Source organism: Scardinius erythrophthalmus (genome assembly GCF_964197995.2).
Source record: "Scardinius erythrophthalmus genome assembly, chromosome: 10".
Lineage (NCBI taxonomy): Eukaryota > Metazoa > Chordata > Actinopteri > Cypriniformes > Leuciscidae > Scardinius > Scardinius erythrophthalmus.
The window spans coordinates 17,937,692-18,073,249 of record NC_138230.1 but is presented as its reverse complement, the minus strand read 5'-3'; the positions used below and the strand labels follow the sequence as shown (position 1 = coordinate 18,073,249).

At 38.9% G+C, this 135,558-nt stretch overlaps 5 protein-coding genes across 18 annotated transcripts; 3 read left to right on the top strand and 2 right to left on the bottom strand.

The window, feature by feature from the left end:
• Nucleotides 1–18,126: 18,126 nt before the first annotated feature.
• Nucleotides 18,127–28,192, top strand: npvf (neuropeptide VF precursor; the record flags this gene model as incomplete). Of its 4 annotated transcripts, XM_081377451.1 has the most annotated exons (6): nucleotides 18,150–18,248; nucleotides 18,387–18,650; nucleotides 18,733–18,845; nucleotides 26,494–26,600; nucleotides 27,120–27,484; nucleotides 27,720–28,016. In XM_081377451.1, the coding sequence occupies 3 exons, from the start codon at nucleotides 26,517–26,519 to the stop codon at nucleotides 27,802–27,804; spliced, it is 534 nt and encodes a 177-aa protein (XP_081233577.1). In that variant the 3' UTR covers nucleotides 27,805–28,016. The 4 variants fall into 4 exon arrangements, with proteins under 4 accessions (XP_081233576.1, XP_081233577.1, XP_081233575.1 ...); XM_081377450.1 differs by having other exon boundaries at nucleotides 18,127–18,256; nucleotides 18,387–18,845; nucleotides 27,720–27,994; XM_081377449.1 differs by lacking the exons at nucleotides 18,150–18,248; nucleotides 18,387–18,650; nucleotides 18,733–18,845 and adding an exon at nucleotides 25,429–25,585 and having other exon boundaries at nucleotides 27,720–28,192.
• A 9,624-nt stretch (nucleotides 28,193–37,816) lies between these two features.
• Nucleotides 37,817–64,734, top strand: osbpl3a (oxysterol binding protein-like 3a). 4 transcript variants are annotated; one of them, XM_081377442.1, is made up of 22 exons: nucleotides 37,817–38,259; nucleotides 48,291–48,422; nucleotides 48,614–48,730; nucleotides 48,821–48,874; nucleotides 49,440–49,553; nucleotides 49,664–49,792; nucleotides 51,280–51,364; nucleotides 51,528–51,631; nucleotides 51,853–51,936; nucleotides 52,040–52,190; nucleotides 52,307–52,392; nucleotides 52,490–52,621; nucleotides 55,540–55,633; nucleotides 55,739–55,974; nucleotides 58,727–58,864; nucleotides 60,991–61,054; nucleotides 61,141–61,219; nucleotides 61,347–61,497; nucleotides 61,674–61,818; nucleotides 61,978–62,104; nucleotides 63,729–63,851; nucleotides 63,941–64,734. In XM_081377442.1, exons 2-22 carry the CDS (start codon nucleotides 48,294–48,296, stop codon nucleotides 64,035–64,037), a joined length of 2,439 nt encoding a protein of 812 aa, XP_081233568.1. In that variant the 5' UTR covers nucleotides 37,817–38,259; nucleotides 48,291–48,293; the 3' UTR covers nucleotides 64,038–64,734. The 4 variants fall into 4 exon arrangements, with proteins under 4 accessions (XP_081233568.1, XP_081233566.1, XP_081233567.1 ...); XM_081377440.1 differs by having other exon boundaries at nucleotides 55,730–55,974; XM_081377441.1 differs by having other exon boundaries at nucleotides 52,037–52,190.
• Nucleotides 64,735–76,274: 11,540 nt separating this feature from the next.
• gsdmea (gasdermin Ea) lies at nucleotides 76,275–86,981 on the top strand. Of its 4 annotated transcripts, none has more exons than XM_081377105.1 (11): nucleotides 76,275–76,334; nucleotides 76,454–76,504; nucleotides 80,440–80,648; nucleotides 80,775–80,967; nucleotides 81,539–81,701; nucleotides 82,682–82,808; nucleotides 82,950–83,078; nucleotides 83,251–83,369; nucleotides 85,448–85,796; nucleotides 85,878–85,951; nucleotides 86,047–86,981. In XM_081377105.1, the coding sequence occupies exons 3-11, from the start codon at nucleotides 80,441–80,443 to the stop codon at nucleotides 86,272–86,274; spliced, it is 1,590 nt and encodes a 529-aa protein (XP_081233231.1). In that variant the 5' UTR covers nucleotides 76,275–76,334; nucleotides 76,454–76,504; nucleotide 80,440; the 3' UTR covers nucleotides 86,275–86,981. The 4 variants fall into 4 exon arrangements, 2 of the variants coding, with proteins under 2 accessions (XP_081233231.1, XP_081233230.1); XR_014030986.1 differs by having other exon boundaries at nucleotides 76,291–76,504; nucleotides 86,047–86,432; nucleotides 86,791–86,971; XR_014030987.1 differs by having other exon boundaries at nucleotides 76,291–76,504; nucleotides 86,047–86,453; nucleotides 86,791–86,971.
• pals2b (protein associated with LIN7 2, MAGUK p55 family member b) lies at nucleotides 86,811–117,799 on the bottom strand. Of its 5 annotated transcripts, XM_081377099.1 has the most exons (15): nucleotides 117,542–117,646; nucleotides 110,458–110,534; nucleotides 110,324–110,357; nucleotides 107,118–107,327; nucleotides 103,636–103,754; nucleotides 103,204–103,356; nucleotides 101,263–101,415; nucleotides 100,866–101,093; nucleotides 98,670–98,801; nucleotides 98,487–98,583; nucleotides 93,988–94,056; nucleotides 92,918–93,079; nucleotides 92,602–92,804; nucleotides 91,399–91,527; nucleotides 86,920–88,029 (listed from the first exon to the last, which is right to left on the bottom strand). In XM_081377099.1, the coding sequence occupies exons 3-15, from the start codon at nucleotides 110,331–110,333 to the stop codon at nucleotides 87,853–87,855; spliced, it is 1,842 nt and encodes a 613-aa protein (XP_081233225.1). In that variant the 5' UTR covers nucleotides 110,334–110,357; nucleotides 110,458–110,534; nucleotides 117,542–117,646; the 3' UTR covers nucleotides 86,920–87,852. The 5 variants fall into 5 exon arrangements, with proteins under 5 accessions (XP_081233228.1, XP_081233225.1, XP_081233227.1 ...); XM_081377101.1 differs by lacking the exon at nucleotides 107,118–107,327 and having other exon boundaries at nucleotides 117,542–117,799; XM_081377100.1 differs by lacking the exon at nucleotides 110,324–110,357.
• Nucleotides 117,800–123,396: 5,597 nt separating this feature from the next.
• On the bottom strand, nucleotides 123,397–125,447 carry npy (neuropeptide Y; the record flags this gene model as incomplete). Its single annotated transcript, XM_081376196.1, has 4 exons — nucleotides 123,397–123,819; nucleotides 123,993–124,070; nucleotides 124,890–125,077; nucleotides 125,382–125,447. 4 exons carry the CDS (start codon nucleotides 125,445–125,447, stop codon nucleotides 123,795–123,797), a joined length of 357 nt encoding a protein of 118 aa, XP_081232322.1. The 3' UTR covers nucleotides 123,397–123,794.
• Nucleotides 125,448–135,558: the final 10,111 nt, after the last annotated feature.

Below are 135,558 nucleotides of genomic sequence, written 5' to 3'. Positions count from 1 at the left end.
AACTGTTTTATTTCTGGGTTTCTAGACGTGCAATAATAAAAATCAAAAGGAAAGTCGTACTACTGTCTTTACTTTGGCAGAAATGTGCATGGAAACATAAATACGACTCACTCCACGATAACACCCACACAAAAGATTAAAATAAGACTTGATTGCATATTACTCAAAGAAAAACACTGGCAATTTCTGTTGATGACAGAGATATGCTAGAGAATATAATAGTCACTTTGATGAAAATATCAGATCAACAGTGAGAGTGGAAGGCGGAACAGTTTGACTGGTCGCCAGGGTGAGAGGTTTTAGACAACTCAGTGGTTTAACAGAATAACATCAGTCAGTCCAAAACTCATATTCTGTGTAGCACATAATGTCTGTTCATGCCTGAATGGCTTAAGAGTGTGTATATAAGTGTGTATCTCAACATATATATGCACTCTGGCATGGTGATCATTCTACGTACATCTTAGATCAAAGATGGCTCTGAGTGCTGTGCATGTTAGCACTGTATTTTATGGGGATAAAGACCACAATCATATTAACATAACCATAAAGAAAGAGAGAGAGAAACTTGTTACATGACCTACGACTCCATAATCTGCACACTAAACTGCTCTAATCGGCTTTAAATAAGGTTAATTAGCTTAATTATGTTAAATCTGTGTTTGAGTGATAATCTGATAAGAAACAACAGATGTCTTCTGGTTTCACATCCTGAGCACAAACTCACACACACAGACTTCTGAAGCTGCATTAGTGAGGACCTCTGATAAATGATATTTGATATATTCCAATCCTAATCCTAAACCTGTTGGCATTATTATCATTTATATCAAATATGACTGATTTATAGAGCCTTTAAAACAGTGGACCACTTTAAATGTCCCCATAAGTTGTTTCCACAAGGAAGGTCATAAAGACAAACTATGAAAATTGGCTTGAGGATGTCTTGAGTTATAGTTATATATATAGTTATATAGACCTTATGATATAGAAAGAAAGATAAAACACCTATTTCTATAGGAACTTTTTTTGTACTATTTGTAATATTATTACAATAATTAATATTTTTCATTATATTTACTGTAAGTTAATTTATAATACAAAATAAATTATCTGTATACTATACAATATGTTAGTATGCTTTTTTTTTCTGAGAAGGCTACATTTATTTCATCAATTGTATATTCTGAACAATTACAATTTTACTACATTTTCAATTACTGTTATGTCATTAGTCCGGTGCCATCTTTAGTCTTCAAAACTTTTGTATTATTGTCAATGTTGAAAAATGTTGTGTAGCTCAATATGTTTGTAGAATTTTTTTGTGGAATGAACTGTTCAAAAGAACAGCATTTATTAGACAGAAATATTTTGCAACATTATACTTGTCTTTACTGTCAATCTATTCAATTTAATGCATCTTTGCTAAGAAAAGTATTAAATTAAAATTTTTTTAAAGCACCAAACTTTTAAATGGCTTTTTTTTTTTTTTTTTTTATCTTATGGACCAGGGTGGAAGAACACTTAATTTCCCAAATCTTAAATTCAAAATTTTGTCCAACCCTGAATTACTACTAACACAAACTCTACTCATAAAACATTATAAACCTTTTTTTTTTTTTTGGCCTGGATAGACCAAGGGTAATTGCTTTCACAAAAATATATCTAAATAACGCCACCCTCTCACATACTCATTTATGAGGTGAGGTGTTGAATACAAGGCCAAGGAAAAAGCATTCATGTGACTCTGATGTCCATGATTCAGACACACACTGTACATGAAGCACAGGAAAGCTAGTGAGCTCACTATAGCGATTTGAACTCCTGATGCACTGGTCACGAGGGCACGGGACTGCTCAGAAATCTTTCCTGATTATCACAGGACGGCTGGAGAAAGTGGGAGTCATGAGGAATTGCATTTGATGTGACAAGAGGAGTGATTTCGGCCACTCACCTTTTTTCCCCTCGCTCTATATCTTGATCTTGCAGGTGGGAACAATTATGAAGCACCAGAAACGATCACGAGAAGCTTGGATTATTCAAGTAATCAGTTACAGATTCCAAATTGCATGACAAAAATTTTACAACATCAATTTAAAATCTCAGGGGGTACATCAATTAAATAAATTAGGTCAAAGTGGTTCAGCTGACAAAAAAAGTTGAGGAATCCCTGAATTTCATGTAAATATGAAATTAGCCTACGTGAATTTTTACATTTTAATGTGTTTGAAATACAAAAGCCTTCCAAAGATAGTAATAATGGTTAAATGACTCACTGAGTGATAATTCAAATACTGATTCGTGTGTTTGTCAGGAGCTATTGCAATGTTGTCATCATGTAATCAATGAAAAAAGTAGGCTAACTGTAGTCTGATTATGAGTATTTAAAAAAATTATAGAATCTAATTTTTGGAATCCAGATTACATGTAATCAGTTGCTATCCAGCACATATACTAATGCATCACGGTTTCCACAAACATGTTAAGTAGCACAACTGTTTTCAACATTGATAATAATAAGAGATGTTTCTTAAAATCAGTATTAGAATGATTTCTGAAGGATAACGCGACACTGAAGAGTATGGCTGCTGAAAAGGAGCATTCACACCATGTCACAATTACCGTAATTAAGATATTTCAGCGTATGCAAAGCACTCAGGTCCTCATAGAGCTCGTAATTACAACTTGTAAACTGGGAATGTTCTGAGAGCTCCTACTTGTACCAAGTGACCACTGTATCACCTGACCACAGCAGTTTCATTTAGAGGTTGAGTATTGCCATAGAAAGGTATAATTCCAAGGCCAAGTACATGAACAGCATAATAGCAACGTCACGAAATATTGTCATCATGAAATTACGGTAATTATGACATGGCGTGAACAGCTAAAATTCAGCTTTGCCATAAGATAAATAAAAGACATTTGAAAATATATTAAAATAAAAAACAGTTCATTTAAATTGTACTAAAAATTTTCATTAAATGCAGCCTTTGTGAGGATAAAAGACTTCTTCCAAAAACATTTAAAAAAATCTAAGACCTCAAACATTTGAATGGTACAGTATACGTGTATGTTATTCAACAGATGACATCGTTACTAGTAATGATAGCAAATTTGAATATAAACCATGAATATAACATAAAATAACCAAAATAAGATGGTAATGCATTTGTCTTACATGCACAGCCACAGGTTCAGATGAGTAGCTTACTGTAGTTATTCCTAGGAGACTAGGCTTGTCTGAAGGGGTTTCCTTCCGCTCACTTTAGGGGCCTCAGCACTGATTAAAGGAGCAATGCAAATCAAACAAACAGCAATCAGAGACGGGAATACACACACACACATACACACACACACACACACACACACACACACACACACACACACACACACACACACACACGTGTATTCCAATACATGCATATCCCAAATCAAGTACAGGAATACACACAAAGAAACTAGGCTATCTGATCAAGTCTAAACTATGAGGGCTGGACACACAAACACACTGTGTATACTAAGAAAAACAGATGTTTAAGATGAAAACCAAGATATGGATCAACTTTTTCACCCATGAAAAAACAACTTTTAGCTATTAAATTTTAAAGTTAAACAACAAGCAGTTGACAGGATTTAGACGTAATCTCTGTCAGTAAGAAAAGCCACAAAAAAAAACAACAAAAAAACCCACAATCATTCAGTCTTTCTCTGGAGACCATGAGAAACCCCGACATTTCCCAAGCTTTTCCTATTCCAAATCCGCAGCATTTATCAACATCATCCATCTGGCACAGGCGGCACATCACATTACCCCGGCAACAACAGTAGGCCCTGGTTACCATGATGGCAATGCCAAGCCTCATTTCTCTCATTTGAGAAGCCTAATTTATTTGACAGGGGGGAAATATAAGATACATGTACGCAGATCCACACACTAAGACGCACACTGATTCATACACAGCCACTGACAGCATGCATGTCTTATTAAATAGCCGACCATGCTGATTTCTTCTCTTCTCTCATCGTTGAAAAGTCAGTCACATGCATAGACAGAAAAATGCCTGACCACACACATGTAGTCTATTGCTGACTCTGACATTTTTGTTATAATAGTCTGCTTCAGTCATCCAGTTATGGAGTGTCAAAACAGTGTGGATTAATTTATAATCTTAAATACCCTAATTATGCCAAATTATACTAAACTACATGAAATCCTCACCATCCTGAAATACACACCCAGAATATAACTGTTGAAAAGAGCCAGAACACTTTTCTTGTGCTCGACTTCAAACCAACACCCCCTCCCTTTAATTTTCTGACAAGCCATTTTAGGCTTGTAGAATGTTTAAATTACCCAGAAGGCTTCCCGCTGGCTCATACAATCTCCATCCAACATTCGCCGCCACCCGCGCAGGTACACACACACAGACGCACGCAATTTGGGGGTGAACGTTTGTGTGCCGATCGTACATTCTCTCACTTCAATTTCACAGTAAGCGGTTTTTGTCATCAATATGGAAATAAAAAATGAACGAAGATGATGAAGATCAAACCGTGGCTCCTGGGCTCTGACTGAGAGCGGCAGGAAAATGAGGCATGACATCACGTGGTGCTCTCCAGCTCATTGCATATCTATACCTCTTCGCTTTGCATCTTGTTATTCTTTATATGACTTTTAATTTTCTTTCTTTCTTGCTTCAAAAAGAAAAGAAGGGATTTGTTCTCAAATAAAGTTTTTATTGGCAATGAGGGCTGTGTGGCAACTGGGGTCCTTCAGAGGGGCTGCCAAAGAAACGCCTGACAGAATAAGAGCTAATGTGACCATTTCAATTACTCTTCACACACACACACACTGAAAGTCTGGAAGCCATTAGTCTTCAACCCCCTCAGTTTAGGTTTGATGGTTCCCAGGTGAAGGTTTCATTTTGCGATGTCCGCATGCGTCTTGTCGGTGGACTCAATTAGCAACAACTCCGACTGATTTCACTCATAACCCTCCTGCCGATACCTGCCATGTTTCAGAGGGAGAGCTGCCATTTTCACTCAGATGAGGGTGTGTGCATATGCTTGCATTCAAAGCTGGGAAGGAAATGAGCAGTCACACGCAACCTGGTACGCGTCAGCTGGTCCTAGTTAAAATGAAACCGTGGGGTTTGGGGCTTCTGACAGAAGTTTTCCCTAATGCACTCTTGCCCACAGTCGCACACACATTGTCATTGTGACAGCGACATTGAGAAATGGCAATTCCTTTTTGTGGTTTGTCTGTTTTCCCAGAAGTCTCCTTTTCTGTATCTGCCTAAAAGCCTATAAAAGCGAATAAAGTCTGAAATCACAAAATGAAGAAATAAAACAGCAACAGTACTAGCCAGCATAAACTAACCTAGATGTCTATGGTAAAGAAAAAAAACTTCTTCTTTGTTATTGTGTGTGTTTGAGTGTGGATGTGAATAGAAAGAGAGAGAAAGAGAGAGAGACCAGTGGTCGGTGAAGTGTGTTTCCACTCTGACAGCTCCAACCAAAGATTTGTTGAAAGGAGGAAAAAGAATCCTGCTTTCTTTCATTGGGGCAGCCTGTCTTTCATCATGTGCTAAGACAGAGAAAACGAGAGGAAAAGAGAAAGAGAGGCTGATAGATAATGCCTTTTATGTGCTTTTGTGTCTTTGTGTATGGCTTTCAGGTACTCAGGACCAACCACAGACATCCTGGAAATGGGAACTTCAGAAGAAATGCTCAATGTCATGCTACTTCTCATAAAGGTGGCATAAAAAATAGCTTAGATAATAGAGTCACCGAAATAGAATACAGAGACCATAGACTATTTGTATTTGTATTTGTATTTGTATGTGAGTATGTGCCAATATGATGCATATTTTAGGGTTTCGTCATTTATAACTGACTTTGTCCTATTAGGGTAAACTATTTTTGGCAAATTGTTTGAAACTTACACATTCAAATGCATTTTCACTATCGGAAAAGTAGTGAAATGGTTTTTGTGTTTCAAAAAAATATTCAAAAGCATGATTAAAATCCCATTTCTTCTTGTGCTATATTTCATTTGGAACTTGCATTTAAAATGTTCAAAAACTTGACACAAATTAAGATGCAATTTCACTGCCTGGAAAGTAGTGAAACCATGTCTTGGTGTTTCAAAAAGCATTAAAAACATTGTTTCTTTCTTGGAATTCCAAAACAAAGATTGTAGCACAAGGAAAAATCAACAAGACTCTTTTTTTTCACTGTACACTTTCCACATGTAACTCAATTTTGACCTGTTGCACCACCCATGCACCATGTTTCTAATGCACTGATGCACCGCCGTCACTATATCATCACCTTTCTTGATAAAGTACAGCTTTTCCTCTATGTCTTCATGGCACTATTGTTCACTACTGGCAGGCAATGTAACCTTTTTGCCTGTGTTTTATGCTACATTAATATGTATACCCTAAAAGGACTTTGTCATTTATGCATAACACACAGATTTTGGGGTCTGTGAGTTATTTATTTTACAAAATGTACATTCAAAATGACCATAAACTTGAGAAAACACATTTGGATGTACAATGACATATTTTTTAATTGAATTGATATGTAGCCTATTTTATAGTCTAAAATGATGGAGCCTTGACAGCATGTGAACTAACATGTGCTGATGTCTCCTTCACTTCCTTGTTGCCAAAAATGTGAAGCACATGGCTAATAGATTATTACGATTATTACTGCTTTTAGCCCTTGGTTGTGAAACTGGCATATAGCCTGAAACAATGCAGTGTTCGCAACAGACAACCAGTCATAAACGACTTCACTGATTAGCTTGTTAAATATTCATGAACTTTAAACAGTCATGGAAACATAAACAAGTCGGAGGAATTAAAAATGTCAAAGAGTAACAGCAAATGCATTAACTGGTCTAAGAATTATTATTATGTTTCAGAACAGGAATTTGAAAACTTTTTCATGAATTTTATGATTTAGAGTTATAATCAATCTCAAGCCCCAACAAAAACTTTTTAGAGTAAAACTATTTTAGTTTGAGTTTTTTCCCTTGTTACAGTAGCCCAATTACACTTGTAGATATGATTTACACTTCATTACAGTGAGAAAAGTGAGCCTATAACAAGGCCTACATGACTGTATGTGAGTGAGGTAGGCCTACATAAAGAGAGTATTTAGCTCTAGGGCCAAGGCCAAGCTCAGCAGCAGAATGCAGTTGTCAGTTTTGTACTTGAGGGCTTAAAAAGCTATGTTCACTCATAGTTAGGTTATTTATTGGAGTGACAATCTCACCAATCTCACACTCGTACATTTTCAGAACTCAAAACCATATTTCTGGTGAACCCCTCCTGTGTGAACGGAACCGTACGTTCTATCATGTGGGATTCTATGTGTGGTATCAGTATCTTGCAGAGAAACAGAAATGAGCTGTAAATCGTTGCAAATCACTATCTTCCACCAAAGCTGCTTCAATCAGTTTTGTGGTCTGTGCACAGCTCAAATGCTCGAGACTAGTGTAGGACTATTTGGGGTTGTCAGCTTAGTGAGTCATATGTTGCTTCAGAATATTCAACTGCCTAAAAACAAAACAGGTTTCACAACCTGTCTAAATATGTTAACCTTGTTAACCATTTATGTACATAATAAAGAGTATATAAACTATATAAGATCGCATCTTGGTAATAAGTCAACATTTGAAAAGCTATATACACTGAACAAAATTATAAACGCAACACTTTTGTTTTTGCCCCCATTTCTGATGAGCTGAACTCAAAGATCTAAGACTTTTTCTATGTACACAAAAGGCCTATTGTTCACAAATCTGTCTAAATCTGTGTTAGTGAGCACTTCTCCTTTGCCGAGATAATCCATCCACCTCACAGGTGTGGCATATCAAGATGCTGATTAGACAGCATGATTATTGCACAGGTGTGCCTTAGGCTGGCCACAATAAAATGGCACTCTAAAATGTGCAGTTTTATCACACAGCACAATGCAATGGCGCGCTGACTGCAGGAAAGTCCACCAGAGCTGTTGCCCGTGAATTGAATGTTCATTTCTCTACCATAAGCGTCTCCAAAGGCGTTTCAGAGAATTTGGCAGTACATCCAACCGGCCTCACAACCGCAGACCATGTGCGTTTATAATTTTGTTCAGTGTATATATATGTGTGTATATGTATGTATATATATATATATATATATATATATATATATACACACACACAATATATATGTATATATTTGATTAGATACAGATTATTTGAGTAAGTAGAAGAACCCAATAATTACATTTAAAGTGTTATTTCTCTCAAAAAGAGAAATGTCGTCAAAGGCTTGCAATGAATTCTGGGGTACGCGAGGCCGCAAAGGGTCCATAGCTGTGTGTCCCAATTCAAAGGCTGCATCCTTCAAAGGCCATGAAGGTCGAGGCCGAGCGTTGTTAAATGGGACGGTCTAGTCTATGGAGGATTGTTCTTGTCCCCTATCAACTGTGACAGCTGCCGTTGATGAGTGGCAGTAATGTTTGTACTGGACTTTTTTGAAAGTTATTTTAAACTGTCTGAAAACAAAACAGGATTCACAAACTGTCTAAATATGTTCACCATTTCTGTAAATAATTAAGAGTATAAACTATATATAATCGCATCTGTTGTAACGTATGCCGTTAGGGACCAAGGGAGGTGATAGGCATAGGCGTAAACCAGGATAATTCAAAGAGAGTGAATTTTCTTAATCAAATATCAAAAATTGGGGTACAAATTCTGTGAATACGAATAAAGAAAAAAATAAAGTTTTACTCAGCGCACACTTATTTTTTAACAAAGAAGAAAGTAAATTTGCTTTAAATAGCACAAACGCAATATCAGTTTAACTCACTGACCCCCTTCCTCCCAAAGACTGAGAAGGTCTGTCTTAAATACTCTAAATTCCCACCAGGGAATTTTGCTTTTCCCAAAAGCATCGTCAGCCAACTATGGTCGCAGGTTCTGTCGTTATCATCATAGTTCAACGAGTCTGTGTTTCCCGAAACCTTCGTTCCAACGAACATTCGCAAACAGCATCGCAAAAGTTGTGTGGTTGGAACGACAGCTCTCGACCTGTGGTTAGAAGCAGAATTTCTTGTTTTTATAACATGTGGGCTTAATAAATCATTATCTTGAGCCAAATAAGCAAGCTGACATTCAGTACAATCTATATCTTTTATTTAGAAGACATTCAAATGTCCTTTACGTCTTTTAGATTGTCAATAGATTTGAAGCACCGTTTTTGAAGATTGCGCATGTGCGAACGTGCTCTAGTGCGTAAGAATGAGCCTGATTGAATCTGGAAATAAAGCAAATAACTGAGAAAAATGAGACAGTCCTCAGATGACATGTCCGTAATTTATAGCAAAAGATCTAGCATTAATTCGATCTCAAACAGATTCATTAAAATTTGTTATTACTCCACCACATGTGTGACATCATTAACCAACATGGTTGAACTACCAATTTGCGACAATACGGTTTCGGGAAACAGTCGTGACCAGCAAGTTGATTTCTTCAACGATGTGAAGCAGCAAGTTACATCGTTGTACGGGAAACGCACCCCAGAATAGTAACTGGACAAAACCAATCTGTATCCAGATAGTGTGAGAAAGGAAAAAAAAAAACATTAATCTCTTGATTACAGAAGAACTGGAAATCTATGGTAGCATTTGAAAGAGCCTCCGAATTTGGAGAGCCTTCGTCACACCGATGTGATGCAGTCGGCCTTCGAATGCACCCTTGGAAGGATGCAGCCTCTGAATTGGGATGCAGTCATTTAACAATTCATTAAAAGAACCGATTCATATGAGTCATTTGTTCATGTGAAAAACTAATTTTGTTTTTACTTATTAACCTTTTCTCATAGTTATTTTTTTACTTATTTATTATTTATTGAAACAGGTTGCAATTTATAAACATGCAAATTAGAAAATATAAATACAAATATACATTTTAAAACCTTAAAACCTGACAATTAAGTATTAACAGTATGAGACATGGAACAAGACATTCCAGAATTATGTTTTAATAATTGTCATATTTCAAGTATGCCATTTCCATAGGACTATGTGTTTTCTTTGTCCTGTTAAGTCTGGTTCTTTTTGTCTTTCTTTCTTTGCCTGCTTCTTTCTCTCATTCCCTGCCCTGTCTTTCTCTTTGTTTCTCACTCTCTCTCTCTCTCTCTCTCTCTCTCTCTCTCTCTCTCTCTCTCTCTCTCTCTCTCTCTCTCTCTCTCTCTCTCTCTCTCTCTCTCTCATCCTGTCTGTCTCTCTTGCCCTCTCTCAGAGACCAATCATTGTGACCTCAATTCTTTGCACAATGACATCAGTGTTGAAAATGACCAATTAGTAGAAAGCGTGAGAAGTCTAACGAGTCTGTTGGGAAAATTGTATGTGTGTGCTTGTGTGATGACCATAGGTAAAGAAATAGCACATTATTAATGAATGCCCTCCTACAAGCTTGTACCTGAATGTAAATCTGTGAGTTGTTGGTGTCTTGCATGTTTGATTTGTTATGAGATACAGTCAACATTAAAGTGAAGCAGTCAACGACGGTAAATGGAAAATGTGTGTGTGTGTGTGTGTGTGTGTGTGTGTGTGTGTGTGTGTGTGTGTGTGTGTGTGTGTGTGTGTGTGTGTGTGTGTGTGTGTGTGTATGTGTGTGTGTTATGTGTGTGTGTGTGTATGTTCCAGCTGATTTAATCTTGGCTTTCCTTGATACCATCTACTGTTTCAGCCTGTAGACCCAACATATCATCAGTCATACCTGTCAGCAACTAAATCCCTCCCGCTCTTTCTCTCTCTTTCGCTCTCTCTATCTGTCTCTCGCTTATTTCTCTCCTTCCCACTTAAATGCACACATACACACTCACATGACTTCTAAGTCCCCAGTGTGTTGTTATGTGATTCTCCAGCACAATAAATGTTCTGTATACATGTTCCTTTGTGTGTTCTCTCTGACTTCTTATTTGCTTGTTTTGAACAAGTGTAAATGAATGGCATGGCAACAACAGTTCTTATCATATGTTTTTGGATATGCATTTTCCTCCATGGATTTGGTGGATTTTGACAAAGACTTACTCTGAAAGAAAGGAAATTTAGTTGTTCTATACCAACTCAAGCGGGAAATAAAAGAGAAAAAAACTTCTATTTATGATGCTGAGGTGAAACACAAAAGAACTTAGAGACCCTTACATTAGCCTATTACAAATAAATTTTCAGTGACAGTTTACAAAGTTTGATTCCTTAACATGTTAGTTATTACCTTAATTAAAGTTAGACCTTATTGTACATTTAACATTTCTTTCATAACCACGTCATTTCTTTATGCCTGCAGTTTCTCTCATTTGTTTTATGCAGCAAGTAATCTGTTTATGATTGATGGTGATAATGCATGCATATGGACCATTTATCTTACTTTTAGATCTATCTGCTAAACTTTCATCTGCTTGTCAGCTCCAGATGTTCTAAATTGCCAGGATGATTGACAGTCTGATATTCTATAGTGTAGTTAAATGTTTGTGGCAATAACATTTAGTATTTTGTAGACTGAGAAACAGCTTTCAGATGAACACCAACTAATTGAAAGGGAAATAAAGGGACTTAACCAGAAATTTTATGATTTGCATCTCTTATATATGTCTATTGGTTGCTTTTGGTGAAATATTCAACCCATCCACAAAATTTCAATCAAGCAAGAGTTTCTTTCGCTGATTTTTATTTGTCTAAGCCGATTTAAAATGTCAATCGGCATTAGGGTTTTTGTCTCAGCTGTTTTTTATTCAGATCCTTTTCCTCACTCAGTCCCAATTATTTTCAACACAGTAGCAGAGCGGTTTTCATTCAAGCATTTGGCAGGTGCCAACAGTTGAGATTGTGCCTTTCAACACCTTGATGTTATCACTACACAGTGGGAAAATGCCACAGACAGTTGACTGTACAGCCCAAGCAAACACATACTTCTATGGGGATCCAGGGGATTTGATTTAAAGGTCTGGTCTACTGGTCTTGGTGTAGAGCATGTAGGATTGGAAAGTCTGGCTGTCAAGAACAAAATGTAATAATAACAGCGGAGGCTTAGTGTTTGAGATTTAGGACATCAAAGAATTAGAGACTTGAGTGCAGACGTCCCTAAAAAAAGATGTGTGTGTGGGAGAAAGAATGGGAACGAGGATTTCGCTGTTTTTCCTTACCTCCTCTCATGTAAAGACACAGCATTCAAATATTTGTAGCAAATAAATCAGGTTAACATACTATTTTTTTAAATAATTAATAAATAATAATAATTATACATGATTAAATACAATCATTTTAATCAAATATTTTAAATATAAAATAATTAATAAAATTATTTACTTATCATGTAAAGGCACACGGCATAGGCTTACACTGACCCAAATAAGTCAAGTTAATGTAATAAAAAATTGTTAAATGCTATTTAAAAATGAATTCAATTCAATTAAAATTCTATATTAACATGATTTAAAAATATATAATAATATATACTGAATGGTCTTTTTTTATCTTTAGGATGTGATGTGTTTCGCAACTTCTCTTACATGTGCTCTGTCTGTCATCAGTCAGCCCGTTTTAATTACAGCTCAAGTTCACGGATAGTTTGCGTCTCCATTGTCAAGTGTCTCTCGCAGTCTGTCTCTCACTGTTTTTACACAGTCTGCTGGAAATGGCATGAATGTGTATGGCGTGCACGTCTGGGTTGCTTGTGTACTGCTTATTCTCAGCCATGTGTTTGTCTGACAAACTGCACTTTAATCAAGTCGCTTGGTTGCCTTGAATGGCCCTGCGTTATCCCCTCCACTTTTCCCTCACATTCTTTTAATAATGTTTTCCCAGCAACAATTCTTTTTAGGCCTTTACCTTTACAAATTCAAAAAACACTATATACTGTATACTGCATACAAAAAGAAATGTGCCCTGAAACTGAACAACATACAGAAAAGTGATCTGGTTATATAGACTATTATAATATTATTCTCTGTGTGTGTACTATATTGCATTGAATGTCGTTGACAGTATACTAATGTCCAGTTTTAACAGCAGGGCTTGCTCAGGTTGTCCCTTTCAGGCAAAGCTTAGGGGTCATAGTTCAGTTTCGTAGAAAGGTTAAAGGGTCATCCTCCCACACTGACTGCACTTTTCTCCAGCCATGCCAGGCCTCGACCCCATCACTGCCATTAACCACATCTTAGGAATCTGCAGAGAGAGGAGAATAGAGATCAAAGTTCAAGACCCCATGTGGGCGGAGTCACACCATCGCTCTCTCGCTCTCTCTCTTAAACCCTTGTCCCTTTGGTTTTTATGTTCCTTATGTCCCTTGCACTCCTGCATGATTGCAGAGGCCTGAAGTTCAAAGCTACAGAAGGAAATGTCAGATAAAGCAATCACATATAGCATGTGCGTAAAAAACACACATGTGCGAACACACCCCTCCTCTGTCATTAGGGGCCATTTTCTAAGCTTCCTGATCCTTCATCACAGCCTTCCGCTTCATTCTCGATTGGAAGAAACTTGCTGACCTCGGCAGACATCTGATTGGACGACCCAAAGGTTTTGTGGTCGGGATCTACACCTCTTGTCTGAGTGTATGGGTGGATGTTTGTTCAGGTCTTTGATCGGCTGGAGCTGACAGGATGGGGGAAAATACAATGGGACTGGTTAGCTGAAGACATTTTGGCCTACATCCTCTAACCACCTAAATAAAACACCCACATTATTATTTTAAAATCACTTTAAAAATCAATAGTGACAACCTCCATTTAATGTTGACTTTATTAGCTGATGAATGGCACATTGAGGTGAAAAACAAAGCCACTGGATGCGTTTCTAAAAAAATAGTAATAATAATAATACAAATTTGAGAGTTAAGAACGAATAAAGCTTATTTCCTGAAAACAGCATTTTTTCCGTATAGAAACGATAGTGTGTCATACCCCACATAATATTAATTTTCAATTGTGTCACTGACTTTTCCCCTTTTAATTTGAACTAACTTATTTATGTATATATAATATTAAGTAGATTTAATTATAATAATCACATAACACAATTCTAATTGAAAGCTTTTTAATGAAACAGTTTTGTCTTAATCACTCATGTTATAATGTTGCACTGCCCCCTGCTGGGTAGACTAAGGTGTGTAGTGACCTCCCCAGAAAAGCGAGATGGTCCTCACTGCAGAACACAAAATCCAGGGGGAGGAGTTGGATCCAGATCCAACTCCTCCCACCTTACGTATACCGAAACCTACCCATCATCTCCACCCCCTGATCCCTAAACCCACCCCTAAACCTACCCATCTCCACCCCTTAATCCCTAAACCCACCCCAAAACCTACCAATCTCCACCCCTTATATCTGGATCCAACTCCGCCCCCTGGATCTCGTGTACTACATTGAGGTGCTACTGAGAAAAGCTGTCTAATTATTGGATATCATATAAAGAGTATAATTATAGACAAATTCAGTTTAAAAATTAATTAATTCAGACCACTTTGGCATAATGTTTGTATTATATATCCCTATAGCAAAGTGAAGCAACTGGTACCTATAAAGGGGGTAAGTAAATAGTGCAAGATTGGAAAATCTAATGTTAAAAAATACAAAAGAAAAACTTCTCTTAGAATATTGACATTTATGGTTCCAAACCACCAAATACCTGATTTATTGTACTTTTATATTGCTAAATAGTGAGCTAAATGATGCATTATGTGAATTTTACATTACATACCTTATGAAAAAGAAGTATAGGCCTACTTCAAGTTAATTTTATGAAGTATACTTTATGTAGGCTAGTAAGTATACTAATGTCAATGTACTAGTAGTAAACTTGTAAGTGTACTATTTTAATACTGCTAAATTGGCCCACTTTTAGTATATAAAAATATGTTTAAGTGTGCTGTAAGTGTAACAGTATACTGTTTACTGTAGTATATTATTATTTCACAACTACATTTCTCATTTGATCTGCATCTGTACTACAAGTGAACTTGTAAGTATACTAGTAGTTTACTATTTTACAGTAGCACTTTTTTAAGGGAAAGAGTAAAGTAGATTTGAAGTAAATTCCTATGTACACTTCCAGTGGACTAGCACAAAAATTCAGATACTCAGAATTAGGAACATATGTTTTCTTTATAAACCAATATTTTCAAACAGTAAGACAGTGTGTAAAACTATGAAAAAAGTATTTAATAGGCTACTCAATCACAACACTACAAGCCAAGAATACTTAATTATACTTTTAAGTATCTCGATCAAAAGATTTGAATACATGTATAATCCAAGGGATTCAATGTGAGCATACGGCTAAGTGACATGATAAACTCTGACAACTGCTGGACAGACCACCGCCTCATCCGATCCACTATGTCCATCAAACTTAAAAAAAGGAGGAGGATTCAGAAGAAGCAGACCCGGCGAAGACTTAACCTTGACAGCCTGAAGGAAACTGCCATCCAGCAGCTACTTCAGGACTCTCTCGAGAAAAATCTTCAGCAAGAATATCCTGATAACATCGAGGAGCACTGGGGTCTTCTCAAATCCACCATCCATGACTCATGCAAATCCACCCTTGGGTATCAGTCCAGAAAACATCAGGACTGGTTTGATGAAAACGACACAGTGATAGAACAACTTATCTCCAGAAAATGAAAAGCCTTCCAAGTGTGGCAAAATGACATAACATGTGAGGCCAAAAGGGCAGCACACTCCAGAGCCAAGGCTGACGTTCAGAGATTAATGAGGGAGCTCAAGAACAACTGGTGGACAGAAAAGTCTCTAGAACTCCAGAGACTGGCAGATTCAGGTAACACCAGAGGCTTTTTTAGTGCCACTAAGGCTGTCTATGGCCCTAGCCACCGCGGCTTAAATCCCCTGCGCCAAAAAGATGGACAGACTCTTTTAAAAGACAATGACTCCATCAACGCACGTTGGAAGGAGCACTTTCAAGAACTTCTGAACCGTGACAGCTCAGCCGAACCAGACATCGCCGACCATATCCCGCAGAGTCCCATCAGAGAGGACATGGGGGAACCTCCTACCCTAACTGAGGTTCACAATGCCATTAAGAATCTCAGGAACAACAAGGCCACTGGTCCTGATGGGATCCCTGCAGAGGTCTTAAAGGAAGGAGGACCAAGGCTCTGGCACCACATCCACCATCTGCTCGTCACGGTCTGGGAAAGGGAAGAGCTCCCCTCAGAGCTCCGGAATGCCCAAATTGTCACCATATTCAAGAAAGGGGACAAGGCTGAATGTGGAAACTACAGGGGCATCTCGCTCTTGTCAACAACAGGCAAAGTCCTTGCTCGTGTTCTCACCAACCGACTGCTACCACTATCTGAGGAGATACTCCCTGAATCACAATGCGGTTTCCGTCCATCTAGGGGAACAACTGACATGATCTTTTCTGCTCGCCAACTTCAAGAAAAGTGTCGGGAACAAGGACTGCCTCTGTACATGGCTTTTATAGACTTGACAAAGGCCTTTGACTCCGTGGATAGGCAGGCACTGTGGAGCATACTATCAAAGTATGGATGTCATGCCAAATATATCCGTGTACTGAGGCTACTGCATGACGGAATGTCAGCCACAGTGCTCAACAGTGGCTCTGAATATGAGCCATTTACTGTAGAAACTGGGGTCAAACAGGGATGTATCATTGCACCCACCCTATTTACCATCTTCATTGCAGCCATACTCCACCTTACTGGCCAAGAGTTGCCACAGGGGATCCCAATCCTTTACAGGACTGACGGCAGGCTCTTCAACCTTAACAGATTCAAAGCAAAGAGCAAAGTCGGGAATACCACCATCATGGAACTGCAATATGCCGATGATAACGCCATTGCAGCACACTCCCCTGAAGACCTCCAGGTTATCCTAAATGCCTTTACCAAGGCATACAGAGCCCTGGGTTTGGCCTTGAACATCAAGAAAACTCAGGTTCTGTATCAACCAGCACCCAACCAGCTGTCACTCCAGCCCATCATCAAAGTGGATAACACCACTCTGGAAAGCGTGGACCACTTCCCCTACCTTGGCAGCATTCTCTCTTCCAAAGCCGATATAGACTGTGAAGTTAACCATCGCCTGAACTGTGCCAGCGGAGCCTATGCCAAACTCAAGGACAAGAGTCTTTGATGATCGAGACCTGAGGGCTCAAACCAAGGTCCTGGTTTACAGAGCTATGATTCTCCCAACTCTGCTGTATGGAGCGGAATCCTGGACCACCTACAGCAGACACCTGAGAGCATTGGAACGATTCCATCAAAGAGCCTTAAGAAAAATCTTGAGGATCAACTGGGAAAGCAGACGTACAAACTCCAGTATTCTGGAGGAAACGAATATGCCCAGCATCACTACGACCATAATGCAGCACCAACTCCGATGGGCAGGACATGTCATCCGCATGCCCAACAACCGTCTCCCTAAGCAGATCCTGTACTCCCAGCTAAAAGAAGGACAGCGAGCCCCAGGTGGGCCAAAGAAACGCTTTAAGGACAATATCAAGACCAGCCTGAAAAAGTTTAACATCACGTCCTGCGACTGGGAAAATCTTGCGTTTAACAGGGACCACTGGAGAAAAGCAGTGCAGGAAGGTGCAGCACACCACGAAACAGAACTCCGCCGAGCCGCAGATGCAAAGCGGCAACACCGCAAGGACAAACAGAGAAAGGTTCCACCACCACACATCACCTCAACTTTCCAATGCCCACATTGCAGCAGAATCTGTGGATCACAGATCGGCCTTTACAGCCACCTGAGGATTCACAAATAAGGTGACCCGAAAGAGAGGACAGTCATACTCGTTTCGAGTGACCGCCGAAGAAGAAGACTGCTAAGTGTAATGTAACATATACAAAAGGATGTGTAGCTGTCGCAGATATTTTTTCACCTTTGAAAGGTTTTTGGTTTGTTTGTTTGTTTTGTTTTATAAATTTTGTGGTAATATTTGTGTGAAAATTGTATTGATCTACATGATAGTTTGGAAATAGTGACACCTACTGGGAAAAGATATAACAAAAGACATAACATAAGACGTATTGGTCATGTGATTTTATATTTTGCGTGCTCACCGGAAAAGGAAAAGAAAAAGATAAGAGAGACACACGAGGTGTCGCACACAAATCGAAAGAGGTAAAATAGAGTGTTCGAGCAAAAAAAATGTCTACTAATGTCTCCTGAGTCCCGATTGGAAAGCACACGGTATGTTTGTATGTATTTTGGTTATTGTTCATTTATAATTTGATGTACTGTGTACATTGATTTCAGTTTTCAGTTTCGAGCGATGTCATGGTAAAATCACTTCAACAAATTTGATTGTAATTTTGGTTTATTTTTCAGTTTTTTCACGGTGTCCATTCAATTTTTGTGATATTGAATATCCTTATTCCTGAAAGGAAGACATTAAAAGATTGAAGGCATCAGTTGAAGCGTGATTTTTCTGGTCTGGAAAAACATTCAGGAGCCGTTATAGTGAAAAAACGTCTGTTTACTTTCCCCTGGACGAGGGCAAGAGTTCATCGTGGAAAAGGAAAGATCGCCAGACCTCGATGGGAAGAGCATAGTCCAGTCGATCTCGGTGGAAAACTGCAGCTGTTGGGTAAAGTGAGGACGCCGCCATTCTACGCGATTTCGTCGCATTGAAACTATTGCTTTTCGCGTGACTGCATTCTTTGCTGTGCGGAAGGGCAACGCAAGACGACAGTGCTGCAGTGACGAATGACAGCCACACGGCGGCAACGTTGCGATGTTTTTGGACAATTCAGCTTTCAATAAGAGTTGCTACCTTTGGATTTGCAGGTCAGACTGTATCTTTTCAGCTTGAATTTTCATTTCTTGGTTGAAAAACATTTATTCAAGTTAAAATAGTTAGCAAATGATTTTAACAAATGTTTGCTTTTGATACCTTTCAAGTTAAGTTGATTGTGTGTAACTTGTTTAATAATTGACTTTGTGCAATTTCCTCATGGTATTACAACTTGTTATCAGGGTTTAAAGCTGAATAATAGTGTAGTTTAAAGCAAGTTACCAACATGGATCAAGATAGATCAGAGAGCTGTGTCTTAGACCAAGTGATTCAAGCTCTTGAAGAAGAAAAAGCACAATTAGAGGGGAAATTAGAAACTGAGATTGATGCCATTGACAGAGAAAAATATGAAGAACGCTTAGCTGAAATTAATGCAGATCTGGAAGTTAATAAGACGAGATTCCAGGAATCATCATCAAGAGTTTATCAGGCAGTTAGACGATCAGATAGAGAAAGGCGTCCAACAGAAAAAATGCTTGAGTTGAGACATGACGAATTAGCAAAAAGAGAACGGAAGTTTATGTTCACGTACTTAAACTTCAAAGCTGAAGCTCAGTTCATCAGATCCAAGCTGAAAGAAGAGTGCTCTAAAATCGAGTTAGATGATATGATGGTGACATCAGAGAAACGTGAAGCAGAGTTAAAACAAATATATGAGAGTATTCGTGCACTGAACGTCCCATCTCAAGATATAAGGAGGAGAATGGATAGCTGCACTTCAGTTACTAGTGAAATAACTGCACTACTGAAAAGACGTTGTGCAGAATTTGGCACAAAGGAGTTTGATGCTGAAGCTGTAAAAGAAACTCTCACTCAGTTACTGCAAAGAGATGACGCCAGGTCAATTTATGGTTCAACTGTGTCGAGAGCTGAAAGAGATAGTCAACATGGAAGTAATATGTCTGTAAAAAGAGCAGAAGCAGCGGCACGCTTAGCTGCAAAACGTGCTGAACTAAAGAGAGAACAAGAAATCTCAGCTCAAAGAAAAGAAGTACTAGCCCAACAAGAGAAGTTAAAAATGCTGGAAGAGCAAAGAGATCTTGAAGTAATGGAAGCTGAATATATTGTGTATGCAGAAGAGGAATCAAGATTGAATGCTGAAATAGAAGATGCTAAAGAAAAAAGCACTATGCCTTCAAGTCAGCTGCCACTGCACCACAATAACCCTTCTTGCATCAAGAAAGAAATTTTAGCTCAACCTTGCTCTGAACATGAGCTAGAGACCAAAGTAGATGAGGTCTTGTTAGTGAAAGCACTAAAAGAATCCTTGGCAATGACTAAACTTCCAGCTCCAGAGCCATTCACGTTTATGGGTGACCCACTCAAGTTCACAGAATGGCGCACCTGCTTTAAAGCTTTGATTGAAACAAACTGTACAAGCCCAGCACATCGATTGTTCTATCTGAAAAGGTACATAAGTGGAGATGCGCTTAGTGTACTAGAGGGAACGTTTTATAGAAGTGATGAGGATGCATACACACAAGCTTGGGATGCCCTGAACAAACGTTATGGACACCCCTTTGTAGTTCAAAGAGCGTTCAGAGCAAAGCTTAATAACTGGCCAAAACTTGGACCCAAAGAATCACTGAAATTAAGGGAGTTTAGTGATTTCCTCATCTCTTGCAAAAATGCAATGCCTCATGTACATGGTTTGAGGGTTTTGGATGATTGCGAAGAAAACCAGAAATTGCTTCAGAAACTTCCTGACTGGATAACAACTCGCTGGAATAGGTATGTCACTAAAGCACTAGATGAAGAGAAGCCATACCCAAGCTTCACTGAGTTTTCAGACTTTGTGGCAGAGGAGGCACGCGTTGCATGTAATCCTGTTTCCTCTCTACTTGCTTTAAAACATGCAGAGGAAAAGCCTGGAAAGGAGCAGAAACGTCTCAAGGCCAGTGCTCTGGCGCAAAATGTTAAACCCATTGCAAAGAGTGCATTGGAAAAAGAGAAAGGCACTCAACTAAACCCTTCTGTCACTCAGGATAAGAGACAAATAGAATGTGTCTGCTGTCAGCAAAATCATTTTATATACAAATGTGAAAGGTTTGCGGCAATGCCTCTTGAGGAGAAGAAAAGGTTTGTCATCAATAACAAGATGTGCTTTGGTTGTCTCAGAGTTGGTCATGTCTCCAAAAACTGTAGAAAGCGAGCTACTTGCAACATCTGCAAGCAGAGTCACCCCTCTCCACTTCACGAAGAACGCTCTCAAGGAGGAAAGCCAGAAGTTTCACCTGATGAAAGGGCTTTCACTAGCTTATGCAGTGTGGAGATGGATAAAGGTAATCACACTTCGATGATAGTTCCAGTTTGGCTGTCTTGTGCAACTAAGGACAGCACAGAAATTCTAGCTTATGCATTACTGGACACGCAGAGCAGTAATACGTTTATCAGTCAGGACATCTGTGACAAACTGCAAGCAAACACAGAACCTGTGAAGTTAAAGCTGTCCACAATGACTGATAGAGCTTCAATAGAGAATTGTCAGAGAGCAGTTGGACTAAGAGTGAGAGGTTATAGTCTGCAAGAGTACATCGAGTTGCCACCCGTATACACTCGAGAATACATTCCCTTGGAACGAGATAGCATTCCTACTTGCAAGAAGGCTCAGAGATGGATTCACTTGCTCAGTGTTGCAGATAAGATGCCAGAGTTGTTGAATTGTCCTGTAGGGCTTCTCATTGGCTTTGATTGTCCAAGAGCTCTAAAGCCAACCCAAGTGATATCAGGGAAGGATCACGAACCATATGCAGTCAAGACGGACTTAGGCTGGAGTGTAGTGGGATCCATAACACCCCATGTTTGCTCTAGAAATGTAGCGGGGTTCTGTCATCGCATTTCTGTGAAGGAACTCCCAGCAATCACACCTGCTTCAGTAATCAGGACATTAGAAGCAGATTTTCGAGATACAGACTCAAGAGAAAAAACAATATCTCAGGAGGACATTCAATTTCTTCAACAGTTGGATGAAACAACTCAACACAACAAAGAAGGACATGTGGAAATGCCCTTACCATTCAGAGAACGTCCTCAATTACCGAACAATAAGCAACTGGCTACGGTTCGTTTGAAGCATTTAAAAAGAAAATTGGAGAGAAATCCCAAGTACAGAGAAGACTATGTGAGATTTATGGATGGTGTCTTTAGAGATGGTGATGCCGAAGAAGCAGATTCCACACCAAAAGAAGGCAACGCCTGGTACATTCCGCACCATGGGGTGTATCATCCCAGGAAGCCAGAAAAAATAAGAGTGGTATTTGACTGTTCAGCCAAATTTGAAGGTACATCTCTAAATGACCACTTACTCACAGGCCCAGACTTAACAAATGCTCTTACTGGAGTGTTGTGCAGATTTCGTGAGCATCAAATTGCAATTGTTTGTGATGTGGAAAAGATGTTCCACCGCTTTCATGTCAGTCCAGACGATCGTGATTTCCTGAGATTCCTATGGTGGGAAGAAGGGAACACCGAAAGAGAACCCAAGGAATACCGCATGCGAGTACATATTTTTGGAGCTGCATCCTCTCCAGGTTGTGCGAACTACGGCATGAAATATCTTGCCAGCAAATGTGAGAGGGACTACCCACTAGCAGCGAGCTTCATTCGCAAAAATTTCTATGTGGATGATGGACTTGTAAGTGTTGATTCTATCGAGAAGGCCAACAAGTTGGTTAGTGAAGCGCAGGAAGCTTTGGCTAAGGGAAACTTGCGTTTACACAAGTTTGTGTCCAATAGCAGAGAAGTTTTGAGTGCAATTCCAGAGAGCGAACGTGTCAGTGTTGTGAAGGATGTAGATCTGAACTACAATGAACTTCCGATGCAGAGTGTACTGGGAGTAAAGTGGAACATAGAGACGGATACATTCTCATTCAAAGTTGACCTTAATGAAAAGGCTGCCACTCGGCGAGGAATTCTATCAGTAGTTGCAAGTGTGTACGACCCATTAGGTTTTCTCGCTCCCTATATCTTGACTGGGAAGAAAGTGCTCCAGGAGATGTGCAAACGAGGGGTAGGATGGGATGAACCTCTTCCTTCTGATCTGAAGCCAAAGTGGGATACATGGATCCATGACTTGGAGAACCTCCAAAAGATCAAAATACCAAGATGCTTCATTCCTGAAAATATGGGCAGAATCCAGAAAATAGAGCTGCATCATTTTTCAGATGCCAGCAGTGAGGGTTATGGGCAGTGTTCATACATCAGGATTGTTGCTGATGAACAAGTACATTGTGCACTGGTCATGGGTAAGGCCAGAGTTGCCCCTACGAAGGTTTTCAGCATACCACGCCTTGAGCTGACTGCAGCCACAGTTTCTGCAGCAGTAAGTCATGTTCTTAAGGAAGAGCTTGATCTGAAGGTAAATGAGGAGTTTTTCTGGACAGATTCCCAGGTAGTGCTAGGGTATATCAAGAACGAAGCCCGGCGCTTTCATGTTTTTGTGGCTAATCGTGTGCAGAAGATAAGAGACTCTACAGATCCAAGACAATGGTTCTATGTGGAAACAAGTCAGAATCCTGCAGACTGTGCGTCTAGGGGTCTCAAGGTGGCAGACCTGATAGACTCAATTTGGTTGATGGGTCCCAAGTTCTTATGGGAACGAAAGATTAGCACTCATGAAAAATCCCCAGTGCTTCTAGTAGGTGACCCAGAGGTAAAGGTCCTGAAAACAGATGCCTGTGTAAGAGGTAGCTTCTTTGAACGACTCTCAAGATTCTCAGATTGGAATACAGCCCTCAATGCTATTGCTAGGATCAAAAGACTGGTGAACAAAGACAAGTCAGGGTTTATTAGTGTAGAAGAGAAAGAGAAAGCAGCTATTGTGCTCATCAAGGCAGCACAAAAAGAAGCCTTTGAAGAAGAACTGAAATTGCTCAGTCAAAAACCTGCTAAGCTGCCAAAGAACAACAAGTTATACCAACTTGATCCCATCCTCGAGAATGAACTGCTCAGGGTAGGAGGACGACTAAGAAAGTCTAACACAGCGTTTGAGTTGAAACATCCAGTAATTCTTCCTAAGGAAGGCATTGTCACACAACTAATACTTGACCATTGCCACAAGAAAACTCAACATCAAGGCCGCGGTCAAACCTTGAATGAGCTCAGAGCAAGTGGATATTGGATATTAGGTGCAAGCAATGTAGTGGCCAAGAACATAAAAAATTGTGTTACATGCAGAAAGCTGCGTAGATCAGTCGAAGAACAACGCATGGCTGACCTTCCTGCTGACCGAGTGGAACCCTCACCTCCATTCTCGTATTCTGGTATTGACTGCTTTGGCCCCTTCTACACAAAACAAGGTCGGAAGGAATTCAAGAGGTATGGACTGTTGTTTACGTGCTTGAGCTCCAGGGCTGTACATTTAGAGATGCTAGAAGATCTTTCCACCGATGCATTTCTAAATGCCTTAAGATGTTTCATAGCAATCAGAGGAGCCGTGCGACAGATCAGATCCGACCAAGGCACGAATTTCATGGGGGCTAAAAATGAGCTGGAGAAAGGTTTGAAAGATCTGGACCAAGAGAGGATTTCTACATATCTTGCAAGCAAACAATGTGACTTCCTTATGAATGTTCCTGAAGCAAGCCACATGGGAGGTGTGTGGGAACGCCAGATAAGGACTGTTAGGAGTGTGATAAACGCTGTTCTGGCACAAGCTAAAGGAAGACTGGATGACACTTCATTAAGGACATTTTTGTATGAGGCAATGTCGATTGTAAATAGTCGTCCGCTTACCACTAACACAATAAATGACCCAAAGAGTGCTGAGCCTTTGACGCCTAATCATCTGCTCACAATGAAGACCTCAGTGCCCCTTCCTCCTCCTGGCAAATTTGTCCGTGAAGATTTGTACGCTAGAAAAAGATGGAGGAGAGTGCAGTACTTGTCAGAACAGTTTTGGAGCAGATGGCGCAAAGAATACCTGGCCAACATAAGCCTCAGACAACAGTGGCATACGCCTAGAAGAAATGTTCATGTTGGAGATGTAGTAATTCTCAAAGAGGACAATGTTCCCAGAAATGAATGGAGGCTAGCTAGAGTCGTTGAGGCAAGTGCAGACGATGATGGGTTAGTGCGAAAGGTTAAACTGCAAATGGGACAAAGTAAGTTAGGAAAAAAGGGTGAGCGATTGACAAACATATCCATTTTGGAGCGTCCAATCCAAAAAATTGTAGTAATAGTTGAAAACAGCTCTTAAACTATGAGTGAAACCACAAGGATTAGACTAATTAGTTTTGACATCTAAAATAGTAAAATTCAAATGAAGGCAAAATAATACTGTTTATGAAAGTGTTAAAAGATGAATGAAAATTAAGTAACCGCTTATAGGAAAATTGCAGGATTTATTTTATTTGTTCAAAATATTACTAACATAAATCCTTGTAATTTTGGTGGCAGTGTAGCTGTCGCAGATATTTTTTCACCTTTGAAAGGTTTTTGGTTTGTTTGTTTGTTTTGTTTTATAAATTTTGTGGTAATATTTGTGTGAAAATTGTATTGATCTACATGATAGTTTGGAAATAGTGACACCTACTGGGAAAAGATATAACAAAAGACATAACATAAGACGTATTGGTCATGTGATTTTATATTTTGCGTGCTCACCGGAAAAGGAAAAGAAAAAGATAAGAGAGACACACGAGGTGTCGCACACAAATCGAAAGAGGTAAAATAGAGTGTTCGAGCAAAAAAAATGTCTACTAATGTCTCCTGAGTCCCGATTGGAAAGCACACGGTATGTTTGTATGTATTTTGGTTATTGTTCATTTATAATTTGATGTACTGTGTACATTGATTTCAGTTTTCAGTTTCGAGCGATGTCATGGTAAAATCACTTCAACAAATTTGATTGTAATTTTGGTTTATTTTTCAGTTTTTTCACGGTGTCCATTCAATTTTTGTGATATTGAATATCCTTATTCCTGAAAGGAAGACATTAAAAGATTGAAGGCATCAGTTGAAGCGTGATTTTTCTGGTCTGGAAAAACATTCAGGAGCCGTTATAGGATGTGCTATGCGCATCTGCAACTAATTATAGCCTATGATCATTAATGTGTAGCTTCAGATATATTTAAAGAAACCTCTTTTTTTTTACATTTGCATCGAAGACAGTGGAGCAGTAAGTCTATCTTTCAGCTATGATGATTAACATAACTAATAAACTACATTTTTAGGTGATTTTCCTAAAAGAACTGGTTACTGGTCACCCCTCGCTGGCATTGACGTCATGTGCATGTCAGTGATGGCAATTAGTGAACATTCTTTGATGGAATAAAATACCAGACCATTCATGAGAGCTGCTCTGTGGCCTACAACACCTCATTCAAACATTTCCAGCATGTCAACCTCTCATTCAAGCTCATGTGTCGTGCATCTTTTACCAGATTATTCTTACTTACTCCGATCTGAATGTGGTGGTAATTGAGGTCTCATTGAGCTGCACAATTAATTGATTTGAAGGTCATTAGTGAATGAATGTAGGTTGGTGCTTATTAAGTATGCTGAGTACATTATAAGGAATGTCTTTGTGAGTATGTTTATTGGCACATGGCAAAATGTATAAAACCCCTGTGATGTGCGTGGACATGTAGCGTGGACCAGTGATCGATTGTAAGATGTCCTACTTCACTCTTCTCTTTTTAGCCCTCGGTATCCTGAGCAGCTTCATGCTGAGTGGGGTTTCTGCGCTCAGACTGCCACTTCCATTAGACAGTGATCCTAATAGATTTACATGGGGACAGTTTCCAGAGGTAAGTGCTTTATATTTTCTATTTTTCTAATAGCAGTTTCCTTTATTTGAAATGGTAGTAATTAGTAGTTTGGAATGTACAATTTGCCAAATTCTGGATATAGAGCAAATGCGCTGTCAAAATAGATTGCCTATTAGTATAGATAATAGATACATTATTTTCATTTTGATTATTATTATTATTATCATCATCATGCCTTTTTAACTGTCTTCATCATATCTTATTACAAGGTTGCACCAATAAGAAACATATTTTAATGGTCAGGGCAGGCAGAAATATTTAGTTAAGGTACCAATGCACATTTTCACTTGTTACAGTCTAAAATAATGTGAGGAATGGACCAGCTGTTTGCGCTTTCTGAACTTATGCTTTTCCCATTTTAAATATGATTTTATTAATGCAAATAAAATCGTAATAATAGTTTGAAATTGACATCAGTGACTGTGAATCAATACACTGCGATAACTGAATCTGCTGATTTTCACCATTTCTTCTTCTTCTACATTGTTGTTGTCAAAGGAGATTCCCAGGAGTCTGAATATAGAAGACTTCACTCTTGATGTAGCCCCAACCAGCGGTCGTGTGAGCTCTCCCACCATCCTGCGACTTCACCCCATAATGGCAAAACCAGCACACCTGCATGCCAACATGCCACTTCGCTTCGGGCGAGATGTGCAGGTGGGCACAGGTGACCATGCTCCCAAGTCCACCATCAACCTCCCTCAGCGTTTCGGCCGGTCCTGCACCATGTGTGTGCGCGCAGGGAATGCACCCTCAGCCACCCTCCCGCAAAAGTTTGGGAGGAGGAACATCTTCGCTTTAGACCCTTTTCGCGCCTTGACTCTGTACACACACACACCTGATTCACCATTTCCAAAAGAAAGGTAAAGCTTAATATTTCTCAACTGAAATATTAAACAACACCCACCAGAAGTGTAATTGGGTGTTGTTTTCTAATTATATATATATAGTTTAATAACTGTAACAAAATGAACTCTCATTTGATGTGGAAAGAATTCATTATTATTTTTTTTTACTTATTCATTTAAATGGTCATTTCTGTTCCTCTACTCCTTGGCTAAATATTTTCAAAACTACTTTATTTGATTTCTCTCGCAGGACTCAAGTCCACGACTACATGCTTGAAACAGTAGAAGACTCAGAAGAAACTGTAAAGAACACAGATTACACCGATTTAGACTAATGAAGCCCGTAAAAACAACAGCTGGTTATGAGAGATGTTTTGTTTGCCGGTTTTATGAATTTCCTATTCTTTTTATGTATTTGCATCTGTAATTGCCTGCTTGTAAATTGTTAAAGTAAAGCAAATTATAAGTAACACTAGTTGTGACAGCTTTAATTATAAAAAAATAAAAACATCAAAATATTTCAGCATATTGAAGCAATCCAACACCCATAAATGTATCAATGTTCCATATGTTTCTGCATAAAAAAGACACTCAGCTTTCACCTGCAAAAGCACTCAGAGTACAATGTTAAAGGAGAACTCCGGTCAGTTTTAACATTGAGCTCATTTTTTTGTAAATTTGGAGTGCTGTCAATACAGAGAACAACGACAAAAATCGGTGTTGTCTACACCGTGTTATCCTCTTTTTAAAATTTGCGCCCTGTTGACTTCAATGGGGCAAGTTTTAAACCTGCTTTTACCCTCTTAACATCCTTGATGTGTCATTACAAGTGCACAGCCAATGTGAGTGATTCCTCTAGAGTTAAAGGTCCCGTTGCATGCGATTCCATGTTTCAAACTTTAGTTAGTGTGTAATGTTGCTGTTAGGGCATAAATAATATCTGTAAAATTATAAAGCTCAAAGTTCAATGCCAAGCGAGATATTTTATTTAACAGAAGTTGACTACATAAAACGGCTCGTTTGGACTACACCCCTCTACATCCTGCATTAGTGACATCACCAGAACCGTTTCTTGACTAACCTCCGCCCACAGGAATGCTCCCTCAACTCTACTGGCTACTTGCGCACTTCTTATAACTGACGCCCGTTTCACACATACTCCGTGTGCAGTGCATTTGCGGTGCGTGTTGCAGTGCGTATGCAGTGCAGGAGCAGCAGGCGCAATAGTGCTTTCACATATGCTGCGTTTGCAGTGCGTAACTGATTCGCTGCTGTTATACCACGAATACATACTCACTATTTGTAGCCTATTTCAAATCCAGAAGTTATCAGCAACTTTTATTTAAAAAAAGTTTTTTTTGTCAGCATTGCGATTCTCTTTGTACACATATACACTGTTTAATAGACGTATTCACGTTTAAACACAATTTAAACAACATATTATTAAAAGCATTACTTCTATATAATTATATAATAAGTTGCTCAAGCAAGTGGTAAAAATGTTTTACCATGTAGGCTATACTATTAAAATCGCATAGCCTACATTTTAAATTAAAACTTAAAATTGACAAAAACAGCAGACTCATACCCTTGCCTTTCTTTTGCATAATTTAAATCTTTATACAATAAATCTTGCATGTCACTAATAACTTGTTTTTCCACCTCCACGAATGAGACGAGTGTTGTTCATTATGTTGTCTTATTGAAGTAAATGGTATTTTCCCTTGATTTACCCCGGTCTTAACGTCTCAGCATTCCGATTGTCTTTGTACGCATATACACTCTTTAACAGACGCACGTTTATACACAATTTAAACAACGTCAGCCTATTATTCAATGGATTACTTTTACTTATATTAAGTTGCTCAAGCAAGTGGGCAAATATTTAACCATGTACTTTATATTAAATCGCAAACATTTTAAATTAAAACTTAAAATTGACAAAAACAGCCGACTCTCATGCCTTTTCTTTTTCATTTAAATTTGAATACAATAAATCTTGCATATCACTAAGAACTTGTTTTTCCACCTCCACGAATGAGACAAGTGTTGTTCATTATGTCACCTTGTTGAGGTAAATTGTAGCTTTCCTTGCTTTACCCCGGTCTTAAAGTGAAAAAAAAAGTATTTAAATACATTTATGTTGAGATTACTAAATTTTATTTAATTAATCGCATTTATGGTGAAATTGCTACATTTTTAGGTCAATCTGCGTTCATTTTGACCACGAAACATGCACTGTCACTTTAATTCAGCGCGTGCAGCACAGCAAAAATAGACTCGGTGCGGAAACGATCGCTGCACTGCTGTATACGCACCGCAACTGGAACGGATCGCCGGACTGCATCCGTGTGCAGTGTGAAAGCTCTAACCTGTTAACATGGGTACGGAAAAAAATACGCACCGCATACGCACTGCAAACGGAGTATGTGTGAAACGGGCGTGAGCCTACTGTGTTTACTCAGCTCTTACGGTGATTTTCTGAAGTAAAACTGACGCTTCATCTTTTGTGTGATGTACAATAAACTTTATTAAACTCATCAGTACATGTTTGATCATCATTCAGACAGCAGACTTGTAGGCTATTAATAAATAATGGATACATAGCCTACAAGCAGATGACAAATACGTTATAATAACTGTAATTAAACTACTAAACCATACCTGTTTCATCTCTATACAGCAATCTGACTCTGTAGGCATTATTGTCCGACTCGAAATGAACGCCGTTACTGAGAGTTTCTGATATTATCATCATTCCGTGAGATGAATTTTTCCTGACAGACTGAGCACGAGCTCATGAAGCTCCGCCCCCTGTGTCGTCCAGCAGCAGCTCATTTGCATTTAAAGGGGACACACTGAAACGGCTCGTTTTTCTGAGCCCCAAAAAATGTCAATTTAAACATGCTGTAAAAAATGATCTGTTGGGTATTTTGAGCTCAAACTTCACATACACACTCTGGGGACATCAGAGACTTATTTTACATCTTGTGAAAAGGGGCATAGAACGGGACCTTTAACACGGGTGAATCTGACTGCAGTAGATGTGAAAGATATGAATAATAATAAAGTTAATTCGGCCAGCGCTCATACCTGTATTTGCATCCTGTTTTCGGTTGAAGTCCAAAGTAGTCGATTGTCGAGTTCACGCGCATATGTTTAGTTACCTTTGATCACGCGTGTGAACTCGACAATCGACCACTTTGGACTTCTACCGAAAACAGGATGTAAATACAGGTATGAGCGCTGGCCGAATTAACATCTACTGCAGTCAGATTCACTGTGTTAACTCTAGAGGAATCGCTCACATTGGCTGTGCACTTGTAATGACACATCAAGGATGTTAAGAGGCTAAAAGCAGGTTTAAAATATGCCCCATTGAAGTCAACAGGGAGCACATTTTAAAAAGAGGATAACACGGTGTAGGCAACACCGATTTTTGACGTTGTTCTCTGTACTGACAGCACTCCAAATTTACAAAAAAATGAGCTCAATGTTAAAATTGACCAGAGTTCTCCTTTAATAAAACTGAAGTGTAATTAAGAGACTCATTGATTAAATGTTTCATGTTGATCCTCTTCTATAGGATGACCTGCTACAGGTTGCCAAATTATTTGCCAAACGCACTGTAAGGCTGGAAGCTTACGCTGCTATTTTGAACCAATAATCGTAACAAAAGGCAGACTCCATTAAAGTTGTTGTTATTCTTTAACCTCTTATTCTTTAAAGGTGAAAGTCTTCATTAGATCTGATAGGAAACGCAGGATTTAACCTGAATGTTTAAATAAAAAAGGTTATAATCACTTTAGCTTTCGACATAATCAGTACTAAAAAGAAAGATTCCCAAAGCCTTTAAAGCAGGCAAAGTTTATTAAGTTACATGTTTAAATATACAGACAGTAGAATGGAACAACATCCTGTATAGAAAACTTAGTTGTAACAAATAAAGCTCTGTTGTGCAGAAGAGGCCGTAAAGCCTTTCTCATAGTATGAGGTTACACAACGGTGTGCGGGAGTGGCGGGGTTTAAGCCTTTCTCCTAGATCAACAGTTACCTCTCCTTCTTATATCCTGAGCAAAGCATTGTTAAACATGAGTGGAATACCAGCACCAAACCCAACTGACAGGAAACCAAAAGATGAGCCAAATGGGTGGAGATCCAGAGGGGAGAAGAACATTAACATATTCTCCTCAATGCATGTTTAACCAATAGTACCTAGATTGTACATTAGGATACCTTAATACCTCTATTTAGTTCACCACCATTCATTTCAGTTTATAAGCTGTCAGATGAGACCAAACATGGCATAGTTACATATTAGAACACAGTAGTAAATATACAGTATGTAGTTGAAAGCATCTACAGTACTGTATGTCCTGTGAAGCAAATAGTACAGATATGTCATTGAGGTGCAAACGACTCTGTCTCTCCCGACAGAACCATCCTGTGCCTGGAGTGTCCCAACAGTCCTCAATCAGCATATTGATGAATCCCTTGCACTAGGCATTAGCATACTGTGATGATGAAGGCCATTGTGCCACGTTTAATTCACATGTGTATACCTTTAAAAGGCTTTTTGAAGTACTAGGGCAGTAAAGAGTTCTGCCCATATTTGCTCAGCCCTACAGCACACACCTCTCACCAAGAATAATTATACTGTAAAACACCTTTCCTCCATATAGGGGCACAAAATGGAGAAGATATATCATATATCTGGAGAGAGATAATGGCACAAATACCAGTAAATTGACTAGCGCAAACCTTAGTAACTAACGTTGCATTGTTCATTTAAATACTCTCCTCCTGTAAATTTTGCATCTGAAAGGGAAACTCCTACAAATACATATGCAATATGTATTGCTGCAAAAATAAATGTGCCCACACCTTTTCAGTGCAATTTTTTTGCAAATCCTGACAGTTATATTTTTAATGCCAAAAGAGGGTTTGCGCTGGTGCAAGCTGTTAGTAAATCTGGCCCTTAGCATGCATTTAGTCATCTCACTTGCACAAATACAGATTCAGTATTTCTCAAAATGAATAAGAACAGTGAAATGCAAACTCAGAATATTACGGTAAACTGCAATAATTCAATGTTAAATTACACAAATACAGGCTACTTTATGTATTTAATCTCACTTTATCAACCAATGTCTTTGCTGCTGACCTTTGATGATCCAGTTCAAACATAAATGACTTTGGTAACCCTTTGCAATAAGTTTCATTAGTAAACATTAGTTAATGCATTAACCTTTGGTGTGAAAGGGCCTTTATATTTACCAAAAATAAAACTTTAGTTTTGTTCTGGCTTATATTATAAAACAAACAAACATGCCTAGCCCAGGTTAGAAAAGTAACGCAAGACATTACTATATCCAGACACAGAAAAAGTAACTAAGTTACGTAATTAGTTACTTTTTAGGGAGTAACGCAATATTGTAACGCATTACTAAGTAAGTAGCCTAACTTTTCCACAACACTGTTCCTTGCTTTCAGTTTTGTTACCACCAGGATTCATCCTGTGACAGATATTCATCACCAGTTTCACAAAACCTCATGAGGTGATGCTTATTTGCTTATTTAATTACTTTACACAACACACATGCAGCAGTTGTCTTACTCTAATGTAGTTCAAACCAAACCATCTGAATTAAATACACAATGTAATAGGCCTACATCATTTCCAAAAGCTTCCAACTGCATCAGTGAATTGCAAAACTGACATACATCCATAGGCTACACATACATACATAAATAAATAAATAAATAAATAGCATATTTAAATAAATTTTCCTCACAACCAACAGATTACAAACAAATAGCCTACATATCTTTTGGTATGAAGACATTGGGGAATATGGGTTCAGATATACTAAATGTAATCTATATTTCCCCAAAATGCACCCTAAATTACAGTTTTTCTCGATTGCTTAAACACTATAACCAGGCTTTTGAACTAAAATTTCAAAACCATAATGCCATTGATCAAAAAGCACACCCATTTCACTAAACTATAAACACTATTCCGTGTTTTGACACATAAGTCAGATTTGTTGAACTTTCACTGCAAAACTCTACACACAAATCCCTTCATTTCTCATTGCCTACACCATGTTGTCATTTAGAAAGCACTAGCATTCAATATTGTTCACTCAAGTTAGCACAGCCTCAGCTCAGTTAGACACAATTACCCAGGTGGAAACACTAAGAGTCAAAATTTAACACACATCAACCAGATCCTTCAATAGATATATAAAAGGGCCCAAATCAGTTTATTGAGTTTTGGAACAATGTATCCAGAAAGACATGAAGGAAGAGATGGAGGAGGGATAAGGAGAAGGAGGAGGAGGAGGAGGAGGAGGAGGAAGGGCAAGGACAAGAAGACAAGCAGTCTCAGATGAAATTCAAGCCACTCTAGTTGCCCATGTCTTAGTCAGTGGTATGACTATGAGGGAGGCTCGGCTACGAGTAAGGCCAAAAACAAATTTGAGTCGCTTTACCGTCACCTCGAGAGCCTTCAGGGAGGTGTGGTGACAAACAAAATTCACTGAATAAAAGACAAACATTTCCAATAGTCTTTGATGAGGTTTATTTTCTTGGAAGAAAAGGCCAGCAGTCGTACAGTCACACAGAGCGGCTGCAGAGTGTGACAGTGCAGGGAGGGCATCCTTTCTCCTTTATAGTCTTGACTCCCAGAATGTTATCTTTCTAGGCAAATGATGGTATTTCAACCATATGTGGAACATTCTTAGACGTGTCCATCATATTGTCCTAGTGTCCTTGAGTGGAGGCACTCCTGTCACGACCAACACTCTTTACCATTCCAATACAATTCCATATTAGAATAAGGTTTGTGTGTGCTCTTTTACTGTCATATGATGGTCACACACATCTTACTGTAAGTAAATATATATATATATAAAAAAAAATAGAGGAAAAAAAAAAAGTAAAACAGGGGAAAAAAGTTTTTTTTTTTTTTGTTTTTTTTTTTTGTGTGTGTTGTACTGTGTAGTACATGAATGAATAAAAATGTGCCAGTGTATCCATTGGTTGTGTTGTGGGACCACAAGCAACATAACTTACCAGTTTTGGAAATGTTTTTTGAATTTATTGAACCAGTGTGTTAGACTATGTTGTAGTGTGTGTGATTTTGAGGGCTTGTGTGTCCTGTCTGAGGGCAAAGTTTGGTTTTTCAGCAAGAGTGAATGGTTTTGAGTGTAGAGCTTCATTTTGACCTGAAAATAGGATGTTTTGGGGAATTGGGTGAGACGTTATAGATTTGTGTTTACAGTTTTGAGAATACGAGGCATAGTTTCAAGAAATGTGTTTAAGCAATCGAGAAAAACTGTCTTATGAAATAGGATATTCACATCCACCAAGGTTAAAAAAAAAACACTGCTGAAAACTTACAACTGTAGTGAATTGAAACTCTTGAGTAAAAACTGAACAGATTCTGATGATTGTCATAACACTTGAGTATAGCACAGAGGAGGTACGCGCACGAGTCCAGTCATTCGGAATAAATAAACGAACAGGCCTACATAAAGATGAATATAAAACTAATTTCATTACTTCACACTAATAAAATTAAATAAAACTAAGAAACGTTATTTTAGTATTGCTTTGCTTTATTTAGGTGTTGTTTGGGAGGAAGGCACTCTTATGGAGTACTTAGAATCCAAAGAGGAACATTCCAGGGACCATGATGATGTGCGCTGGGATCCGCAGGAATCAGGAAAGAGTTGATCTGATAACAAATTTGAAGAAATTCACACCATCCATTCAAAACATGTTTTCTGTAACACATTTTGCCAACATACATTATAAATATTTTATTAATAACAAATAATTATCATAAATTAACAGATAGTAATTAAAAGTTCATTTCATTTAAATTCATTTAAATAATGCATTTTTAATGATTTACTATCGAATCGAACCTAACACTACTCCTGTTCACCACCAGAGTTCACTGTTTCATCAGAAGTATGTTTCCTGTAACAACTTGCCCAGTGTTTATCTAGTCAGTGTTACCCAACCCTGTTCCTCGAGGCACACCAACACTACACATTTTTGATCTCTTCCTAAACAAACACCTCTGTTTCAACTCATCTCATTAGTAGAGACTCCAAAACCAGAAATATATGGGTCAGACAAAGGAGAGTCTGATAAGAGTCAGATAAACACTGATCTAGTCACCTGTGGGTAGGGTAGTAACTGATTACATGTAATCTGGATTAGGTAATTAGATTAAAAAAGAATAATAATCTAGTACTTGTAATTAGATTATATTATGTTTTAAAATACTCATAATCAGACTACAATTAATCAACTAATCCTAATATTTGTCCATGTTTTAAAAATTCCTTTCTAAAAAATCATATAATTTATATGCATTCAGAGGATCTTTTAATTTTGTGAAACTGCACACAGCCACTAGATGGCTGGCTAAATTACGGTACATGGAAAATTGAGAGGCCACAAAGCATTTGACACCAATAATCCTTTCACTTTTAAGGAGTGTTTTCTCAGCCATGCAACATTGCATATTGAATCAACTTCTGATGAACACATTTATTATTTTGTGAATTATCACTCAGTGAATCATTTAACCATATTGCTGTCTATGTATTAGAACTGACACGCTCCCGTTTTCGGACTTTTCGTTGAAAGCTTTGTATATTTATAAAACTTAAAGTTTACAACCTGAGTTTTCAATGTTTTTACTATTTTATGTAATGCAGCCATCTGATCAAATGCCACACATTTGCCTATATGTAAAGTATGTTGCTGATGCATTGTGTTTAGCATTATGTTTGTAAAATGTAACTTGTTATTTTGGGCCTTTTTTAGAGTCAAAACTGTTGCCTGATTTGGTAAAATGGGGCAGAAGGAAGATGTTTATGCTCATCTACAGTCAGTTTAATAATAATTCAATTTTAATCAGTTTAACATGAAGCAGTCATTGAAGGCAATATAAACACTAGTAGTGTGCCTATTTTACCATGTGTCTTCCTTTGTTTTCATGTGTCAACCACTTAATAAAAACATAAATCAGAGAATGAATGCTGAATAGTGGATCTTTTAAAGGGAATAATTTCAAATTTGCCAAAATACTATCCCTCTAAAAAAAGCTGTGTTTCTGAGCAGTTTGTCAATAATGATTTCACTTTCCAATGGAATTGTCTTAACTTCTACAATGGCATAATGACTCATTTTACTAGTATAGACAATTAGGTAAGTAAAAGGTGGCAAATAAGAAATGTAACCAGAGAAAGCATCTATTGTGTCATATTTTCCGTGTGCTGTTTTTGTTGCCCACTGTCATGGGAAAGCACTATAGTTTCAGCGCTTGCAGACTTTTCCCAGAGCTGACTGTTTGACGTCACTCACACTTCACTGTTTAAAGTTCTGCACTCTGGTGGTATGTGTGAATGTGTTTATGTGTCTCTCTTCTAAAAGGTTTGGTGAATTCCAGTGTAGGGAGGATTCCCTCTCTAGCGTAGATGGGTGTTGGCAATGAACTAAAATCTATGTTGTTAAGGTAACCCTGGGATGACATGCAAAGGAGGAGATTTGTCTAGCCGATAGTGAATGGAAGATGGATTCCCTCTTTCATACATTATAACTTATGTTACCCTAATAATATAGAGATCAGGTGTTTATTCTCCAGGTTAGTAGATAGATAGATAGATAGATAGATAGATAGATAGATAGATAGATAGATAGATAGATGGATGGATGGATGGATGGATGGATGGATGGATGGATGGATGGATGGATGGATGGATGGATGGATGGATGGATGGATGGATGGATGGATGGATGGATGGATGGATGGATGGATGGATGGATGGATGGATGGATGGATGGATGGATGGATGGATGGATGGATGGATGGATGGATGGATGGATGGATGGATGGATGGATGGATGGATGGATAGATAGATAGATAGATAGATAGATAGATAGATAGATAGATAGATAGATAGATAGATAGATAGATAGATAGATAGATAGATAGTCATAATTGGATTAGAGAGTTCTAATTGTAATAGCTACTGGTAAGAATTGAGTTGTAGAGCTCTCTAATTAAAAATGAATGGAAGTCAATAGAGACGACTAGTAAAAATTAAATAGTAGATATCTGTAATTGTGTTAGAGAGCGCTCTCATTGTAGCCAAGAATCGAATTAGAGAGCTCTCTAATTTAATTTTTAGTTAGCCTAGTAAAAATGAAATTATGACGAGTAACGCTGGGAACATTTTAAGCTAAAACGGCTTGCCATACAGGAAGGCAGCTTTACCTGGGCGTAGGTAGGCTACCTGAATTACGTAATGGTCTCTGTTGCGTTTTGAAATGCAGTCTCTGGATAGGACGACATGCTAACTCTTCGGTGGATTTTCATTTGCTTCCTAAACGTCAATTACCATGATGTCCCACCCCCTCTTCCTCGCCTCACCGCGGAACTCAAAATACAGCTCGAGGACGAGGTTCAAACCTGAGCTGGAAACAGTAAACTTAAAACTTGCGGTCGCCGTCGCCTCCACCTTCCCCTTCACTCTCGGATTACAGCGGTGCGCCACGGACATTTCGCTCGCGATAATCTTCTCAGAAGCGAAATTACCTAGGATCTGATTTCGGCAGGTGGAAGAACAGTGATGGTGAACCCGGTGTCAGCCACTTGGTCCAAAGTATAAATGTGCTGATAAGGCGATTTTAAAAGTGGACCGTCGGTGACACGAAGACAGAGCCGCCGCGCCACGCTGTCACTCTCTACCTGGCGACTGTGGTAGGCACTGAGTTTGTGTTCATTTTACACAGGGAGACATTTTATATATTTAAATGATAAAATAAATCCTAGCTTGTTGTAAGAGAAGTATTGTAATCGATTCATAGCCACTTTCACCTTGTGCTAAACCTCCCTTTGACATTCCGTGAATGTAGCCTACACATCCAAAACATACATATAAGTGTGTTTTGTTTACTCAGCCTCGATAGCCAATCAACGTTTGTTTTAGTGCCTTTCGCTTTGGAAACCATAAAAACTTCCTGTCCTCATCATGGATAGACTGACTCATCGATGAGCCTAATTTCACAGTGTTTCCTTTACTAAATCTTTTTCTAAACTGTTTAAGGCACCTCAAGCTTTTTAGATTGCGTTGAGAGGTTGTAGATTTTTGAAGTCCTCGGTCACAATTCACTTTTATTTGTATGGAGTCGTCGTTTACATTGTTCAGTCGTAGGCACATTACGTTGCTGTGGCAACAAAAAAAAAAAAATGAACCCGAATTGCTTGCTTACGACGGCGCCACGAATGCAAATATTGTGTGCAATACATCATTGTATTCACATTTCATGTAGTTTTGTTGTTGTTTATTTATTATTAGAGAACTGGGGACATCGTCAAATGTGGCTCCTCATCATTATATTAAAGTGACATTATTGTAGTGTGGGACAATAATGTAGCTAAGTTCAATTTTAGGTAGTTTTAAAATGATGTTAATGACTTAACGAGAGTTTCCCAAAAAATAAAACGTCTGCCATCATTTACTTACCATTATGTTGTTTCTGTATGGTTTTCTATGAAGGCAAAAGGAGATGTTAGGCAGAATGTAAGGGACTGACAGATTCAGGCACACTTCATTTTCATTGTATTTTTTTTTTCTTCATTCAATGACAGTGAAAGATTCCTGAGCTGCCTAACATTGTATTCAACCTTAAGGTTGTGCCATAAAAATATTGTGTTGCATTCTCCTTTGACACCTCATTTTAATTAGTTTTTATTTATTTGTTAGACAAGGAGGGAAATTGTCATCTTGTCGTCACAATCACTGTGGTTTAGTGGAACTTTCATGGTGGTTTTAAGTGGTTTGAAATTACTTGTATGGCATATGAGCTGTTTTAATAGGTTTTTCCCAAATGTACTCATGCACAATCTTGTGATAAAACAAACTGATGTATTTTACAGACACAATACCTTTTATAATATAAAACATGTCTGTGGCCTTCTTTCCGAGTTGAACGTTATAGATATCAAGTGGCATTCGAGGAAGTGAAGGACACTCAAAATAAAGGTAGTCAAATTGGCTCTTCATTGTTGGCCTTGACACATGATTGGGTTGATGTGATATGATGCATGATTGGGCTGTGCGATTAATCGTAATTGATTTTTGACTTTGGCTATTATGAAAACAAGATAATCGAGGTAAAATTATTATTGTGCTACTGCCGCATTCCTTCCAAGCACCTTCCTTTCCTTCACATCGGTGCGCTTTCGTTCCTCCCTAAAAGCCCCAACTTAACATCCAAATCAGCCAAATAAGTGAGTGTTGTAAAATGAAGTCTACTATTGCTAAACTGTGGGACGTGTTTGATATTAAATAGTGTTATTAAAATGCGTATTAAGCCGCAAAAGAGTAACTGTTCCCCAGGCGGCTTTCTGTGCGCGCGCTCCGAGTCGGAGCCAAATGTGGATATCACATGGGCTTCGGACACGCACCTAAATGCGTACACACAAAAATTGTCAAAATGCCTTTTTGGAGATTATTCATGAAAACACAGTGGGTTATGTCTTAAGTAAATGTACAAAGTTGAGAAAGAGAACACGTGTGCAAGTTGCAACAGTATTTTTGATCCGTGCATTAGGTCTTAAAGGTAGGGAAGGCAAAAATTTTTTATAAACACTTTTTGTTGTACTGGTTGAAACTGTCTTCACATCCTGATAGCAATGAATAATAGAAGTTGTTTAAAAATATTAAAAAAAAGTACATTGGCTAGGCTATATCCTCTTTAGAAGTCTCTGGACCAAATAAAAAGGCCACTCTTCCTCTGGAACTACACTCGTGTACTGCCGTTAACCGGAAGCCAGTGATTATAGTTTATAAAGTTAAAAAATATGGATATTTTTCTTACAAAAATGCATCGCTTAACTTCAGAAGGCCTTTTTTAATAACCCCCTGGCCCTGAGCCATATGGATTACTTTTATGATGGATTGATGTGCTTTTTGGAGCTACTACTCACACCCATTATAAAGAAAATATCCTGGAAGAGCCAGGATAATTTTTAATATAACTCTGACTGTGTTCTGCTGAAAGAAGAAAGTCATACACCTAGGATGGCTTGATGGCTTGAAAATTGAGCTCAGGTGCATCTTGTTTCCACTGATCATCCTTGAGATGTTTCTACAACTTGATTGGAGTCGACCTGTGTGAAATTCAGTTGATTGGACATGATTTGGAAAGGCACACACCTGTCTATATAAGGTCCCAAAGTTAACGGTGCATGTCAGAGCACAAGCCAAGCCATGAAGTCCAAGGAATTGTCTAGCTACGAGACAGGATTGTATCGAGGCACATCTGGGGAAGGGTACAGAAACATTTCTGCAGCATTGAAGGTCCCAATGAACAGATCATCCATAAATGGAAGAAGTTTGGAACCACCAGGACTCTTCCTAAAGCTGGCCGCCCGGCCAAGCTGAGCAATCGGGGGAGAAGGGCCTTAGTCAGGGAGCTGACCAAGTACCCAATGGTCACTCTGACAGAGCTCCAGGGTTTCTCTGTGGAGAGAGGAGAACCTTCCAGAAGAACAACCAGCATTCCACCAATCAGGCCTGTATGAGTGCCAGACGGAAGCCACTCCTCAGTAAAAGACACATGACAGCCTGCCTGGAATTTGCCAAAAGGCACCTGAAGGACTCTGACAATGAGAAACAAAATTCTCTGGTCTGATGAAACAAAGATTGAACTCTTTGGCCTGAATGGCAAGCGTCATGTCCGGAGGAAATCAGGCTCCGCTCATCACCTGGCCAATACCAGCCATCCCTTCATTGAAGCATGGTGGTGGCAGCATCATGCTGTGGGGACGTTTTTCAGCGGCAGGAACTGGGGAGACTAATCAGGATCGAGGGAAAGATGAATGCAGCAATGTACAGAGACATCATTGATGAAAGCCTGCTCCAGAGCGCTCTGGACCTCAGACTGGGGCAACAGTTCATCTTCCAACAGGACAACGACACACAGCCAAGATAACGAAGGAGTGGCTACGGGACAACTCTGTGAATGTCCTTGAGTGGCCCAGCTAGAGCCCAGAATTGAACCAGATTGAACATCTCTGGAGAGATCTGAAAATGGCTGTGCACCGACGCTCCCCATCCAACCTGATGGAGCTTGAGAGGTTCTGCAAAGAATAGGAGAAACTACCCAAAAATAGGTGTGCCAAGCTTGTAGCATCATGCTCAAAGACTAGAGGCTGTAATTTGTGCCAAATGTGCTTCAACAAAGTATTAAGCAAAGGCTTTGAATACTCATGTACATGTTTTTTTTTGTGACATGTACAAAACACACTTCTTTCACGTTGTCATTATGGGGTATTGCTTGTAGAATTGTGAAGAAAATAATGAATTGGATCCATTTTGGAATAAGGTTGTAACATAACAAAATGTGGGAAAAGTGAAGCGCTGTGAATACTTTCTGGATGCACTGTATGAATACTGTTAGTACATCTTCCTGCAAAACTTAAAACATTGTTTATTTAATTTGAATTTTTGTTCTATTGTATTTATTTGTCCGTTTTGTTTGCAATTATTTTCTTTGTTCTTATTGTGTTGCTGACTGTTTACTTGTCTTATGTAATTATTTTGAGGACTTTTTTTCTTCACATTAGTTAACCTAATATCAGTTAATTCGATAATTGTGTCAATAGTGAAATTTCGCTGTTATTTAAAATGACTCGTATTGTAAAATAAGACTTAGATCATATAGTCCACTAATAATTGTGTTAAATAATAATGATTTCAATATTGACCAAAAATAATCTTTTTTTTTTTTTTTTTGCCATAATGGAGCAGCCCTAATACAAGAGTAGTGCACTATCTTACCAATATACTTCATTTGGTGAGCTTTCATTGCCCCTGTAAGATCATGCTTACTCAATCATGTGACTGAAGCATCTTTCAAACACCTCAAAGCCAAGGGTTGTGTTGGTTTTCCGCTTGACATCGCTTACTTGGTTTGTTAACTGCACTTTTCATTGGACCCTCACCCATGATAAATTGCTCATTCATTAAGTCAAACAACCTTTACTCCTTTTAATCTATCCTCAGATGATTCTGTATTTGTCATAACTGTATTTCGATATGCTTCTGTGCCCTTGTCCCCACAGCCCACACCCTACAGCCTATTTACTGCAATGACTATTTTATGTGGTGTTTATGATTGACATGTATTATACAGGGCCAGTCCTCATATTCTGTGCTTCTTTGTGTTTTCACATACCATAAATGTCAGTATAGATTAGACAATGTCAGTTTCCACTGGTTTTTGTTGTTTGGCATTACAACTAACGCTGATCATACTGTGTTGGCGTTCTTTGTTTACATCATAGGTTACTCACCCGCATGAGACAAGGCAACCTGTGCTCAATGTCAAACAGTGTACCACTCTACCACAGGGATCAGGGACGTCAGTATGTTCGCTAACAGTTTCCGCAAAAATATAAGCAGCACAAATATTTAAAAGAGAACTTGGTAACTTTTTTAACTTAATAAAACTGTCTAGAAATCATTTGGATGGTTAAACAACCTGTTCTGGTGATACTGGTGACTTTCCCCGCTCCCCCCAGCGTTCCCAGGCGGAAAACCAACCTTGCAACTTGGGGACTAGCGTCCCGGCAAAATAGAAATTGGAAGTCTCGTGAGAAGCGGGAACGAGAACGAGCGCGAAACACGAATCGCTTTACGGCAATTCAGCATAAACACACACGCATGTATGATGTATTACCAGATTACCCACCTCGGTAGACAAAGCTCCACACGATTCAGTTGGCTTGCTCCGATCAAAACAAACGCACATGAGCAGCGGTAGAGAGGGGGAGGAGGCCGCCGCAAGTGAGTTTTTTACGACCGTGTTGTGACATATACGCCCCCCCACAGCTGTAGGGGGAGCTCGTGTGGAAAACATTCGACAACAAAAGGGAAAATCAGCGAAGAAGTGACTAGAGTTCGCTAGAGTTGCCGAGTTCTCCTTTAACACATTGATAATAATAAGAGCACAGCATCAGCATATACGAATTTCTTTGTATGCACCTCTCTTTATTATTTTCTAAAATGAATGAAGTGTTCATTCAATACAAAATTTAAATAAAGAATAAAACGTAATCAAAGAGCACATCCCAGCTCTCCCCCTACCCAAGAGCCATACTTACACCCATATGCAATGGAATTAAAGTGATTTCTGAAGGATCATGTGACACTGATGACTGGAGTAATGGGTGCTGGAAATTCAGCTTTACCATCACATGAATAAATTACATATTAAAATATACTAATATTATATTAAAATGTTATTTTAAGTTGTGATAATATTTCACAATATTGCCATTTTACTGTATTTTTATCAAATAAATGCAGTCTTGGTGAGCATAAGATACTTTAAAAAAAATCATGAATATATATATACACTGCTCAAAAAAATAAAGGGAACACTTAAATAACGCAATGCAACTCCAAGTCAAACACACTTATGTGAAATCAAACTGTCCACTTAGGAAGCAACACTGATTGACAATCAATTTCAAATGCTGTTGTGCAAATGGAATAGACAACAGGTGGATATTAAAGGCAATTAGCAAGACACCCCCAATAAAGGAGTGGTTCTGCAGGTGGTGACCACAGACCACTTCTCAGTTCCTATGCTTCCTGGCTGATGTTTTGGTCACTTTTGAATGCTGGCGGTGCTTTCACTCTAGTGGAAGCATGAGACGGAGTCTACAACCCACACAAGTGGCTCAGGTAGTGCAGCTCATCCAGGATGGCACATCAATGCGAGCTGTGGCAAGAAGGTTTGCTGTGTCTGTCAGCGTAGTGTCCAGAGCATGGAGGCGCTACCAGGAGACAGGCCAGTACATCAGGAGACGTGGAGGAGGCCGTAGGAGGGCAACAACCCAGCAGCAGGACCGCTACCGCCGCCTTTGTGCAAGGAGGAGCAGGAGGAGCACTGCCAGAGCCCTGCAAAATGACCTCCAGCAGGCCACAAATGTGCATGTGTCTGCTCAAACGGTCAGAAACAGACTCCATGAGGGTGGTATGAGGGCCCGACGTCCACAGGTGGGGGTTGTGCTTACAGCCCGACACCGTGCAGGACGTTTGGCATTTGCCAGAGAACACCAAGATTGGCAAATTCGCCACTGGCGCCCTGTGCTCTTCACAGATGAAAGCAGGTTCACACTGATCACATGTGACAGACGTGACAGAGTCTGGAGACGCCATGGAGAACGTTCTGCTGCCTGCAACATCTGTGAAGAGCACAGGGCCCCAGTGGCGATTTTGCCAATCTTGGTGTTCTCTGGCAAATGCCAAACGTCCTGCACGGTGTTGGGCTGTAAGCACAACCCCCACCTGTGGACGTCGGGCCCTCATACCACCCTCATGGAGTCTGTTTCTGACCGTTTGAGCAGACACATGCACATTTGTGGCCTGCTGGAGGTCATTTTGCAGGGCTCTGGCAGTGCTCCTCCTGCTCCTCCTTGCACAAAGGCGGCGGTAGCGGTCCTGCTGCTGGGTTGTTGCCCTCCTACGGCCTCCTCCACGTCTCCTGATGTACTGGCCTGTCTCCTGGTAGCGCCTCCATGCTCTGGACACTACGCTGACAGACACAGCAAACCTTCTAGCCACAGCTCGCATTGATGTGCCATCCTGGATGAGCTGCACTACCTGAGCCACTTGTGTGGGTTGTAGACTCCGTCTCATGCTACCACTAGAGTGAAAGCACCGCCAGCATTCAAAAGTGACCAAAACATCAGCCAGGAAGCATAGGAACTGAGAAGTGGTCTGTGGTCACCACCTGCAGAACCACTCCTTTATTGGGGGTGTCATGCTAATTGCCTTTAATTTCAACCTGTTGTCTATTCCATTTGCACAACAGCATGTGAAATTGATTGTCAATCAGTGTTGCTTCCTAAGTGGACAGTTTGATTTCACAGAAGTGTGATTGACTTGGAGTTACATTGTGTTGTTTAAGTGTTCCCTTTATTTTTTTGAGCAGTATATATATATATATATATATATATATATATATATATATATATATATATATATATATATATATATATATATATATATATATATATATATATAATATGCTGTTATCTGAAGGCTTAATCTAGTTACTAAATCTAGTTATTTGATCATTATTAGTATCAATAAATGTAATTATAATTTCAATAATGGTGTTTTTTAATCATACTTTTTGTTATCGTTTTTTAATATAAAACATTATAACGTTCAAGGCTGTGTGGTACAGTGATATTTTTTTACCCCAGTTTGCGTCATCGCTTACTCCCTTATCGCTGTATTATTTTTGTGCTGTGACTGTCTTTTGAATCTTCTGTCAGCATAATAAAGAAAAGGGTTAAAGGAAAGCCCTGCTTTTCCGTATTTGCAAATCTTCCCGACAAGGGAACTTATTTTGTGAAAGTTTCCTTTCATAATTGATTTTTCTGAGATTAGCAAAATTTAAAAATCATAAGCATGTGTTTTAGCAACACCTTATGCATGATTAGCTGAAATGTAAATAACATTTGCAGGGCAGTTCATGCTGAAATGTTTGTAGTGTGTACAAACGCGGAGATGCAAAACCACAGGAATTCATTTTTTCATAAACACCAACATGTATTCGGATGCGCACGCATTCTTGTCTACATGCATGCCTCAGTCTAGGTTTAGACAAGTCTGACTCTGCCATCTAAACAAAAATCAGACTGTGAGTTTGGAAACTCGAACTAGAGTTACTGGTATTTACACCCAGATTCTCAAACATACATACATACATACATACATTTAAAATAAAATAAAAGATACAAGCAAGTGACCCCCTCAAATGCTTGGGAAATAACTGGAATAGCAACATATTTATCCCAAGGCAAGAGAGGCTCAGTAACAGAAGAGGAGATTTTGTGTGTGTGTGTGTGCGTGTGTGTGCGTGTGTGTGCGTGTGTGTGTGTGTGTGTGTGTGTGGTTGTCTATTTACCACAAATTTGCCCTGGTGACTCAAATGTTCTGAGCATTAGTAGTCTGTGTTGTCGCTCTCTGTCTATTTCTCCTATCCATGTGGTCCCTCTTTAATGCTTTAACCTAAAGATTTAACAGTGCATGTATTGTAAACGTTCCAAACATGTTGTTGGTGTGTGTCGCTGGGTGTGGATGTATATAAAGTAATTTTTAGTTTGTGGTCACTCTGAAGAAGTTTGACAGTTGTGTTTATGTGGGACGTTTTTGTTTGTGTTTGATAATTGTCTAAATGTGAGTGGGACAGACTGTTTATAAAAACCCTTGACTTATATGAAATATATGCTTAGCCATTTTTATGTATACTTAAAGGAATAGTTCACTTAAAAATTAAACTATGGAAGTCAATGGGGTCCATCAACTGTCTGGTTACGACATTCTTCAAAATATATGTTTTTTTTTTGTGTTCAGCAGAAGAAAGAAATTCATACAGGTTTGAAACAACTTGAGGGAGAGTAAATGATGACAGAATTTTCATTTTTAAAGTGAACTATTCCTTTAACTTTACATCAAAGATACATGGGTATGAGCTTCGAAACTATGTAAGTAACTAACTATGTTTGGCTTTAATAACTTGATGCACAAAGTTACATCAAAATATATATGTAATTACATCAATATATATATACATTTTGTGTGTGTGTGTGTGTGTGTGTGTGTGTGTATGAGCATTAAAACTGTATGTTCTTTTTAGTCCTGAACTTTCGAGTCCTCTGCTGCTGTCACACTGATGCTTAAGTATTCGTCTGATTTGTTAAACCTGCTCAGTCAGGGTGGATGAATGAATCACCTGACCGCTCCATAAATCTAAAAGCTCTTCCATAAAAATGTTGCTCACAAGATTTTAAAAGTTTTGGCTATTGATTGAAAGCCTCTCGTTCTGTTGTTGGAGAAACCATGATGCAACACCTCATGCAAACAAAACACTACCATGTTTCAGAATGTTTTCAACTTATTTTCAAAAGGTCACATGGTGTCATGAAAAATTGTGACACTGCTGATGTAGATGAGCAATGTAGTAGTTTTGTATCATACCCACGTATGTGTGTGTGTGCGTGTGCGCATGGTCCACTGAAACAAGAAAGGATGGGGCACAAGAACAGTGTGTCCCTGTGGACTCAAAACAGTGATACACACACACACACACACACACACACACTCTCTCTCTCTCTTGGCTCAGGAGTAAATAAAAAATAAACTGATAAATATATATTTTCAGCTATATATTTTCATGTTCAATGACCCATTTACATGTTTCTGACATTAAATAATTGGCTTTTACAAAGTAAAATAATTATCAAAATATTATATTGATGACAAGTTAAATGTATCCGTAGAGATCTGGAAGCCTGTATTATATTGCCTGCCCTTGGGAATATGACCATGTCATACTGTTTTTATGCATTGTGTTGTCTTTTATTATTTTTTATGTCTTGGCTGTAACCGCTGTGATCTCTTAAATTTTTCTTTATTAGGGACATTTGTCATTGACATTTCTTACATAATTTTTTTGGTTATAATTATTTCTGTTTTTTTTTTTTTTTTTTTTTAAGTATGTTGACGTTGTATGCATATAATGGTAGGGGAAACACTGCTATTACCTTCTTTTACATCCTCACAGATTTTTTTCTTTTGGTTGCTATTTCCTCCTTTGCCTCACTCACTTGTTCTTTTCTGTGACTCTGTTGCCCTCTGCTTGTCACATGATGTAACTTGTGTACAATTGTGTGTTGAGTGTTTACTGTTTTTGTGTCCACAGTAAATGAATTACAAGATGAGTTCAGACGAGCAAATTGCACCACTGTCTCCCAAGACATCACCCGCCACATCAAGCATGACACCATTTACACAACGGAAAGAGAGTAACTCCTCATCAGAAGACAACAGACAGGCAAGACAAACGGCTTCAGCTCTTCATTGAGAGACCTTAATCGATGTTTGCTAAAACATCTAGTGTGCAAATAATACATATGATGTCTTTTGAGGCATCTGGTATTGGGGGTATTATAATTTAGTTCTTTCTCCCCAGAGCTTTTTAAAATGTACACCTCTTTCTTTCTGTCTCATGTTTTTATTCTTTAGGAGAGCTGGGAGGTTGTTGAAGATTTGAAGGGATTGACAGAAAATATTCAGAAGCCTGAGAAGCAGGAAGGTTTTCTGTTGAAAAAGAGGAAGTGGCCAATGAAAGGCTGGCATAAGGTGATCATATGATTTTGTAATTAAATATAATGACAATTAAATATATGCATCTTTCATCTAAGGGTGCTAATTTATTTTATTTTTTCACAGAGATATTTCCTGCTCGAAAGGGGCATCCTTACATATGCCAAGACTGGGACTGATGTGAGTGTAAAAACAAGTCTCATCCACATACTACACACACATTCTTCAAGGCTCATGTGGAGTAAGATTACTTAAAGGAGAACTCCGGTCAATTTTAACATTGAGCTCATTTTTTTGTAAATTTGGAGTGCTGTCAGTACAGAGAACAACTACAAAAATCGGTGTTGCCTACACCGTGTTATCCTCTTTTTAAAATTTGCACCCTGTTGACTTCAATGGGGCAAGTTTTAAACCTGCTTTTAGCCTCTAAACATCCTTGATGTGTCATTACAAGTGCACAGGTCATGTGAGTGATTCCTTCGGAGTGAACGCGGGTGAATCTGACTGCAGTAGATGTGAAAGATATGAATAAAAATGATGTTTATTCAGCCAGCGCACATACCTGTATTTACATCCTGTTTTCGGTCGAAGTCCACAGTAGTCGATTGTCGAGTTCATGCGCATAGGTTTAGTACCTATGATCACGCGCGTGAACTCGACAATCGACTACTGTGAGTATGTTAGTTCTCCTTTAAAACCTGTCAGAGATGCTCTTTCATCCCTTACTGTGTGATTGATTCCTCAGCTAAAGAAGGGGAGGTTACGAGGTCGCATTGATGTTGGTCTCTCTGTCATGGCCATGAAGAAGAAGTCAATGTGCATCGACTTGGACACAGAGGACAGTATCTATCACCTCAAGGTACTGGCAACACAAACAACACACACCTACATATGCTGGGCAAACAATAGTTATTTTTTCTCATTTTATCAATGCCCATTCATTAGCTGTATTTGCTTTTACGTTCACAGGCAAAGACTAGGGATCTGTTTGAAAAGTGGGTGACGCAACTACGTCTTCATCGAATGTTCCGTCAGAACGAGATAGCCATGGAGCCTCCCGAGCGACACCTGCAATCTGACCCCGTCTCCAACAGACGAGTATTTACCCTTCTTACACAATAATCATTCACAGTGTGGTATAAAATTCAGCCTTCAGACACATCAACAAGATAAGAAACTGTAAACTGTTAGAAAAGTCACCATAATAATGAGATTTAGTTTGAAACTCACAATTGTTGATTTATTTATGTAATGAAAGAAGTAATGGCTGATAATTCTACTGTTCTGGCTTTTTAAAACCGCATTTATAGTTTTCCATCTAGAATTTATATGATTTGTTAAATCAGGAATCAAAACATCTGGATGTACAGTGGAAAAAGAGTTTGAGTTTGAAGGAAAAAGCCGGAATTTTCTTTCAACATCAATCTAATATTACTAATGCAATAAAAAAAAAGATTCTAGTGGTTTCACACTTAATTCTTCACCTTAATTCTTAGACTAACTAGAGTCTACCCTGGTGGAAACAAGTGGGCCGAGACCCCTGAAAAGATGGGTCTCGTTACTCTTTCAAACAAACTCTGGTGCAGTTTGACTGAAATATGAACACAGACCAAAAACATGTCACAAGATTCAACCCTAAAAAGAGCAAAATGCTAAATCATACCTGTTTTTTCTCGTGATAGTCACGATGTTGCCCATCACAGTTCGGGCAGGCATCAGAACCGTGTTTCCTCACAGCAGATCTTACTTTGTGTGTGTGATGGAGGGATTCCTGCCACTGTTTTGACTCCTTAACACATTTTATAAGCACTTCACGAGTTGTCAGCTCCATCATATACCATCATATGCACGTATATACAGCGAGCGTATTTAGCCCAGCACACAGCAATGTTTTAGATGTCCGACTAGTTCCATCGCAAAATATACATCATAAAAGCCATTTTTTATTTGTTTTGTATCTTTAGGTTCAGTGTTAAAAACACTAAGCTAACCAGGACTGAATGTATCGATGTCTTTTTTGGTCTAAACCAAAAGAACTAAGAACCAAACTACACCCTTAATAGAAGACTGATTTAAAAAATAAATAAAAAGTTTCATCGACAGATAGGTTGAGAGTGACTCTTGAGGCAATTGTGTCATGGTGTGAGCTGCTACTAACAATGAGCAAGACGGACCTTTCAGGGTAGGAGATTATGACCTTAAAATGAACTTCTAAAACGTACTGCCAGATTCTGGAAGATAAATTCTTCAAACAGTGGTACAAGAGGAAGTGGGGCTGGTCCTTCAAGAGTCACTCGCAACCTGTCTGTCTATAAAGCCTTTAAAAAAGCCTTTTCACAACACTTAGGATTAAGTTTCATGATTCTTTACCTTAGCAAAGTCACTGAGAAGCTGACACCTTGTACTTCTGGAGACTCCAGGTAGGTTTCAATTCTAGAAAATGGTGGCACTGGAGACTAAAGGGTTCCTAATATATATCTTACTTGACTTGACATTTTTGAAGTCTTTCCAATAATTTTCAAGTGGCACAGAAAGGCAGTATACACCAATGTGACATTTTGTCTTTTTTTTTTCTTTGTTCCCAGCGTTCGTTTCATTCCAAGCAGCCTTTAGCCCTTTTGAAGAACAGCTGGCTCCAAAACTCACAAGACATGGAGAAGTGCTGCAAAGGTAGCTGCAAAAACCTGAACTGACACATCATTCTGAAGTATTAATCATGGCCAAAATACTGTTCATCTCTCAGATAATACACAGAGAACATTTAAAAAAGCAGGATGGCTTTACTGACCCATCACTAATAAAATTAAATGCTAAATGGTAATCTTTTTGTTAGATCTGTCGGAGTGTGATTCATCGTTGCTGGAATTAAATCTTCTTCTGAAAAATATGGAAGTTCTTCACCGAGCGTTCTCGGCACCTGCCATTAACTTTCTGCAGGTAGTGCCTTTTGCATTATTGTATGTAATGATTAAAAGATCATCAATATGTGTTTTAAGTTTGGCGCATGTGATGATAAATTAATTTGGGGACATCCAGATAACTCTTCATATGTACACTACTGTTTGAAAGTTTGGGGTTAGCATGATTTGTTAATGTTTTTGCAGTTTCCAATGCTCATTGTATGTCATTTGTGTGTGTGTGTGTGTGTGTGACCCCAGACTGAAGGCTCCAAAAAAGAGAAACGAGGACACAAAAAATGGAGATCAAAGAATTCTAGCAAGGAAAATAAAAGCACACTACAGGTAAGATTTAGATTTAGGCTCTAAATATAACTTCAATTTACACACTGTACTAGACACTGCATCACATGCTATCTGTCATTCACTATCTGTCATTTTCTAGCAGAATCCTGACACTTCATCTTCCCGTCTGCACGTATCTCATCCAAACTTGGTATATTCAGAGCCTGTTTCACCAGACTCATGCTTGGAAAGTCCAGACTCGCCCACGGAAGCCTCTCGGATGCAGGAGGAGTTCTTTCGACTCGCTGGCACTAGTGAGTTTGAATGTTCACACGCATTTTTACAGGGATATTTATATTATCATAGTTTCTGATATTACAAGAACCATTATGAAATGACACATATTCTTCCCCTTTCTTTCTTCTACTAGTTAATTCCACTCTTAGGTCAGCGTACACTTCCCTGTGCTCAGAAAGAGACCGAGTCAGGAACACATTAGATTGTATCAGTGAGAAGGTATACAAGCAACAAATTTGTCATCTGTTTTTAAGTGTTTATATTTTCTATTATTATTGGCCAAAATCAAGGCAATTTTATCTTCTTATTCAATCAGGATGTCCTTGATGGGTCACGCCCTCTGCTGCAGCAAGTGTCCAGTGAGAGTCGAGGGTCAATCCCAGAGTCCTTATCAGAGTTCTTTGACGCTAAAGAGTATCTGCTGTCTGGCAGCTCGTCTGAGAATGAGGTCAGAAAAGTCAAGTGGTCAAATCGCATATTTGCGTGAATCATCTGTCAGTGAATTGAATTTTATGAAATTTGAACATTTTAGCAAAAAGAAACTAAAATGTAAAGCACTGTGAACTGAACTGCGGAGTATGTATTGAGATTGTGTGAGATTGTTATTTTTTGCGTACTTTCACGATAATATCGTAAATATTGTTTAAACTATATGCAAGCTGACATTGTCACTCACTTTGCAAAAACAAACAAAAACATGGCTCGAGAGTTCACGCTTTCACCGCATGATATATATGTATTATATAATTAGAATACCCCCAAAATTCAAGATACATGGACATTTTTACCCCCATGAGTTTTTGTTTTATATTTATAACATAAGATGTAGTTAAGCAATATCACACCAGCAAAAGTGCATTTTTCCCAATATCTGCACAATTGCAAATGTGATATTGATTTTATACAGCAGTTCAATAAACAATCAAGTCAAGTCACCTTTATTTTATATAGCACTTTATACAACAAAGATTGTTTTAAAGCAGCTTTACAATGATAACAGGCGAATGATTCAATAATTCAAACAATACATTTCGGCTGTCCAGCAGCTATAAAAGAAAATAGTGTCATTGTTCAGCTGAAGTCAGTTCAGTGTTGATTCAGTTCTGTTGTAAAGATCATCAATTATTAAAGGGTTAGTTCACCCAAAAATGAAAATTCTGTCAGTAATTACTCACCCTCATGTTGTTCCTACCCCGTAAGACCTTCGTTCATCTTCGTAACACAAATTAAGATATTTTTGATTAAATCTGAGAGCTGGATCACTCCTCCATAGACTTCTAAGGGACTGAAACTTGCTGGCCCAGAAAGGTTATTAAAGAGATCGTTAATATAGTCCAAGTGACCACAGTGGCTTAATCTTAAGTTTATCAAGCGACGAGAATACTTTTTGTGCGCTAAAAAAAAACTAAAATAACGACTTCTCTCTGGGCCTCAAGTGAGTTAACGTAGTGTTTTTGCGCAGCGCGTCAGTGTTGCGCGTCACCACGTAGGCTCACTATTGGCCGACGCTGGTCATGTGTGTGACGCGCTGCGCAAAAACACTACGTTAACTAGTGTCGTCCACTACGAGGCCCAGAGAGAAGGAAATGAATAGTGGAATAAAGTTTTTTTTTTGTTTGTTTTTTAGCGCGCAAAAAGTATTCTCGTCACTTGATAAACTTAAGATTAAGCCACTGTGGTCACTTGGACTATATTAACGATCTCTTTAATAACTTTTCTGGGCCAGCAAGTTTCAGTCCCTTAGAAGCCTATGGAGGAGTGAGACAGCGCTCAGATTTAATCAAAAATATCTTAATTTGTGTTCCGAAGATGAACGAAGGTCTTACGGGGTTGGAACAACATGAGGGTGAGTAATTACAGACAGAATTTTCATTTTTGGGTGAACTAACCCTTTAAGTTCATTTTATCTATAAAGCAGTAATGTCATCATTCAGCTCAGTTCAGTTCTCATCCAATAGTGTCAGTGCAGTCAAATCAATAATAATGTTGAATATTAATAAAGTGTCCCCAACTAAGCATGCCAGAGGTGACAGTGGCAAGGAACCCAAAATCCATCACGTGACAGAATGGAGAAAAAAGAGTCTCAGTCGGGGGCCCAGTTCTCCTCTGGCCAATGAACGAACACGGTGTGATTATGATTCAGGCTGCATCACAAGTCAAAAATCAGATTGTGGATCAGTAGCATTCAAATATTTCATCCAGTGCCTTGCGGTACTCCATACTGAACTTGTGATCGATATGCCACATTTCCATTGTGCCTAAAATGTAACTTATAATAAGTTAACATAAGTTACATTTTAGGCACAATATTGTCTGTTTTTGTTTTATTTTGGCAATGAAGATTTCTTAATAAAAACACAGCTGTTGTGCTTCTCTAAGCAACACAGAGGTGCTTCATTGCTGAATGAATCCATGTTTCAGTTTAATCTGTTAGAATCTGTTTGTTTCAGAATCAGCTCAATGGCCCATTCATAAAAACATTCGCTTGCTTCGTTCTGAAAGAATCAGCCGTTTGATTGAATTGGTTGAATGAATGGCTCACTCAACACGCTTATTAGGACAGTAACTTGCCCGCCACCCACTTTAATATTTAAATATTGAATAAATAAAAAAAACTTTTAGTAGAGGGGCGGTTTTACCTTAGCTGCGGGTTGGGAGTGGACGGTCAAAAAATACAGTGTGGGTCCCGCAGTCCTGCGATTTGCCACGTTACACGAAAGGAGTCAACAAATGAAGTTCACTGCAGTCCATCAGTAACATTCTCTTCCTCCATAGCAGGCTAGGCCAAGTGATTCATTATTTAATTAATTCGTAAAGTACGTTTATGTGTTGTTGTTTTTTTGTATTATTTCTTTTCTTTTTGCTTTATTTTAATTAGCTAGTGTGTGTGTGGTGTTACGTGTAATGGATGTAGGCTGTAAGAGCTGTGCGTGTAAACCTTACTCCCCTGGCCTCTAGAGGCGCTTTTGCAACTGACACTAACGGCTGCAGTCTTTAGTGTCCTTGTTAGCATCCCGCACCAGAGACCCCGGTTTGAATCCTACTCGGAGCGGGACGAGTTGGACCAGTTACATACACATATGTTTAAATGTCTTTACGCTCCACCAGTTCTGATGTTTTGTTTTAACAGTTAATTGCGTTTTATAAGGCTAAGAAAAATCTGTCCAAATCATAATTTTTTTTTAACAATATACACCCCGAACGTATTATTACAATTATATTACTAATACTATTCATTTTTATTTCTTCAGGTCTTAAAAAGGTTATAAAAAGCCTTAAAATTGACTTTAAAAATGTACAGAAAAACTGAAATGTTACACATGAATTCCTTTATGATCATTATAATTTTTTTTTGTGTGTGACCAGTTGTCTGATGATGATTCATACGTCAGTGATGTGAGTGACAGCACATCAGTAGAGTTTTGCAGGGATGAGAACGGCTGCATGAGGGAGAATTCTGGTGAGGCAGGCACTGTTAAGCACGCACATTCAAGTTCACTTTTATGAAGCTTCACCTTTCTTTGCAATCATAGTTAGTGGATTATGTGTGTGTTAGTGTCTTCAGGTAACGGCAATGAGAGTGCAGTGATGAGACGAGGCCGTTTGCCAAGTGCACGCATGAACGAGAGCGTGAATCTGTGGAGTATTCTGCGCAGTAACATCGGTAAAGACCTGTCGAAAGTGGCTATGCCCGTCCAACTCAATGAGCCCATGAACACTCTGCAAAGACTGTGTGAGGAAGTTGAGTACTGCCACCTGCTGGACACCGCTGCAAACACACGCGACCCACACATGCGCATGGTGAGATCAGTCAAATTATAATTCTGTCATCATTTACTCACTCTCATGTCCTTCTAAACTGGTATGACTTTCTTTCTTCTATGGAACATGAAAGGAGACTTTTAAGCTTCAGAAGGATTCTGTGTTTAACTAGGGCTGCATGATTAATTTTATTTTAATCATGATCTCTATTTCTATTTCTCTTGATTATTTAAAAGGGATAGGTCACCCAAAAATGAAAATTATCCTAGGTGTATATGACATTCCTCTTTCAGACGAATACAATCGGAGTTAAAATGTCCTGGCTCTTCCAAGCTTTATAATGGCAGTGAATGGCCATTTCTGTTTTGAAGTCCATAAAAGTGCATCTATCCATCATAAAAGTGCTCCAGACGGCTCCGGGGGTTTAATAAAGGCCTTCTGAAGCGAAGCGATGCGTTTGTATAAGAAAAATATCCATACTTAAAACTTTATAAAGTAAAATAACTAGCTTCCAACCAAACAAACATACGGATTCCACTTAAGTCTAAAACGCATCTTATCCAAGTAATGTGACGTACTGCTGATATTTACACTACACCATGATGCACTACGCTCCTTCTGACATCACAAGTTGTGTAAGTTGCGCTATAGGCGTAAGTGGACTGCTTATGTTCGTTTGAATTTTAGAATTTTACTTTGTAACATGTTAAATATGAATATGTTTCTTACACAAACTCATCGCTTTGCTTCAGAAGTCCTTTATTAACCCCCCGGAGCCATCTGGAGCACTTTTATGATGGATAGATGCACTTTTATGGACATTTTTTAAAGGGGTGGTATAATGCACCTTTTTACATTATGTAAAAATAAGTCTCTGTTGTCCCCAGTGTGTGTATGTGAAGTTTTTGCTAAAAAATACCCCACAGATCATTTTTTACAGCATGTTAAAATTGTCCCTTTTTGAGGGTCAGTAAAAATGCGTGTTTGGTGTGTCCCTTTAAATGCAAATGAACTGCTGCTCCCACACAGAGGGCGGAGCTTGTGTGTGTGTCAGCAGTTCCGGTTACCTCACGCAGATAAGCACTAAAATGTCAGAAACTGTTCTACCTTTTTATGTTTAAACTGGAGTTGGACAATGATTGAGAGACAACATGTAGATTTCAACAGGACGTTTCTGAATGGTTAATTCATTAATTTATGTTGCTGATGTGGAGTTAACTATCTTCAATTAGCATATTCTGTCATGATTCTCTATAAGAGTACAGAGTGACATCCTATTGCATTTGTGTCACATACTGTATTGCATGTGAAAAGATGGAAGGAGTCAGCTTGAGCAGACTCACAAATGTGCTCTACTATAACAACTCTTCCTCTTCTCAACATGGACTGCATGTTCCGGGGGCGGGGTTTATGTACATTTAAAGGGATGGTTCGGCCAAAAATGATATTAAACCCATGATTTACTCACCCTCAAGCCGTTTGAGATGCATATGTCATTTTTCAGACGAACACATTTTCAGTTATTTTAGAAAATGTCTTAGATCTTTCAGTGGTTATAATGTGAAGTTATGGGGTCCACTCCTTCAAGTCCCAAAAATGTGCATGCATCCTTCACAAAAGTAATCCATCCGGCTCCAGGGGGATAAACGAAGGCCTTCTGAGGGTAATCCGTGCGGTTTTGTCGTAAAAATATACATATTTAAAACTTTATAAATGAAAATAACTGGCTTCCGGTAGCACATCTCCGTGAACGCGCGTCGACCGCTACCGGAATATTTATATATGTATATTTTATATTTATATATGTATATTTTTACGACAAAACCGCACGGATTACCCTCAGAAGGCCTTCGTTTATCCTCCTGGAGCCGGATGGATTCCTTGTGTGAAGGATGCATGCACATTTTTGGGACATGAAGGAGTGGACCCCATAACTTCACATTATAACCACTGAAAGATCTAAGACATTTTCTAAAATAACTAAAAATGTGTTCGTCTGAAAAATGATTGACATATGCATCTCGAACGGCTTGAGGGTGAGTAAATCATGGGTTTAATATCATTTTTGGCCGAACTATCCCTTTGAGGGTTAGTGATGTCACTAACCCGTGAGGAATGTCGTGTAGTCCCGTTTGTTGTAGTCCTTGAAAAGCAATTTCTTTAAAAGAAAATATCTTCCTTTGCTTTGAACTTTGAGCGTTGTAACTTTGCAGACGTTGTGTATGCTCAAACAGCAACAAGAAAAGTGAAATCATAATCAACCACCCCTTTAATATAACTCTGATTGTATTCGTCTGAAAGAAGAATGTCATATACACCTAGGATGACTTTAGTGTGAGTAAATTATGGGCTAATTTTCATTTTTGGGTGAACTATCCCTTTAAACATGATAGTCTGCCTTATTTGCAATATATCCAAGCATGATTCTCAACTAAATTGTTTGCGATTGTGGTTGCTGAATAAACCACTTACGCAACCTCTGGTACAATACAAAGTCTTTTTAGTTGTTTTAATAGAAAAACATTGGAATGTTTAATGAAATTTGGAATTATTGTAATTAATATTAGGAATTTAAGAAGCTGACATTAAGTTGACATTTTCTTAATATTTGCTTAGGTGAAAGTGCAATAATTCTAATGAAATGTAAAAAGAAATTACTCAAATGAAAGCAATAGTGATTATTAATTGCAATTTAATTTTTGGGCAAAATAATTGTCATTGTTAGTTTAAGCATTATTGTGCTGCCCTATGTTTAACCATATATTCTATTCTTGTGTGTCTTTTTCTTAAGGTATATATTGCAGCATTTGCTGTGTCAGCCTATGCATGTTCGTTCACTAGAGCAGGAGGAAAACCCTTTAATCCTATTCTGGGAGAGACATATGAGTGTCTCCGGCCAGATAAGGGCTTCCACTTTATTGCTGAACAGGTAACCATGCACATTTCTGTTATTTCAACCAAATCACAAAGGTGTACACCAGGGCTGACGCGATAACCACAATATTGTAATACCGCGATACTGACAAGGCAACCGCAGAGGAATGCTAGCAACCAAAATGTTCATGTTTGTTTTCTTTTTTCATAAGGCTATAGCCTTCTTGTTTTACACTTTATGCATGTGTATTGAGTGTTGATTTAAGTTAATAATGAACAAAAGTGAAAAATGAAATTTTTCTTAATTAAGACTGTGCACCATTGTGATTTGTAAAGAAGCTCTGTAGAGCATTGTTGGTCGATTGAGCTTTGTAAAGTGAGCTCAAAGTTAAAATCATTTAAACACCTTGTTTCATTAATAAATGAATGAGCGTTTTTGAACACACAGCAGGGTTTCCGCGGGGTCTTAAAAAGTCTAAAATTCTGAACTTTAAATTTAAGGCCTTAAAAAGTCTTAAAAACGGCCAGATTTTCATCCTAGGTCTTAAATTTCATTTAGTCAGGTCTTAAAAAGTGTTTACCCTCGTTCATTTCCAGAAACGCTGGCCGCAGAAAGTTATCACAAAGTAGCAAAAAAGTATCGAGTTGTAGCCTACAAAGCGGAGCCCTAGAGCAGGGGTCTCCAACACGTCGCTCGCGTGCTACCAATAGCTTTTGGCTTGATATAAGCTAGCTCGCCAGAGGCCGTTCACATATCGCGTCTTTTGCGCGCTCAAGTTTTTTCAAATGTAGGCGCGTGGCAAGCGCGCTCATAATTGAAGCGATGCGTTAATTTTTTTTACCAGACGCAACGAGATGAAAAAAATCTAAACTTTTCAGAATGCCGCAAACGCACCGCCGGTCATGTGACAGGAACCAACCAATCACCCCTTTCCATAACAACATTGAAAGCTCAGTCAACATGAAGGATGGGGGTGCACCCAAACACTACTAATAAATATAAGTATTTATAATGTATAAATGTCAGTAATTTATCTTTTTTGACTCATTCTTTTTATAAACAAATATTTAAAGGCTGAAATATGAGGTTTATCTTTGTATAAAACCTTTTTTGTCAAAACTTTATTTGAACTTGTACATGTTAGTAGATAACATGTTGCAAGATAACATGTTGCAAGACACTCTTTTAGAATCTGGCCATCACTTTTAATGGTATTTTAATGTTCACGTAAACAAAGTGCATATTGATTCTAATCAATTTGTTATTTGCTGTTTTTCGACATAAAACTTGTTGAATTGACTTCATTCTGTATTATCAGTACTTTTTGAACAGGATTCTGTGATAACTGTGATAATTTTAAATATCTCATCATTTCCTCTCTAGTTATGATCAACTATGATTGTGTTTTTACAGTATAATATGCAAAAGTACAATTTTCTATAAAAAAAATCTACCTCTCCCTCTCTCTCACACACACACACACACACACACACACACACACATCAGATAATCCTAGATGGATAGAAAGACAGATAGATAGATACTCTAATGAACCTGAGGTAACTATCTATCTAACTTGGATAATGCGTTGTGTAGGTCTTAAATTTCAATCTTTATGGTCTTAAAATGTCTTAAAAATGTCTTCAATTTGACTTACTGAAACCTGCAGAAACCCTGCACACAGTTGAATGAACGGTTTGACTCACTCAAAGACAGTCCCTTGCCGCCACCTAGCGTGACAATGTAACCTGCACTGACTGACAGCCAGTCTAGAATGCGTAGAGGCAAGCAGTGCTGATGCTGGATACTATTGGGAAATATCAGACAGCAGTCTCAGAAAGCCTCTCGTCCAGTCAGATTCGAGGATCGGAACTAAATGTTACACATATAACAGTAGCCTAGTTCATGTTCTGTTTTGTGGACCCTTATTTTAATATTATTTCCTTTAGTTCCTGTTTACTTTCCTTTGTTCTACCCCTGTTTATATAGCCCTGTGTTTCAGTTGTTCCTTTTCAGTTCTCGTTTATGGATTGTGTGGTTTGCGTGTTTTAAAAAGGATGATGATAATATGGCATATTGTGATATTATTGAGCCACTCAAAATCACAGCAAGGGAAATTCCTTCACTGCGACAGCCCTAGTGTACACGCTCACATGCTCTTTAACACTGTGTCCCCTAAGGTCAGTCACCATCCACCCGTGTCCGCTTGTCACTGTGAGTCCAAAAGGTACACATTTTGGCAAGGTAAGTGAAGCACAGTTGGCTAGTGTCAAGCATTTTAGCAGTTTGCATGATTTGATGCCATTTTCTGTATATTCTCTGTCCATTAGATATCCGTTGGAAGAATAAGTTTTGGGGAAAATCAATGGAGATTGTTCCCATGGGAGTCACTCACTTAGAGTTGCCAGGGTGATTTAATTTTATCATGAATTATTCTGCTTGTCATTCACTTCCATTATTCCAGCATGCAGTCTCCTCCATGTCTCAGCATCTCTCAGCATCTCTGTCTTTCTTTCACTCATTCGCTCATTCTCAGTTTTGGGGATCGATATGAGTGGAGTAAGGTCACTTCATGCATTCATAACATTTTAAGTGGTCAGCGCTGGATCGAACACTATGGGGAAATGTCAATCAAGCACTCAACCACGATGGGAGGTGTCAGTCATTGCAAAGTCACTTTCCTTAAGGTGGGACCTTCAAGACATGCAAAATTCTTTCATCCCACATATGTGTGTGTATCTGTGTTTGTCTTGCCCACATCTTCCTCTTGTTGAACAACCTCAACCAAATATTCATTTTATGAATGATTTGTTTATTACCTGTTCTTTTATTGTGATTTGTTTTATGCATGCCTTATATTCAGTCGAGATCTGGAGGTCTGAATGCTAATGAGGTAGAGGGTGTGGTCACTGATTCAGAGGGGCGTGTCATTTACTCTTTGTTTGGCAAATGGAACGAGGCCTTGTACCTGGGAAAACCGCCCTCGGCAACCTGCATCTGGAGAGCAAGTGAGTTCCAGAGCAGTCCTTTTAACTATTTAAATATTTCAAATATCGAAATTATAATCATTAGGTTCCATCTTCAATGAATTTGTGGCTAATGATCTCAGGAGGGCGCTAACACAACACTGTTTTTGTCTTTGTATGTTTGTGTATGGATGCATATAGATCCTATACCTGAGGACCATGAGCAGTACTATGGATTCACCCAGTTTGCAATTGAGCTAAATGAATTGGAGGAGAGTTTAAGGCCACTCTTGCCCCTGACGGACACTCGTTTTAGACCCGACCAAAGGTACAGACGTAATTAGAGACATGAGTCAAAATCTGTTAAGGGGTAATAATGGAATAAGTCATTATCCACTATTATTACAACAGGATCTGCATTTTCATGGGTTTAAATAAAATATTTTTGTTGTAAGAGACAATAAAAACAACTTTGCATCAAAACCACTCCTTTCCTGGTAAAAAATTAACTTGATTTTCAAAAGTGAACAAATTTGCCACAACTGAATGGAAAATTCAATTCAAGTCAAACACGCCAGTCTCTGAGTAGGGGTCACAATAAACTTATACATGATATTGGGTTCCCAAGACGATATTTCAACTAGTGCTGGGCAACGATTAATCGCATCCAAAATAAAAGTTTGTATTTATATAAAATATGTGTGCGTACTGTGTATAATTATTTTGTATATATAAATACACATATATTTAAGAAATATTTGCTTGTATATACTGTATATACACTGAACAAAATTATTAAATGTTTTTGCTCCCATTTTTCATAAGCTGAACTCAAAGATCTAAGACTTTTTTTATGTATGCAAAAGGCCTATTTTTCTCAAATATTGTTCACAAATCTGTCTAAATCTGTGTTAGTGAGCACTTCTCCTTTGCCGATATAATCCATCCACCTCACAGGTGTGGCATATCAGGATGCTGATAAGACAGCATGATTATTGCACAGGTGTGCCTTAGGCTGGCCACAATAAAAGGCATTTCGAACATCTACACCAGGGATCAGCAACTCCGGTCCTGGAGGGCCACTGTCCTGCAGAGTTTAGCTTCAGCCCTGATAAAAACTCACCTGCCTGTATCTATCTAGTAATCCTGAAAACACTGATTGCCTTGTTCAGGTGTGTTTAATTAGGGTTGGAGCTAAACTCTGCAGGACAGTGGCCCTCCAGGACCGGAGTTGCTGATCCCTGATCTACACGTTTTAAAAAAATCAAACATGGCTTATCCCTCACGCACATTATCATGTCCGTCAAAAACTTAGGCTGGCTGTCAGTTGGAATATTAGAGCTAAAACATAGACATAACACACTCATGGGAATCAATCATTTCACTGAATACTTGACAGCTAAGAAATAAATAACTATTACTTTACGTTCCATTATATCGATGTCTGTCAAAAAATAACATGCATAATATACGGTAGTATTTTCGAGAAGCAGAAGTCCAGCATTAGGGTTGGGAATGGAAAATACTTATGGTCAGGAATCGGATACTTGTTATAAAATAAAAAATTATTTTGTGTGCTTTTTAATATGACTCACTTTTCAAAATCTTTTTTCCTTTATTTTGGCAATCGATGAACTGTTAAATGACTGATCTTGGGATGAGTCCCAGTAGTCATCCAATTTGACTCTCATATGCTGATGTAATATATTATAAAGTTGACTGATGATTTTTATAAAATGTTTAAAAGATTAAAGCAATTATCAAAGTTTGATCAAATGTTGTAATATACAATAAAAGATTAAACATTTTTACATGATTTGTTACATTTAATGACCCCTTAGCAGATTTTGACTCACTATGAAGTATGAATTATGCCATGTATGTTATGCAAAATGAACTCTTCCTATTACTAAAACCAGCTGTTGTCTACTTATTGGTCCTCTTTTTGTTAGATTACTTGAAGAGGGTGATATTACTGGAGCAGAAGAACAGAAAGAAAGAATTGAAGTCCTCCAAAGAGAGAGGAGGAGAGTCCTGCAAGAAAATAACATGACACACTCACCCCGATTTTTCAAGTAAGTGACTGTTATGAACATAAAGATGCTGTTGTTGCATTTGGGCGCATCATGAGTTTCTCAAAACTCAATTTTGTTCATTCAATCAGACGTGCTGAAGACGACTCGTGGGTGAGCAATGGCACTTACTGGGAGCTCAGGAAGGACCCTGGATTCAGCAAACTAGAATTCCCTGTGCTCTGGTGACCACCTGTGGATTTGTGTCATTGACTTTTCTCTTTCTGCTCTGACTGTATATAGAGCCCTGCACTCTGTGGGTTTTTGATGTACTGTGCTTATCTTGATGTTTTTTGTATTGGTATTTATCTTTGTTGAACAGACATTTATAGCACAATATATTATCTCTAGAAACGCATCAATGCCTTACTTGTCAAACTGCCTTGCTGATGTTTAGATGCAAATGCACAGACCAATGACTGTTGTAAGTGTCTGGATATAATTGATGTATTTATAATTAATAAGCAAAGTAAAAAAAAAAATCCTCTAATCAATTAATTAATAAAATAAATTAAGATTAAGATTGATTTAGAATTTTAAAGACAAACACTTAAGTTCACCCTAAAATAAATAAGAAATTATTTTTTGTAAATGAAAAAAATGCTTGTCTTCCTTTTTTGTGTATGTATGTGAAAGAGAGAGAGAGTGATATGTGCTCATGTGGTATACCTGTTACACTTGAGAACTGTTGTCCTGTTTCTGTGAATTGTTGGTGTGGTGTTTTAGATGTGATAAACACAACATTTCTTTCCTTAATCAGTGACATACTTGCAAAGAATTTAAACAGATCTGGGACTGTTGCTTTCAGAGGATCGGAAACGGATTGCATCAGTGTATGACTGACCACATGTTTGCTTTGCACAATAAATGTAGTGAGCACGAATCTAAGAAACTTTCCCTGTTTTTATTATACAGACGCTTTTGGATATTCATCTATTGCGCTTCACTCTTATTACGTGGTGTTTTTTCCCCACTTCTTTTTAGCTCTTTATTTTTCTACAAGCTTTAATTAAAGAGGAAAATATGTTGGAATTAGATATGATAATTGTAATTGTATAACACTATAGGAAGATCCCCTTTCTGAACTTTTTTTTTTTTTTTTTTTTAAATGGACAATGAACGTCATATGTTCTTTCTTGACCTGAGCCATCGCTGTATGCTCCATGTGTAACTGCTCTCCAAACTAAAGTGACTATATTGAGAATTTTTTTTCTTTCTTTTTTAAGTGTACCCAACTTTAAAAATAATAGTAATAATTAGACACAGCTGGAAAGTGTGACAACTAGCTACACAACATAACAAAAGGAGCAGCAGCGGCCGACCAAGGCACATAAGCATAATGAAAACAGCAACGTAAAATATTCCAGGCCTGGTCCTCTCTCACCCTTCACTGCCATCATTCCCTCTTATAGGGCCTTTCATTCAAGAGCTCCTCCATGGGACACGAGACTGGTGTGTCGCGCAGGCGTCTCCCATTAACATTCGCTACACAGGCCTCGTTCCGCTCTCGGCCCCTTCTTTATACCACAGTAGGCCTAACGCTAATAAAACTTTTATACATTAGCTCATCCATAAAACACGATATCTGCCTTGAGTCCTGTCGGATTGCTTTCCATTGTCTGTGGAAGTGTAGACGACAACTCCCATGATTCCACGCTCATTCACACCGTCATCAAGCTCCGCCTTTGTTATTGTTTTGAATAAGTGACCTATAGCAGCGAAACTTACATACTGTGCCTATAAAGGAATAGTTCACTTAAAAATGAAAATTCTGTCATCATTTACTCACCCTCAAGTTTGTTTTTGTTTTTTTAAACCTGTATGAATTTCTTCTGATGAAGACAAAAGAAGATATTGTAATCACGATAAATCTTAATAGGCTTCTGCCACCACCTTTAATTATTTTAGCCAGTATGGTCTGGCAACAGAAAACAACACACCACCACAACTTATGTTGTACCTCAAAATATTCAGTTTTATTAACAGAGGGGACTACAAGGACAGGCTAAACACAACCTGGAAAGCCGTAGAACTACACCGAGCACCACGTGAATTCACTCACTTCATTGGTGACAACACCCAGGGGGAGAGATTCCACACCGTTCCGTGAAGGGAAATGTGAGCGGTGTCGTCACTTCAGCACTCACATTGACTTCTGACAGTCTCAGTCACAATAGGGGAAATCCCACCATAGGTCAGTTCCAAAAGTCCAGCCGGGCTTTTGAAGTTCATTATCTATCTTCATCGCCGGCAGCCCTAACCGACCGCGAACAACACCCCCCTAAAAAAAGGTGAGTACCGCCGTCTTGTTGTTAACAATATAACTGGAACCGAGCCCCCTTCAATCGCTTTTGCACTCCATTTAAACCTTTTTCCAACCCCAGTCTCTCATTATATAGCTCCCGTCCCGGTGTTTCTCACTTCTCAATCATTCTCATTAATTAGTTGCCAAGAAAATATCCCAAAACGCAACACACATTACACTATCTCCTCCCCCAATGGAACAGACTCGTCCTAGAGTCATACTGAATCCATCTCATAGTCCCGTGTCCACCCAGGTTGACGTCACTCTCGTACTGGGCGTTGCAACTTTGGATGATGTTTCACCACAATAGAGCCATGCTGCAGTCTGTCCGGGTCCTTTTGTTGTATATCCTGCTCCTGGACAGGCTGTTGTACAGGACCAGCAGCCACTGATGCTGACCCTTCCTTTGGACCTTCCAAATTACGAGGGAGCACAGGTGCCCTTCGATGAACCCAACAAGGGACATCTAACTGGCCGGCCACTCTCCGACTTAAGCACTGGGACTCAGCTCCCTCTTGCGGAAGGACCAAGGGTACAGCGGTCTCTGAGAGAGAGGAAAGAACATATGGTTTAAGTCTGTTAAAATGCACCACTATCTCCGGCCCCCCCTCTCCTAACACCACGCGATACAATACATCAGAGTGTATTGCCGAATACTGTGCCGAATACTGATGCTGTTGAACTGCAAAAGCTCGGCTGGACTTTGCCCTTTTGGAACTGACCTATGGTGGGATTTCCCCTTTTGTGACTGAGACTGTCAGAAGTCAACGTGAGTGCTGAAGTGACGACACACCGCGACGACACCGCTCACATTTCCCTTCACAGAACGGTGTGGAATATCAGTGTGTGCTGTTAAGGAGGGCCCCCAGGTGGTGCAGAAGAAAACGAATGTTGGGGTGGGTGATGATTTGGCACAGGCCCAGCAAGATGATCCAGAATTGGCCCTTTTAATTAATCTTAGGCAGGACCCAGATGATAATGCTGCTGAAATACAGCAGAATGCTGCCCTGAAGAAGTATAGTTCTGTTTGGGGCCAATTGCGGTTGCAAGACCAGCGGTTGGTACGAGTGCCCCCATCCCCCCCTTACCCCCGAAGTCAATGGGGTCCATCAACTGTTTGGTCACCGACATTCTTCAAAATATCTTACTTTGTATTCAGCAGAATAAAGACATTCATACAGATTTGAAACAACTTGAGGGTGAGTAAATGATGACAGAATTTTTCATTGTTAAGTGAACTATTCCTCTAACAGTTCCACAACTTTATAAGGGTAGTATTACTACCTTTGTAGTTTTGGGCAAATGCCTTTTTTTCTTTGCCTTATTCCGTACCCACACCAATTCCCCTATAGAATAGAACTGCAAATTAGCCCGAAGATCAAATGACCCCTTCTGCTGCCTGGATGCTTTAGCCTGATGTCTCTTTACTGCCTCTACCACTGTGGATAATGTGTCTGCCAACCCAGTCACATACTCACTGGCAGATACAAACTTCTCATGATGACCTACATTCAGCATCACGTCCAGAGGAAGAACAATTTCCTGTCCAAACAAGATCTTGTAAGGTGTAAACCCTGTACTGGCATGGACACTACTTCAATAAGCCATCAATACGTATGGCAACAGACAGTCCCAGTTGGATTGATTCTCATCAACAAACAAACTTATCATCGACAGTAAAGTACGGTTAAATCGCTCCACCAACCCATTAGATTGTGGATGATATGGGGAGCTACGCGTCTTGCTCATATCCAACAGTCGGCACAATTCTTTAAACAGGGCAGACTCAAAATTTCGACCCTGATCAGAATGAATACTGCAGGGAGTGCCAAAGCGACATATCCACTCCTCAACCAGGACACAAGCAACTGACTGTGCCTCCTGGTTGAGAAGGGGAAATGCCTCAGTCCATTTAGAAAAGTAATCACTCACGACAAGGATATACCTATGTTTTCTAGGCATATCAGGTAGAGGCCCCGAAATGTTCAAAGCAATATGTTCGTGAGGACGAGATGTAACTGAAGAATTCATTGGAGCACAGGGGGCCTTCCTATGTGTCTTTCGAGAAGCACAGTTGACACATTGCCTACACCACTGTCTTATATCTGCAAACCACACTGGCCAATAGAAACGATCTCTTACTTTCTCTTGCAATTTTTGAATACCCAAATGGCCTCCCGTTACCGAACTGTGCAACTGATTTAACACAGATGCTACCAGCGCCTTAGGGAGAACCACCTGTACTTTTGAAGCTCCATCTGAGTAAGGGGGGGATGGGGGCACTCGTACCAACCGCTGGTCTTGCAACCGCAATTGGCCCCAAACAGAACTATACTTCTTCAGGGCAGCATTCTGCTGTATTTCAGCAGCATTATCATCTGGGTCCTGCCTAATATTAATTAAAAGGGCCAATTCTGGATCATCTTGCTGGGCCTGTGCCAAATCATCACCCACCCCAACATTCGTTTTCTTCTGCACCACCTGGGGGCCCTCCTTAACAGCACACACTGATATTCCACACCGTTCCGTGAAGGGAAATGTGAGCGGTGTCGTCGAGGTGTGTCGTCACTTCAGCACTCACGTTGACTTCTGACAGTCTCAGTCACAAAAGGGGAAATCCCTCCATAGGTCAGTTCCAAAAGGGCAAAGTCCAGCCGAGCTTTTGCAGTTCAACAGCATCAGTATTCGGCACAGTAGCGACGGCACTCTTAACTTCCCATCTCTATACTCTCCCCGCACCCGCTATCTATCTATCTATCTATCTATCTATCTATCTATCTATCTATCTATCTATCTATCTATCTTCATCGCCGGCGGCCCTAATCGACCGCGAACGACACCCCCCTCCCAAAAAAGGTGAGTACCACCCAAAACGCAACACACATTACAATATTTTGTAGAATGTCGGTAACCAAACAGTTGATGGACCCCATTGACTTCCATTGTTTTTTTGTTTTTGTTTTCTTACCATGGAAGTCAATGGGGTCCATCAACTGTCTGGTCACCGACATTCTTCAAAATATCTTACTTTGTATTCAGCAGAATAAAGACATTCATACAGATTTGAAACAACTTGAGGGTGAGTAAATGATGACAGAATTTTTCATTGTTAAAGGTCCCATGACATGAAATTTTCACTTTCTGAGGTTTTTTAACATTAATATGAGTTCCCCTAGCCTGTATATGGTCCCCAAGTTTCTAGAAATTTCAATCGGTGTAAATCGAGCTTTTGTTATCTTTCTCTGCCTTTGAGAAAATGGAAGCTCAATCGCGCTGATCTTGAATCTCCTCCTTGTGACGTCATAAGGAGGTATGTTACCTCCCCTGTCTCTGCTTTGCCCGCCCAGAGAATATTTTCCGCCCATGAGAAAATGAGCTAGGAAGTAGGAACGCGCACGCGCGATTTTAGTTTGTCCACGAGCGATATCATGGCTTTTGAGCGAGCGAAGCATAACACTTGCTCAATAATTGGATGTACAAATGAACACTGAAGGGTCAATACAGAGCTGGGCTTGCTGAACGTCTGAAACTAAAGTGTGGATCACTCTCTTTGGCTCAGCTACACACCTCGGAACAGTAAGTCAACTAATGATATATAAGTGTGTTGCTTTACTGTTTATGGTTGCCTAGACTGTTACACGTAGAATGTGGCTGTCACATTAGCTATGCAGCCATGCAGTTTATGTGTGTGAATACACACACTGTAACGCGAGTGTTGTACACTTCTTTGTTATTTGGATAACCGTTTTCCTGTTGGTTATACGGCGCGCGCGATATCCGCATTTCAAGATCGCAGAGCTTGATGATGTAATTGTAATAAGATAAATTACAGATGTTACAGATCTCTCATGAAAAGGCAACAGTAGGTTAGCGTTAGCTACATGATAATAACTGTAAACCATCCGAATAAAGTACCGTATCCAGACATAATATTTTAAACTAACCATTCGGAAATGTCCTGCTGGAACCGCTGAGTTGTTGCTTCTCCATCCGGATCAGATTCTGGGTCAAACTGAAATGCTTGAACGACTGCGTGTCTTCGTGCCATTGCTATATCCAACGTTAACATGCACGGACCGGTACCGTTGCGCAAGATGGTCAAGGCCACACCCACCCTCCACCTTGCGCCGCCTTTCTCCTCCTCATTAACATTTAAAGCTACAGACACCGAAACGGACTGTGTGAAGGAAGCTCATTCTGGGACTGGCTTGTAGTGGCTATAATTCTGCACCGAGGCTGAATTTTTGAAAAGAGATTTCAGATACAGTACTAGGGACCACTAAGGCCTATATTAAAGCCTACAAAAAATAGCATGTCATGGGACCTTTAAGTGAACTATTCCTCTAACAGTTTAGATGTTAACATCCTGTTTTAGGGGAGACTGGGGACAGTTGCAACAGGGGATGGTTGCAACATGTCATTTTTCTCCAATCAGAAACAACCCAGCAAGCAATTTCGCGTCTAATAGACGTCTAATAGCCGTCTAAACACAGCCCAGACGTCTAGGCTAAATCGAGGCTAATTTTGGGCTGTCAGTGAAAATCTAATAGACGTCTAAACATAGCCCAAGAATAGACAGCTATTGAATGACTACATATATACGTCTAATAGACGTCTAACCATAGCCAAAGAATAGACAATCAGACAGCTATTGAACGACAATATTTATACGTCCAATAGACGTCTAACCATAGCCCAAGAATAGACTAGTCATCAATTAGACCGCTATTAAACGACTACATATATACGTCTAATAGACAGACAATATGGGTCTAGGCTAAAACAAGGCTGATTTTGGGCTGTCAGTGAAAATCTAATAGACGTCTAACCATAGACCAAGAATAGACTAGTCATCAATTACACTACATATACATGTAATAGACAACAAAATTAGGCATAAGGATTCTTTTCACTCAAATATAACAGGTTCTCATAAATGAAAATCCATCCAAACTAATTGAATATAAAGGGATTTATTTTGAACAATTATATAGACAACAACAACTTAGACAACATTCAAACATAAAAATGAACAAATAAAACATTGGAAAAATATGTAAAACAAATTAAGATATTAAAATTTTTAAGAATTAACTGTTTACTTTTGATCCATAACCCCCACCCCCTGCCCTCCCTGGTGCTTGTTTGAAATGATTAGAAATTGCATTTTTTATTTCACATTCCGTAGCTGATGGAAAGCTGGTCATCACTGCGTCTGCCAAATGAGAAAAAGGAAATAATTATTGCTCAAGAAAAGCATTGTTACAGTCATTTAACTAATTACAGTCAATCACTTTTGCTAGGATGCACACTAGAGCTGGCCAATATAGAGTTAACAGAATATAGATTGAGACTATATAATTTATATCAATCTAGACAATAATTTATATCAATATTATAAATTAATTAATATCAATAATTGAACCGTAATGGTGATGCAATACGGGGTGTAACGATACGCGTATTGAACAATTCTGTACAAGGCATGCATATATATATATATACATATATAGGCTATATACACACACATACATACATACATATACATATATACATCTGAAATTTTCTTCTCGAATGTTCATTTTTATCAAGCTCATATATGCAAGTTCAGTAATTTCACTTAAATGGCAATGAAAATTACCTATTAATTGTCATTTAAGTGAAATTACTGAACTTACATATATGAGCTTGATAAAAATGAACATTCGAGAAGAAAATTTCAGATGGCACTTAGAGGCTTTTGCATCTGAACTCTTCATATATGTGACCCTGGATCACAAAACCAGTCTTATGTTGCACGGGTATATTTGTGGCAATAGCCAACAAAACATTGTATGGGTCAAAATTATAGATTTTTCTTTTATGCCAAAAATCATTAGGATATTAAGTAAAGATCATGTTCCATGAAGATATTTTGTAAATTTCCCACCTTAAAAACATAAAACATTATTTTTGTGAATGGATGCAGCACTATCGCCAATAGAAATGGACAACTTTAAAGGCGATTTTATCCATGTTTCGATTATAAAAATTTAAAGTACTGCGGAAACAAAGACACCTACATCTTGGATGCCCATAAGGTAAGCTAAAACATATCAAAATTTAATTTCAAAGTGAACTATCACTATAAGTCATTCTTTATCACTTACTTATATAACTCTAATAAACATAAAAAGATACTTATAGGCGTAGTTCACTTAAAAAAACAAAACAAAAAAAAAACATGTAATCATTTACTCACTTTCACTTGGTTCCAAACCTGTATGGCTTTCTTCTGTTGAACACACACAAAAAATATATTTTGATGAATGTTGGTAACAAGACATTTAATGGTAGTCATTGACAAGTGTTCTGTATATTCAATTGTTGTACTTTGTTGACTGATTGCTGGATAATTTGCAATAAACAGTGTCTTTAAATCAAATAAAGTGGATTACATCACTCTGAGGTTCTTACACTGGCTATCTGTCTGTCAAAAAAATTCATATCAAAAAACTACAGTTGGTTATTAAATTAACATTTTAAGGCCAAAGTAAATTTATAATCTTCTGATGCACTATGAAGAGCAGACCTCTCAGGTCATCTGGGACAGTAGCCAGCTACTTTTATATCTCCAAAGTCAAAACAAAACATGGAGAAGCAGGATTCAGTTTTATATCTGAAACAAATTCACTGAAAACTGAATGTATGCTGCATATTGTAATTATTTAAAAACAAGTGTAAAGACTTTGTTTGCCACTACCTTTTATTAATTGGAAAGGAATTTTTTTTTTTTTATAATTTCTTTTCATGTTGCACTATGCTGCTGTTAAATTTTATGTAAAGTGCTTAAAAACTATTATTTATTACTCTAATTTAAAAACAATATACTGGTATCTTTATAATAATAAAAAATAGTAATGAATAGTTTCATGCTTACCACATTCATTGAATTTAGATACATTTGCAATAACACGTGCAGGTAACGTTAACTTTTTGGAGAAAAATACTACTCTGCAATGTTAATGTTAAAATGTCACGGTTTCTACACATTATAACAACTAACTAATTTAAACAATGAACATATCAAAAATAACACGCATACTTACAAGATCGAAGTAGAAATGTGAAGGTTTTCACTCAGACTGTTGCTCGCCCGTTGCTCTCCGACAGCTGCCTCGTGTAAAATAAAATGGTGGAAATGTTTATCGCGAAATTTGGCTAAAGTGATCTAGTCGCGCAATGCCAGTAGTCCCAGTAGACATGTCTCAGTAGTGTTTCGATTGTGCCATCTAGCGGTTGGGAAATGCAATTGCATTTGATTAGATTTTTTATTGTAGATTGTGTATGAATGTTATGTTTATGTGTGACAGAAAACATATTAAGCTGTGTGAGCGAAAACATTTCAAAGACTAATATTCTTATACTATATCGCTGGTCTGAATCTGGGCTATAGTAGCCAAGCCGTACGTAGACCAGATTGCCTTGATTTCGCCAGGTGGGCTAAAGCAGACCGCATATAGCCCGTCCAATTTGGAGCTAAATCGTGACTACAGATCGACCATGTCGATATTGAATCTTGTAGATATCATACCAATGCGAACATGATGGAATATCAACCATTTCATGCACTGTCTGGCAAAAAACAACAATTAATCAGTTTTGACTAAAAGTGGGCTACAATAGCCGGGTCTGAATACGAGCTAAATCGTGGCTACGCACAGCCTACACATATAACATGTAAAATAAAGTAAACCAAACAACTTGTAATCACAGTAGACTTTGCTTGCATGATGGAATATCATACATCTCACAAGTTATTTTGGAAAAAAATACATTTATCCAGATTAAATGTTATTTGGGCTAAAAGTGGGTTACGCATAGCCGGGTCTGAATACGAGCTAAATCGTGGCTACGCACAGCCTACACATATAACATGTAAAATAAAGTAAACCAAACAACTTGTAATCACGGTAGACTTTGCTTACATGATGGAATATCATACATCTCACAAGTTATTTTGGAAAAAAAATACATTTATCCAGATTAAATGTTATTTGGGCTAAAAGTGGGTTACGCATAGCCGGGTCTGAATACGAGCTAAATCGTGGCTACGCACAGCCTATGTAGCCTAAATTAAAGTAAGCCAAACAACTTGTAATCACGGTAGACTTTGCTTACATGATGGAATATCATACATCTCACAAGTTATTTTGGTAAAAAATACATTTATCCAGAATAAATGTTATTTGGGCTAAAAGTGGGTTACACATAGCCGGACAATATCGGGTCTATATTTAACCCAGACGTTGAAAAGACGGCTATTGCTTGCTGGTAAGCTAGAGTGATGACACTCATACTGAACATGCACAGTTAGACCCTCCACCCACCAAAAAGACAGTAGACATTTTCAACATCTGCTGCTGCATTTATTGAACAAAACTTGTTTTGGAGGTATGAAAGTATTTTTTTTTCATGAGATGTATTTTTGTTATACTGTCCAGACATTTTGTATGAATTAATCAAAACTTACTTAGTTTGAATTATTGTTGTGTTGACTTCTAAGTGACATGGTTAGCATGTGTCAAAGTCAGTGTGTCTAGCAGGCATATGATGTTCTGTCATGGCTGATAGGGTCGGGGACGGTTGCAACAAGTTATAAATTGCATGTTTAATAAAGGTTTGTTGCATTGCAAATTGTTCAATTCTTCCTGTCTGACACTGAAATATGGAGAGATTGAATAGCATCTGTAATTCCTGCACACTGAATCTATGTAGGCCTATGTTTTACACATACACAAACAAAACTCAATAACTGTTATTTGATAAATATGACGAAATAAATAAATTATAGGCTACAATAATATTATTGAAATACATAATACTATAATATTATAGTAGGCCTAAAACAGTTAATATTTTCAGAATTATATGCTCATTGACACAAAAAGCTAAAATTAATTAGAGAAATTTAAGGTATTTTTAACGCGTTGCAACAGTCCCTGGGTTGTGTTGCAACCGTCCTGGGTCGGGGTCAGTTGCAACATCTGACTTCTTCCATTCAAATAAATACTGTGAACGATATGTCATATATAATCATCTTTAAATGGTATGGGTAATTAGCAGACAGATGCAAGTTTAATATATACAAATTTGGTTGGTCTACTCCAAATAGTCTCTGAGTAACTGAGAGAAATGCAAAAAGTGTTGCAACTGTCCCCGGTCTCCCCCTACCTATTTTAATCTATGGGCACTTTTTGAAAAATTACTCACAAAATCTGCTTGATAAAAAAATTTTTAGAGCATGGCATGCCTAGAAAATGTACATGCATTATCTAAATGTTCATGTCGTTTTAGGATTTAATTAATTTGCCTGAATTTTCCAGGTCTTCTACATCTCACACAAAAGCTATAGAGCTATCAACGCCTAAATGAATCTCCATCGGTCATGTGGTAGCCTACAAGTGGGCGATCTCAGAAAATTCTGCGTTTACAAATTGTGATTACGAGTTCAAAGAGAAAGTGTAACCTTCGCTTTTCGATAATCCGACGTGGCGTCGACGCACGCGCTTCAGTTGAGCCTTGAGCGGGCTATCTTTCGCTCTTCTGCACAAAACACTTTCACTTATTACCTTTCGAGTGACAAGTTATTCATCTATTTATACAAAGTTCACTTCTCAAAGTTATTTTCTTTTTTATACAAATTTTCTCGCATTAGGCTATAGCCTAACCAAGCTATTAGCTTAATTATTTATTTAGGCTACTTCACGTTAATTTATCACGTTTATTTGTTTGTTTGTCATTCTACACTGCATTCAGTCAAAAACGAAATATTTAATGTTGATAACTTTTTATTACTGGTTTATAATTATTTCAGTTTAACTGATCTATGTTAATTTAAATTTTTGTAAGTCTATTCTAGACAATTCAGTCAACCAAACTCTGCATACTTCACTCGCTTTACGTGATCAGTTAAAAATCGGGCTTGTCCAAAGATTATTTATGGTTCTGTTCATGTGGAACCCAAACTTGAGCAAGGAAGCAAGAAGATAAATTCCCCTATAAGCTATTGTACCGCCTCCTCCTGACATTTTGGTAACTTACTTGAGTCTCGTCCGCGCGCATCTGTCAAAACCCCCGATGCAACACGTGTGAGATGACATTTTAGTTAGGAGTCGAGAGAAGACGTTTAAAAAATTAGTGTACGTGCTGAATCTTTTGCACTTTCTTATACGAGAAATACTGTGGACTTGTCTCTTAAACAAAGCAGTTGTTGAATTCATATTCTTCACCGTTTCTTCATAATCCGTCGCTTTTTCAGATCTTTGGCTGTTGATCTAGCGCAAACAAGGAGTCTGATTAACAGATACAGGTATGTAGCCTACTTTAAAAAATATCTATCAAATCTTACTCTTGATCGCTTGATTTCTTGCTTCACTGGACTAATGTAATAGCTATGTACGCGAATTCAACAGCCTACATGTCTTAGTCTATGTGATGTAAATGAAGTGGTAAGTTTGGAGATGAATGTTGGTCTGCTGTGCTCATTCTATTGTGACTGAGGTTATTTAAACATCCTCTTAAGTCTTTTTGAAGAACTCCATCCATTTTGCCTACTGCCTGTGCCACATTTGTGTCAATAAAACAAAGGATTTTGAGCTGGTGTCTTTTAAACCTTTTTGGGTAGAGAGATGGAGCACCCCCGTATTACAGTTTTTTACAATCACTTTGCTACTATTTTCAGAACCTTGATGTCATTTTTCAAAACTCTAGACACAAAACTCAAAACGGTTATCACTTGTAACACAGGATGTCTAATGTTCAAAACATTGCATTGTGCATTCACATCTTGAAAGAAATCTTGCACTTGCACAATCATTGGTTCAAAAAACAAATTTACTGTGAAATACCATTGAAACATAACTATAGATCACCCACACACAAGCAACCGATAGTTTCACTGTGTCATTGTTCGTACAATCATTAAATATTGTAGAACAAAATAGGTGATACAGGTTTCATTATGGTACAGTAAATACATCTCTGTAAAAGTACTGCAGTAGTAGAGAGAATACTACAGACACAGTGGAATCATTGAACAAAGTTTGTAATATATTGATGCAAAACACTACAGTACAATCACAACATAGGTTTATTTGAATCAAAGCAAAAATAATTAGCTATGAAATCCACAACTTTCCTGCGAGTCTTAATGGGCGTCGCCATGACACTCGATACTTCCTGTTGCCGGTATCTCAGTTCCAGTTTAGCGTGAAGCTTGCACACAAGGGATACTCGCGTCGCGGTACAAACGGGTGAAACTGATTACTGACAAGTAGTAATGCTGACAGATTAAGCAATGGCTCCTTGTGGCTCAACGTGTACCATTGTCAGGTGCACAAAACACGCGAAAACTGAAGGATTTTATGAATGGGAGTTGTTTCCAACATAAACGGACCCTCTACGCAGATAGAGTGTTTCTTGTAACGCTACTTAGAAAAAACTGCAGTACAACTGTATATATTTTTAAGTGGTATGTTTATTGTTTTCAATAATTTGAAAATTAATTCGAGAATTAACTTGAATGTGCAGCAATTTGTACAAATAGAGAGTATGTTGGCCTATATTTGTTATAGCCATTAAATAAGAGCATTTAGTTTCATATTTGTTCAAATATTATAATGCAATTTTTTTCCATCTATGTTGATTATGAAAAGTGAACACCATGATCATCTTCATCTTTGCAGCAGACACTGACACAAAACACTAGTTTATTAATAAAAATCAATGCACGCGTTTCACTGGTTTTACAAATGCACATCTTGCTTATTGCACGCACACTCGGCACACATATGATGTCAAAATAACGAGATATTGTGTTGAAATAACATTATTAATAATAATAAATCTTTAATAATATTTGATTGAATGCCGAATGTTGTGCTTGTTCAATTTAATAACATTAATACTTTAATTGTGATCATTAAAATATTTGAATATTAAATATTAAGTGGCCAATTTTTGCTCATTTCTTAAAAGTATTTATATATATATAATATATATAGCACCCCCTCAGCACACGTTAAAAAATTATCTGGCGCAGCCCCTGGTTATAACGGCCCACGTATTAAAAATGATTGGGTCTAAATTGGGCTCGGGCTCATAATTACAGTTAATGTGTCGGGCCGGGCTCGGACACAACGGGCTCAGGTAGGGTCGGGCTTGATTTTTTGGGCCCTATCTAAGCTCTACTCCTCATTATCCAAGCAAATTGTTTGGGTTTGTTGAGGCTCTCTGATAGCGGTATCTTCAGGCTAACGTAAACCGGAAGTTCGATACCGGCTTGTTCTACGTTGCCATAGCGATCACGGGAAAGGTCAGAGTTCGGGAAAGTCGTGGATAGAAAAGAAAAGACAGTACTGTAAAACATCAAATGCAGTGTTCCTCAACTTGCTTGCTTGTACTGTAAGAAACAAAACAGGAGTGATTATCTATACAGTGCAGTACTGTCAATACTGTAAATAGTCTGAAAAGGTGGTACAGTATTTGGGACCATAGATTATGATACTGTAAAATATTAGACTACATCCATGGATATTGTAGTCTAATTGGTTCATGCTCCACACTAATTGGTGACAATGGATTCATTGTCACATTTAGCGTGGAGCATGAACCAATTAGACTACAATATCCATGGATCGTTATCTTGAAACTTTCATGATTTACAGTAAACATGGAAGATTGTTTGTCTGTTTCCACACAACTATGCATTCAGAGTAATGCAACAGTTACTTATCATTTTGAGCAGTTGTATCAATTGATAGTTAGATCATTGTAAGGAAATGAATAGACACTCATTTGAAATGTAATGTGTGAATTGCCTTTTGAAATAGCAGTACTTTGATGTTAAGTTGTGTCATATTGAACAGGTGATTTTTGTTGAATGAACAAATGATCTAAGTTTTATGTGTATTGTATCCAAGCAATTGAGAAAAGGGTTAGAGTTTTGAAAAATGTGCATTTTGATCATTGGTTCTGAGATGTGAAAAATGACATCAAGGTTCTGAAAATAGTAACAAAGTGATTGTAAAAAACTGTAATAATAATAATAATGTTCCCTCATAATCATTAATCAAAAATAATTTACCCTCCTTCTTGCAAGGACTTCTCTGAATGTTTACAGACAAGAGGACGGGACAACCTGTCACTCACATGAGATCACTGCAATAGTAAACCACAACCATCCAACGATCCATTGATGGTTCAAAATCAAGCCTCGCCATACATTTTTATTACTCAGATATACATTTCAAACTTTCATTCTGTCTACAGAGTTTTGTCATCATTTACTCACCCTCATTTTGTTCCGATGAACGTTGAAGAAAAAAAGAAAGTTTTGAAGATGCGCTAGTCTTTCTTTTCCCCGCAATTTCAATGTATGATGATGACTGAAGTTATCAAGCTTCAAACGTTTGCGAGCTCCTAGCTCCATTCTTTGTAACTCAATTGACAAATTTACCATTATGTTGTCCGAATTATGTTCCACAAAAGAATTAAAGTCATACAGGTTTGGAACAACACAAGGGTGCAACTAATGACATAATTTCATTTTTGAGTGAACTATCCCTTTATAAGGAATAAGGAGCCTCAGAATGACATTGGAAACTTGTGGAGAGTTTGTTTAACACCTGTTGTTCATCATAAACACAACTGCCAGTATGGCTTCATTGGCCCAGTGGCAGGGGAGTTCCACTGACTGGAAACCCCCCAATTAAAAAATGTCCCTAATTTGTCCTTGTTTAAGCCCCTTAGAGAGGTAGGTTTTATGTTGTCTTACTCTATTAGCATGATGAACCATATCTGTAACACCCATAAGCCACCACGTGTTGTGTACAGATGCAGCTGAAATGCTATTTCATTCACAGCATCTCTGACATTTTGATTTGTTGTGAGCTTTCTCTAATCTCACTTAATCCTTGCTATTCATAATATCTGTCATATTCCCCTTTTTGGATTTACTTCATGTTTTTGGCAAGAAGAGAAAACTTCTTTGGTAACCAGTTTCTGCACATTTAGTGTTTTTGAGGTTCATCACATTGCGTAACTTACAAGGGAATCAGCTGTGAATGGAGTTTTGCGTATTTTATGATGATTCTGTGGTTTCCAAACAAATAAAGGATTGTGCAATCAAAATTAGGGTATTTTACAGTTTGCATCCTTGAGAAAAGTCAATGAGTAAAGATGTTCATCAAGTGTACACATTTTCCAATGTGGTTTAATGCTGCCTGTTCACGTGTTTGTGCAAAGGATGTTTAAGAGAGCGACGAAGAAGCTGGTCCAACTGACAGATCCTGACAGAACTCTGATTGCGGCTTCCAGCTCGAATGATTCCAAATACCTCCAGCCGCTTGCGGTGGTTCTGAAAATCCCGAGAGTGTGGTTCTGGCAGAAAACTAAATACAGACCCACAGCCTTCACTCTCAATGACCTGCTGAATGGGAAAGCAATTGAACCAGGTAAAGTGAATAGCAAATAAGTATCTCAGTATATTTTTAGCTTAAACAGATGTGTTTTGTGTTGGGCAAAATATGCCAAAATGGAAATATCTTTTGTCCAAATGAAAACCTCTTTGTTTTAAACAGTGTGTAAGGAGAAAGAGTTTGGAAAGTATGAGGGAATATACATAGACTCCATTGCTGCATCTGTAGACATGGGAGCTGCAGCTGTCAACCTAAATATGAAAGGACAGGGCACATCAAAACTTCGTTTATCTCTCGGGAAACTTCAGACGGAATACGTGGATATTCAGACGCTAATGAATGACTCCAAAGGACGGTTAGAGAAAAACACTTTAATATGTATATCATTTTATTTTTTATTTGATAATTACAAACTAAAGAGTATTTTTAAGGGGTTTTTTTTATCATAATTTGGAAAATCTATTCAGAACACAACCCTGTTGAGTCTCTTAAAGGGACAGTTCATCCAAAAATTATTTTGGAGGACTTTATTCACTCTTCATGCTCCAAACATTTAAAGGAGAAACTTTGAAGAATTTTGAAACTGTCCAAAACAATATTGGATTGATTTGAAATCACTGCATGCACATGTGCACCAATTAAGTGATTATTTCCAGTAATCAGAGAAAAGACTTAAATCGCTTGACACAAGCAAATCTCTTCACATAACATATTTTGTTGATCCTGGAACAACATTCCTATCCAAAAATTTAGACCCAGGAACGCATGTAACTCAGGACGTGCATGTAAACATGAGTATATGATGACAAAAATGTCAATTTTGTGTAAACTATTCCTTTAACATACTTAATGCATATAAGAAGATAAACTGATGGAATTTGAAATTCATTCTTCACCTTTTGATTTAACCTTGATGACTCCTGTAGGAAATTGGACCTCACACATTCTTTGATCAAGCAGTCTCAAAAAAAGAAGAAAGGTTTTACCCTCCTTTCAGAGCGAATCTTCACCACCCGCAGCTGCTCCATCTCTTGTGCTGAACGGGAGAAGTGTGGCTACAAGGCTAAGGTTGGAGGGAATTGTTCTGAGGTTTGTAAGAAGTGTGTTCAGGGATTACAGTTTTTTTTCAATTTTGAAAACAGGGCCCGGTTTTTCAAACCCCTTCACACAATTAGCACAAATAATTACCTCAGATAATTTGCAAAATGAACTATACAATGTCTTATAAAACCTTATTTTGTTGTCATAATATACAATCATATGGTCTAATTCTGTTTGAATCAGTTAAACACTCCTGTGCTCAACCTAAAACACTTTTAGCATTTAGAGTGTAAAAATATATTCACCAACACCACATGACACCAATTGTGCAGACTAATGAAAATATTTATTTCTTTTCATGTACTCAAGTCAGCCAATACTGAACATTTCAACAAAACATTCACAAAAAATGTTTTTTTTTCCAGTTTTCATACAGTATTACCGAACATACCCTTGAACTGTAAGCTTACGGTAAAACTGTTACTTAAAAATACAAATTTGAATGTATTTTCATTTGCAAGGCAACGTCTTTTGGAGAAAGAATCTTTTGGAGTGACGAATTCACCTCCCTCAGTATTAGTCCGTGGTTTATTACATGGTCCACAATTGTTTCCAAAAACGAAAACGAATTTCGTTACACGGATTTGGTTGTCTTCCCTCTTCCTCTCTCTCTTCCTCTCCCTCGTCCTCTCCCTCTTCCTTTTCCTCTTCCTCTTCCTCCACCTTGTTCTCTCCGGATTCCGCCTCTCATCCGCACTCTCCCTCTTCCCCTGACACCGTCCATTTACGTGTGTTTAGTGTTTTGCAAATCACTGTGTGTAATGTTTTGCAAAAAGTGTGAAGCTGACCGTGTGCTTACAATCGTGCAAATCTAGGCCGGTGTTTTGCTCCGTGAGTGTAAGGTTTTGCTAATTGTGGGAAAGTTTTCATTTTAGTGTGTAAGCAATTGAAAAAAAAACTGTAAACAGTGATGGGCTTGAGATTAGCTCATTGCTTTAATAAATGCCCTTATCTGAGTGATTCTATAGTTTCAGGTGTTCATGAAAAACAGCTGCAATCTACACTATGACTCTGAGACTGCATTAGACATCCCACCGGACACTGTGATTGCTTACAGTGTCATTGAAATGACCATCGAAAGTGACGGCTACTTTGGTCAGTGACATTTACTGTATGTGGCTGGAGAAGGCTACAATTCTTTTTGATTATTATTATTATTATTATTATGTATTAGGACATCAGTAAGACAGGTGTGCTCTACATTTATTTGGACCTTTGATTTTTGTGTGAGTTTAGATTTGTGTGTCACGCCTAGTAGACTAGAAGCAGATGACACTTCCTGGAATCCCTCTCCCACTTTATCAGAGGTGGATGGTCAACGGCCACTGATCCAAGAAGGTTTCCCAATTGATACCCTGAAAGATGGTGTGTGTTTCAGTTCCTTTGTGTGCTGTGCAAGTATGTGTGAAGAAGCAGAAGTAGAATTGGCCATTTATTCCTGTTTCCCTTTTTCAAGTTCCTGCGTGGTTATTAGGATATTGCCATAGTGAGACCCTTTCATTTTTGTTTAAAGATATATATTTTGGTCTCCTTGCAGCACTTGCAGATGCTCAGACTAGCTTTTGTGCGCTGGATGACTTGTCTACTGAAAGCCGTTCCTCCATCCTGCTCCTGTTGAGGAAAATTCTGTTGGACCGATCTGTCTTGTCAGCTTTGGTGGGTAGAGTGAGTGAGTAATAGTTTGAAAGAAAGGAACAATGCTTGCTAATCTTGCACTCATATTATACAAGGTTATTGTTCAATTGTATAAATATGGTATTCCTTCTTTAAGGGAACTTTCTGTCCCCTAGGATGATTTTAAAGATTTTTTTTTATTGTCTCTATAGTTTTTTCCCTCCTTTTTTCCTCCTTTTTTCCTCATTTAACAGTGTTTAAAGGTAACGTCCCATAAATTCTTTATTTATTATTTTGTGCTTGTGCCCACACACATGCTTTTTTGGGTAACCTGATTTCACCAAGTGCAACATGTTCCTGGATCAACTTCTTTGTTGATCATGGAGCAACATGTCTGTTGATCCTGGAACAACATTCCAATCAACCAATCAAATTTGATTAACAAGTTTACAGTTTATGTCAAGTTTAGGGTTAGATGCTTCTATATCAGTGTTATCCAGCTATCATTTCCCTCTGATTTTAGGGATAACTTATTAGGTTTAGGGGTAAACTTAGGGTAAATTTTCGGACAGGAATGTTGTTCCATGATCAACAAAATATGTTGACCCAGGAACACGTCCAAATCGGCAAAAACAGGAAATGCTATTTATTTCTCTATTTTAAATTTGTAGTTATAATGAATATCACTGAACAACTTTCATTTTTTCAAGATATCTAGTAATGAAAAGTCCCTAATTGAAGAATCAGCTATATATATATATATATATATATATATATATATATATATATATATATATATATATATATATATATATATATATATATATACTACAGGGCCGTTGAATGCTTGAATCTGATTGGTTGACGAACGTTCTAAGGTGTGCATTATTTTCAGGGAAACGCACAGCTAAAGTAGTTCCAGGCAGGTCTTGACCGCATTACAGTTCCATATCACTTCGCGTAGTTAACGGTAATAACGGAAAATAGGATACAATTCATAACAAGAAAAAAACATTTAGCCGCATGAGCTTGATCTGGAATTTTCAATGTCTAGCTTCACAATCAATGGAAACATGCAGTTTAATTTGAACAAATAAAGTATATTCCTATCTATAATCAATAGAAAATTAAACTGAATATAGGCTAAATAAATGGATAATCCTGCAGCACGGATTATTATTGCAGATAATATAACAAATAAATAATTATTGATAGGCCTACTTGTTAAAAGGGCTTTGTGTTTCATTTATTTGGCTAGTCTGTCATCTGTCAATAATAGGAAAAAAAAAAGAATGAATTCGAATTAATTAAAAGGAATTGAATTAATAAATAAATAATAATATTGACGCACATGCTTTTCTGTCTCATTATTGCAACATCTCTCTCTCTAATAACTGCATTAATAACTGGGGACACACTTTAAGGCCGGTTATGAATGTAATTTGATACGTATGACTGATCATGCCCAAACGCGTGTTCAGCGCGTTCAGTCTGTGTTCAGAGTCGGTGTTTAAAATCTGCTGCAGTCGATGAAAACAGTCAGAGAATGTGTCAGCTAGTCGTGTGTCCCCAGCATTAGTCTGCTATCAGTGGCTCAAACCTCCGTTACTAACTCTAAAATGACGTTTTGGAATTAGCAACGGAGGCATTGGTTTAGATGCGTAAGAAATTAGTCCTACATACAAGAGCGTTTTAATGACAAAAACTTTACAAACGTCTTGAAATACATAATCTGAACAATGTTTCGAGGTGTGGTAACTGTAGTATAAGCGGAATAATTGACTTCAGGCCGTTGAATTATTAGAAAAATAATGCACACCCGAGGTGAACGGCCACTCCGCTTCGCGTCGTGACCGCATTACCACCTCGGGTGTGCATTATTTTTCTAATAATTCAACGGCCTGTCGTCAATTATTCCTTACATATATATATATATATATATATATATATATATATATATATATATATATATATATATATATATATATATATATATACATAGCTGATTCTTCAGTTAGGAACTTATATATATTAGGGATACATTTTTCAGAGGAGAAAAAAATACCCTATTTTTTTTTTTTTTTTTTTTTGTCTTATCTCATGGTCTTTCTGTCTTTCAGAGTGATATGTTAAGCAGTGGTGAGACTCCATGCTTCCTAACCAGTGAGCTGCCTGAAAACCAGAGCCAGATTATTAGTGAGTTTTTAGACTTACTGAAGTGTGAACCACTTGACAAGAATGGACTTTCCACATCAACGCCATTGTCCAGTTATAATGGATGTCAGATATCAACAGCCAATCACAGTGCTCTTTCCTTGGCATCTGAGTTAAATGGATCAAGCCTCAAACCAGAAGAACAGAATGGTCATCACACGGCGGTTTCCCATCAGAACGGATGCTCAACAAAAGCAAGCAAGCAGAGCATAGAGCTTATGCATGCCATTGAAATGCTTATCAGCGCTCTTGAAGGTTTGTACACCTAAACTCAGAGATATCTTGTGTACATAGACTCTTTCTGTTTTCACTCACACTGTTTAATTTTTGATTCAGAGCTGACGGATGCTGGACTGAACCTGCTAGAACCGTTCTGCACATCTGAAAGTCTCAAAAGTCTACAGGATTTAGTGAGTTTCTGCAGATTCTGCATTAATGTTTGAGAATTTGTATTTTATTATATTAAAATATGTTTAATTTAATTTTGTTTTTTCTGTATACCAAGGTAATTCATCTGACTTCTAACAACAAGCCACTCTGCAAGGACACCATCCCTGTTTTCCTACAAAGTGACGATGAATTCCACAGAGTGGAGGCACTTTTTAAGTCATGTAATGTTTTACTAAGGAAAGAGAATGACACACTAATCTCAGAAATGAAATGCGGAGAGGGATTCCTTCCTATGGTACTGTGCATTGCCATCCATGGCCTTGCTTCCCTCAGTGATGCATGATTTTTCTGATGGCTAAAATGGCCTTTTAATGTATAAAGTGTGTAAGTTTTTCCTGATTACGACATATTAGTAATACAGAAATTACACACTTTAGTGCAGCAGTATTATTAATTTTGTCTTTATTTTTGTTAGGGATGCTATAGTTTATCAGATATTTTGTAATATTAATAATATATACAGTACTGTGCAAAAGTCTTAGGCATGTTAATATGCCTGGAAGGTTTCTTCAAGCATCTTGGAGACGTTCCCGCAGTTCTTCTGGATTTAGTTTGTCTCAGTTTTTTCTGTTTCTTCATGTAATCACAGACGGACTCGATCAGATCAGATCATGCCGGCTGTTGTCAGACTCCTTGTGCATACACAAATCTCACTGGATTATTATTATAATTAATGGCAAAAAGAATGTTTGGAAATGTAAACTGATATTTCCTACTGACACACTACAGCAAAAGATGTAAATAACTGACTTAAAACCATTTGGGGGGGGATTTTAACATGCCTAAGACTTTTGCACAGTACTGTATATATATATTTACTGTAAATACTTTTTGGCATTTGATTTGTGCCAAACCATTTGATTGATTTGCTCTTTATCTCTACAGATAAAGAGCACATGCATATATTTTCTCCAAAAAGCTTCAATTTAATTGTATCATGCACTTTTATTATTAATAAACGGAAAAGAGGAATAAAGAGTAAAAATGGTCAGCATGTTTATTGCCTTGTTTTTGAGGTCTTGTTGACACAGAGACAAAAATACATTTGGCAGAGAGTTTATGACATTCTGGAATGCTGACAAGAAAGAAAAAAACAGCTGAAATCAACGCCTATTTGTTCGGTTCCTTAAAAGAAAAGAACTTCAAAGAAAATGACAGGATCATAAGACACAGACACAATGTGCAGCCCAATGTTGTGCAAGACAAGAATGGTGAATGAAATTTTACAAAACACACTATAAATAAAACAAACTGCACACATTGATATGGACTTTTGCATAAAAGATTCAATACATCTCTTAGATATGAAGATAAGCGAACAAATGGTTAAGAGGATCTGGTTTTAGGATCTGAAATGTTCTACATATAGTTAGCCCTTGGCCTGCTACACTCCGTCAGGTTAGTCCTTCATTTGAGTATAAATCAAAACATCACAGTAGGTTCAGGAACTACAAAATGAAGGAGGAACACGTGTAAAAATAACAGCAATAATAAATTAAAAAATATGGCCTCTGATTCGCCAAGGCCGGTTTTAGTTTTCCTCGTTTTTCTTTTCTTCCAACTCCAAAGAAGTTACAAATAGAAAGATTTCCGTTAAAAACATAGAAATACTAAAATAAATAAGTACTCTTCCCTTTCAGTTTGAGTAGAAAAAAACGTTGCATCGTATGCACAAAGAAAAAAGGTTGGGGCTAACGGTGCTTTTGCGGGAGATGACACTCATTTGGTTGGTCATTCCAAATGCTTAACTTCACTCTGCCCCATATCAGTCACCTTGGATACCAATCATACACACACTGTAAACAAACACACACATACACACACTCAAACATGCTTGCATGGTGAGCTTCTAAAAGTGCCCTCAGTAAACCCAGCTCACTGGAACCCACTGCGGTTCAGTGCAGAGTTGGTCCACGGCGGACTGAAGTTTCTCAAACGCACAGTCTAGGTTGTCATTGACAATGATGAGGTCAAAGTAGTGTCTGTACGCCCGCTGGATACGAGCGCTTTCATCTACGGTTTTCTTCAGATCCACATCCTGTGAGAACGAGAGAACAGAATTATTACTTGAGTTAAGAGAGAACTTCTGATGTTGACACAGATGAACCAGATATTCATGAAGTCCTTTTGTAAAACTTAGATTGAATATTGTCACTTTCGGAAAATATTAAATTTGTCCCATTGATCTGAGGAATAATAATTACATTGAAGAAGTTTATGGGAAATAATTGTAGCCCTTAATTCCCTTCAGCAGTGGGCGGGACTAACACGCAAGTGCTAATTCCATTGGCTAGTCTCTTCACCTTTTACCATCCCCATTTTGATGTCAGCAAATCACTTGGGCAAATATAGACAATGTGATTAATATTCATGAGGCCATGGCTAACATTTAAGAGCACGACAGTCACTGAGCTGCCGACAATCTCAAAAGAGCATAAAGGTAATTTGTCTTTGAATATTGTTGTTAAATATATAAACATTCTTACAGTTTGTAACAATTGGCCTTATTGGTTTGGTTAATGCGTTAAAAATAGGGTCAGATTTTACTGTGTGAGTAGCCAGGTCTTAAAAGAATGAGACATAAAACAGAAGTTAAAGTGGATAAGAATGGTATATTTACAGTATTCACACAAGACTTTAAAACAACACAGGTTTTTGGTTAAATGCTTGAAATAAGGTCTGTGGTAAACACAAGCTCAAGATATTTTTACATCTTGTGATTTAAAAAAAAAAAAAAACTTTTACTAGTCTTGTAAAAGGCGGTTGCTAACAAGTGGCTAAATGGGACTAAAGAGGTTTTCAGGGACATAAAATGTCATCACACGAACTGGTAACCTCATCTACTCACTAGTCCGCTTTCACAGCCTCGTTGTGTTTATAATCACGCTCTTGCAGACTATTATAACTCAAACTTTCAGGGAAAATGGTTTTAAAGACTGAAAGAGTCGAAATCTTAGTCCAGCGACTGTAGTGTAGTGTAGTTCATTTATAGCCTACATTTAGCTTTTCACTTCTGTCGATTGTATTTACACTTTAAAAATCAAGAAAAGTTGTGAAAAAGCTTTTGTTAGTCACAGACTTTATTTTCTGCAATAATCCAAAATCCATTGGAAAAATCCAATTGGGTTTTTGTCAAGGGTGATGCTAACTTGCAGGTTGGCCTACAAAAATACATCATTGCTGCAGCGCTGCTATAAAGAGTATAGCAAACCATTTACATTTATTCATTTAGCTGACGCTTTTATCCAAAGCGACTTACAATTGCTATATATATGTCAGAGGTCGCACGCCTCTGGAGCAACTAGGGGTTAAGTGTCTTGCTCAGGGACACATTGGTGTCTCACAGTGGATTCAAACCCGGGTCTCTCACACCAAAGGCATGTACCACAACCATCCAACAATTCAATCAATTCCCGATGGACAAATTGAAGTCCAGTCCTACATTTTTTTCTAGTTTGAGAAGCCGTTTCACTCTGATATACATCAAAATAGGGAGGAAAAGACTATTGCAACTTCCGTTTCATGCCAACTTTAATGTAAAAATAACAATAATTAGGAATAATATTATGAAATATTATTACAGTTTAAAATATTTTTTTAAATGTAATTTATTTCCAAATGTGTCTTCAGAGACCATTTTACAGTTTTTTTTCAATTGCTTACACACTAAAATTAAACCTTTCCCACAATTAGCAAAACCTTACACTCACGGAGCAAAACACCGGCCTAGATTTGCACGGTTGTAAGCACACGGTCAGCTTCACAATTTTTGCAAAACATTACACACAGTGATTTGCAAAAAAATTATCATGATGCAAATGCAATTTCAAAGCAAAGGCTTTCAAATGAACATGAACCAATTGGTTAAGCACAGCCACCAGGGGTGCACACACACTGGTGCTTAATTGTAGACACACTAATCAGGTTTATAAAACTATAAAAAGGCAACCGGTAAGTTCACAAGTCTTCAACAAAAATGGACAGTGTCAGAGGAAGAGGGAGAGTGCAGATGAGCGGGGGAATCCAGAGAGAACAAGGTGAAGGAAAAGGAAGAGGGAGAGGGAGAGGAAGAGGGAGAGGAAGAGGGAAGACAACCAAATCCGTGTAACGAAATTCGTTTTCGTTTTTGGAAACAATTGTGGACCATGTAATAAACCACGGACTAATACTGAGGGAGGTGAATTCGTCACTTTAAAAGGTTCTTCCCACGTTGCCTTGCAAATGAAAATACAGCCTGTGATGTTGACAAGGCCCTGTGGCCAGATCCAGCTAGGCGGAGAGATGTTTAGGTTTTTTTTTTTTTTTATTCGGTACTGAACTGGATTTGTATTTTTAAGTAACAGTATTACCGTAAGCTTACAGTTCAAGGGTATGTTCGGTAATACTGTATGAAAACTGGAAAATGTTTTGTTATGAATGTTTTGTTGAAATGTTCAGTATTGGCTGACTTGAGTACATGAAAAGAAATAAATATTTTCATTAGTCTGCACAATTGGTGTCATGTGGTGTCCACGCTCTCTCTGTGTAAATGCTAAAAGTGTTTTAGGTTGAGCACAGGAGTGTTTAACTGATTCAAACAGAATTAGACCATATGATTGTGTTTATGTTATGACAACAAAATAAGGTTTTATAAGACATTGTATAATTTGCATTGCGAAAGTGTTCCATTTTGCAAATGATCTGAGGTGTTGTGTTACTTTGGTGTAGTAGTGTTGTGCTAATTGTGTGAAGGGGTTTGAAAAACCGGGCCCTGTTTTCAAAATTGTGCTTAAGCAATTAAAAAAACCTGTAATATGCTGATCTGCATTTCTTATTATTATCAATGTTGAAGACTATTTTTGTAGAAATCGTGATGCCCTTTTTCAGGATTCTTTGCATTTATTTGAAATAGAAATGTTTTGTAACATTACGAAAGTCTTTCCTGTCACATTTGATCAAATCCTTGCATCCTTGCTTAATAAAAGTATTACTTTTTTTAAAAACAAATCTTGACTGACACCAAACCTTTGAATAACATATATCCCATGAACATCTCCATCTTATTAAAAAGCAATTTATATCTGCATCTCTTTTGAAACGCAGAAAGATGTAGCACAGCTATGTTTAAATCAGAATCACTCACAAGTGGTTAAAACTGTCATGTTTAAAACTTCCACATGGACAGCATATTGCATGAGGAAGAAGAAATATGAGGTACACCACTGTCATAAATGTTGATGTAGCTACTAGGTAGCACATCTTACCAAACAGGAAATACCAATTCATTTGTGCTGCCTTCATGCCATCATTTGTGAAGCTGAACTAACCCACAACCCAAACGCTATGCGAATATAGTGCAAGTAGGTCATCTTGAGAACTAGATCAGAATTTCAGGGAACCAGCCCTGGGAAAGTTGAATAGAACTCACTGTGAGTTGTTTAGTGGTGAGTCCAGCATCAACCACAGCTTTGTGCATGGCCTTCAGTGTGTCGAACTCTGGAGCTGCGATGAACACAACATATGGCATGAACTCTGCCGTTTTTAACACCTTCAGAGCCTGAGGACAGATGATAAAAAACAATTAGAATACAAAGATAAAACAGCCATATCTGTGCATATCAAGGGTTTTGATTACAAAATGGTTTATACCCAAAGCCTCTGATGTGTCTTCCCAGTAAATTATTATTAGTATTATTATTTTAAAACTCACGATGAAAGGTGCACAAAGTAATAAATTCCTAAACAGCTGAAACAACAGCATGAGCCTCTCTGCTTCCTAAACTGTAGAACCTGTGTGTTTATTTGATGGTTTACATATACGCAACGTAACAAGGTCAGTCTCTCTGGAAAGAGCTTGTGGTATGTTTATTAAGAGCTCGTGGAAGGTTGTTTATTAACTCGTTTAGCTGTCAAATCGGTCCAAGCTCATGTGACCTCCACATGGCAGCCATAATGAGGAGTCTACGGCCCAAGTTGAACAATTAAGTGTGTGTGTGTGTATGTGTGTGTGTGTGTGTGTGTGTGTGTGTACTTAACTATATTTTTGGGGACAAATTTGTACCCAGAAGTGACCAAAAGCTGACAAAATCTTCAAAAATCTCATTAAAAATAATTAATAATAAAATAATTAAAGGCTTTTTTTTAAATGTAGGTTTAAATAGGTTTAGGGGTAGGGTTAGTGTTAGGGAATAGAACATACAGTTTGTACAGTATAAAAACCATTGCGTCTATGGAATGTCTCCATTTAGAAAGTTAAATGTGTGTGTGTGTGTGTGTGTGTGTGTGTGTGTGTGTGTGTGTGTGTGTGTGTGTGTGTGTGTGTGTGTGTGTGTGTGTGTGTGTGTGTGTGTGTGTGTGTGTGTGTGTGTGTTGCAAAGCTAAATGTTCAGCAGTCATTACTCCAGTCTTCAGTGTCACGTGATCTTTCAGAAATCATTCTAATATGCTGAATTGTTGCTCAAGAAACATTTCCTATGATCATCAATGTGGGGAAAAAGTTACTGAAAGAAAGAAAGTTACAGTATTTTTCATATATTCATTAATCGGAACTAGCCTAAATTACATAATATAATATCTGTGAACCTCACTGACTTTGAGAGCTGTTGAGAGAGAAGCATGTCAAGACACTCGCCTGAGGATTGACGTCCAGGATACATGTACGGCCTGTGTTCACCACCTCATGGATGGAGTCGATTTTAGTACCGTAGAGGTTGCCGTCGTACTCTCCGTGTTCCAAGTACCGGCCCGCCTTGATGTCATTCTCCATCTCTAGACGTGATACAAATCTATACGACTGACCATCTCTCTCGTCATCGCGAGGCCGCCGAGACGTATCTAAGATATTGAGACAGAACAAAGAAATGGGTAATCATATGGATACGAAAATGCATTGATATTTTAATGTTTTATGTATATTTTCTAGGTAGGATTATTCCTTAGCCACTCACGCGGTACAGTGGTCCCAAAACGGGTGGGATGTAGAACAACTAGTCTGTTTTTCAGGCTACGACGCCCCACTCCTTGCGCTCCAATCAGAATGAGGGTTTTCCTCTGAAATGGTGGCATATGTGCCACTTCCTCATAGATCTGAAGCTCGTGACGATCAAACTCTGCAACATAACCATACAGGAGTGGAAGCACAATGGATCAACCAGATTTATTAGAATAAAGGATGCATACATATTTTAAGTCAAAAAGCAAGAAGAGACATATTTTGAAATGATATTAAACTAGGGTTATATTGTACTCATTTATAAATGAGTAATTTAGTATTTTATTTTTAAAGGAGAACTCTGGTCAATTTTAACATTGAGCTCATCTTTTTGTACATTTGGAGTGCTGTCAATACAGAGAACAACGACAAAAATCAGTGTTGCCTACACCGTGTTATCCTCTTTTTAAAATGTGCACCCTGTTGACTTCAATGGGGCAAGTTTTAAACCTGCTTTTAGCCTCTTAACATCCTTGATGTGTCATTACAAGTGCACAGCCAATGTGAGTGATTCCTTCAGAGTGAACACGGGTGAATCTGACTGCAGTAGATGTGAAAGATATGAATAAAAATGATGTTATTTCAGCCAGCGCACATACCTGTATTTACATCCTGTTTTCGGTCGAAGTCCATAGTAGTCGATTGTCGAGTTCACGCGCGTGATCATAGGTAGCTAAGCAACAGTGGAGAACTCGACAATCGACTACTCTCTGTATTGACAGCACTCCAAATTTTCCAAAAAATGAGCTCAATGTTAAAATTGACCGGAGTTCTCCTTTAATATATATTTATATATATATATTTCAGAATATTATTATTAAATATATATTTTAAATAAATATTAAATTTAATATAATATAAAAAAAATAATAAAAAAATATATAATATATGTTTGCTCTCCAAGTCTCTAATTTTATATAAAAATTCTATTTGATTATGTCGAGATAAAGCTCTTTCTGATTTCGATTTTGATTATTACAAAATTTTCTAACATTTTTATATAACCACATATTTTTATCTTTTTACCTGCATTTTTGGCAGTGAGGTACATCATCTTCTTCTTCTTTTTACCAGTAATTGTTCCACATAAGATTCCTAAAAAAGAAAAAAATTGAAAAAGAGGATATATAGATATATACAAACTTTTTAGAGTGGCGTACCCCTTGAGGCATTCAACTTTTCTATTAAAGGGTTAGTTCACCCAAAAATAAAAATTCTGTCAGTAATTACTTAGTAATTATTGAATTACTCGCGCATGCGTCGTGGCTCTCGTGAACTCACGTCAGAGGCCCAACACAGAAGAAAATTAATAGTTGAATAAAGTTGTTATTTTTGTGTGTTTTTTTGCGCACAGAAAGTATTCTCGTCGCTTGATAAACTTAAGGTTGAGCCACTGTAGTCACATTGACTATTTTAACAATGTTTTTACTAACTTTTCTGGACCAGCAGAATGAAATTGCCTAGAAGCCTATGAAAGAGTCAGACAGCTCTCAGATTTCATCAAAAATATCTTAATTTATATTCTGAAGATGAACGAAAGTCTTACAGGGTTGGAACAACATGAGGGTGAGTAATTACTGACCGAGTTTTAATTTTTGGGTGAACTATCCCTTTAAGGGTTGTTGTAAAGTTTTTCTTTCTTCAAAGCAGACCAGGAGACGTTGGGGATCACGTTCAAACAAAGTTATTCTTTATTGAGGACCACGCGTTGACGTGGCTGCAGGAATCCAACATAATCTAAATATGGGAACTTTTCATGGTATCTTATAGGCATTTTAGGAGGAGGGACTTTTGAAGGTGGAGACAAATTCAAACAAAGCATGTAACAGGTTTAGGTAACACCCTAGACTGAGGGTCTGGCCAATCCTAATTCAATCAGCATAAGGCTACAAGAGCCATTTGGGTCCGAAAGCCATTTGCAGAACAAAAGGTGAGATTCTCAGTGAATCATTCGTGTGCTAATCCCATCAGTCTAATTGTGAAACTGGGGCTTCAAGAGCCATTTAGAGAACAGGAATTGCAACTTTGCTGAGATCTTAACCTTAAAAGCTAAAATCAGTATTCTTCACCGTGATGTTATGTAAGGAAGCATATCTGAAATAGATTCTTAAATTTGTAACCCTTCAGGGTCAATATTTGCCCTCTTAAACTAATATTCAGATGCATTTTTACCTTTATAAATACAAAGTTTTCTAACCCTATTAAAAGTATGTCTCATGTTAAATGTCAAATTCTTAAAATTCTGTTTATTTAATTATCAATATGATAAATAAATCAATAAATTAGACTAAACAAATAATTTCAATCAAATGAAATCATCAGTAAAACCCATCTTTGCACTAGAGTGGTACAAGCTGCATCTAGATGTATTTACACATTGTTTAATGCTGCTCAGAGCTGGCATTAATGCAATTACAAAAGGCATGAATAATGTAATGAGATAATGTTTTAAATTAAAAAGTTCAACAGAGAAATATGAAATGATGGTAAAAACTAAGTGATACTTTTAGGGGCTGTTTACACAACACGTTTTTTTTTCAACTAAAAACGTAAGACTTTTTGTGCGTTTTTGCCGTTCATTTACACAACAGCAGTGTTTTGGGTGCCTGAAAACGCAAACTTTTGAAAAAGGGTGTCAAAGTGCATGCTTTTGAAAATGGTCTCTGTGTAAACAACGAAAAAAATAATGTTGTGAACATGCGTTTTCTGTGTTCAATATAGTGTTTCATCGCCATCTAATGGCCTGGTTGGCAGCAGAATACAGCATTTTTAGTCATTTTCACTGATTCATGTGAATGGGGATCGTTTTGACAATGGTGTCATCTGTCCGCAGAAAACTCAAAGGAAAAACCTTTCCGTTTTAAGCATGTATTCTTTTCTTCTTTTCTTTAATCCTCTTGGCTCCCTTGGGAGCATAGGGCGTCCACCATGGTTCTCCACCTCACTCTCCTCTGTGCTAAGGACTTTACTTCTTGCCAGGAGGTCCCCGTCTTGGTCAATTCATCAAGTGTGGACCGCCTCCAGTTGTATTTAGGTCTCCCTAACTTCCTCTTGCCTTGGGGGTTATAGTCCAGAGCTTGTCTTGCTATGTTCCTCAAATCCTTCCTTAGTGTGTGACCGATCCATCCCCACTTTCTAGATTTGATTTCAATGTGTATTTGTTCCTGGTTCATGCGTCTCCACAGGACAACATTTGATATTTTATTAGGCCACCAAATCTTCAGTATGTATCTGAGACAGTTGTTAATGAACACTATTTATCAATGATTGATTTGGTGGTTTTCCAGGTTTCACAGCCATATAGCAGGACAGATTTTAAGTTTGTACTGAAGATTCTGATTTTGGTGTTTCTAGAGAGCTGGGAAGAGAGCCATACAGGTCGGAGCGTTCTAAAGGCATATCTTGCTTTGCTGATACGCAGCTTGACATCTTTATCAGCTCCACCATCTGTGCTGATGTTGCTTCCGAGGTATACAAACTCGACCACATCTTCCAGGGATTTATCCTCGATTGTGATAGGTTGGTAGGTTTTGGTGTTAAGTCTCTTGACCTTGGTCTTCCCGAAATTTATCCTGAGGCCTATCTGTTTACTGTGTTTATGCAATCTTGTGGTCTTGCATTGAATGTGTGTATGTGTTTCTGAGATCAAAGTCAGGTCATCTGCAAAATCAAGATCTTCCAGTTGCTCAAAAGGGTTCCACTGTAGTCCTGTCCTTTGACCATCCACTGACATTTTCATTGTCCAGTCGATTGCAAGCATATAGTTGTTGTGTAAACGTACCCTAAAATATCAAACAAAAACCGCCAGTAGGTGATGGCAATTCACTGTCTTAATGAGTGAGTCATTGGGCCCTATTTTAACGATCTGAAACGCGAGTATCAAGGGCAAAACACAAGTAACTTTGTGGGCGGGTGTTGGGCGCTGTTGCTATTATACCGGCGGGATAAATGATTGTGCCCGACGCAAATCTAAAATGGGTTGGTCTGAAGTAGCTTCATTATTCATAGGTGTGGTTTGGGCGTAACGTGAAATAAACCAATCAGAACGACATCTCACATTCTCTTTAAGAGCAGACGCGCTTGTTCCATGGCGGATTGCTATCATAACGGCAGATTTGCCAGGCGCACGCCAGGAGCGGTTCACAGCCGAGGAGACCGACGTTCTCGTCAGGGCCGTAAAAGACAGAGAAGTGACATTGTATTGGGATGGGAGAAACCCACCCAAATTAGCTTCAGTTAAGCAGGCGTATAATAATTTGGGTAAATGTGTAAGCTAGATTTATGCCTATTTTTTAACATCTTCATGGACACAACACAACATGATTTCCCTCATGTGTTAATATTTTTCCTTGTAATAATGTATGAATTGTAAAAATGAAAACTGCTGCTTCTGTGTAGATGAGAGAATCAAAGTGTATGCGCGTTGTGCACACGCTACATTGATTATGGCCAAGCATGCGCCCTTAAAATAGCATCTGAATAACATGCGCAACGCGCCACTGACTTTAGACTAGGTTTTTCCTGGCCAGTGGCGGAATTGTTTTCTAAACCTGCAAAATAGCATCAAGGAACGTGCAATACAGGGCCCATTGAGTCATTCATTCAATAACGAAGAAAATGGCTGTATGTATTTATGAATGGGTCATTGAATCATTGACTCTACCGATTCTTTCAAAGTCGCAGATTCTTTCACTAACGAAAATCCGCTGTGTGTTGCTTGGAGAAACATATCAGTTCTGCTGTGGCTTCATTTGAACTATTATTTCATTGCAAAATAGAGAACTCAATATTGACAATACTGCGTCTAAATTGTACATCACTTAATATTATCTTTTTGTTTGTTGAACTGTTGTAGGCCTATAAAATCAATGTCATGTTTGATCATCATGTAGATATTTAGGAAAAATGCATTTTTGCTCATATTTTATATTATATGCAAGAGTTTGTGTCTATATTTGTTCTTCAAGCTAGTAATGCCAAAACCCTACTTTTACAAAGGTACATTATAGAGAACGGTAGTAATGTAGCGTGATTTGAGTGTGGATGCAGTCAGTTTTGACTGCAAAAGATGAGCTAATTTGATTGCATGTCATATTTGACCTTTCACAACACCAACATTTTCCTGTTTTTACACTGTTAGAAATACAGGCTCGGTTTTAATGTTATTTTAAAGTGGGGTAGAATTAAATGAACGGGAAAACTCAGCATTTTGTTTGCGTACCCCCTCTATCACCTCACGTATCCCCAGTTTGGGAACCACTGATGTAATGTAACGTAATTGTCCACTAGATGGCATTAAGTTTGTATTTTCTGTAGGCTTGTGGCACTGTTATAACATACATGGACAAATTTGTGTGTATCCCGTACAAAAAAATGTGCCATAGTTTTCACCAAGATAACTGTTAATTTGTTAATACTGCAAAAGCATAATACATTTATATGGCATGTCTTTCAAATAGTGTTTCAGAATATTTCTGCCATTTTGTTGAATGTTTTGGCAACAGTAGTGTGTTTAAGTGTATCACCTGCTCCATCAAGGTCTTTAGGAACAAATGCTTTCCTCTTTTCTTCCAAAAACTGGCTGGGAATCAGCCCAGTGCCTCCTTCCACCACATGGCATGCCTGTCAGTCAAAACAATACTGTCAGTAAAATACAACAACCGACCAATGCAAATGAGTCAAAATAGGTCAAACCACCATAATCATACCTGCCACCAGTTTGGGTCTTCTCGGTTGACAATTTGCAGGATATCACCCCTGTTGAAAGCAAGTCCCGCCTCTCTGCATGGAATTAGATTGTCATTGACAGGGTTGTAGTCAAAATGTGGCTGCACGTACACCTGAGAGAAATAAAACAGGTGCGATTAATCCAAACACTAACCACAACTCAGCATGATTTTTATATTCACGTTTAACAATCAGCAAATGATTTCTGAGAAAGTTTCACACTCTCTGTCTGTCAGAAAAGATTGACTTTGAATCTCGGCTGTTCGCATTCCATGGTAAATAATATTAATATTAACATTAAAAGAAAATGTCAAATAATAATAATAATAATAAAAGTAATTAAATTTCATATTCCTTTTTCACACTTGTTAGCATTAGTACAATATTAGTGCATTAGGTGTGTAATTGATGTTTTTTGTATTTTTCATTATTGTACTGCAACAGAGAAGGATAGGATATGAGACTTTGTCAATTCAGCTAAATAAGAAAAGCATAATTAAATTAAAACTTATGACCAATACATATTTATTTCAACTAAGCGGTTGAGGTGTTGCTGGTTAGCATTGCCCTGTTAGGAAGATGTTGTAACTACATCACATGGGAGCAAAAAGCATTATTTTCCATCCAGCCATTAAAAAAATGTCATTTTATTCTGAAAAAAATAAATAATAATAATTCCAAACAATGTTTAAATCTTAAATATATTTTAGTGTATTAATGTAAGGCCTGGTTTCACAGACAGGGCTTAGATTAAGCCAGGAGTAGGCCTTAGTTTAATTAGGACATCTAAATAAGTAGCTTCAATAAATGTGCCTTAGAAAAAAAAAACGTACTAGTGTGTATCTTGAGACAAAACAATGGCAGTGACATATTTTTAGATATGTCAGTGCAAGTTACTTTCAGTTAAAACAGCACAAACATGCACTTTAGTCCAGGACTAAGCTTAAACCTTGTCTGTGAAACCGGGGGTAGATGTTTTAAACATAATCTTGTAAAAATACAATCTTTTTAACATGACTTGAAAGCAGCATTATTAAAGATAATCTACCCTTAACCTTACACACACAAACTCGTATTTGATCAGACGTCATGATCCGACAAGTATAACGACTAAATTTCCATGGTAGATCTCCTGGATTTTAACAGATTGAGGAGGAGGGGATATAATATTTACATAAATGGAAAATGAAAAGAATCCTTATTTTGTCACCAATTGTCACTGACTTTCAGATATTGAATCGCAATAACAAAATTATTTATGTAATAAGCAGATTCCCTTTCTCAAAGAGAAATCCATAAATACATTATGCGAACACAGAGAGAGATTTGTGATACAGAGAAAATACCAGGAGCCATGTAATGAGATTGAATTTTGCGAGTGTGCGTGTCTTGCCCCAGATAGCATGTGGAGTGTTATTAATAGGGCACTCAGGGATCTTTTTTACTACAGAGCATCATGGGATTTCACAAATGACCAAATGCAACCCCAAGAATGGAGGTCTAATGTGCCGGCATGCACATAAATCCACACGTATGCATTTTATATTTCATGAAAGGAGGTGCCCTGAAACAAATATTGGAGGATGTGAACTGCATGAATAAAAGCTAGTTTGATTTTGTATATTCAGTGTCTACATATGCAGTTGTATTTACAGTATTGTTCAAAAGTTTGGAGTCAGTAAGATTTTTTTAAAGAAATTAATGCTGAACTTTTCAGCAAGAATGAATTAAATTGATCAAAATTAACAGTAAATGTCCACTTATAATGTTATAAAATATTTCTATTTCAAATAAATGATGTCCACAAGATCAAAGAATCCATTCACGGTTTCAAAACTTTAAATTCAGATTCAATAAAAGGAATAAATTACATTTAAGATATATTAAAATAGAAAACAGTTATTTTGAATAGTAATACTTCACAATATTACTGTTTTACTGCATTTTTGATTAAATAAATGTTGCCTTGGTCATAAGAGACTCAATTCTTAACAACCCCACATTTTTTAACAGTAATGTTTATGTATAGTATTGTGTGTGTGTGTGTGTGTGTGTGTGTGTGTGTGTGTGTGTGTGTGTGTGTGTGTGTGTGTGTGTGTGTGTGTGTGTGTGTGTGTGTGTGTGTGTGTGTGTGTGTGTGTGTGTGTGTGTGTGTGTGTGTGTTTGTGTATACGTACCTGTGGTGGCGCCGGAGCATCTCTGTAGCTGGGCAGTATTTTCAGCGTTATTCCTCCACTACATTCTTTAAGCATCTCCTGGAGCTCAGTGGGATTATTGCCAACGTCCTTCCCATTCACCTCCTTTATGATGTCACCCACGTGCAGCAGCCCCTGCCTGTCAATCAGCCCTCCGTGGAGGATGCGGGCGATTACCAGGTCACCCTTGTCCATTCGGAAAGTCACACCCTGGGCAAAATGATAGCATGAGTAATGATGATATATTGAGATGCTTTTGTCCAGTTGGATCATCTGCGTATTGGACTGGATATTGACTGAAATTGTGACTGGATGAGATTTTAAAAGTGTTAATTAAACTTGTGGCCATATACAAATCTATATATTCTAAAAAACACACCAAAGGTTCTCCTGCTTTCTTGCGGATGCCAATCATCCTGACCGCATCAGCCTGCATAAGAGCGTTGTTTACTGCTGCATCATTGATCACTTCATGAGGGGCTGGGGCTTCATAGCACTTAGACGCCACCATATCATGGGCCTCCAAAAGAGACTGAAATAAAAGAGAGAATGTGAGAACAAAATACTGTAGAAAATTTGAAAATATATATAAAAAAAATGGAAGAAAAAAATTAGAAGGTACAAGGCACGAGATGAGAAAAAAGAGAGGGTTCAAGATGAGACGACACGAGATCAGAAGAGAAGGGAGGAATTGAAGGTGAGACAAGAAGAGAAGAGAAGATATGAGATGAGACAAGATAAGAAGGTACAAGAAGGAAAGGCATGAGATGAGATGAAATGAGAGGAGAGGGTACAAGATAAAATGAGACAAGAAGAGAAGGAATGAGATTAAATGAAATGATTAGAGAAGGTATGAGATGAAATGAGATTAGAAGGTACGAGAAGAGACAAGAAGACAAGGTATGTGATGAGACAAGAACAGAAGGCACGAGAAGAGACAGAGGAGGTACGAGATGAGATCAAATGAAAAGAGAGGGTACGAGATGAGATAAGTAGAGAAGGTACAAGATCAAACCAGAGGAGAATGGACAAGATGAGATGAGACAAAAAGAAAGACATGAGGTGAAACGAGAAGAGAACTTACAAGATGATACGAGAAGAGAGGAGAAGGTGTGAGCTGAGACAAGGCATGAGATAAGATTCAATGAGAAAAGAAGGTATGAGATGAGACAAGAAGGAACAAGATGAGATAAAATGAAAATAGAGGGTACAAGATGAGATAAGAGGAGAAGGCATGAGATGATATGAGAAGAGATGGTTTGAGATGAAATGAGACAAGAAGAGAGGGTACGAGAAGAGAAGGCATGAGATGAGATGAAACGAGGAGGATACAAGATGTGATGAGACAAGAGGAGAAGGCATGAGATGAAAGAGAAGAGATGATATGAGATGAGGGACCCTATCTTGCACCCAGCGCAATTGACTTTGTACACTAACGCATGCATCATTCCTATTTGGCACCCGACGCACAGCGGACTTTTCCCTCCACAGACGCACGTCGGTAAATTAGGGAATGAACTTGCGCTCCCGGGGGCGGTTCAGCGAAAAGAGGAGGCGTGTTCTGGCGCAAACGTTCCCTGGTGCTATTTTGCAGTTCCAGAAAACAATTTTGACACAGACCAGGAAAAACCTAGTCTAAAGTCAGTGGCACGTTATTCAGACGCTATTTTAAGGGCACATGCTTGGTCATAATGTAGCGTGTGCACAACACGCATACACTTTGATTCTCTCATTTACACAGACGCAGTAGTTCCCATTTTTGCAACCATACATAATTACAAGGAAAAATATTCCGCACGAGGGAAATCACTGTGGTGTCCATGAAGATTTGAAAAAATAGTCATAAATCTAGCTTACACATTTACCCAAATTTTTATACGCCTGTTTAACCGAAGCTTATTTGGGTGGGTTTCTCCATCCCCATACAATGTCACTTCTCTGTCTTTTACGGCCCTGACGAGAACGTCGGTCTCCTCGGCTGTGAACCGCTCCTGGCGCGCGCCTGGCAAATCCGCCGTTATAATAGCAATCCGCCATGGAACAAGCGCGCCTGCTTTTAAAGGGAATGTGAGATGACGCTCTGATTGGTTTATTTCACGTTACGCTCAAACCACACCTATAAGTAATGTAGCTCCTTCAGACCAACCCATTTTAGATTTGCGTCGGGCGCAAGAGTCAAGAGTCAAACTTGCGTTTCGCGTTTGATACTTGCGTTTCAGATCGTTAAAATAGGGCCCGAGATGAGAAAAGAAGGTATGAGTTTAGACGAAACAAGACGAGAAGGTACAATATAAAACGAGATAAGGTACAAATATTGTACCTGAAAATGGGGCTCCTGCAGGATTTTGGAGAGCTCTGCAACACTGTCATCTCTTACACTCAGCCCGCTGATGTCACCCAGAATCTCAGTCACAAGCTCAACATTATTCTCCTGCACAGCCTCCAACTTCACGTCCTCCAAACGTTCATGAGCCTGAACACAAACATCTCATCAATCCATGAACTGATATTTCTGACAGTATCTAGTTGCTCCTCTCTGTGTAATTATCACAAATTGAATGGCGTGACCCATTTTGATCGGACAAATCGGCATGACTTTCTTAAGGTGTCGATCATGAGTGTGATTTCAGACGCGTTTAATATCCAATAATTATTCATATCATTCAGTTACAAATTAAATTTGTTTTCAGATTAACCTTATTAGCAATGCAAATCAGCTAGAGCAAAGCCTGGGCAGCTGAGTGTACTTTACCTTGGCCAGAGAGCGGACGATAGGACTCTCCATGATGCCTTTGAGGAAGATGAGGTCAATGTCTTTAGCCCCAGTGGTGGAGGGCAACTCGCCCAGGTTCTCCAACACCTGCTGCATAGCTGCACGCATACAGAAAGAAAGCTGTTACGACACAAGAAACACTCCTTTTGCAACACTACAAGTAAAACACACCAGGGTCAGAGAACAGGACAAATGTTTCATCTGTAAAATAAAACAAACTTCACATTACAATATCAGATGGCTGAAATATAACACCCCCTTACACAATACTATCATCTCCTTATTGTACGTGTTTAGCTATTCTTTTGTCTTCAGTGTTCATTTGATCCACTGAGGTTTTACTTGATCTTAGTGCTAGGTTCGACACCATACGGAAGATCATGACATATACTCTTAGATCGACTATAAAATTACACTGGTATTCAGGGACAGACATTAATGTGGTTTAGATCGTACCTAACAGACCATTGGCATTTTGTTTATTTAAACAGGGAATCATCTAAATTAACTTCAGTAAATGATGGAGTGCTGCAAGGATCTGTGTTAGGCCCTCTGCTATTTTCAATATACATGCTGCCCCTTGGTAATATTATTAGAAAACATGGAATTAGTTTCCATGGAATTACTCAGTATTTCATCACGACCAGATGAAATTTCTAAATTATCCAAGTTGACAGTGTGTTAAAGATTTTGTGAAAAGTATTGGATGACCAGTAATTTTCTTCTATTAAATTTAGATAAGACTGGGTTTATTACTTATTGGACCAAAAACATGTACACAGAATCTCTTAAAATACAATTTGCATTTAAAAGGATGTACTGTTACTTCATCCTCTACAGTTGAAGACCTGGGTGTTATATTAGACAGCAACTTGTCTTTCGAAAATCATATTTTCATGTTAGAAAAACTGCCTTCTTCCACCTCAGAAACATTGCTATTCTTACCAGGTCAAGAAAATATGATCATATAACACCAATTTTATCATCTCTATGTTGGTCACCTATTAAGTTCAAAATGAAAAAAGTATCAATTACAAAGTATAGCGGACTATAAGGCATTAAATGGTTCAGCTGTGTATTTAACTGATCTTCTATTGCCCTATAATCCACCATGCTCTTTAAGGTCACACAACTCTGGACTTTTGGTAGGATATCGAAGTCCACTAAAGGAGGGAAAGTGTTTTCACATTTGGCTCCTAAACTTTGGATTAGCCTTCCTGATAATGTTCGGGGCTCAGACTCACTCTCCCAGTTTAAATCTATATTAAAGAAACATATTACCCATTTGTTTTTCTGTTTCTACCTCGGGATGCCCTGTGAAGAGATGATGCCAACCCCTGGATTTCAGATGATGCAAACTCTGAATCAACATGCACCACTGCCAAATTTTCTATATATTGTAATCAATATGATCACAACTTAACTGCTTTAAGATCATTGTTTCCACCTAAATGAATACATGTTAGCTAACTGCATGATTTGTATTATCTTAGAACTGTACATTTCTGACATAAGGACAATACTTGGACACAGTCACCTATATATATAAATATATTTTTTTTAAATTATATTAAAAGTCAAATATTAAAACCACTTATTTAAAAAATAAATTCAATATATACTTATGTATTTAAATTGTATTTATTTATTCTAAAATTTTAATGTATTTATTAAGTAATTATTTATCATTAAAATGATATATTATTTGTTTTTCAAAAACTTGTGTACTCATACTGATGTTAAGACCACTAACACAGTCATTGAAAAATCTCCCTCAATATCTACACACACACACAACCATTTTGCAAGGCCAAGCACTCAGTGAGTCACGTGACTAGGTCATAGCCTGCAGTAGCGTAATCCATCTGTGACAGTAGAACAGAACAGAGCACTTATGTGTGCTTGCACATTTACTCTCATCAGGAAACAGTAGGCGAGAGCAACAGATCAATATTTAACATCAGTTCAGTGGTTTAATTGCACTCACTTAATTCAGGTCAGTCACTACTGTTGCAGTTCAGAAGCAACCATCAGCAAGCTTTGACATTGAGCCACTGTTTATTTTCTATTGCAAATATGTCACAGAGAAATGCACCTCGGGGCGTCCCTTATTTGGCTGAACAGAGTACATAATGGATGAAGTGACAGAGTAATAAACAATTGAGGGGGAAATAAAACACAAATGAAGTACACACACACTCAAAAATGAGAACACGCAATTAACATTAACATATGTGTGCACAAACCCTTTCATAAAAACGTCCTCTCATATCTGTCAAATTCTGTAAGCTGTGTTTTAATTTGGTTTATTTTAAAGACCTAATTAGAGGCATAAGCACTCTGTTTGACAGTTAAATTGCAGTTTTGGCATGTACTGTTATGACACTCCCAAAGTTTTAATTACACACATGATTTACTGTAAATTCTGTGCAAACAGTGAGCTCTAAATGTCACAAGAAAATGCTTGAGTAACACACTCACTGGCCTCAAAATTGCATGTTTTATCAAAACATATTCTTTGTGAAATAATTTGACCAACTCATATGTTTGGAATAATGTGGGAAAAGTCAATAATCATGTATATAACATCAAATGAATGATTTTTTTGTATTAGTTCCAATTAAACAATACAACATTTCTTATAAGTCTGTTTTTCTCAAACTTTAGTCTATGAAGGATTGGCTGATAAAAAATATAGACTTAAGTAATTAAAATAATTTAACCTAACTGTTATAATACTTACTAATTAATATACACTCTAAAAAATGCTAGGTTGTTTTAACCCAAATTTGGGTCGAATATGGACAAACTCGAACATTGGGTTAAAAATGTAATAAAAAAAGTAACCCAAAGGGCTGGGTTTGTCCATATTTGACCCAAATTTGGGTTAAAACAACCCATCATTGTAATAATATTCTTCAATAGCATAACTGACAATTATGTGTTGGTATACATAAGTGTTTGGATCAACTTCTTATAGCAAACACAGTGACTCATTTAGGTTCATTAACTATCAGTCGAGTTATTTTAATGATATAAACAGAACTGTTTCAAAAATTTCAGATCATTAAAATCAGGCTATTTCAAAATAGACAACAAATTAAAGCTTCAATGCTGACTTAATCTTGTGTGTAACCTTTACATTTTTCTCATTCTCAAGTTTCTCAGCCTCAAGTTTTGCAAGAGATCCTCTCTTCCTCACATTGAAGTTCTGCTTGATTTTCTTTTAATAAAACATAAATTAACAAATAAAACAGACATGCAACAACGCATCTGTCAAAACACTGCTACAAGCTACGCTCTCGACATACTCTTTGAAACAATCTGGCAACCCACACATGTTCTCTTTTGGTTTGTTCAGAACATTTCACACCCAAAGATATTTCACAAGAGCCAAGAAATGACACTCATATTTGAACACACAATTACAGAGGATATGGAAAAACATGAAGATCTCTAACCTCCAGAAGTCTCTGCGCTCTCTGCAAGTTCAGACGCCCCCTCCCCAGTTTCTCCAATGTTCCCGGCATCCGAGTTAGAACCTGCTCCGTTTGTGAACGTTTCGCCTAAAGTGAGAATCATTCCTGACCTTTGCTCTGTACCAAAACTGCACAAATGCTGACTTGCCTCTGCCAATGAAATGAAAAACCTAGACAGAAACTCCTCTGACTCTATGAAAAAATCAGGCAGGAGGTAGAGTGAAAAAAGAAAGACAGAAAAAGAGGCAGAGAGACATCCAAACAAAGAAAGAAGAGCCTTACAGACGTCTGCCAAACACAGATGTGGACACACATAAAAATACATATACATACACAGATCCTCTTACTAGCGCTTCACTTAAACACACACATATTGCCCTCCCTCCAAACATCTAATCCCACAATCCTCTCCTGCTGTTTCAGACTCCACCCCCTCACATCAGAGACAGCCCATCACCCAGTTAAGCCCCCCAGTGGAACTTACATAAGTGTCCTTATATAAGCTCAGCAACCAGGGGTCTGTGGGGCCAACGCAACACTCACCCACCCTCATTGAACATGTCTCCCGCTGATTTTTCTGCAGGTCTCACACTCTTTGTCCCAATCCTGGTCATACTTCAAATCCATGGTGTTCAGACATGGACTTTCGCAGGAAATTCTGCGGTTTTCATTATGAACAGCAGCAACAACACCTCAACACAAGACTCAATGGTCTATATATGAAGAATGTTCACCGTTTCTACGGTCACACTCTGGACTGACATGTTTGAGACCACAGTTTGCTCATATTCTGTCAGATATACAAAGCTTTAAATGCATGTATAGCTTGTGATGTTTTATGCTTGGATTGAATCAGCTGGTGTGTGATGTCAGTTCAGGTCAAATGCATTCGCTTGCTGGATGTATTAAAAACAGCTCACTTAGTTTTTACAGTGATGACTTACTATAATCTTTAGTTCACAACTCTCATTTCATGACCATCATAACCAAGCTGGTAATATAAGCAATAACCATCAATCATACCATTTCAAAAAATACATCAAGCACATTGCATTAGGAATGAGTCAAGTTGGTTTCTTCAGGTGCCATTTATCAATCACTGGCACTAATTGTTAACATTTACATGTTAACATTGATGATCAATGACATTTACATTGATGTTTCTTATGCTCACCAATGCTGCATTTATTTGATCAAACATACAATAAAACCAATAATATTGTGAAATTGTATGCCTTTTTTCTATTTTATATTCTATTTTAATAAATGTAATTTATTCCTGTATAGTCACTTTTGTAAATTCAATGCATCCTAGCTAAATAAAAGCATCTCTTTATTTTGAATGGTAGTGTATATTTATACATTTCAGATAAAGAAACATTATTATTTATATATTTAATATTAAAATATAACTACATTTAAATATATTTAATATTAATATGTTGTAATTAATAAAATAATGTTTATCAAATACTAATTTTAAATAAATATTAGGATTTTATGTATGTGTGCTTTTTGAGTGCTTATTGGAGTTAATCTGGAAACACTGGACATTCAGCTCCCAAATTATCAATGGTATTCAATTCGAGTTCCAAAAGACTGAAAAATGTCCTTCCCAGCAAAAGTCCAAAAATCATCATTTAAAATAAATCTTTGTTCAGTACTGGTACAGTAGTGTAGTCTGATCTGAGGTCAGTTTGTTAGATGCACCCAGCAATGACAGTCACTCTCTTGCACAGCTGTGCCGTAAGAGGATACGATCTGTCCCTAATCCAGCCGCCCCTCCCCCACATCTCCCTCTTTTCCTCCCCCCCTCATGGCATTGCCCTCTGTAAATCTGAGCCGGATTTTAATCTCTATCCAACTGTGGATTAGGGAATCCATTATGAGCTTGCTGAAGCTAGGCTGAAAAGGCACGTCCGGGCATCAGGTATGTAAATGACTCATTGGAGAGGCGGGGAAAAAAGGAGACAAAAAATGCCTGAGGGGAGAGATACTTCCAGGAAGGGTCCATATGTTTACTGCACATGTGCTTCAAATGATGCATTTCAGAGGAAGGTGGCAGTGAGTTTAGAAGATGAATTTAGCAGCTATTTTAAACTTTAGCATTAGCTAGTTAACCAAATAGCGATTTTGGATCATTATACACACTTATTTCTTAACATAAATTTGAGAAAACAATTCCAACGAAGGAGACATTGAATTATCAAATTACATCTGACAGCCCATGAACATGCAAATCATCACTAGCTTTCACGTATAATCTGCAGTCGGAGAAAAAGCCCATTATCTTTGTAAGGTATTAGCTTGGAGGCTAACTCAAAGTTACAGATGGAGAGCCTTTGCAAATTTGTGAAGCCTAGCCTGTAGCATGTACCTTTAAGCAGCATTTTATGTCTACCATGTCCCATATACATTATTAAAGACACCAATTAAATAAAACCCAAATCAAACCTTAGATTTCCCATGTTTAGTGAACATTTGCTCTTGGTTAGCAATAGCTACAAAACATATTTTAGTAGGCTTAAACCTGTGAAGAAAGACTATGAGGACTTATCTGAGCTTTAAATAATGGAGTTAGGCTACATACATATATTTTTATATACAATGTACCCCTTCCCAAATGTGCACTGATATTCATGGTTAAACATAACAATGAAGGATATTACAATTTGACCATTTACTATAAGTACTTCACAGTCGCTTTTTGACTTAATGACCTCTCTCAGCTATTTGAATGTCTGTGAATCATAAAGGTGGCAAATGTGTGACTCTAATGAATATACTATTAATTATTATGCAGCATATTCAACATTTCCAAAACATTTCTCAAACACATTTTCATTTATTTCATAACATTACTTATTACTAACATGTTTGGTTCCAGGCACCAAAGACTATATGCATGTTGGTTTATCTTCAAAACTTGACCATGCATATTACATAGTGTTATATCTAAAATTATATTTTATTAATCTGTATCACTTTATATAGGCCTACTGTATCTCTTGTGTTTATATCTCTCAGATACCTACAACTCTTTATAAGCGACCTGAATCACTAACCACTAACCAGTTATTTTACAGCAATTTTAGGACTGGTTTATGAAAAAAGCGCTTGTACTCATAGTAAGTTGCAAGCCAGATAAGTACACTCAGTCTTTCTTCTGCTCACTTCAACATCTCTACCTGTGATCATGGCTGCCGATAAATGAGATTCCAGCTGTAAAGACAATGTCACATTCATGTTCATATACTATCAAGCAACATTGGAGCAATGAACACACAAACACTCCACAATCACACACTGACACACGACTCACTTGTGTCCGATGAAGTTCCCGCTCCCTCCCCGTGCTGCTACAAACTTCTCATCTACTGCTCCACGCAAGTGCCGAATCTATAGAGAGAAAGACCATTTTACACTGATCACGCACACACTTCTCTTCTTGGGTCGGGACGGAGACTGTCACAGCCCTGATCCTGATACAGCGGGGTCATTGTGTGAACTGTTACTTGAGGTCAGAAAGCAGTTGGCTGGTTTGTTGTGTTAAGCAAAATCCACTATGCTTCTGCTCCATTGATCACCTCATGTCACAATCTTAAAAATGTATTCTTTATAAAAGCAATGCATGATGATGGTTTATTGGCATGGTATTTGCCATATGTCATGTTTAAGACATATCCAATATATGATGTTCATATTTCTTGAATATCACACATAAATTTAGCTTTAGTCATTAATGTGTTATTGACAAGGACAACTGTCAGAAGACAAAGAGTGTTCATAAACTTCAGTGGGTTCAGTGGGTTTCTATACGTCCATAAATGTCTTAAATGGTTTCATAATATTTTCTAGTGATAAAGTACACTGTACAAAAAAGTTGTAAGTACAATCAACTTGGATGTTTAAGTTATTTAAACTGACTTAAAAATGAGTTGAATCTTGTAAACTTATAAAAAAAAGTTGACAATTGCTTAACTTATTTTGATAAGTTAAAGCAATGTAAAAACATGTTGTCATAACTTTTTGATAATATTTTAGTGTATGTTTTCAAGCTGTTTAATTCATTAACTTCAATCAATATACAAAAATTAGGCTAATTAAACCAAAATGAATGAATTAAAACTAAATTCATAAAATGATCGTGTCACCATTATGTTCAGTTTGTTTATTCACATGTTTCTTTGTCTTTGTTTTCCTGCCACTCATCAGTTAGCATGGACACTAACACTAATCATCACAGGTGTTTGTTATTTTGTCATCATCATGTATTTAAGTTCCTCCTTGTGCACTCTTCAGTTGTCCGATATTGTTTGTGTTTATGTTTACATGCTGTCTCACATGTTGGCTATCTTGTTTTGTGTTGTGTAAATAAATCCTCCTTGTTATATCTTCATCATCATCTTCTTCTTCCTTGGATTAGAGCGTTACAGACTACCGGACCAGATGTATTACGCTGCGAAGTTTGTGGCCTAGAGTCATGAATTTATAATTTTCAGAGGAGTTTTACAGTCTCGCCATCTCCCTCCCCTTCGACTACGAGACCCTGAAGTGTTCTGGATCACCATCCCGTTGACCTCCCAAACACCACTGGTCTGAACTGGAAAGAAGCCATCATGCGGTTTCTAGAGAGCGTCCGTCCCCGATCCAGGACACAGCCACACAGACCGCAGAGAATTCATGTGAGCCCCCGACAGACGGAGAGCTTACACCCACCGCGACACATCAGTCAGAGCCAGAGGAGAAGAGGACAGAGCTGACCCTTGCCCCGGAAGTGGAGCTCCATCATGAGTCTGACCAGGGGTGTGAACCCGCGACATCAACGGATGAGGGAGTCGTGACTACGGAGGATGATAACTGGCTAATAGACTTCAATGAGGAAGTATCGACTCCAACCCTATCCCACCAGGTACCTTCATCATCGCTGTTTTTGAACAACACCAATGACTGCATGAACTATGAGGTCCTCATTTCATCATTCTACATGGACTGTGTTATTCTTACCGTTTTTCTGTCAAGTTTTGTGGCACCGTGAAGCTCAGCCAGTCCTCCAGCCCCGCCGTTGCCGGATGTCTACAGCCCTGCGCTGTCTCCGGGGAGTCCCTGTGATGTTGAGCTGCAGGTCGTGCATCTACCTGCAGAGCCCATGTGAGAAAATCCTCCGGCCTATGTCCTCTTCGCTCCATCTCGGCCTGTCGGCCTGTCGACTCCACCGGAGACCCTCGGCATTGTGGCTTCACCAGGTTCCCTCGTCCTGCCAGCTCCCCCTTGCTCAGTCGTCACCCTACTTCTGCCAAGGACTTACAGGCCGTCCGCTGCGCTTCCTTCCCTTCAGACTCACCTCTGTCACATCAGCTCCACCTGAGCCCTCAGGTACTCTAGCTCCGCCTTCAACTAACGTCACCGCGGCATCGCCTTTGTCTCCAGTACCAGCGATGTCACTCGTTTCCAATGGCTCTACATCTGCGCCTGTGGATCCATCGGCCACGTCTCCGTCGGTCGTCCCTCAGTTTTCGTCAGCCTCGACACCACCTAGGCTCCTCCCTCCCTCTACTCCGCCAAGGACTGTCGGCACTGGAGAGCTCTGGGTCTGTGCCATCTGGCTTTTTCCATCATCGCCGCCAGGGAATCGTCGTCATCCTTCCCTCACCATCTCTTCGCCACATCTTCGTCCTCCTCCAAAACCCCCTCCAGCCCTCCCTCTGCTCGTCCTTCATTTACGGCATGAGGTCGTGCCTTGCCAGAGGGGGAAATACTGTCACCATTATGTTTAGTTTTAGTTGCCATGGATTTGTAGTTTGTTTTCATTCATTCACATGTTTTTTGTTTTGTTTTCCCGCCACTCATCAGTTACCATGGACACTAACACTGTTATCCCAGGCCAGCTGTTCGTTATTTTGTCATCATCATGTATTTAAGTTCCTTCTTGTGCACTCTTCAGTTGTCCGTTATTATTTGTGTTTGTTTACACGCTTTCTCGCATGTTGGCTATCTCGTTCTGTGTTGTGTTAATAAACCCATGTTATATCTTCATAATTGTCGTCTTCCTTGGATTAGAGCGTTACAGATCTCATGAAGGAAACCCCTAAAAGGTTTTATATGATTATGAAGTGCCTGACAGAACCCTTTAAGGTTCTATATAGAACCTTTCCTAGACTGTAGGCACTTTCATTTCAAGTAAAGAAGCTGGAGAGTGTGCTATGCATATTACATGACAGATAAAAATAGGTGGCCAACATACATGTTGAATTAAGATGGATTCTCGAATTCTCACAGCTTCAGTGAATCTCTGTGCTGTTTCTGTGAATTTTGTTTACATGGCAGGGCTCGACATTAAGGCTTGTCCGCTTGTCCGGGACAAGTGGATTTTTTTGTAGGACAAGTGGAAGAGAAAATTAGTTGTCCCACTGGACAAGTTAAATTTCAAACAAAATAAAATGCCATGTTACTTCACGTTATGTGCCACTCATTACGTCTATAATTTTACAGATTTAATTTTACCGATTTGAGACGTCGCATCACTGCCAGATTCAAACTGTGCTTTCGCGCGTTGGCTGGCGCTGAGCCAGAGTCGGACGCGTTCAGCGCTGTCATATATCACAACTAAGCAGTGTTTTCAACCTCATAATGTTTATTTTAGGTTTCAGATATTTAAATACACATAAGCACGAGTAAAACAATACATTTGGAGTTTGTAAAATACACACTGATGTCTGTGGAAGCAGCAATAACAATCTATTCAAATATAATTTGCCGACATGTGTTATTCATATCAGACAAACATAGTGGAAGTAACGTTAACTATAAAGTTTACTCTATTCTTTCAGTAAGAAACTTTTTTCTTTCGGGAGAAACTGATGAATTCACGTGCTGTAAGTTAAATCCGACTGACATCTCATGTTATAGATCAAGATTATTTATAACGGTTTTTAAACGACCAAACACACTCACTTACACGTATTTGAGAATCGGAATATCAGATAGGCTAGTTGATGACATGGTAAGCAAGTTTGTGAATATTTTGAATAAAAAAGGAAAAGCGAAATAAAAGCGACACATCTGTCATACAGTATTATTGTGGCTGCGGTGTATCGCGTGACGCGTCGCCATGGAAACATTAAAGGGAACGTTCGCCTTGAAAAAACTCACTCTGGGGGTGGGGAGGTGGTGTCAGTTAGAATATTTTAAACTTATGCGTGAAAGGGTTAAAGAAAAGGTCAAAAATAAATTTGTGTGTGCTGTAAAGTGATTAGAAAAAAAAAATCGGAATCGGCAGGTCAAACTCAATGAAAAACCGGAATCGACCTAGAAAATTGTAATCGGTGCATCTCTGTCTACTAAAAATATTTTAGATATAGTATACAGTAAGTAAATAAGTCTAGCTAGCTTGTCTAGCTAGCTTGCAAATACTGAGGATACCTACACGAGTCACCACTTCCTCTGGTGATACACTGCGCACCAGCGTGCAAAGAATTACTTTGTATTATGGAGTCTGGAGATCCTTATCTGAATCTGAGTCTGAATTTTATTAATATTGATAGTGTTTGGATGCTTTCAATGGTTTGTTCGAATTCTGCATTAGCAAAACACACAAAAAAAAAAATAAATTATAAAATTATAAATCTTTACCCGGACAAGTGACTTTTGTGCATGGACAAGTAAAACATAAATTTACTTGTCCAAAGGACAAGTGCCTCAAAAAGTTAATGTCAAGCCCTGCATGTTACTACTATAGTGAAAAGAGCACAAAAAAGCCATAGAACATCTGTGCCAAATATTGAGTTAGTAGATAAAAATGACTTTGGTGGATAAACTCAAAAAACATATCAAAGACCAACAAGGAGAGACAAAGACAAAAATGTTTTCTGTCTACAAAATGATTCTATCTACTGCATTTGTCCTCTAAATAGTGTTTTTTGTAAGAAATCTTCTACTGTGTGTGTGAGCTTCTGTCCTTGTTGAACTTTGACATGTTACTACTATAAAAAGGCATATTTTTGCAAGCTTTTGAAGTCACCATGAAATCAAAATTGACAATTCATGTTTTATGGAATATTGCAGTATTTTACTATTATTGATTTAGGCTATCTGTGCGCATCATTATTATTATTATTATTTTAAATTCATGTGCCCTCATACATTTTAATGAAAATAACTCCCCCTCCTACTTGGAGGCAGCACATTTCTTCTCTTCTCTGATGACGTTTACCTACATGAAGGCGGTACAACCTGTCACTCACATGAGATCACAGCAATAGCAAACCACAACCATCCAGCAATTCCCAAAGGACAAAATCAAGTTCCGCCCTACATTTTTTTTCTTGTTTGAGAAGCTGTTTCACTTGATATATACATCACAATTGGGAAGAAAATACTATCACAACTTCTGTTTCATGCCAACTTTAAAGACAAAATGTGTCCAGAAAATATTCTGAGTGTCAAAATAAGAGCACTAGAAGACACCATCATAAAACACATAACAAATATATTATTTATCACATTTTTCTAATTTAGCGGGGATATGCATCCATTAAACTGTGTGTACACCAGCTATTATGAATGTCTCTGCGGAACGGTTCTCATAAAGAGGGACTGGTAACATGGCTTTGCCAACAGCCTAATGTCCATCCCACAGTCTGCGCTGCTGACGTCTCAATACTTGATAATTACTGAACTTGATGGAGCGCACACACGCTCGTCTCTGAACAAAGGGAACGGCACATTGCAAACCCCCTCATTACACACACACACACACACACACACACACACACACACACACACACACACACACACACACTTATTCACTTGCATGAATATGTAGGTCAGTTTGCATGATGAAGTGCCCTGCAAATAAGAGGATTACGCTGATTGTGCCAAAAGCAAAACAAATAATGAAATGCCACAACAACAATTTTCATCATCTAAAATCATTCTATAAAATATTAACAATATCTATTGTTTTCATTTGTGTTTTTTATGCTTCATATTTTTAATACAATATAATTTCTCCTATTGGGTTAAAGGCAGATGTTATGTAAAAAAAAAATAATACAAAATGTAATAGCATAGCCTACAAAATAAAAATAGCAAAGTGAAAATGGTAAAAATGTTAATGATAAAGCAAATGTTAGATGTTTGATTGTTCTTGTTGACAGATTTGATGTTGTGTCTATGTGAAGTTTCATTTTTTTTCATAAAAACTGTAAAGAGAGACTTATAATCATTTACATTTTTGGATGTAGAATTGAATTAATAAATTACATTTATAACATTCCATTTATAACACAACACTGATCATCATTAAGTACTTGAGATCATTTATATAGCATAAACTAAAATGCTACAGACAAAATTCTACTATGCAAATAATTAAGACAGATTTACCTTGGATAAGTATTTAATTAGCCTAGGTAAAATGTATGAATTAAAAGACACTTTGACAAGAAAAAAAATCAAAGCATTTTATTAAATAGGTTATTGAAATGGAAAATTGTGGAAGGGTGGAAATAATAAAGACCAGAGTCATGCTCTAATTCTGATATTTACAGGTAATTGAAGCCACGCCCCTTTGGAACCCCCAAGTCTTCTGCGTAATGACGTAGAGGGATTCCCCGGTCACTTCCCAGAAATGTTTACACGGGCAGATGTCCAGGGTTCGGGTGGGAGTAGGACACTGGGTAATTATGAACTAAGATAGATATTAAGCTAGACTGTACACATATTATGCTCAGTTGAAACATTGACAACCGACAGGTGTCTTTAAAACGACACAATTAAGGCCGAAATAAGCTCAAATATCCTCTTCCTACAAAGTCTTGTTTCACGTAAAGTCAAACTCGAATCAAATGACAATCGCGAATGTATTCTATTAAAATTTAAGAAGTTGTGTGACATTCCCGAAGAAAATTTTGTCAAGCTCCGCTCCATCAAAACTGCAGCGCGGGACGCTCAACGATACAATCGGATGGGCAGAAGCAGATCAATATCAGCAGAACGAGGCGACCGAAATATATTACTGGCAAAAGATTCTCTATCCTATGCTATGCATTTAAAAACTATATTTGTTGCAGATGTTTTCACACGCGCGGCCATTTTTGTTTTATGTTCAAAGCGCAAAACAGACTTAACCTGTTCCACCTGAACCATAACGGGACACTGGACAGATGAGAAGTACATACAGTGACCGAACCTGGTGGCTCTTCAAACACTCACACACAATGCGCGTGCACATACAACACGCACAATTCACGCACACTAAAAAGGACAGCTGGGGGCTGGACTTCCGAAGGCAAAGTCATTTCTGCTAAAAATTGTCTCTCTCCAGCACGTGCAATGATACTTTAAAATGAAACACAGCTTGCTCCGATTCCGAACTTCGTAAACAATATGATCACTGCACTCACCTAGGTTGTTCCGAGTTAGAGCTCCGGTTGTCCCGGTCAGATATTCAAAGCTTTCAGTGGTCGTGGGTCCCGTGGCTAACTATTCGGACACACACAATGCCAATCAAACGCTAAGCCTCGCCTTTCGAGTGACGTCGGTGCGAATGGACCAATCAGAACGCGCTCTGGGTTCGCGTCTCGCCCTCTCGTGGCAGATTATGCGAGACAGGGGTATCTGCAAGTCGGAAAGGTAGGGTGTTTCTAAAGGTGAATTGCTACAACAGAAACTTACCCCTATCCCAGAGGTGTCCAATCCTGCTCCTGTCTGTCCTGCAAACTTTGCAGGACAGGCAGGAGCAGGATTGGACACCCCTGGGATAGGGGTACACCCCAATTAAACACCTTACTTGAAACTTCCAGACAGGAGTGTTGAGGCAAGCAGGAGCTAAACTCTGCTGGACAGTAGCCCTCCAGGACATAGTTTGGACACGCCTGCCCTAGACCTACCCCACACCCTAACAGGCAGCTTCCGCAACCAACTGTAAATACATGTTATGAGATTGTGTCTTACATAGCTAAGAATGAGTAGAGTTCACCTTTGTGGATACACATATTAGAATTACTTTTAATATACTAAAAATCATATTAGTCAATGACTAAAATCCCTCGACTACACAGGACAAATGGGACAGGACGATTTGTTTTCCCATACAATTTGCATTGTATTTAACAGGCAAATTGTACAACCCCATTTCCAGAAAAGTTGGGACATTTTGTAAAATGCAATAAAAACCACACTCTGTGATGTGTTAATTCTCTTGAACCTTTTTTTTTTTAACTGACAAAAGGACAATGTTTTCACTGACCAACATAATTGTATTTTGTAAATATAAACAAATTTGGATTTTGATGGCTGCAACACACTCCCAAAAAGTTGGGACAGAGGCAAAATTAAAGTGAAAGATTACATAATATATAAAAGCTGGTTTTGAAACAGTCCACAATGAGCAGGTGAATTGGTAGCCTAATAGGTGAGGGTATCCTGATATATATTAATCATATACACTCACCTAAAGGATTATTAGGAACACCTGTTCAATTTCTAATTAATGCAATTATCTAATCAACCAATCACATGGCAGTTGCTTCAATGCATTTAGGGGTGTGGTCCTGGTCAAGACAATCTCCTGAACTCCAAACTGAATGTCAGAATGGGAAAGAAAAGTGATTTAAGCAATTTTGAGCGTGGCATGGTTGTTGGTGCCAGACGGGCCGTTCTGAGTATTTCACAATCTGCTCAGTTACTGGGATTTTCACGCACAACCATTTCTAGGGTTTACAAAGAATTGTGTGAAAAGGGAAAAACATCCAGTATGCGGCAGTCCTGTGGGCGAAAATACCTTGTTGATGCTAGAGGTCGGAGGAGAATGGGCCGACTGATTCAAGCTGATAGAAGAGCAAATTTGACTGAAATAACCACTCGTTACAACCGAGGTATGCAGCAAAGCATTTGTGAAGCCACAACACGCACAACCTTGAGGTGGATGGGCTACAACAGCAGAAGACCCCACCGGGTACCACTCATCTCCACTACAAATAGGAAAAAGAGGCTACAATTTGCACAAGCTCACCAAAATTGGACAGTGAAGACTGGAAAAATGTTGCCTGGTCTGATGAGTCTCGATTTCTGTTGAGACATTCAGATGGTAGAGTCAGAATTTGGCGTAAACAGAATGAGAACATGGATCCATCATGCCTTGTTACCACTGTGCAGGCTGCTGGTGGTGGTGGTGTAATGGTGTGGGGGATGTTTTCTTGGCACACTTTAGGCCCCTTAGTGCCAATTGGGCATCGTTTAAATGCCACGGCCTACCTGAGCATTGTTTCTGACCATGTCCATCCCTTTATGACCACCATGTACCCATCCTCTGATGGCTACTTCCAGCAGGATAATGCACCATGTCACAAAGCTCGAATCATTTCAAATTGGTTTCTTGAACATGACAATGAGTTCACTGTACTAAAATGGCCCCCACAGTCACCAGATCTCAACCCAATAGAGCATCTTTGGGATGTGGTGGAACGGGAGCTTCGTGCCCTGGATGTGCATCCCACAAATCTCCATCAACTGCAAGATGCTATCCTATCAATATGGGCCAACATTTCTAACATGTTTAGGGCTTTCAGCACCTTGTTGAATCAATGCCACGTAGAATTAAGGCAGTTCTGAAGGCGAAAGGGGGTCAAACACAGTATTAGTATGGTGTTCCTAATAATCCTTTAGGTGAGTGTATATGATTGACTGTAGAAGAGCTACTCACTCTTTGCAAGCAAAGATGGGTTATGGTTCTTTGTGCCAAATATCATGAGAGAATTGTCAAACAATTCAAAAATCACATTTCTCAATGCAAGATTGCAAAGAATTTATGTGTCACAGAGTCAACAACATCAACAGCACCAGACCTCTACACTCCACCCACTCCGCAGTCACCAGAGTACTAATCACCGTCACCTGTCACCAATCTTCACTGATCATCACCCAGCACTATATAACACTTCCCAATTCAGTTAACCATTGTCTGGTCTTGTTGTTCCCTCAAAGAACACTTACCTTCACGAACGATTTGTCTTCAGTCATCTGCTTCCTTCATCCGTCTTCAGTCATCTGCATCAATCTCCATTTCCGAACCTGTAACAGATAAGACCCTTACTCATCCAGATATCCATCCTGAACACTATATTCATCAGTTACCCGCCTGCTTTCATCGTTGCGATCACATACTTCTGCAAATAAACCTGTTGATTACTTTACCTGTGTGAATCTTTCTGTTTCATGACATTATGTCTTTCACCATTTACAATACATAATATTGTGAATAGATTCGGGGAATGCAGAGAAAAGTACATGTATAGGACAAGGCAGGAAACCTCTGTTGAAGGAGTGTGACCTTTGAGCCCTCATACGGCACTGCATGAGAAACCATCTTGCTGCTCTGTTAAATATATTCACATGTGCTCTGAGGTTTTTGAAAACTGTTGTCACTTAACACAGTCTGACGCTGCATCAAGAAATGCAACTCGAATCTCTGTAACGCAAGGAGTAATCTGTTTAATGCAGAGATGCTGCTGAGTTCTCCGGGCCTGAGCTCATCTCAGGTGGTCTAAAAGACAGTGGAAACGTGTGCTGAGATCAGTTGAGTCCATGTTTCAGCTTGTTTTTGGAAAAAAAAAAACTGACTCTGAGTTCAGTCCCATTTAGAAGAAAGGGACCATCCAGACTATCATCAGTGACAGGTGCAAGAGCAAACATCTGTCATGGTATGAGGTGCATCAAGTGTATATTTGGATTGCCATCAAGATGACATCTTTCCTGGGAAGCAAGACAATGCCAGGCCTCATTCAGCATGTTCTACAACAGTGGTTTCTTAGACACTCTAGAGTGGATGTGCTTGACTGCAGTCCAGATCGGTCTCTTGTTGAAAATGTATGTTTGCTATCATCAAAAGCAGAATCAGACAACATCTGTTGAGCAGATGTTTTATATTAGGTGAGATTAGGCAAAAATTCAACAGTTAGTATTCTTAATTCCCAAATGATTAAAACGTGTATTTAAAAGGAAAGGTGATGTGACAGTGGTAAACATGCCTCTGTCCCAACTTTTTTGGAGTTTGTAGCAGCCACCAAAATCCAAAATGTATTTTTACAAAATACAATTAAGTTGGTCAGTGAAAACATTTTATTTGTACATTTTTCAGTTAAACAAAGGCTCAAGATAATTGACAAATCACAGATTCTTGATTTTTATTGCATTTGACAAAATGTCCCAACTTTTCTGAAAATGGGGTTTGTAAGCTGCAATAGAGAGCTCTCTTTTATCTCTCAGCTTTTTTAGGGGGAAAGAGATATGAGTTTATACCTATTATAATATATAATTTTGACTTATTCATGTAAATAAAATTTGCAAGTCTATAAAGGGGACAGCTTTACGAAAATAGACAAGCAAGATACTGGATGCTCAAACGCACACAAGAGGGCGCACTTTCTACAAAATATTTTTGAAGTTTCCTAGTGACTAGTCTACTAGTGTTGGTAAATGTCTCATGGAGAGTGTCTCTGGTGCAGGACAGAGGCGTTTAGTGAAGGTATCTGCACCCCTGGCATCAGTAAATGCATCAATGTTGTATGAGTAGTATCTCTTTAGGGATTTGGACAAAGGGCTCCACCACTTTTTTGTGTGGGCATGTTAACTGTTATTTTTTTGATAGCATGTGCTGGCAGTGACAAGTAAACCTCTGAAAGTTACTATACGATCAGATTATACAGCCCATTTTGAACAGTTGAATCCATGTTTTTATTATAACTAGTAACCCTTGCCATCCACAAAGTAGTCTGTATAATCCAAACTGAATCAAATTGATACTAAAATCATCTGCTTACAGACATACACAACATAACCATGCCAGTAAGGAACAATAACGATAAATAAACTATGTCCAGAATAGATCACTAACATGGCTACTACTTGTACTATTTCTGTAGTACATACTGTGCATAGTATGCAAATTTTGTATTCAATGCATGGAATACCTGGATCACTATTTGCCAAAATATGCTGTATATGCAACTGAACACCACTCACAATTAAGCGTGCAGTTTAATGAGGTCATTTGACAATATTGCTATATATGTACACTTTCGCATACTACTTTTAAAAAATAGTAAGCAGTATGCAATTTAAATTAGTGTTATATTACATATTACATTTTTGCTTTGCACTGTTGAAATTCTTTGACCACAAGCATTTCAGTGCACTGGGATTGATTTTGACAATGGGACAGTCCTACAAAACTCCCAGCTATGCGCTTACTTTTGAACTAGGTTTGATTGAGACACAACCTACCCTGTAGTATGCAAAAAGCAATACAGAATATGCAGTATTCATAAAATGGAAAATTCCCATATGTGACCTATTCTTCTGCCCAGATTCTTTAGTATGCATCTGATAGTGAAGAACAGGGTGGATAGGGTGTCCAGATCCTTCTACACGTGTATAGATAGAGAGTAGTGCTCTAACAGTCGGACACTGAAAATATATGCACTGGTTAACGAAGGACCAACGCAAGGACAGGTGAAATAGGCACAATTATGACAGGAAACAAGAAATGGAAAACATGACCTAGACAAAAAGTAAATTACATAAAGTGTTAACTAGGGAAAGACCAGGAGCTATACGTGACGAGTAGAGTCTGACAAACCTGAAGATAATAAAACATTGAAGAAGATAATAAAACATTGAAGCCTTGAAAAGCAAACATTTGCATATGATGTGGATCAGCTCTTACAATTTTAATGCTTTGAACGTCACATTTTCGTCACCTGCATGATGAATGTAAATGCCTTTTACGGCACCTTTCTAATGTCCAAAGTATATAAATAATTGTGCCATGGACTTTTTCTAATTTATAAAGATCACTTCCTGATCAATAATTTTTGGATTTGCACATAATGTGCTTCACGAGTTTGGAACGTGTCTGATGCAGTTTGACCCTTATTCAACATCTGCATTGGTTAGCTACAATTACCTGACGGCCGAAACAACCAATATGACCAACGGGCCATTTATTGCAATTTAAAATTGAACAACTTCAATCAACCTTGAAACATTTAGCCTCAGAACAATGAAGCTCTAGAGAATTGTTTAAGGAAGGGCTGTTTTTAAAATATAGCCTACTATAACTTATATGTTTTTTTTCTAATTTACCTTTTCTTTTTTTTGGAAACTGCCAGGAAACAATTGTATTAAGCTCTGAGTATTCTTAAACTTGACTGATATGTTTTTATTGAAAGCAGAACACAGGAAACAAAGACGACTCATTCAAATATAGTGAACTTTATTAGCACTGTTATACTGTACAGTTAGTAATGTTCTCTTTTGATATTTGGGATTACAATGGACACAACACGCATACACACACTAAGTCTCTGTACAATTCTCTTGTTGGGCGGCTGACTGATCTCCGATGAGTCCAGAGCGGGCACACGTCAACAAGGCCATATTCAGTGGAACCATATCTTAGCATTTCACATAGACGCACACTTGTACAGACGTAAGGATTTGAATGTTCTGCAGTGTTTTCACTATTCTGATTATGGATGTGGTACTTCACAGAAAGTTGTTGATCTTGATGATACAGAAGATTTCAATTTGATGAGATTTGGTGACCGTATAACAGGATGACACATGTATATGACAGTGTTAACACAATTGCTGAGATCACCACACCAAATGGTCCTCATATCTGTGGATAAACAGCCATAAATTCTTATAATCAAACAAAAAAAAAAACTGTTACACGATGCGTTTATTGTTTAGCTACTTAAGAATAGTGAATGGAACACTATGATAATAATATTGTCATAAAAGAATAATCAATTAATTATAAGCTGTCTAAAGTCAGTTTATAAGCCTTACCTGGTCTGAGGATGGGACTCTGTTTCACCAATCAGAAGGTCTGATATTAAGGTGTCAGCGCTGGACCTTTTGCCATACCTGTCAAACAGAACAAATACATCAAAATCACACCAGTGTAAGAATGATACAGTGGGAAATAACATAAAAACATAAACTTGCTACTTGCTACGATTTCTACTTACCGTGCAGTAAAATAATACGCACTAACTGACTGTAAAGAACTTTACTGAAACTTCGAAAATGAAGCTAAAACATGAGCTCATTAATACTAATATGAAACAATATTCCATTCTAGATCACATAGATCCCAATGTCAATTTAAACTTGAGTCCCACAGCTAAAGTTTACGCTTAGAATGAAGTGCACCGTTTCCATTTCCACGTGCAGTCTAATCTATGTTCTTCCTTTTTCTTTAAGCGGAAGGAAAACAATAGGCCACTTTAGTTATGCGGAGGGATTTGAGTTTATTTGTAACCGTTCCTTAGTAGCCTGTTTCTCTTTGTTACTTCGCTTGCTTTCAAAACTGTGTATTTCGTCACGTCAATAATTAAAGAAGGGCAATCAGCGATGAATTTTAGTAAGTACAAAACCACATCCCGCTGTTAAACACATTTTAAGCGCTGTGTAGTGCGCAGTCAATTAGAGAGTCAGCGGGGGGTTATCTATGGATTAATCCAGTGCTTTTAGTTAGTTTTCCAGTCCCTATGCAGTTGCTTCAAAGTAGAGAGCCCATTTTGGTGTTTTTAAAATAGGCTACAGATTAACTTTTGTCGGTCAAAAAATAGGCTAAGCGATGTTGTTGAGAGAAGAAAGAAAAGGAACAACTTGAGAAAGAATTTTTAAACATTTCCATCCAATTATTTTGAGAAGTATTTATTATAAGTAAAAGTAGCTCACCTCTGCCTTGTTATGAGGTTGATGTAGTGTCTTAGTGCAGAATAATACTTGGCGAGCTCCTCCGCAGGTGCCTCCTCTCCAGGGTTGTCCGGTTTTGTTGGATACCCTTCCGTAAGAGTTCCCAAGCAGGCGAACAAGAGGAAGGCGCACGCTGCCCAGCCGATCCACATTTTCATATTTGGATGCATCTGACATAAAAAAAAAAAAATAAAAAAAAAGCAAAAGTGTTTGTGCTAATAAGTAATCTAATGTTCTAAAAACTAACTCATATAATCACAAATCTTAACAGAAGACGTTTGGGCTGGACTGTGGTCTGCATTAAACTAGAAATTATATTTTATGGTATCGTAACACTTAATAGCGATATTTAATATTACTAGCATAGAGATATTTCATAAAAGCTACATTTCATTACTTTCTAAAATAAATAAAACTTAGTAAAATAAAGCTTCCAAATAATGTAAAAGCATTATATAAATGGTGCACTTACTCTTCCTTGTATGAGGTCTTGATTGCACTTCTTGCTCGGTGGGTCTCGACTTCTCTGATTTTCTGCATTCTGTGTCGTGTGTCGTCTGGCTTTATACCTGTACGGCTCGTGCCATAAAGAGCGGAGCCCACGCGCAATTGCGCGCGACTCTTTTGATGCGCGCGAGCCCGCGTCACGGATTAAAACCTCTGTCATCACTGCTTTAAAACGCGCTTGTTTGGTCCTCATTTGAATGCGTGGGAGGTTATTTAGGGACGGTATTTTGCACTAAACACAAGAAGTTCGAATCATGATCTAAAACTTCCAGCTTTATTCACTTGTTTCACCTTTTAAACTTCTTCAGTTGTTCTGATGTTCTTTACTAAAATGGCATCCTGATATCTACACGATAGGCAACGTTTCAATTATCCCATACAACAAACAAAGAGTCCATTTATGATTATCATGCTATGTTGCATGTTATTTATAATGCCATAGGAAAGCTTTATTGCTCTTTCATAACTCGGTTCTGTTTCAATGAAGCATTTGTCTCAGATGTTTCCCCTAGAAGGAACACAAATGAGTGTCATTTACAAGTGTCAACATACAATATGATTAATAAAGTTATAAAATGAATGTGGATAGCTTAGCCTTTGAATGAATTTTATAAAAAATGTTTCAGATCATATTATAATCTTATAAAAATCTGACTTTTGATTGCAGACTGGGTATTTTGTCATTTCTGAGAACAGCGTGAGACATCGTTCGAGAAGACACGGTGTATTACTGGGGTCTTTTTCTCAAATGGAAAATCAGAAAAACTGGAAAGGGATTTTTTCCCCCTCCATGATTCCCTTATAGGAACAATAATGAAGTAAAATGGACATCCCACAAAAACTATGCATACAATGATGTGTGTTTTTGAAGTCAGATGAAATTAATGATAAAAAAAACACATTGAAATGGAGAGGAAATGAAAAGCATTTAATTTATTCAGGCATGACATGAAACTGGGTCAAAATGCATTAGTTTTGCCGGAGCTAAAAAAAAAAAAAACATGGCCATTGTGCTCAAATCATAGGATAAAAGAGTTAGAATGTGAAATTTTGGATTATATGTGTGCTCTGTTGAGAACTTTGCATGGATTATTTGTCAGTATAACCGCAGTACGTCAGTCATTCCAGAGAGACTTTATGCATCATATACCACATCATGGCTTTGCTCTCTTGTTGAAAAATATTTTCACTGTAACCTGTCCCCTCCTTTTTTTCTACTCTTTATCCGAGTACATCTGAGTGTGTTGCACTCGTCAAAGGCAAACTGTCTTCATATGACAATATAATATGTTCTTTGTGTTGTTGAATGAGGCTGTGTTGTGATAAGGAAAATGTTGTGGGGCCAGAATGTCTTTCTTTGTCAACAACTGTAGATAATTACATGCACAATCAATTTTTTAGTTGTTGTTACATAGGGCAGTGTGTCCCATTTTACCTCTTTCACTTTTTTGGTGTTTTTGTTATCTCTCTCTCTCTCTCTCTCTCTGCCAATCTCTCTTTCACACTGAGCTGATGAACAGTATAGAGCTTTGAAAGGAAGCACCTCAAAAATTCATCTCCAGAATTCGCCAATTCATCTCCATTTATTGCTGCACATCTGCTTCCACTCACTCAGACATGTATTAATTTTACTAACCCTTACTAACACTTGCGGCTCCAGTTTATATTCTTTCTGTTTTTGCAGCAACCACTGCTTTAGTGTATGTATATATGTGTATATGTGTGTGTGTGCGTGTGTGCTTGTGTGCTTGTGAGTGTCTGTGTGTCTGTGTGTATATATATTTTGTGAATAACGCTCAGGGAACAGGGGGGAGTATGTTTTACAGCAAGGAGGCACTATATGTTCCCTTTTAAGGTTGATTGATGAATATGTAATAATTATTGTACTTTTTTTCTTTGACTGTTTTCTATGTACACAAAAGACCTATTTCTCTCAAATATTGTTCACAAATCTGTCTAAATCTGTGTTAGTGAGCACTTCCCCTTTGCCGAGATAATCCGAAAATGAGTCAGTATCTGGTGTGGCCACCCTTTGCCTCATGCAGTGCAACACATCTCCTTCGCATAGAGTTGATCAGGTTGTTGATTGTGGCCTGTGGAATGTTGGTCCACTCGTCTTCAATGACTGTGCAAAGGTGCTGGATATTGGCAGGACCTGGAACACACTGTCGTCTATACGCCAATCCAGAGCATGCCAAACATGCTCAATGGGTGACATGTCCGGTGAGTTTGCTGGCCATGCAAGAACTGGGATGTTTTCAGCTTCCAGGAATTGTGTACAGATCCTTGTAACATGGGGCCGTGCATTACCATGCTGCAACATGAGGTAATGGTCGTGGATGAATGGCACAACAATGGGCCTCAGGATCTCGTCACGGTATCTCTGTGCATCTCTGTGCAAAATGCCATCAATAAAATGCACCTGTGTTCATTGTCCATAACATACGCCTGCCCATACCATAACCCCACCGCCACCATGGGCCACTTGATCCACAACGTTGACATCAGCAAACTGCTCACCCACACGACGACATACATCTGCCATCTGCCCTGTACAGTGAAAACCGGGATTCATCCATGAAGAGAACACTTCTCCAAAGTGCCAGACGCCATTGAATGTGAGCATTTGCTCACATTCAAGTCGGTTACGACGACGAACTGCAGTCAGGTCGAGACCCCGATAAGGACAATGAGCATGCAGATGAGCTTCCCTGAGACGGTTTCTGACAGTTTGTGCAGAAATTCTTTGGTTATGTAAACTGATTGTTGCAGCAGCTGTCCGGGTGGCTGGTCTCAGACGATCTTTGGAGGTGAAGATGCTGGATGTGGAGGTCCTGGGCTGGTGTGGTTACACGTGGTCTGCGTTTGTGAGGCCGGTTGGATGTACAGCCAAATTCTCTGAAACGCCTTTGTAGACGGCTTATGGTAGATAAATGAAAATTCAATTCACGGGCAACAGCTCTGGTGGACATTCCTGCAGTCAGCATGCCGATTGCACGCTCCCTCAAAATTTGCGACATCTGTGGCATTGTGCTGTGTGATAAAACTGCAAATTTAAGAGTGGCCTTTTATCGTGGCCAGCCTAAGGCACACCTGTGCAATATTCATGCTGTCTAATCAGCATCTTGATATGCCACACCTGTGAGGTGAATGGATTAGCTTGGCAAAGGTGAAGTGCTCACTAACACAGATTTAGACAGATTTGTGAACACTATTTGAGAGAAATAGGCCTTTTATGTACATAGAACAAGTCTTAGATCTTTGAGTTCAGCTCATGAAAAATGGGGGCAAAAACAAAAGTGTTGCATTTATAATTTTGTTCAGTGTATATATATATATATATATATATATATATATATATATACCCACTTTCACAGTCAAGAAAAAAAGTACAATAATTACATTTTCATTTTCAAGGGAACATATAGTACCTCCTTGCTGTAAAACATAACCCCTGTTCCCTGAGCGTTATTCACAAAATATTACAGCTTGTTTTGAAAACATAACAGCATGGTCTATTGATAACACTATAAAATGTTCTGTCTGCCTTATTATGTTGAGGTAACCGCATGATAATAGCCTGAAACATGTGTATTGAGTTTGTGTTTTAAATCTGCTGCTAAAAAATAGAGTTAAAAGAAGTAGCATTTAAAGGACCACATTACGTCAGAATAAATTTCCTAGAAAATAATGTGCCTGTGATTATTGTGTTTTATAAGCTTCATTGAACCGTAGAAAAAATATCATTTAACTAAAATGATAAGTGTGTGTATGTGTGTACATTTTAAGAAGCAATCTTTCAAGAAAATAAAGGACAGAAGCGAACCACAGATATACTGGTGCTGTGGTGCCACCTGTCTCCTCCAGTGCTTAGCCTTCAGGCTTGTGCAAAGTCACAGGTCAAACTCAAAGGTGAGAAATAACTTTAATGAAACCTGCTGCATCTCTGTCTGACCCGTAAACTCATGTCTTAGAGCTGCCAATCCCAATAATGTCTGTCAAGAAAGCAGGTAAACTGGGATCAAGACGTTTTTTTCATCACCTGTTCATTCCTATACATAAACATGTCTGTATATATACCAGAATCAAAAACATCAAAACAATTCACAATTTCCCAAATAGAATTTTAGAGCTGCATTAGTGATGGGGATTTATCACTGAATCTTTCTGCAGGTTACAAAGATATGCCAGTAAGTGGTAATAGGTTCCTGTCTTTATGTTAATCAAGCTATTGACTTGTTCATTCAACCAATTTGTTCAAAAACATGAATCACCCTGTGTTCCATTCTGAAAGTCTAATATGCCTTAATCTCTTCAAAGAGCTCTTCAGAGTGAGAGATTCGAAGGGATGAGGGGTGTAGGGGACCAAAAAAACTGGCGCTTTTGCATCATCTTGCCGAGCCAATTAAGGAGGCGCCATTATTGTACAATAGAGTGCAACAGTTGGTTTATAGAATTAAACTCTTTTTTCCCCCATGTTGATTTTCAACGATATACAAACTTTTAAAGACAGCACTACTGTGAGCTACAAGGATGTTTAATGATGGTATTTGCTTCAGCTTCAGCCCACATCATTTTAATTTATTTCTAAAATTATTGTGTTTTACAGTGGAATTTGTGGTGAAAAACTACATTACCCATGATGCTGTACAGACAATTCCACCAATCAGAGAGTTGCCACTATCAAAATGCACCAAAAGAGCTCTTTGGTTCTGCCCACTAATAAAGTCAGCCTCAAAATACTCTTTCAAAATACTTAAAGCCCCCCGTGGCGAAAATCTAGTATTTAATGTTGTTTATGTTTGTGTGGTGTTTTTAATGTGCTTTAAGACTAACCATGTGCAAATTCATAATTCAACACCATTGCTTGAGTATTTTCTCTTTAAAACTGCAGTGATCTAAAGTTAAAAACGTAGTTTGAAATCGCTGGTGTTTCTGACGTCACAAACTTCCTTGTAACCAATTACGTCAATGTGCCAGCGGGATTTAGCATATCATTAACTGATGTAATGGAATCTCAAAAGAAGTCATGCAGGTTATCCCGGTATATGTTTCTGTTGATGTGAAAAATCAGGCTGATTTAGCAATATAGAGGGTGTATGATGTATTACAATGTCATGATGAACTATATGCCTTTTAAAGTTCTAAGTTGTTCAAAGCATTTCTGAGGATGCTGAATTTTAGAAGGCAGCTGTCTGACTCAGAGATTGTGAACGGGAACATGGTTTGTGTAACACATTATTAGCTGTTTGATAACGCAGTCAAGCAAAAGACTCATATTAGATCATATTAATTACCGTTATGCCATACCATTGTGCAGCGTTTACCTCAGGTAGTTGTCACGATCCACACACCAAGGAAAGGGAGAGAAACAGGTGGATCCAAATACAGCGTTTTTATTTGTAGGGCAATCCAATTCGTCGTCATCCATGCAGGTGTCAAAATCCATATTAGCAGTCCAATATAACAAAATAAACAAACAAGGAACAAGAACATAAACCGGAAACACAGGGAACGGAAGTGGTGTGATATATTACAAGGACTCCGTGACACATACTAAAACAGACAGGGTATATATACACAGGGAACACAAGCTAAACAAGATAACAAGGGGGCGTGGTAAACTGAAACACCTGTGAAGACTAATCAACATAACAAGGAACAACTAAACATGACAAGACACATGGCAGGATCACATGACAAGCATGGAATAATATGACAGACACTAACAAGGAACAAGACACAAAACCCACACCGTGACATAACCTCCCCTCTACGGAGCGGCTACCAGACGCTACAAGACGTGACAGACCAAACAAAAATCCAGGTGGGAGGTGGAGTGGTGGAGGATCAGGGGGAGGGAAGGGGGGCCAGGTCCATGGAGGGAAACGGGGACAGGGAGTGACAGTTCATCTGGCGGCCAGGGCGGAGCAGACAGTCCACCGGGCGGCCAGGGCGGAGCAGACAGTCCACCGGGCGGCCAGGGCGGAGCAGACAGTCCATCGGGCGGCCAGGGCGGAGCAGACAGTCCATCGGGCGGCCAGGGCGGAGCAGACAGTCCATCGGGCGGCCAGGGCGGAGACTTTGCCTCGGGCGGCCAGGGTGGAGACTCTCCCTCGGGCGGCCAGGGCGGAGACTGTCCCTCGGGCGGCCAGAGCGGAGACTGTCCCTCGGGCGGCCACGGCGGTGAAGACCCCTCGGGCGGCCAGGGCGGTGATGACCCCTCGGGCGGCCAGGGCGGAGACTCTCCCTCGGGCGGCCAGGGCGGAGACTGTCCCTCGGGCGGCCAGGGCGGAGACTGTCCCTCGGGCGGCCAGGGCGGAGACTGTCCCCCGGGCGGCCAGGGCGGAGACTGTCCCCCGGGCGGCCAGGGCGGAGACTGTCCCCCGGGCGGCCAGGGCGGAGACTGTCCCCCGGGCGGCCAGGGCGGAGACTGTCCCCCGGGCGGCCAGGGCGGAGACTGTCCCCCGGGCGGCCAGGGCGGAGACTGTCCCCCGGGCGGCCAGGGCGGAGACTGTCCCCCGGGCGGCCAGGGCGGAGACTGTCCCTCGGGCGGCCAGGGCGGAGACTGTCCCTCGGGCGGCCAGGGCGGAGACTGTCCCTCGGGCGGCCACGGCGGTGAAGACCCCTCGGGCGGCCAGGTTGGTGAAGACCCCTCGGTCGGCCACGGCGCAGGAACTGGAACAGACACCAATGGCTCAGGAACTGGAACTGGCACCAACGGCTCAGGCACTGGAACTGGCACTGGAACTGGTACCACCCGCTCAGGCACTGGAACTGGCACCACCGGCTCAGGCACTGGAACTACTGGAACTGGCACCACCGGCTCAGGCACTGGAACTACTGGAACTGGCACCACCGGCTCAGGCACTGGAACTACTGGAACTGGCACCACCGGCTCAGGCACTGGAACTACTGGAACTGGCACCACCGGCTCAGGCACTGGAACTACTGGAACTGGCACCACCGGCTCAGGCACTGGAACTGGCACCACCGGCTCAGGCACTGGAACTACTGGAACTGGCACCACCGGCTCAGGCACTGGAACTGGCACCACCGGCTCAGGTTCAGACACAGACACAAACACAGACACAGACACAGGCTCAGGAACAGACCAAGACACAGACACAGACACAGGCTCAGGAACAGACACAGGCTCAGGAACAGACACAGGCTCAGGAACAGACACAGGCTCAGGAACAGACACAGGCTCAGGAACAGACACAGGCTCAGGAACAGACACAGGCTCAGGAACAGACACAGGCTCAGGAACAGACACAGGCTCAGGAACAGACACAGGCTCAGGAACAGACACAGGCTCAGGAACAGACACAGGCTCAGGAACAGACACAGGCTCAGGAACAGACACAGGCTCAGGAACAGACACAGGCTCAGGAACAGACACAGGCTCAGGAACAGACACTGGCTCCGGCTCAGGAACAGGCACAGGAACAGACGCTGGCTCCGGCTCAGGAACAGGCACAGGAACAGACGCTGGCTCCGGCTCAGGAACAGACGCTGGCTCCGGCTCAGGAACAGACGCTGGCTCCGGCTCAGGAACAGACGCTGGCTCCGGCTCAGGAACAGACGCTGGCTCCGGCTCAGGAACAGACGCTGGCTCCGGCTCAGGAACAGACGCTGGCTCCGGCTCAGGAACAGACGCTGGCTCCGGCTCAGGAACAGACGCTGGCTCCGGCTCAGGAACAGACGCTGGCTCCGGCTCAGGAACAGACGCTGGCTCCGGCTCAGGAACAGACGCTGGCTCCGGCTCAGGAACAGACGCTGGCTCCGGCTCAGGAACAGACGCTGGCTCCGGCTCAGGAACAGACGCTGGCTCCGGCTCAGGAACAGACGCTGGCTCCGGCTCAGGAACAGACGCTGGCTCCGGCTCAGGAACAGACGCTGGCTCCGGCTCAGGAACAGACACCACTGGCTCCGGCTCAGGAACAGGAACAGACACCACCGGCTCCGGCTCAGGAACAGGAACAGACACCACCGGCTCCGGCTCAGGAACAGGAACAGACACCACCGGCTCAGGAACAGAAACAGACACCACCGGCTCAGGAACAGGAACAGACACCACCGGCTCAGGAACAGGAACCGACACCACCGGCTCAGGAACAGGAACAGACACCACCGGCTCAGGAACAGACACCACCGGCTCAGGAACAGACACAGGCTCGACAGCGGCCATCTTGTCAGGGGACACAGGCTCGGCAAACGTGACCTGAACACTCTCGGCGGCGGCCCTCTTGTCCGAAGACACAGGCTCAGCAGGCGTGACGTGAACAGGCTCGGTGGTGGCCATCTTGTCCGAAGACACAGGCTCGGCAGGTGTGACGTGAACAGGCTCGGCGACGGCCATCTTGTCCGAAGACACAGGCTCGGCAGGTGTGACGTGAACAGGCTCGGCGGCGGCCATCTTGTCCGAAGACACAGGCCCGGCAGATGTGACGTGAACAGTCTCTGGCTGGGCAGACGTGACATGAACAGTCTCTGGCTGGGCAGACGTGACGGATCGCTGGGGTGGTGCAGGCAGTGCGAGCAGCTCGGGCGGGGCCAGTAGAGCATGACGTCTGGGTGGTGCGGGCAGAGCAAGACGCCTGGGCGGTACGTCAGGGACGGTAGTCACCTCCGGGATGGTCTCCGTGTTAGGAGCCACCGGACTCGGGATCACTGGAACAGGGACCACCGGAACAGGGACCACCGGAAATGGGATCACCGGAACAGTTACGGAGAGAGCCTTTCTCCTCCTCCTGTGTTTTGGTGCCACTTGACTCTGGACCACCGGAACTGGGACCACCGGTACTGGGACCTCCGGCACTGGGACCACCAAATTCGGAACCACCGGAACTGGGACCACCGGAGTCGGGACCACCGGAATCGGGACCACCGGAACAGTCACGGAGGAGGTCTTCCTTCTCCTCCTCTGTTTCCGATGGCAATGTGCAGGTTCTGAGCTGGGCGGAATCAGTGGCGAAGGGTGCTTAGGGGAATTCAGCGCCATGGCCTCTTCAGTCTGGCGGGCCCATAAAGCCAGGCCCTGAAAAATGTTCATGCTGCTGGATCCATTGTGTGACGGAGTCCTTCTGTCACGATCCACACACCAAGGAAAGGGAGAGAAACAGGTGGATCCAAATACAGCGTTTTTATTTGTAGGGCAATCCAATTCGTCGTCATCCATGCAGGTGTCAAAATCCATATTAGCAGTCCAATATAACAAAATAAACAAACAAGGAACAAGAACATAAACCGGAAACACAGGGAACGGAAGTGGTGTGATATATTACAAGGACTCCGTGACACATACTAAAACAGACAGGGTATATATACACAGGGAACACAAGCTAAACAAGATAACAAGGGGGCGTGGTAAACTGAAACACCTGTGAAGACTAATCAACATAACAAGGAACAACTAAACATGACAAGACACATGGCAGGATCACATGACAAGCATGGAATAATATGACAGACACTAACAAGGAACAAGACACAAAACCCACACCGTGACAGTAGTTTAACGAGTGGATCTCTGAGCTGGTGTGAGTGAATAGAGGTGGGGCTAATTTGCATATTCATTGATCCACAAATGAAGCAAGGGTGTAGAGTTACATTCAAGCTATTTTAAGGCATGAAGAATTTTTTTTCACTGAAAAAAACGTTTAAATATGTAATTTTGGTGATTAAAGATGAGTTTTAAGGGATAAAATGAATGACTACAAGGGGACTTTAAATATTTGTATATGTGCATATTTTGCAATTAGCTTAAAATACAGCGGGGAAAATAAGTATTGAACACGTCACCATTTTTCTCATTAAATATATTTCCAAAGGTGCTATTGACATGAACCAGATGTTGATAACAACCCAAGGAATCCATACATACAAAGAAACCAAAACAAATAAGTTCAGATATTAAGTTATGTGTAATAATGTGAAATGACACAGGGAAAAAGTATTGAACACATGAAGAAAGGAAGGTGCAAAAAGGCATGGAAAGCCAAGACAACAGCTTAAAACTATTTGTATAAAGCAATCCAGTCCCCTGTCCGTGCAAATTAATAACTGCTGGTTCAGTCCCAACGGATGGTCTACAAAAAGGTCTCATTGCCAAAGTGTCACACAAGACACATCTCATGAT

What these genes read in the sequence shown, in the direction of transcription:
- pals2b (XM_081377099.1), bottom strand. An exon ending in GAGCGCAGAGACTTCTGGAG is followed by an intron (nt 103,755 to 107,117) that starts GTTAGAGATCTT and finishes GTATGCGTGCAG; the next exon opens with CTATGCAGCAGGTGTTGGAG. An exon ending in TCGTCCGCTCTCTGGCCAAG is followed by an intron (nt 103,357 to 103,635) that starts GTAAAGTACACT and finishes GTTTGTGTTCAG; the next exon opens with GCTCATGAACGTTTGGAGGA.
- gsdmea (XM_081377105.1), top strand. Translation starts at nt 80,441, where the DNA reads ATGTTTAAGAGAGCGACGAAGAAGCTGGTCCAACTGACAGATCCTGAC. An exon ending in TTGGAGGGAATTGTTCTGAG is followed by an intron (nt 81,702 to 82,681) that starts GTTTGTAAGAAG and finishes GTGATTCTATAG; the next exon opens with TTTCAGGTGTTCATGAAAAA. An exon ending in TCAAAAGTCTACAGGATTTA is followed by an intron (nt 85,952 to 86,046) that starts GTGAGTTTCTGC and finishes CTGTATACCAAG; the next exon opens with GTAATTCATCTGACTTCTAA.
- osbpl3a (XM_081377439.1), top strand. Translation starts at nt 48,294, where the DNA reads ATGAATTACAAGATGAGTTCAGACGAGCAAATTGCACCACTGTCTCCC. An exon ending in GCAAAGTCACTTTCCTTAAG is followed by an intron (nt 61,498 to 61,673) that starts GTGGGACCTTCA and finishes CCTTATATTCAG; the next exon opens with TCGAGATCTGGAGGTCTGAA. An exon ending in AACCTGCATCTGGAGAGCAA is followed by an intron (nt 61,819 to 61,977) that starts GTGAGTTCCAGA and finishes GGATGCATATAG; the next exon opens with ATCCTATACCTGAGGACCAT.